This window comes from Bos mutus, unplaced genomic scaffold, assembly GCF_027580195.1.
Source record: "Bos mutus isolate GX-2022 unplaced genomic scaffold, NWIPB_WYAK_1.1 CTG238, whole genome shotgun sequence".
NCBI classification, from domain to species: Eukaryota; Metazoa; Chordata; class Mammalia; order Artiodactyla; family Bovidae; genus Bos; species Bos mutus.
The window spans coordinates 53,522-197,700 of NW_027219746.1; the positions used below are offsets into that span (position 1 = coordinate 53,522).

At 39.9% G+C, this 144,179-nt stretch overlaps 3 protein-coding genes and 2 long non-coding RNA genes across 13 annotated transcripts; 4 read left to right on the forward strand and 1 right to left on the reverse strand.

Annotated features, from left to right (window-relative positions):
* The first annotated feature begins 10,821 nt into the window (after positions 1 to 10,821).
* TCEAL7 (transcription elongation factor A like 7) lies at positions 10,822 to 11,124 on the forward strand. The gene has a single exon (XM_005910957.1). It carries the CDS (start codon positions 10,822 to 10,824, stop codon positions 11,122 to 11,124), a length of 303 nt encoding a protein of 100 aa, XP_005911019.1.
* Positions 11,125 to 36,911: 25,787 nt separating this feature from the next.
* Positions 36,912 to 49,158, reverse strand: LOC138986894 (uncharacterized). The gene is made up of 4 exons (XR_011463486.1): positions 49,001 to 49,158; positions 44,455 to 44,870; positions 37,873 to 37,984; positions 36,912 to 37,128 (listed from the first exon to the last, which is right to left on the reverse strand). It is a non-coding gene; the product is annotated as an uncharacterized lncRNA (long non-coding RNA).
* On the forward strand, positions 48,223 to 71,796 carry TCEAL9 (transcription elongation factor A like 9). Of its 7 annotated transcripts, none has more exons than XR_011463480.1 (5): positions 48,223 to 48,362; positions 48,843 to 48,930; positions 49,170 to 50,852; positions 51,250 to 51,332; positions 71,608 to 71,796. XR_011463480.1 is itself a non-coding variant. In XM_005910958.2 (3 exons), the coding sequence occupies exon 3, from the start codon at positions 49,239 to 49,241 to the stop codon at positions 49,533 to 49,535; it is 297 nt and encodes a 98-aa protein (XP_005911020.2). In that variant the 5' UTR covers positions 48,223 to 48,362; positions 48,843 to 48,930; positions 49,170 to 49,238; the 3' UTR covers positions 49,536 to 51,243. The 7 variants fall into 7 exon arrangements, 1 of the variants encoding a protein (XP_005911020.2); XR_011463481.1 differs by having other exon boundaries at positions 49,173 to 50,852; XR_011463482.1 differs by lacking the exon at positions 49,170 to 50,852.
* Positions 71,797 to 72,358: 562 nt separating this feature from the next.
* Positions 72,359 to 73,995, forward strand: BEX3 (brain expressed X-linked 3). 2 transcript variants are annotated; one of them, XM_005910959.2, is made up of 3 exons: positions 72,359 to 72,564; positions 72,948 to 73,025; positions 73,378 to 73,995. In XM_005910959.2, exon 3 carries the CDS (start codon positions 73,407 to 73,409, stop codon positions 73,743 to 73,745), a length of 339 nt encoding a protein of 112 aa, XP_005911021.1. In that variant the 5' UTR covers positions 72,359 to 72,564; positions 72,948 to 73,025; positions 73,378 to 73,406; the 3' UTR covers positions 73,746 to 73,995. The 2 variants fall into 2 exon arrangements, with proteins under 2 accessions (XP_005911021.1, XP_005911022.1); XM_005910960.3 differs by having other exon boundaries at positions 72,372 to 72,564; positions 73,425 to 73,995.
* A 9,631-nt stretch (positions 73,996 to 83,626) lies between these two features.
* LOC138986893 (uncharacterized) lies at positions 83,627 to 120,510 on the forward strand. 2 transcript variants are annotated; one of them, XR_011463479.1, is made up of 8 exons: positions 83,627 to 89,367; positions 91,379 to 91,441; positions 91,895 to 92,099; positions 95,481 to 95,641; positions 97,725 to 97,851; positions 98,563 to 98,624; positions 99,622 to 99,760; positions 119,247 to 120,510. It is a non-coding gene; the product is annotated as an uncharacterized lncRNA (long non-coding RNA). The 2 variants fall into 2 exon arrangements; XR_011463478.1 differs by having other exon boundaries at positions 83,627 to 91,441.
* The last annotated feature ends 23,669 nt before the right edge of the window (positions 120,511 to 144,179 follow it).

Below are 144,179 nucleotides of genomic sequence, written 5' to 3' on the forward strand. Positions count from 1 at the left end.
TTCCAACAAGTTTTAGAATTATTTGTTCTAGTTCTGTGAAAAATGCCATTGGGATTTTGATAGGGATTGCATCGAATCTGTAGATTGCCTTGAGGAGTATGGTAGTTTCAACAATATTAATTATTCTAATACATAAACATGGGATATCTTTCCATTTGTGTCATATTGAATTTATTTCATCAACATCTTGTCATTTTCTAAGTACATATCTTTAACCTGTTTGGTTAGATATAGTCCTAGGCATTTTATTCTTTTTGATGCAATTGCAAACAGAATCACTTTTTTTAAATTTCTTTCTGATAGTTCATTGTTAGTATATAGAAATACAACGGTTTTCTGTATATTGATTTTGCACCCTGCAAGTTTATTGATTTTATTTATAGTTCTAATAATTTTTCATGGCATCTTTAGTATTTTCTACATATAATATCAAGTCACCTGCAAAGAGTGACAGCTTTATTTCTTCCTTTCCAATGTTAATTCCTTTATTGTCTAATAGCTGTAGCTGGGGCTTCCAACACTATATCAAATAAAAGTGGTGAGAGTGGGCATCCTTGTCTTGTTCCTGATCTTAGAGGAAACGCTTTCAGCTTTTCACCATTGAAAATGATGTTGGCTGTAAAGTTAGTCATATGTAGTCCTTATTATGTTAAAGAATGTTCCCTATATCCCTACTTTGTTGAGATTTTTTTTATTATAAATGAATGTTGAATTTTGTCAAAAAATTTTTATGCATCTATTGATGTGTGTAGTTGTTCAGTCATGTCTGACTCTTTGCAACCCTATGGACTATAACCCACAAGGCTCCTCTGTCCATAGGATTTTTCAGGCAAGAATACTGCAGCGGGTTGCCATATATGATTTTTATTCTTCAATTTTTAATGTGGAGTATCATCTTGATTGATTTACAGACAGTGAACCATCCATGCATCCCTGGGATAAATCTCACTTGATCATGGTGCATGATCCTTTTAAGTATTATTGAATTCAGTTTGCTAATATTTTGTTGAGGATTTTTCCATTTATATTTGTCAGTGATATTGGCCTGTAATATACTTTTTTAGAAAAGGCAGAGGAACCAGAGATCAAATTGCCAACATCCGCTGGATCATGGAAAAAGCAAGAAAACATCTATTTCTGCTTTAGTGACTATGCCAAAGCCTTTGACTGTGTGGATCACAATAAACTGTGGAAAATTCTGAAAGAGATGGGAATACCAGACCACCTGACCTGCCTCTTGAGAAACCTGTATGCAGGTCAGGAAGCAACAGTTAGAACTGGACATGAAACGACAGACTGGTTCCAAATAGGAAAAGGAGTACGTCAAGGCTGTATATCGTCACCCTGCTTATTTAACTTATATGCAGAGTACATCATGAGAAACGCTGGACTGGAAGAAACACAAGCTGGAATCAAGATTGCTGGGAGAAATATCAATAACCTCAGATATGCAGATGACACCACCCTTATGGCAGAAAGTGAAGAGGAACTCAAAAGCCTCTTGATGAAAGTGAAAGTGGAGAGTGAAAAAGTTGGCTTAAAGCTCAACATTCAGAAAACGAAGATCATGGCATCCGGTCCCATCGCTTCATGGGAAATAGATGGGGAAACAGTGGAAACAGTGTTAGACTTTATTTTTCTGGGCTCCAAAATCACTGCAGATGGTGACTGCAGCCATGAAATTAAAAGACGCTTATTCCTTGGAAGGAAAGTTATGACCAACCTAGATAGCATATTGAAAAGCAGAGACATTACTTTGCCAACAAAGGTTCGTCTAGTCAAGGCTATGGATTTTCCTGTGGTCATGTATGGATGTGAGAGTTGGACTGTGAAGAAGGCTGAGCACCGAAGAGTTGATACTTTTGAACTGTGGTGCTGGAGAAGACTCTTGAGAGTCCCTTGGACTGCAAGGAGATCCAACCAGTCCATTCTGAAGGAGATCAGCCCTGGGATTTCTTTGGAAGGAATGATGCTAAAGCTGAAACTCCAGTACTTTGACCACCTCATGCGAAGAGTTGACTCATTGGAAAAGAGTCTGATGCTGGGAAGGATTGTGGGCAGGAGGAGAAGGGGATGCCAGAGGATGAGATGGCTGGATGGCATCACTGACTCGATGGACGTGAGTCTGGGTGAACTCCGGGAGTTGGTGATGGACAGGGAGGCCTGGCGTGCTGTGATTCATGGGGTCGCAAAGAGTCGGACACGACTGAGCGACTGAACTGAACTGAACTGAATACTTTTTTATGATCTCTGATTTTTGTATCATGGTGATGCTGGACTCATAGATTGAGTTCAGAAGTACTCTTCCCTCTAATTTTTTCTAATAGTTTGAGAAAGATAGGTTTTAACTTTCCTTTAAGTATTTGTTAGACTTGACCTATGAAGTCATCTGGCCCTGCACTTTAGTTTGTTGGGGGTTTTTTGTTTTGTTTTTTCACTGATTCAGTTTCATTACTGGTAATTGATCCCTTCATATTTTCTATTTCTTCCTGATTCAGCCTTTGGAGATTGGATAGTTCTAAGAATTTATCTATTTCTTCTAGGCTGTACATTTTATTGGCATGTAATTATTCACAGCAATCTCTTATGATCCTTTGTATTTCTATAGTGTTGGTTGTAACTTCTCTTTCATTTTTTATTTTATTTAGTCCTTCTTTCTTTTTTCTTGATACATCTGGCTATAGGCTTATTAATTTTGTCCTTTCAAAGTCCCAGCTCTTAGTTTTATTGATCTTTTCTTGGGATTTTTAGTCTCTATTTCATTTATTTCTACTCTGATCTGTTTCATTTCTTTCTTTCTAGTAACTTTGGGCTTTGTTTTTCTTTTTCTAGTTGCTTTACATGTAAGGTTAGAGTGTTTCCTTAAGGCTTTTTTTGGTTTGTTTTCTGAGGTAAGCTTGTACTGCTATAAATTATGCTCTTAGATTGACTTTTGCAGTGTCCCATTAGGTTTGAAATCATTATATTTCCATTTTCACTTGTCTCCTGGTATTTTTAAATTTACTTATTTGGTTGTTTAGTAGCATGTTGTTTAGCCTCAATGTATTTGTGGTTTTTGCATTTTTTTTCTTGTGCTTGATTTCTACCTTTATATTGTTGTGGTCAGAAAAGATGTTAGATATGTTTTCAATCTTTTTCAATTTATTGACTTGTTTTTGGTCTAGCCTGTGATCTCTCTTGGAGAATGTTTCATGTGCATTTGAAAAGAAAGTGTATTTCATTGCTTTTGGATGGAATGCTCTACATGTATCCGTCAAATTCACATGGTCTAATGTGACATTTAAGGACAGTGTTTCCTTATAGATTTTCTGTCTGAATGATCTGTGCCATGATATAATTAGGGTATTAAAATCCCCCAATATGACTGTGTTACTGTCAATTTTCCCCTTTGTGCTTGTTAATATTTGCTTTATGTATTTATATATAGACATTAGTATGCTAGATTTTGTCCTCAAACTATCCTCATTTTCTAAAAAAATATTTTTCTTTTTTCCATTCAGCTTAGGTGATTTTCACTACTCTGTCTTTCAGTTCTCTGATCCATTCTTGTGCATCATCTAACCTTCTGTTGATTCCTTCTACTCTATTTTTTTTATTTCAGTTATTGTAGTCTTCAATTCTGTTTGATTCTTTGTATTTTTAAACTCTTTTTTGAAGTTCTTACTGTGCTCATCCATTCTCCTGAATTCAGTGATCATCTTTATGATCATTACCTTGAACTCTTTATTGGGTAGATAAATTATCTCCACTTTGTTAATTTCTTCTCTTGGGGTTTTGTCTTGTTTCTTCATTTGAAACATATTCCTTTATCTCCTCATTTTGCCTAATTCTCCGTGTTCATTTCTATATATTAGGCGGTTGGTCATATTGCCTCATCTTGGAAAAGTAGCCTTATGTAGGAGATGTACTATTTGGCCCAATACCATACTCCCTTTTGGTCACCAGAGCTGTGTGCTCCAGAGATGCCCACTACGTGGGCTACATGGGCTCTTCTCTTGTGATGGAGAGGACTACTATGGGCACAGTGGTAGATGGGGTTCCCTAGCCCAGTTGGTTGCCAGGCTCTGCCTTCTATCATGATTGCCAATTTGCTTGGTCGTGGGGCTGGGTCTTGGGGCAGCAGGCTATGGAGCTGGAGGGCCTGAAACTGGTGCCAACTTGCTGGTGGGGAGGTAAGCTCCTATTGCTATAGGCTAGAGAGAGGACACCAAAATGGCACTTGCCAATACCAGTGTCTTTGTGGTAGAAGGAGCTCCCCAAAATGGCTACCGGCAGCATCTATGGCCCAGAGGGAGTCCCAGTTTCCTCCTGCCTCTCTGGGAGGCTCTCTAGGATCAGCAAGTGGGTGCAAACCAAGCACCTTTCAAAGTACTGCCTCTGCAGTATGACTTGGAGCATGTTAGACTTTGTGTGCACCCTTTAAGAACAGAGTTTCTGTTTCTTACAGCCATCTAGTTCTCCTGCACACAAGTTCCACCGGCTTTCAAAGATATCTAGGGACTTGCCTTCGTAGTGCAGCAACTCTGGACTAGGGAATCTGATATGGAGCTTGGACCCTTTACTCCCTGGGGAGACCCTTTGCAATTGTGATTTTCTTTTCATTTGTGAGTTATCTACCCAGGGGTGTGGGTCTTTACTATATATGTGTACATGTTTCCACCCCTCCTACCTGTCTCATTGTGGTTCCTGCTTTATATCTTTACTGCTGCTGCTAAGTCACTTCAGTCGTGTCCAACTCTGTGCAACCCCATAGACGGCAGCCTACCAGGCTCCTCCGTCCCTGGGATTCTCCAGGCAAGAACACTGGAGTGCATTGCCATTTCCTTCTCCAATGCATGAAAGTGAAAAGTGAAAGTGAAGTCACTCAGTCGTGTCTGACTCTTCACAACCCCATGGACTGCAGCCTACCACGCTCCTCTGTCCATGGGACTTTCCAGGCAAGAGTACTGGAGTGGGTCACCATTGCCTTCTCTGCTTTATATCTTTAGTTGTGGAAAATCTTTTCTGTTAGTCTTCAGGTTTTTGTCATATATAGTTGCTCTGTAAACAGTTGTAATTTGGTTGTGCCTATGGGAAGCGGGGAGTTCAGGGTCTCACTACTCCACTTCTAACCACTGGTCACACCTTAAACCATTTTTAACTGTAGAATTTAATGTATTTTAGTACACTTATAAGTGTATAGTTATCAACACTAGCTCCAGAATATTTTCTTCATCCCAAAAGGAAATCCCAGACCTCTTAAGCACTCTGATCTCCATTCTTCCCTTTATTAGCCCCTGGAAAACATTCATTTGCTTTATGTCTCTATTGATTTGGATATTATGGATATTTACCATAAATATTATCATACAATATGTGGCCTTTTATGTCTGGTTTGTAACTCACTTGTCTTTCTTTGTCCACCTTCGTGAAGTTTCACTTTATGCATGTGCAGCTTCATATATAGCAACGGACTCGAGGGAAGCTTTTTAAAGACTTTTGGAGAATGTTTTTGTGTACTAATCCCTCATCTCTGGCATTCTTCCTCACAAACTTCAGCCACCTCTACCTCCAATATCTTTATTGTCAACTCAGAAAGGCAAACACTCCTCCTCTTTATGCCACCATCCATAAGATGCCTTTAGTCAAAATCCAAAGCAGTCATAGGGCTTACCTTGATTGCTTCCCTTTTCTCAGGAACCACACCCTTGTGCTGCCAATTATATAGTCTGAAAACATTGTAGTTATTTGATATATTTGCTCATTATCTAGTTCTTCAAGGCAGAGGATATGCCTGATTCCAGTTTGTCTATCATTTCTGTCATTTGTTTTATTTTAGCATGCATGTGTGCATGTTAAGTTGCTTCAGTTGTGTCTGACTCTTTGCAACACAAAGAGTAGACTGTAGCTATTCCAGGGTCTGTAGCTGGCATAGACCTATGGACTGTAGCTTGCCAGGGTCCTCTGTCCATGGGATTCTCCAGGCAAGATTATTGGAGTGCAAGGCCATGCCCTCCTCCAGGGGATCTTCCCCACCCAGGGATCAAACCTGTGTCTCTTACGTCTCTTGCATTGGCAGGTGGGTTCTTTACCACTAGCACCACCTAGGACGCCCTTATGTTAACATATTTTGCACAATTCTAGGACAATTTACTTACAGAGTCCCCTCACCCTGTGTGAAGCCTTATTGGAAAAGGAACCAGCAAGTCAGCTTGGTGTCTACCTAACACACAGAAATATTCACCCATCCTTGCCATAACAAAGGTGAGAGTACATTATATCTCTGTCTTCACTCTGCTATCTCTTTTAGATCAACAGAATAAGTAGTAACAAGCTATGTTTTTTTTTTTTTTCCAGTAGTCATGTGTGGATGTGAGAGTTGGACCATAAAGAAGGCTGAGAACCAAAGAGTTGATGCTTTCAAACTGTGGTGCTGGAGAAAACTCTTGAGAGCCCCTTGGACTGCAAGGAGATCCAACCAGTCCATTCTAAAGCAAATGGATTCTGAACACTCATTGGAAGGACTGATGCTGAAGCTGAAGCTGAAGCTCTAATACTTTGGCCATGTGATGTGAAAAGCTGACTCACTGGAAAAGACCCTGATGCTGGGAAAGATTGAAAGCAAAGGGAAGGGTTGGCAGAGGATGAGATGGTTAGATGGTATCATCAACTCAACAGACATGAATTTGAGCAAGCTCCAGGAGATAGTGGAGGACATGGTAGCCTGGCATGCTGCAGTCCATGGGGTCACAGAGTCAGACACAACTTAATGACTAAACAACAACAACAACTAAGAACTGTACACCAGTTCTGTATGTACCCTCTTCTTGCAGATCTTTCTCTGCATGTAATTCTCTTAGAGCCTCCACCTCTACTCGGTTTAAAAGAGGATAGAACTATGCTCTTCCTTTCATCCATGAAAAAGGGATAGAATTGACTTTCATCATGTGCCACCCCTGGAGTTTGAATGTGCATGCATTCAACTGGACTTTGCTTCAGGCATGTCCGACTCTTTGTGATCCTATGGTCCATAGCCTGCCAGCTCCTCTGTCCATGGGATTCTCCAAGCAAGAATACTGGAGGGGGCTGCTGTGCCCTTCTCCAGAGGATCTTCCTGACCCAGGGATTGAACCCATGTCTCTTATGCATCTTGCATTGGCAGGCAAGTTCTCAACCACTAGCTCCACCTGGGAAGCCTGGAGTCTGAATACCTTAGTTAAAATTCTGTCTGCACTATTTACTGTGGGCTTCCCAGGTGGCACTACTGGTAAAGAACCCAAGGCAATGGCACCCCACTCCAGTACTATTGCCTGGAAAATCCCATGGACGGAGGAGCCTGGTAGGCTGCAGTCCATGGGGTCGCTGAGGGTCGGACACGACTGAGCGACTTCACTTTCACTTTTCACTTTCATGCATTGGAGAAGGAAATGGCAATCCACTCCAGTGTTCTTGCCTGGAGAATCCCAGGGATGGGGGAGCCTGGTGGGCTGCCGTCTATGGGGTCGCACAGAGTCGGACACGACTGAAGTGACAACAGCAGCAGCCAATGCAGGGGACATAAGAGACGTGGGTTTGACCCTTAAGTCACGAAGATCTCCTGGAGACAGAAATGGAAACCCACTCCAGTATTCTTGCCTGGAGAATCCCATGGACAGAGGAGCCTGGTGAGGCTACAGGCCATTGGGTTGCAAAGAGTCAGACACGACTGAAGTGACTTGGCACACATGCATTTTATAGAAGGTAGAGATGCTAATGATAGAGAATACCAGAAAAACAGGCTTATTAGAAGGATGAGCTATGGTGCCGTGTGTGCTAAGTCACTTCAGTTGTGTCTGACTCTATGCGACTCTATGGATCACAGCCTGCCAGGCTCCTCTGTCCATGGGATTCTCCAGGCAAGAATACTGGAGTGGGTTTTCATGCCCTCCTCCAGGGGATCTTCCTGACCCAGGGATCAAACCTGCATTAGCAGGTGGGTTCTTTACAACTAGCGCCACCTGGGAAGCCCTGAACTATGGTATTTACTTTCATTTCTGTACTCTATTCAGTTAATAAAGAGTGACTGCTTTCAAACTGGAAGAAAGAACCCTACAAATGCAATGATCTGCATTAAAAAGCTGTTTATAGAGGCTTCAGGACTTCTCCACCCCACCAACAGATCTTTTGCCTCTATCACAACTACAATGCCCCACTCTTTTTAATATCTCTTTTATTTCTCCTCTTAAATAGTTTTTGGAACTACTTACCTAAAAGTGGTTGGTGGCAACTTTGCATTTATGATGAGCCACTGTTTTCCTAAAAACAAATATTAAGAACACATTGCTGAGAATTCCCTGGTGTTCCAGTGGTTAGGACTCCATGCTCTCACTGCCTGGGAGGACCCAGGTTCAATCCCTGGTCAGGGAACTAAAATCCCACAAGCTGCACAGCATAGCCAAAAATAAATAAATAAGTAAATAAACATTAAAAAAAAGAACACATCTCTCTTTCTGTTGCATATATTTCAAGCTAACCAATCAACAACAGATTCACTGATTACTACCAAAAGTCTTAGCAACAAAAGCTTTTGTGTGATAATTGACTAAATGGGGCCAATTTCTGTTAGTGCTTCTAATTCCCCAATGTGACGGAGTAAGGTCTTTGTTGTTGTTGTTTAGTCATTAAGTCGTGTCTGACTGTTTTGTGTCCCATGGACTATAGCCCGTCAGGCTCTTCTGTCCATGGGATTTTCCAGGCAAGAATACTGGAGTGGGTTGCCATTTCTTTCTCCAGAGTAAGGTCTAAAGAAACATAAATAAGATAGAGATGTGTGGGAGAAATGAAAATCTATTGGATTCTAAATAAGAGTGCCGAGGAAAGGTGGGATCTTTTAAACACAGTATTAAGGGAGATAAAAGGGCATGGTACAAACTGGGAGAGAAAAGGCATGATACTGAGATCAAAGTAGTAAAATTCTATGACTGACTTTTGAGATCTGAAAATCTAAGGACAAGGTGTGTAGCATTATGGAATCAGGAGCTCGCCTAATGAAAAGGCCTCCACATACTCAGGAGTGCCTCAAAAGTGTAGCCTCTAGTTGTTCTGTACATTTTAAACTTCCAAAAATGTATCTGGTTGGAGAGTCTACATTTCTTATGACTCAGCAACAGAAACAGATGGCTGGGTCTTTTTATCCTCTTATCGTGAATCTTTTTTATAAATGCATGTATTGTTACTGTATTTCTGATTATTAAAGGAATATATGTTTATGGGGGGAAGAATAGGAAATTATCAGAACAAAAGTACAAACCACGATCCCAATCATTACTTCCTTCCTTAATTTACCCCATCCCCTCCAATTTGGTTGCAAGAATTGAAGTGCAAGGAAAATGATGGCTGTTAGTGACTGAGGAGAGGGCAGGTGAAAGGAAGACTGCTACCTTTCTGTTCTTGTAGTTTAGAAGAGAATGAATCGTCTTCTCTCTCCAACACAACCATTTAAAAAGTAACAATTGTTAATATGACTATGGTAATCAGAGAGAGGCAAATTCCAACTACAGGGAGAAGGGGCCCCTTTTGACCTCTGGAATTAGCAGTGACAAAAATGAATGACAGGGCCTGGTGGGGGTGGGGGGAGGTTGGTAAGCTGCTCCACTTCTCCAGCACAGCTGGTGGGAGAGGAAAGTGGGGACCAGAGTTGGAGGATGACATAATCCTCACGTGATCAGGAGCTGGTGTGAAGTCCCTGTATTTCTGGGATTCTTTCTCCTCTGGCTACCAGCTCCTTACTGCCCTGCAGGTGTTCCTGCTTGTGACCAAGAGAAAGAGGACATAAAATCTAAATCCCAGCAGGTTGGTGTGAGGGAACCACTGGAACTCTTGGGGTGGTAGTGGCTGAATCTACTACTGGAGAAGGTCTAGGACTGCTTTCCCCAACCCCCGTGAAGATAATTGTATTTCTGAAGGAGGGTGGGGCTGGAGTAGGTGGAAGTCTCTTGAGAGACACCCAGAAATTTAGTGGTAGTTTAGAAATAATCAGCTTCCCTCACACTGGTAAGATTTCCCTTTTTTCTTCTTTTCTTTCCCCAACTCCATTGAAGGAAATGAGGTGTGGGCTGGTGTGTGGAGAAAGGCTGGAATCCTGAGGTGGAGACAGATAAATTTAGAGAATTTGAAAATAGTTCATCTCATTGACTGCTGGTCAAGGGATCCAGTGAAGTGGGGAGTGAGGGGAAAGTGGTCCTCATAGGACTAGGCCCGAGGGTGAGGGATGTGAGGTGGGGGCGGCACAGAGATCCAGTAGGAAAGGATGGGACCAGGAAGGGAAACAGGAGGTAGGAAATTTGGGGTAACAACAGTGGTGAGGATCCTGGATTCAAGATAATATAGAACTCTCTCCTCCCCCCTCCTTCCTTTCTGCCAGCGGGTCTGAGGGTCTGTGTTCACAGATCTCTCGAGGCAAGAAAAAGAGAAGGAAACTATCCCAAACCGTCTCTGGTCAGTGTGAGGCAGGCACTCAGCAGTCTCTCAGGGAGGGTGTTGGAAAGGTCGAGAGCTGGGTTAAATTTGTGGCCTCGTAGCTCACCTCCCTGTCCGCTCCCCTTCTCCCGCCCATCAGAGAGGCCATTTAACCTTGTCTGCTGGAGAAATGGTGGGTTGCTGAAGGAGGAGAAAGGAGGTGGAGAAGGGGTGGGAGAGGAACGGGCGGCATCTCGAATTTCAGGAGGGCTGGACCAGTGTGGTAGGGGTAAGGAATCAGGCGAGTAACCAGCTTCAAAGAGAAACTGACAAGGTTGAATCAAAAGAAGTGAAGCAATCTTACTTACATTTTCTCCCTGGACCTAAGCAGGAAATCACTACATCATGCAAAAATCCTGCAAAGAAAATGAAGGAACACCCAAGTGCAACGTGCCAAAGAGACAGGAAGAGCGCTCCTATGGAGAGTTCCAACGCCAGCAAACAGAAGGGAATTTTAGGCAAAGGCTGCTTCAGTCTCTAGAGGAATTTAAAGAGGACATAGACTTTAGGCATTTTAAGGATGAAGGAATGACAAGAGAGGGAGACGGGATGGAAAGGTGTTTAGAAGAGATAAGGGGTCTGAGAAAGAAATTTAGGGCTCTGCTTTCTAACCGTAAGCATTTTCGGGACCATCCATATCCCATTTAATGCACTTCTCCCCAGAATTCGACTATTTTCTGTTATTAATATTGCAGCATTGGTTCCTTTTGTCTGCGTTTTCTTGTGAAATATTTGCTACTATTTTATTCCAATCCTTCAATGTTTTACATGTGACTCTTGTTACCATCATTTCATCTTTTGACCTGATCTCACTCATTTAATAGAGTTGTTTCATTTGCTTGCATGTGAAGATGCTCATTGTATATTGTAAAGTGAAAATAATATGTTGAAAAAATGATATATATAGATATACCTACGTATATCTTATATGTACATTTATATATGTCATAATACCAAAAACGTCTGAATTATTATATAACAAAAGGTTAACAGTGAATCACTGTGTTATCTGTATTTTATTTTATTTTTTTACCTATCTGCATCTTCTCATTTTCCAAAATGAATTATATATATGTGTGTGTGTATGTGTGGATTACTTGTGTCACAAAAAACTAAAATAAACAGACACGATAAAAGAAATTGTCAATCACCTTTGAAGGGCAATGAAACAACAAACTCCTAATAACAGACCTTGGAGTAGGAAATGGCAACCCACTCCAGGATTCTTGCCTGGAGAATCCCATGGACAGAGGAGCCTGGTGAACAAAGAGTCCGTACATGACTGAAGTGACTTAGCACATGTGCACACAGTATATATGTATGTATACTTAAGCATTATTTCTTAACTGGACTTAGCATTTTGCATTTTCAAGTAAAGGCTATTATATTTCATTATATTTCTATTGATTACTGCTGTGACTTATGCATAGTGGGTACTTAATAAATGTTTACTTAATTAGAATTATAGTGTTCCTGGCCTAGTTTTTTGGAGCCCAAAAAATAAAGTCTGACACTGTTTCCCCTGTTTCCCCATCTATTTGCCATTAAGTGATGGGACCAGATGCCATGATCTTAGTTTTCTGAATGTTGAGCTTTAAGCCAACTTTTTCACTCTCCTCTTTCACTTCCATCAAGAGGCTTTTGAGTTCCTCTTCACTTTCTGCCATAAGGGTGGTGTCATCTGCATATCTGAGGTTATTGATATTTCTCCCGGCAATCTTGATTCCAGCTTGTGTTTCTTCCAGTCCAGCATTTCTCATGATGTACTCTGCATAGAAGTTAAATAAGCAGGGTGACAATATACAGCCTTGACGTACTCCTTTTCCTATTTGGAACCAGTCTGTTGTTCCATGTCCAGTTCTAACTGTTGCTTCCTGACCTGCATACAGGTTTCTCAAGAGGCAGGTCAGGTGGTCTGGTATTCCCATCTCTTTCAGAATTTTCCACAGTTTATTGTGATCCACACAGTCAAAGGCTTTGGCATAGTCAATAAAGCAGAAATAGATTGCAGCCATGAATTTAAAAGACACTTATTGCTTGTAAGGAAAGTTATGACCAACCTCAATAGCATATTAAAAAGTAGAGATATTACTTTGCCAACAAAGGTCTGTCTAGTCAAGTTTATGGTTTTTCCAATGGTCATGTATGTATGTGAGAGTTGGACTGTGAAGAAAGCTGAGTGCCAAAGAATTGATGCTTTTGAACTGTGGTGTTGGAGAAGACTCTTGAGAGTCCCTTGGACTGCAAGGAGATCCAACCAGTCCATTCTGAAGGAGATCAGTCCTGGGTGTTCTTTGGAAGGACTGATGCTGAGGCTGAAACTCCAGTACTTTGGCCACCTCATGTGAAAAGTTGACTCATTGGAAAAGACCCTGATGCTGGGAGAGATTGGGAGCAGGAGGAGAAGGGGACGCCAGAGGATGAGATGTCTGGATGGCATCACTGACTCAATGGACATGAGTTTGAGTGAACTCCAGGAGTTGGTGATGGACAGGGAGGCCTGGCGTGCTGCAATTCATGGGGTCTCGAAGAGTCAGACATGACTGAGCAACTGAACTGAACTGGCCTAGTTCTACCTCTGATAGCTTAAAGTTGGGAATAATATATTTCTTTAGAAACTGTAACGTTTATTTTCGAAAGGAACGCAACAGGAAAGCGGTTATTCCCCAAATTCAACCTACAAAACTATTATAACATTGTATAATTGATGTCTCTCAAAAAATCAACTCCTGACATTATAATCATGTAGAGTACTTGTTACAAACACACATTTTTTACAAATATCTCCCCATACACACACACACACATCCTTGTACAAAATCAGAATCTCTGTACATATGGCCTTGGAATCTTCATTTTGGGAGTTCCCATGAAATTATGTTCTCCAAAACTGCTTCAAAAACTCTCACTATAGAACCTGTTTCAACTGAGCAGTGCAGAAGCAGTTTCCTTATAACCAAAGAGCCTAATCATTTATCCTTCATAATTAAGGGCTCTTGAAAGTCAAAATGGTTGTTACCATAGCTGGAAAATTGAGGGTACACACCAAGTAAATCTATGTGGAGAATAAGCATTGTTCACCCTTAGTAGAAGGCAAGAAGAAAAATGGAAAATGAATAAAATAAAAACAAGTTGCTATCTCTATTAAATAGACAAGTGTTTACTTACAATACTCAGCTTTATTGAATATGTAGGCATTTTCATACTCATTGAGAAAGTAAATTGCTATATCCATTTTTTTTTTGCTTCCATTCACAGTAAGTATCAAAAGCTCTATACTTCGCATGCTCCATGTCTCACAAATTCTACTGCTTAGACTTTGTCCTAAAGAAATAATCAAAAAAAGAAAGAAAGAATCAGAGCAGTGAGCAAATTTTTAGCTATAAGTATTTTTATTTAAAGATGTCATACATTTTCAGGGAGCTTTTTTAACCTAAGAATCAACTACATGAACTATCGAATTAAAAGGAAATGAACATAGATTCCTACTAGCCACATACACAAAAATACATCCCAGGTAGATTAAAGATGAAAATGTGAAAAATACAAATAAAATACTGAAATGAAAATTAAGAAAAATTTATATAGTCTTGTGTTGTGATTATCTTCTTAAGCATAAAAGAAAATCCAGAGGTTGTCAAGGAAAAAAATATAAATATCTAAAAACAAGAAATAGCCTGGAAGAAAAATATTTGCAATAGCATGACAGATAACAGGAAAATATCTCTAATGCCCCAATAGCTTTTGCAAATGGAAAGGAAAAAATAAACAAATCTGTAAAAATATGTACATACCATATTACATAAAATTCCATTGCTTTGTATTATAATAGAGATATATATCTGAGATATATGATATATACACAGAATGCTTAGATGGATGTTTATTGTGACATTGTAAAAGCCAATATATTAGAAATAGCTAACTCATCAAAAGGAAAAGGTCAAATAAACTGTGGTCTAGCTATATACTAAGAAAAGTACATGGTAGTTAAAAAAATGAGATTTTTTTTTTAATTTTAATTGGAGGCTAATTACTTTAAAATATTGTAGTGGTTTTTGCCATACATTGACATGAATCAGCCAAGAATGAGATTCTTATGGTGAATATTGCTGAGTAAAGACATTATATATCTTTATGTTGCTATTGTCACAAGTAATGAATTACCTAGTTCACCTTAATATAATTTCCTTTAACCACACATTCAATTCCAATTTCCTTCCCACAATTAAACATTTATCAGCTTTGTGGATATCTATCTAAAAATTTATATATTTCTGTTTTGTATTTTAGCTAAATATTATGTTACATTATGACTTTCAGGAGCTCTTAATTATGAATTATAAACTAGTAGGCTCTCTGATTATAAGAAGACTCCTGTACAGCTCACCTGAAACTGAGTCTATGGTTATGTATGAACATTAACTTTACAGTTATTGTTTTGTGCATTTGTCTTTTAAGTCATATAGAAGAAAAAGAGACGTTATAAACCAAATATGCAAAACTATTTGCTTTTGTATTTAGCTAGGTAGCTATCTCTACCATTGTTGTTTAAGTCTTCATATGACTTTGAGTTATGCATTTACCTTGTGTCCCTTCATTTCAGCTTGGAAGTCTTATAGGATGTTCCAAAGGTCAGTGAATACAAATGCAATGAATCTATTTTCTATAGTATAAATATAATTTACGCTATTCAAACTATTCCCCTATTGATTAGCATTCAAGCTATTTCTATATTTTGCCCACTAAAAGAATTGCTACCTGCCATGAGCATGCTTGTACATATATTCAAACTACTGGTGCTTTTATTTCTGTAGAATAGATTCTGGAAAGTAAAACTGCTTGATCAGAAAGTACATGTTCTGGGAATTCTCTGGTGGTCCAGTGGTTAGGACTCTGCACTTTTCCTGTGAGGAATTGGGGTTCAGTCCCTGGTGGGGGAACTAAGATCCAGCAAGGTGAGTAGCAAGGCCAAAAAGAAAAAAAAAAAATTCGTGTTCTTTTACTTTTTCCAGCTTTCCTTGCACATATGTTGGGGCCATCGAATGTAATATAAGACACATCTAAGGCTTATAAACAATGCAGGGTGATCTCTCCACACTCCTTTCAGTAACCTTGGAAACCATGTGTGCCATCTGGATCACATAAAACTGTGAGATGAATGCAGGCTAGATACCGAAACAATCAGTGGAGGAGAGCCAAGCTGGAGAGCCAATAACTCTCATGAACTGACAGGAAGGAATAATAAACCATTTTAAAGTCAGTGAGTCAGGAAGATCCCCTGGAGGAGGAAATGGCAACTCACTCCAGTATTCTTGCCTAATCCCATGGGCAGAGGAGGCTAGTGAGCAATAGTCCATGCTGTCACAGAGTCAACATGACTGAGCAGCCACATCTTAACATCTTGACAAAGTCAGTGAGATAGCCTCGTTAATCTTAATATACTGCTTTAACTACACCTTAACCCAATTTCAATCCCTTCTCCACAAACACTTATCAGTTTGACAGCTATCCATCTAGAAATTCATATATTTCAGTATACATTTTAGCTTAATGTTATAAAATTACATTTACTGCCCTACTGTTTTTACTTAAAAATATTCCTAGAGATGCTTCAAAAAAGAATCTCATCCTTTTTAATGACTATGTAGTTTTGTTAGAGCATAGTTTATTTTATCTTTCCCTCCTGATGACCTGGGTTATTTCCAATATTTTGACTCTTACAAACAATTTTCACAGTAAAAATCCATCTATGCATTTTTGAGCATGCGTGTACGTATATCTCTACAGTAATACAAAGCAGTGGAAGTGTTAGGTCATATAGCATGTACATAATTTTACTTGTTTGTTTATTTACCAGTGTACGCCAGAAACACATAATCATCTTGAAAGTCCTGTTGAATACTGATGTAAAAATTCTCAACAAAATGCTACCAAACTAAACTAGCAGCATATTGAAAGGATTTTACATCATGATGAAATAGGATTTGTCCACGAAATGAAAGAGTGATTCAATACATGAAAATCAAGTAATGTCATATAGATTACATTATATACATATATTAATATGTACATTATATGTTACATTAATATAAGAAAGGTAAACACACTGTCTCAATACAAAAGAAAGTATTTGACAAATTCCAACATTGTTTTATAATACAAACACTCAACAAACTAAGAATATAAGAGGGTTGTCTTACATGATAAAGGACATTTATAAGAAACTCAAAACTAAATTATACTCAACAGTGAAGGATTGAAATCTTTCCATGTAATATCAGAAACAAGACAAGGTTGCCTGCTTTCATCAATATTTTACTGAATGTTCTAGCCAGGGAAATTAAGCAAGAAAAAGACATTAATCAAATCCAAATTGGAAAAAAAGTATCTTTATTTGCAGATGATGTGACACTATATGGGCTTCTCTGGTGGCTCAGATGGTAAAGAATCCGCCTGCAATGCAGGAGATCTGGGTTCAATCCTTGGGTTGGGAAAATCCCCTGGAGGGGGGCATGGCAATCCACTCCAGAATTCTTGCCTGGAGAATCCCCATGGACAGAGGAACCTGGTGGGCTGTACAGTCCATGGGGTCACAAAGAGTTGGACACAACTGAGCAACTATGCACATCATATATAATAAATCCCAAAGAGTATGCAAGAAGGCTGCTGCTGCTGCTGCTAAGTCACTTCAGTCGTATCCGACTCTGTGTGACCCCATAGATGGCAGCCCACCAGGCTCCCCCGTCCCTGGGATTCTCCAGGCAAGAACACTGGAGTGGATTGCCATTTCCTTCTCCAATGCATGAAAGTGAAAAGTGAAAGGGAAGTTGCTCAGTCATGTCTGACTCTTGGCTACCCCATGGACTGCAGCCCACCAGGCTCCTCCGTCCATGGGATTTTCCAGGCAAGAGTACTGGAGTGGGGTGCCATCGCCTTCTCCATGCAAGAAGGCTACTAGAGCTAATAGATGAACTAACTTGGCAAACTGCAAGACACAAGATAGCCATCCAAATTCTGTTGTATTTTTGTATACTAGCAATGAGGAATCCAAAAATGAAATTAAGAAAACTATTCTATGCACAAAAGCATGATAAAGAGCAGAATACTTAGGAATAAAGTTATCCAAGGAAGTTCAATATTCATACACTGAAAATTACAAAACTATTGAAAGTAATGAAATAAGACCTAAATAAATGGAAAGATACCCCATGCTCATGAATTAGAAGATCTATATTCTTATAGTGGCAATAATTCCCAAAGCAGTCTACAAATTCAATGTGATTCCTTTCAAAAAAAGAACAATCCATTTTCCTGAAATGGATAAGCTAACAAAAATTCTTATGAAATTTTTGAAATCCCAAATAGGTTAAAAAAAATTTTGAAGGGAAAACAAAGTAAAAAAAGACTCACATTTTTTTATTTCAAAATCCTATAAATTTATAGTAATCAGAAGAGTGTACTACTGACATAAGGATAGATATATAGATAAATGGAATAGAATTTAGAATCCAGAAATTTTTTTAATGGCCAATTAATTTTTGACAAGAGTGACAAGTCCATTCAATTGGAGAAAGTATAAGCTGTTTCATAAGTGGTAATGAGACAACTGGATATCCACATGTAGAAGAGTGAAGTTAGATTTCAATTCACATTATATCCAAAAACAAAAAATGGATTAAAGATCTAAATGAAGAAGCTAAAACCATAAAACTTTCGAAACAAAACAGAAGCAATTCATTAGCCAAAAAAAAAAAAAGATGAATTGGACTTCATCAAAATTAAAAACATTTGTCCATCAAAGGATACTATCAGAGACTTCCCTGGAGGTCCAGTGGTTAAGACTCTGTGCTTCCACTACAGGGGCTCATGTTTGATCCCTGGCCAGGGAACTAAGATCCCACATGCCATGCCATGTGGCGTGGCCAAAACAAAACAAAACAAACAAATTAATAAATAATCTTTTTTAAAAAGGGACACTATCAAAAAAGCGAAAAGACAACCTACAGAATGGAAGAAATATTTCTGTATAATATATCTGATAAAGGTCTAGTATTAGAATATATGGGCTTCTCTGATGGCTCAGCTGGTAAAGAATCTGCCTGCAATGCAGGAGACCTGGGTTCAATACATGGTTTGGGAAGATCCCCTGGAGAAGGGAAAGGCTACCCATTCCAGTTTTCTGGTCTGGAGAATTCCATGGAATAGTTCACGGGGTCTTAAAGAGTCAGACATGAATGAGCAACTTTCACATTAGAATATATAAAGAATTCCTGCAATTCAACAACAAAAAAACAAACAACCCAATTTAAAATTTTTGCAAAGGACTTTAATATAGACTTTTCTCCAGAAAGGATACAATTGGTCATAAGGAACATTAAAATATGTTCAACATTATTAGTCATTAGAGAAATAGAAATCAAAACCACAATGAGATACCACTTACATCCACTGTGATGGCTCTAATCCATAAAACTGAAAATAACAAGAGTTGGTAAGAACATGAAAAATTGTAATCCTGGGCTTCCCTGGTGGAGACTTCACCTTCAATATATGAGACAGGAGTTTGATCCTTGATCCTGGAAGATCCCACACACCTCAGAGCAACTAAGCCTGTGTGCCACAACTACTGAGCCCATGCACTCTAGAGCCTGTGTTCCACAACAAGCGAAGCCACTGTAATGAGAAGCCTGTGCACTGCAACTAGAGAGTAGCCACCACTTGCTGCAACTGGAGAAAAGCCTGCATGCAGCAATGAAGACCCAGCACAGCTGAAAAAAAAATGTAATCTTTACAGATTGCAATGTGAATGTAAAATGGTACAGGGCCTGTAGAAAAGTGAGTTCTTCAATGGGTTCAACATAGAATTACTGTATGATCCAATAATTATACTCCTAGAAATGAACCCCTTTTCAGAATTTAAAATAGGTATTCAAACAGTTGTACAGAAATTTTTATAGCAACACTATTCACAATAGCCTAAAGATGGAAACAACCCAGATGTCCATCAAATGATGAGCTGACAAACAAAATGGGATACACCCATGCAATGGACTACCATTCAGTCCTAAAAATGAATGAAGTACTGATACATTCTACAATGTGGATGAACCTTGAAAACATTATGCCAAGTGAAAGAAGCCAAACATGAAAGGTCACATATTGCATGATGCCATTTGTATGAAATCTCAAAATATGTAAATACATAAAGACAAAAAGCAAATTAGTGATTCCTAGGGCTGGGGACAGGGCAGAAAGGGGAGTGACTGTTTAATGGGTACAAGATATCCTTTGGGACTAATGCAAATGTTTTGGAACTAGATAGAAGTGACAGTTGTGCAGCTTTGTGAGCATACTAAATGCCACTGAATTGCACACTTAAAATAATTTTATTTTATGTGAATTTCACCTCAATACAAAATTATATGCATTTTCGTGTTTAGAAATATTTCCTTTTGCTCCTAAGAGTTTGTACCAATTTACAGTGGCATCGGCAATGCATGAGACTATTCCCTTCACATCACTAGGACTGTATTAAAAACCTTTTTGATCTCTAGTCTTTTCAGACTACCCCAGTTCATGAAGACTGTCACTTTCTCTAAACTATTTTTGACCTTCACCTTTTAGTCCATAATCATTCTCTAAATATGCTCGTGTAGGGCTTTACCTACTTAACAGAAAATCATTGCCAACAGGTCAGTTGTGTCCTCTTAAACCTGTCTCAGTGATAGAAACAAAGTGCTTTGCATTAGTGTTTTCTACATTTAGATCCTCAGATTTATACCTATGTTACAGATATTGTTCTAATTTTACAGATAAAAAACTGAGGTTCAAAGTTTTAGGTAATACTTTTAAACCCTGGAGTGTATCAAGGCTGGGATTCTAGCTTCCCAATCTACCTATCATTCCATGTGTCCTTCTTATGGGCTGATGAGACTTGTTTATCAGCTTCTACACATTTATATTTTAATGGCCATACTATGTAATGCATATATGTATTCATTTAATGACACCCCCTGCTGAGGATGAGGGTAGCAGTGAACTTATGTTCTTTAGGCTGAGAAGTCTGGGACTGAGGACCATATAGATTGGCTGGTGTCAAAGTCAAAATGGTATAAAGCAATGTGCAATTTTAAATTACCAGCTTTTTTTTGCTGAATTTGAAAGGCTATCTTTATTATATTCTAAAAGTCAAGTTGTTTCTCTGTCTGTATCAACCTTCCAATGGTATTCCTTAGCTTTTTCTCTATTCTTGGGCAGTCACTTAAAAAAAATATTCTTAATCTATCTGGCAGTGGAGTTTGCTTTTACCGTTTGTTTTAATCAATTTGTGTATTTGTATATGCATGTGTATTTATAATTAAGAGAAATTTTATTTTTATTTTTAACCATTTATCATTTCTTTATTATTATTATTATTTTTTACTTTACCATACTGTATTGGTTTTGCCATACATCAACATGAATCCGCCACAGGTGTACATGTGTTCCCCTTCCTGAACCCCCCTCCCATCTCCCTCCCCGTACCACCCCTCTATGGTACATATACACAATGGAGTATTACTCAGCCATTAAAAAGAATACATTTGAATCAGTTCTAATGAGGTGGATGAAACTGGAGCCTATTATACAGAGTAAAGTAAGCCAAGAAGAACAACACCAATACAGTGTACTAATGCATGTATATATGGAATTTAGAAAGACGGTAACGATAACCCTGTATGCGGGAGAGCAAAAGAGACACAGATGTATAATTCAGAGAAATTTTAAAGCAACATTTTCAAATTCCAAAAAGATTCCTTGTGATTTGAATTGAAACTGAAATGAATTTAAATACATGAATTTATGCATAATTTTCATCTTTTACAGTAGTTGTCCCACATAAGCTCTTGGGCCCCCAAGTGTACCCAAAGATTGCACTTATTGTCTATCCTCTCAGTATTCCATGGTAACAAGGCTGTGTGAGCTGCTAAAAGCTTACATATAAATAAGTAACTCAAAGTTCCTTTTTACCTTGGTGAAGGTGGTGGTTTCTGCCCCACTACATCATCCTCTTAAAAAAATATTCTTCCAGAAGTACCTATTTCATATGATTATGGGAGAAAGTAGAAATAAGATATTAAATAACAGTGGTTTTTATAAGATTTCATATTTGAAAAAATAAATCAATTAAACAGGAACAATATATAATGTACAAATGTCTGCAAGTAACATTTCATAGTATTCCAGGAAAAATATAATTGAGTATCTTAAACCTGAACCATGGCAGTATAACAGGTAATAGGTTTGGGGAAAAGTAGGCAGAGGTGAAAGATAATTAGAAGGATGAATTCTCAGGAATTGGTTATTGATGTGATTGAGGGAATAAAAGTAAAGGATAATACCCAGGTTTCTGATTTGGCATGTAAAAGGATATTGGCATTATTTATTTAGATGGGAAATGGTGGTAGCTTAAATGTGTGTAACGGTAGGGGAGTTGGATAAAAAAAAAAAACTGGTTCTAGAGGCATATTAAAAAGTTATATCCCAATCAACATCCAAGCAAGTTATTCCGTGGAGATCACAAAATAGTCAAAGGTTTATAAGGCGAGGTAAAAGACCCAGAATAGCCACCACAATACTGAAGAACAATGAAATTGAAAGACTGGCTTCAATGACTACAACAGAAATGCAAGGCTTACGATAAATCTAAAGTAATCATGATAGTGTGGTATTTTCAAATGAGAGAAGACTAGATGAATGGAACAGAATAGAGAGCTCAGAAATAGACCCACATATAGTCAATTGACATTTGAGAAAGGAGCAAAGACAATCCAATGAAGCAAAGAGAATCTCTTCAAAAAGTGGTGCTGTAACAACTGGACATCTATATGCAAAAAAATGAATGTAGACACAGATCTTACACCCTACATAAAAATTAACTCAAAATGCATCACAGACGTAAATGTAAAATGTAAAATTATCAAACTACTAGATGGTAGCATAGAAAATCTAGATGACGTTGGATGTTGGGCATGGCAATGACTTTTTAGATATTACACCAAAACCATGATACATGAAATACTTGACAAGATGGACTTCATTAAAATGAAAAACAGCTCTGCAAAAAACAATATCAAGAGAATTAGAAGACAAGCCACAGACTGGGAGAAAACATTTGCAGAAAACACAACTGAGAAAGGACCATTATCCAAACTATACAAAGAATTCTTAAAATTCAATAATAAGAAAACCAAAAACATGATTTAAAAATGGGCCAAAACCCTTAACAGACACCTCGCCAAGGAAGAGCCACAAATAAGTATATGAAAAGATGCTCCACATCCTAAGTCATCATCTAAATACAAATTAAAACAAGATACACTGTACACTTATTAGAAAGATCAAAATCTACAACATTGACAACACCAGCTGCTGTAAAGGATGTGAAACAATAAGAACTCTCATTCATTGCTGATGGGGCTGAAAAATGGTTTAACCATTTTGGAATACTGGCAGTTTCTTAAAAAGTAAACATCCACTTATCATATGATCCAGCAATCATGCTCCTTGGTATGTACACAAATGAGCTGAAAACTTACGTCCATATAAAAATCTGCACACAGATGTTTGTAGAAGTTTTCTTCATAATTGTCAAAACCTGGAAGCAACCAAGATGATTTTTACTAGGTGAATGGATAAATAAATGGTGGTACATACAGACAGTGGAATCTTATTCAGAACTAAAAATGAATGAGCTAAAAACCATGAAGACATGGAGGAGTCTTAAATGCATATTACTAAGTGAAGCAAAGCTAGTCTGAAAATGCTACAAACTGTATGATTCCAACTACATGACATTTGGGGAAGATGCATGGGTCATGGTGGAGAGATCTGACAAAACGTGGTCCACTAGAGAAGGGAATGACAAATCACTTCAGAATTCTTGCCTCGAGAACTCCATGAACAGTATGAAAAGGATGAAAATGCAAAATGATATGACGCTGATAGATGAGCCCCCAGGTCGGTAGGAGTCCAATATGCCACTGGGGAAAACGTAGAAATAGCTACAGAAAGAATGAAGAGGTGGGCCAAAGTGGAAAGCACACCCAGTTGTGGATGTGTCTGGTGGTGAAAGGCCGATGCTGTAAGGAACAATATTACATAGGAACATGGAATGTTAGGTCCATGAACCAAGGTAAATTGGACATGGTCAAGCAGGAGATGTCAAGAGTGAACATTGACATTTTAGGAATCAGTAAACTAAAATGGACAGGAATTGGCGAATATAATTCAGATGACCATTATATCTACTACTGTAGCCAAGAAGCCCTCAGAAGAAATGGAGTAGCCTTGAAAGTCAACAAGAGTCCAAAATGCAGCACTTGGGTGTAATCTCAAAAATGACAAAATGATCTCTATTCATTTCCAAGGCAAACCATTCAATATCACAGTAATCCAAGTCTAGCCCCAACCACTAATGCCGGAGAAGCTGGAGTTGAATGGTTCTCTGAAGACTTACAAGACTTTCTAGAACTAACACCAAAAAAGATGTCCTTTACATCACAGGGGACTGGAATGCAATGGTAGGAAGTCAAGAGATACCTGGAGAAACAGGCAAGTTTGGTCTTGGACTACAAAATGAAGCCAGGCAAAGGCTAACAGAGTTTTGCCAAGAGAACACACTGGTCATAACAAACACCCTCTTTCAACAATACAAGAGATAACATGGACATCACCAGATGGTCAATACCAAAATCAGATTGATTATATTCTTTGCAGACAAAGATGAAGAAGCTCTATACAGTCAGCAAAAACAAGACCTGGAGCTGTGGCTCAGATCATGAGCTTCTTATTGCAAAATTCAGGATTAAATTGAAGACAGTAGGGAAAACCACTAGACCATTTAGGTATGACCTAAATCAAATCCCTTATAGTTATACAGTGGAAGTGACGAATAGATTCAAGGGATTAGATCTGATAGACAGAGTGCCTGAAGAACTATGGGCGGAGGTTTGTGACATTGTAGAGGAGGCAGTGATCAAGACCATCCCCAAGAAAAAGAAATGCAAAAAGGCAAAATGGTTGTCTGAAGAGACCTTACAAATAGCTGTGAAAAGAAGAGAAACAAAAGGCAAAGGAGAAAAGGAAAGATATACCCATTTGAATGCAGAGTCCCAAAGAATTGCAAGGAGAGATAAGAAAGCCTTCTTCAGTGATCAGTGTGAAGAAATAGAGGAAAACAATAGAATGGGAAAGACTAGAGATCTCTTCAAGAAAATTAGAGATACCAAGGGAACATTTCATGCAAAGATGGGCACAATAAAAGACAGAAATAGTATGGACCTAGCACAGGCAGAAGATATTAAGAAGAGGTGGCAAGAATACACAGAACAACTATACAGAAAAGATCTTAATGACCCAGATAACCACAATGGTGTGATCACTCACCTAGAGCCAGACATCCTGGAATGCAAAGTCAAGTGGGCCTTAGGAAGCATCACTATGAACAAAGCTAGTGGAGATGATGCTGTGAAAGTGTTTCACTCAATATGCCAGCAAATTTGGAAAACTCACCAGTGACCACAGGACTGGAAAAGGTCAGTTTTCATTCCAATCCCTAAGAAAGGCAATGCCAAAGAATGCTCAAACTCACACAATTGTACTCATCTCACATGCTAGCAAAGTAATGTTCAAAATTCTCCAAGTCAGTATGCTAACTGTGAACTTCCAGATGTTCAAGCTGGATTTAGAAAAGGCAGAGGAATCAGAGATCAAATTGCCAACATCCGTTGGATCACAGAAAAAGCGAGAGTTCCAGAAAAACATCTACTTCTGCTTTATTGACAATGCCAAAGTCTTTGTGTGGATCACAACAAACTGTGGAAAACTCTTAAAGAGATGGGAATACCAGACCATCTGACCTGCCTCCTGAGAACTCTGTATAGAGGTAAGAAGCAACAGTTAGAACTGGGCATGGAACAATGGACTGGTTCCAAATTGGGAAAGGAGTATGTCAAGGCTGTATATTGACACCCTGCTTAGTTAACTTATATGCAGAGTACATCATGCGAAACGCTGGACTGGATGAAGCACAAGCTGGAATCAAGATTGCCAGGAGAAATATCAATAACCTCAGATACGTAGATGACACCACACCTATGCAGATATGCATATGACACCACACTTATGGCAGAAATCGAAGAAGAACTAAAGAGCCTCGTGATGGAAGTGAAAGAGGAGAGTGAAAAAGCTGGCTTAAAATGCAACATTCAGAAAACTAAGATCATGGCATCTGGTCCCATCATTGCATGGTAAATAGATGGGGAAACAATGAAAACAGTGATAGACTTTATTTTGAGGAGCTCCAAAATCACTGCAGATGGTGACTGCAGCCATGAAATTAAAAGATGCTTGCTCCTTGGAAGAAAAGTTATGACCAACCTAGACAGCATATTAAAAAGCAGATAAATTACTTTGTCAACAAAGGTCCATCTAGTCAAAGCTATGATTTTTCCAGTAGTCATGTATTGTGGGGAGCGAGCTCCGCCCGTGGCAAAGGTCATGAGGAAGGAGGCTTGACATACGCAAAGGCGGGATCAAGCCTCAGGAGTCTCCCTGGAAATTCTCGAGCAATCTACCCCCAAAACCAGAGTCTGCCTACTTTCTGCTTTGTGCTTTCACCTACACCTCTGACTTTACGGGGGGCTGTCCCCCACTACCTCTCTGAAAAAACAGTTAGCTTACAGCTCCAGTTAATAATTCCTGGGTGTGACAGTGTTTAACCTACAAACTCCTTTGGAAATCCTCTAGCCTGCCTGAATAGGTTTTTCCGGCCACATGTGATTGTTCAGAGCCTCCCAACTGTGAGAGGCAGGAGATGTTCTAAACTGTCTAAACACAGATTCTTTTGAGTAGTTAAAAGATTGATTAGAAATTGTATTGGTGAAGGGATTTTCACTTGTTGGGCCAATGTTTGCTGCTAAGTTTCCATATCCCTCACCTGCTGTGTCCCTGGCAGTGTATTGATTAATATAATTGGTGTAAGTAGTAGCTTTAATGTTTGTAACCTGGGAACCTTGAGTTAATTCTTTTTCTTGTTATAGCCCACCACACCTTTGCTCTGTAGGAATGCAACTTTATCTAATGCTTTTTGGAGTGTGTCTCCTTACCAACCACCTTTAGAGAAAAATAAGTTTTCTGAAGAAAAGGTCTTAAAATGTTAACAGGCCTCCGGGCAGAAGATGATGCAAATCACCGAAGCTTTTGCATATGATAAGTTTGCAGGAAGAAAGCCTGGTTTGCTGCAAGACTCTACCCCTCCCCCCATTATCCTCTGTGCATAACTTAAGGTATAAAAACTACTTTGAAAAATAAAGTGCGGGCCTTGTTCACCGAAACTTGGTCTCACCATGTCGTTCTTTCTCTTACCTTCTGGCTGAATTATTCAGCCTCTTTTCTCCACTGAATTTCCTCACTGAGCTATCCTTATTTCAGCCTCTTTTCTCCACTGAATTTCTTCACTGAGCTATCCTCATTCTATTACTCTTTATATCCTTAATTAACATTTAATTAAGCAATTGTCTCCTGATCTTCGCCTACGCCGTCTCTCCTTCGAATACCCTGGATCAGCCGGGGCTGGTTCCCGGCAATGTATGGATGTGAGAGTTGGACCACAAAAAAAGCTGAGCGCCACAAGAAGTGATGCTTTTGAACTGTGGTGTTGGAGAAGACTCTTGAGAGTCCCTTGGACAACAAGGAGATCCAACCAGTCCATCCTAAAGGAAATCAACGCTGAATATTCATTGGAAGGACTGATGCTGAAGCTGAAACTCCAATACTTTGGCCACCTGATGTGAAGAATTGACTCATTTGAAAAGACCCTGGTGGTGGGAAAGATTGAAGGTGGGAGGAGAAGGGGACAACAGAGGATGAAATGGTTGGATGGCATCACTGATGCAATGGACATGAGTTTGAGTAGGCTTTGGTAGTTGGTTATGGACAGGGAGGCCTGGAGTGCTCCAGTCCATTTGCTCAAAATGAGTCGGACACGACTGAGCGACTGAACTGAACTGATGTGTGTGGAGAAGGATGTACTAATTCTTCAAGGTGTATCTGTGATTGAGATGAGACTCTGTAGTTCACATAGTTTAAGAAGGGAGTTTATCATATAACAAAGCAAGTCACAAAGCTAGGAAGAGACAGAGTGTGGATTTGGTTCCAATGCCTGGAATCTTAGCAACTGAGCTATCCTGGGGCTATTATGGGTACAATTTTTATATTTTCACTAATGTTTTTCTGATTATACTATTAGTTAATAAGAAACTTACATTATACTTTCTTACTGCAGTCATGTATTTTTCTATTTGTCCTGTTATTCTGATTTTTATTTTTTGCTTTATGTCTTTAGGTGCATATAAATAAAGAATTAGTATACCTATTAAATGTCCCTTTTTATCTGTATGAATGTCCATTGCTTTGAATTCTACCTTGTTTAATATTTAAACAGCAGTATCAGTGTTCTTATAGATACAATTTGCATAATATACCTTTCAGTATTCTCTTAGGTTCACCCATTCTTTGTTCTTATATTCAATGTGAATCTTATAGAACCATCTCATAAATCTTTTTACTGGAACACTAAGGGGCAGAATGGAGATTTAAACTCAACTAGAAGTGACAACTTTTAACACTTAGACTTTTAGAGCCTGAGCTATATTACTTCCCTGAATACTGCAAGTCCTCTCTCCTCAGTCTCCATGCTCTCCTTGGCAGATCCCATTTACTACAATTCCACATGTCTAGCTGGAACTACCCTTTGGCCCTACAGACTTTTGTCCAATCTCAAGTGGAACTCTCCTCCTGAATGTCCCAAATTTACCTCAGTCTCAACAGGTTCAAATTTGTTTCACCATTAATTGAGATTAACTCTGTTTGTCCATGAGGTTGCAAAGAGTCGGACAGGACTGAGCCACTAAGTTCACACTGTTTCTCTGTCTCAGGTTTCCTGCTCAGTGATTTTCTAGTTGCAATGTTAGTTCTGGTCACAAGGTGACCCTGTACTCTACTTTTTAAGTTTCTTCAATAGACATTCAAATTTTGTTAAAAGAGAAAAATAAATCTGCCATTATTAAAAAAAAAAAAGGTAGGGGATATTCTTTACCTCACAATACCTATTCACTTTTGAAAATGTGTATGAATCACAAACACAGACAAAATCTACTTGGCACATTTCTTTCCCACAAAATATGCATTCATGCAACTAGTGCCTCTCTTCACCCATTGCTGACAACTGTCTTAATTTTCTACTTAATAGCTTTTCTCTGTGTCCTAGTTTATACTTATGCACAGTTTCTGTTTTCCCTAATTTCATCTTTCTCACAAGCTGGACTTACTATGATTACTTCTCAAGTCCTCAATATTAGGGACTCCATTTTTTTCCATTTTGCTTTGTTTCTTTTTTGATTCCCAGCATCAACAGCCTGATTATCTCCCCCATCCCCAGTTTTATCCAATGAGAGGGAAACATGGCTCCCTTTAGAAGAAACAATAGGATTGGAATTTGCCAGTATGAAAATATCTAAAAAATATATAATTTTGAAATTATATTTAAGAAAATAGGTGGCTGTTACAATTATTGCTTTAATGAATGTATTATTTGTTTTATTGAGAAACTGAGAGCACTGATTCTGGACCCAACAGTTTGGGCTATATCCTGGATTTACAACTTACTAGGTATACAATTTTAGGTAATTTGCTTAATGTCTATATGCTTCTGGAGAAGGCAATGGCACCCCACTCCAGTACTCTTGCCTGGAAAATCCCATGGACGGAGGAGCCTAGTAGGCTGCCGTCCATGGTGTCGCTAAGAGTCAGACACGACTGAGCGACTTCACTTTCATTTTTCACTTTCATGCATTGGAGAAGGAAATGGCAACCCACTCCAGTGTTCTTGCCTGGAGAATCCCAGGGATGGGGGAGCCTGGTGGGCTGCCGTCTATGGGGTCGCACAGAGTCGGACACGACTGAAGTGACTTAGCAGCTATATGCTTCAATTTCCTCCTATGTAAAATGGGTACATTGATAGTACAGCCCTCACAGATTCCTTATGAGAAATGGATTGATTAGTACCTGTAAATAGGTGATAACACTGTCTTGAATATGGTGTACATTAAAAGTATGTTATGAATATTTTTATTATTACTATCATTTTCTGTGTTTAACATGATGACATATATATATATATATATATATTCAGAATTGCTTTAATGGCAATAATATTATAACTGTACAAAAAATTAACATCTAAAACTTGGATGTTGAAGTAAATAACAATAGAAAAATTACCTCTTATCACACATCCATTCTCAAATGTCTTTTGTGGTGAATTTCTTCATGACCTTTTCTATTGTGTATGTACATTCCTATATATATTTATGCACCTTACTTTCTTGATTATTAGATTACAGCATTAACAACATACACTATTGATTCATTAACACTTTTTTAAGAAAAAATAACATTATCATATAAAATCTACACGTTTTTTATGATATATTCAAATGTGAGAAATGTTGAAAGATTCTAAGAACATTGATCCTAACAGAATAAAACAATTTAGATCATGTGATATATGCATTGCTACAATCCTTGATATTTTGATGTACTTCCTTGTAGTCTTTTTCTAGGCCTAATTTTTGTGTCCCCTTGAAATTCATATGTTGAAATATATCCCTGCTGTGATGTTAAATGGAGGTTGATGGAGCCTTTATAAATGGGATCAGTGCTACTATAAGAAAAGACACTCCAGAAATCTCCCTTGCTTTTTCCAAAATATGAGAACACACAAAGGATATTGCAGTCTATGAATGAGGAAGTTGGCCCTTTCCAGAAACCAAACGTGCCAGTGTTTTGATCCTAGACTTCCTGCCCCAGAACAGGGAAAAATAAATTTCTGTTATTTAATCCATCCATTCTGTGGTATTGTTACTGTAGCCCAAATGAACTAAGACAGTGCTTAATATAATTGTTTCCACTATACTACCAGTGGTTCTTCCTTGTTAGTACATGATCAAAATCATGTTAATAATATATGTTCTGGGGCCCAGTTGAAAAATGTGTTTGATTTATGTAATCCAGGGGAGGGCGCCAAAATTTACATTATTAGTAAGACAGAGTGTTACCAAGTCCAAGCTCTTACTGCTTGCCACGGACCAGGTCAATAAATTAAAAGACAAGGCATTGGAGCAAAGAACAGCAACCTTATTTAAAAAGCCAGCAGACCGATAAGATGGTGGACTAGTGTCCCAAAGAACCCTCTTACTAGAGTCAGAATTCAGACTTCCTTTATACAAAGAGGAGAGAGGTTGTGGTTGGTTGTTGCAAACTTATTGGTGGTCACCAGACCCCAGAGGGGATGTAATACTTTGTTCTTGCAGCTATCCAGGTAGGTCTGATCACAATATTCCTGTAAACCTCCAACAAGACAAATGTTATTCTCTGTTCTACAACTTTGAACTCTATATGAATAGAAAGTGTTAGACCTTTAAAGGTCAAGCCTGGAAGGCAGAGACTTGAGAAAGAACTGTAATGTATATTTCAGGCTACAGGCAACATTCCTTTACAAAGGTTCAGAGCAAGCATAACTAAGCACAGGTAATAGAGAACAAAAGCTTCTGCACATCAAAGGAAACTATTAGCAAGGTGAAAAGACAGCCTTCAGAATGGGAGAAAATAATAGCAAATGAAGCAACCGACAAACAACTAATCTCAAAAATATACAAGCAACTCCTACAGCTCAACTCCAGAAAAATAAATGACCCAATCAAAAAATGGGCCAAAGATCTAAATAGACATTTCTCCAAAGAAGACATACAGATGGCTAACAAACACATGAAAAGATGCTCAGCATCACTCATTATCAGAGAAATGCAAATCAAAACCACTATGAGGTACCATTTCACACCGGTCAGAATGGCTGAGATCCAAAAGTCTACAAATAATAAATGCTGGAGAGGGTGTGGAGAAAAGGGAACCCTCTTACACTGTTGGTGGGAATGCAAACTAGTACAGCCACTATGGAGAACAGTGTGGAGATTCCTTAAAAAACTGGAAATAGAACTGCCTTATGATCCAGCAATCCCACTGCTGGGCATACACACTGAGGAAACCAGAAGGGAAAGAGACACGTGTACCCCAATGTTCATCGCAGCACTGTTTATAATAGCCAGGACATGGAAGCAACCTAGATGTCCATCAGCAGATGAATGGATAAGAAAGCTATGGTACATATACACAATGGAGTATTACTCAGCCATTAAAAAGAATACATTTGAATCAGTTCTAATGAGGTGGATGAAACTGGAGCCTATTATACAGAGTGAAGTAAGCCAGAAGGAAAAACACCAATACAGTATACTAATGCATATATATGGAATTTAGAAAGATGGTAACGATAACCCTGTATACGAGACAGCAAAAGAGACACTGATGTATAGAACAGTCTTATGGACTCTGTGGGAGAGGGAGAGGGTGGGAAGATTTGGGAGAATGGCATTGAAACATGTGAAATGTCATGTATGAAACGAGATGCCAGTCCAGGTTCAATGCACGATGCTGGATGCTTGGGGCTGGTGCACTGGGACGACCCAGAGGGATGGTGTGGGGAGGGAGGAGGGAGGAGGGTTCAGGATGGGGTTTTAAAAAAGAAAAAAAAAAAAAAAGAGGTAAAGGAATAGACCCAATATTGAGTCAGGTTTGTTCTTCTCTGTTAAAATAGGAGATTTTAAAACAAGTAGTCTGTATGAGAAATTATTTGTGTTTTGATTTAGCATGCCACCTGGTCTCTACTGGGCTTCCTGGTGACTCAGTGGGTAAAGAATCTGCCTGCAATGCAGACAGATGTGGGTTCGCTCCCTGGGTTGCGAAGATCCTCTGGAGGAGGGCATGGCAACCCACTCCAGTGTTGTTATCTGAAGAATCCTATGGACAGAGGAGCCTAATGGGCTATAGCCCGACAGGGTTACAAAGAGTCAGACACTGAGCATGCATCATGTCAGTCTCTACTAGGAAATACATGTCTTTGCCTCTAGAGAAATGAAATAACTTACCTGCTGTTCTTTAGTCAAGAGTAGAACTGGGTAAAGGACTTGAGGATCCCCACAGAGTCAAAATGGCTTTATTAAACATTTATTCAACATTTACAATATGGCAAACATTGTAATAGACATTTGGAATATAAGGGTGATAAAGAAACTGTATGTGCTAAGAGAATGGCACAGTTCTGCAGAGGAGTTATTGCTAACACTTTTAGGATTTTTTTTAATCTTACAAAATATTTTAAACTCTTTTCATGTAATGATAATATCAGATTTGGGGAATGTTACATAGTTTTGATCAAAAAAGTGAATATCTCTGTAATTTATATATATGTTGCCCTAGTGAATGGGTCTGCCCATTTCTGTGAGAGACTGTAGAGCACTCTGAGAGAGAAGTCACCTCTGGAAATAACATGGCAGGCAGAAAAAGTCAATGTTGTCACCATCTGGAGATTATTCTTACAAATTTTCACTAGTAGAAAAGAAATACAGTCCTTATTATAATTAAGATAATAAGTGGCTGACTCCAAGTGTTCAATTCATTATTTTATTTCATTCATCATTTATGTTATTAATGAAATCTCATATTCATGTTTTAACCCAGAGCTCTCCACCCAAATAGAATCATGTCTGAGTCCCTAGAGAGCAGAGGACCTATAAATAAAATAGGAAAGCCCTGTTTTTACTAAAACCTTTACTAAAATCTGCTAAAAAAAAAAAAAAAAAAAGATTTTATCTGCTGAGGCACATTTGTGTAGTATCCACCTTCATAAGTGTAACAATAATCTCCTAGAAATCAGGAAGGCTTTGTCATCTTGAGGACTCCAACACGTCAACCACTGTCAGCAGAAGGAAAAAAAAAAAAAGGAGAAATGACAGTAGGGTCTAAGAGACATGGCAGTATCCAGAGGAGGGTGGAACCTACTTCTTAGTTGCCTTAAATTGTTCTTGGGCATAGGTAAGATATCCCTCAGGCTTCCTAAATATCACTGGAATTTGGGGTTTGGAAAGAGCAAGGGAGTTGGGTAGGGTCCAAGCCAACAAAGATTACACACACAGTACCTCATCTGATCCACTCAGAGGCCTTGGACACAAAGAGTATTCCCTTTCCCACAGATGACACCCTTTAAGGGAATGTCAGGGTAATAAAGGTGGCTTCCCTGGTAGCTCAGAGGTTAAAGTGTCTGCCTGCAATGTGGGAGACCCGGGTTCGATCCCTGGGTTGGGAAGATCCCCTGGAGAAGGAAATGGCAACCCACTCCAGTATTCTGGCCTGGAGAATCCCATGGACAGAGGAGCCTGGTGGGCTACAGTCCATGGGGTTGCAAAGAGTCGGGCATGACTGAGCAACTTCACTTTCACTTTCTTTCAGGGAATAAATACCAGGGGTTTTATTGCTAAAACAGAAATTCTAAACAAAAAATACACCCTTGAAATGTATTTTTTTGTTCTTTTAACAAGTTTAAAAAGCTGATTGACACATTAATTACTTTTATTACACTTAAGGGCACAAGTCATAAATACAAATTTGGGGAAAATACAGTTATCACAGAGAAAGAAATTAAATAATTCATAATTATGCCATCTAAAGATAAACACTCACATTTTAGTATATATATTTTGACTCATTGTTAATATATGTAATACATAAATACATAAGCATTAAAATGAAAGAATGATAAATTTACTCACTGCTTTCTAACTTTTTTTTTTTTTACTTTTGAAACACACAATGAACATGTTTCTATTCAAATGAATGAAAACACCTCTGCTGACTAAGAAAAGCTTGTTGATTTGGTCTGAATTCAAATAGATGCTGATAGTATTCAAAGTTTTGAAGCAACTGAATGAGTAAAATTACACCAAGAAAAGGCAAATAAACAGAAAACAAGATTGAAAAGTATTAACCTCAGAGAAAACCTCAGTATTCAAGGGGTAAGGAAAAGTTCATCGTGATGATGAGGGTGATCCTGCACCCATGCTAAGTAGCTTCAGTCTCATCCGACTCTTTATGACCCTATGGACCATAGCCCTCCAGGCTCCTCTGTCCACGGGATTCTCCAGGCAAGAATACTGGAGTGGGTTACCATTTCCTTCTCCAGGGGATCTTCCCAACTTAGGGATCGAACCTGTGTCTCCTATCTCCCACATTGGCAGGCGGGTTCTTTACCACTAGCGCCACCTGAGAAGCCATCCAGGGTGGTCCTACTAAAGCTAGATGGACTATACTTAAACTTCAGGGCCCTGAGTTGAACTCTCTCATCTCTTCCGTAAACATTTCCGTATCATCTGCATCCCTATCACGTTATTTACAAACCTAAAATCCTAGGAAAGCAGAGCCCAAGCCCCTCTAATATTGCCTTCAGGCGTCTGGCTTTCTTTCCCTCCTAGAGCTTCCTCTCCATTCAGCACAGGGGCAGGATCCCTTCCTTTTGTGTCTTCCCCCCTCCCCCAGGGAACATTTTCCATGTTGAGATCCTCCCCCCCCCCCCCCACCACCTTTGGACTCCATTACTTGTAGGAGACAAAATGGGAAAGAAAGGACTGAATGCTTGAGGCAAAGATCAGCACCGAGGACAGAGATCCTACTATACGCCTTTCAAGATTCAGATTTCTGTGGTTTCTGAAATTCTGTTTTTCACACATGAGAGGACTACTGCGCCCTCCAGGAGGCCTCCAGACGGAGCTCCGTCTTCCCGCTTGCTTCTCTTCCCTCCACCCTTTTAAACTCACCAATTTTTCCTTTACATAGACCCTTCCCCAAGCTTCTGAAGGCACAAAAGGGGAGGCTCCGTAGGGGTGCCTCAGATTGAGCTCTGTTCCCGCCCCCCCCACCCCGCCCACTGTCCCTCGCATAGACTGTGCCTATCTTTGCTGTCTCTGCCGTGTCGCATTCTCGCCTCCAGGCGCGCGAGGTGCTTGGTCCTGATCCGAGGACCCTCACACCTGATGGTTGGGGTCAGAGAAGCGGGAGGTGCCGTAGCAAAAACTCGGTGCGGATCTGCCCCTGCCGGGCCCTTCCTGGCCTCTCCCAGCACTGTATTTCCCAACTTTGTCCCTCCTTATCCACAGCCATCCTCAACTTTTGGTACACCTCCTCTTAAATACTCCCAATGGTGGAAGAGGGGTGACTATTTAAAATAAAACTCATTCTCCGTGTGTCTTTGTTTCCTCCTCCTGTGATTCGTTTCTGCACTCCTACGACCAAGATGTTTTGCACCAAAATGGGCGTGGGACATGGGAAGCAGGGGTTGAGTGGAAAGCTTTTCAGCATATTCCCATACTTATGTACTCATAAGAAGAAAAGCTATGACCAACTTAACATACAAAAAGCAGAGACATTACTTTGCCAACAAAGGTCCCTCTAGTCAAAGCTATGGTTTTTCCAATAGTCATGTATGGATATGAGAGTTGAACTACAAAGAAAGCTGAGCACGGAAGAATTGATGCTTTTGAACTGTGGTGTTGGAGAAGATTCTTGAGAGTCCCTTGGACTGCAAGGAGATCCAACCAGTCCATCCTAAAGGAAATCAACCCTGAATATTTATTGGAAGGACTGATGCTGAAGCTGAAACTCCAATACTTTGGCCACCTGATTGGAAGAACTGACTCCTCAGAAAAAATCCTGATGCTGGGAAAGATTGATGGCTGGAGGAGAAGGGGATGACAGAGGATGAGTTGGTTGGATGGCATCACCGACTCAATGGACATGAGTTTGGGGAAGCTCTGGGAGTTGGTGATGGACAGGGAGGCCTGGCATGCTGCAGTCCATGGGGTTGCAAAGAGTCAGACATGACTGAGTGAAGTGAACTGAAACTACTTGCCCCCAGCTCACCCAAAATAGACTTTGGGTAAGGAAGCTGTGACCAGAAAGCAGACTCTGATCCATTTGAGGATTCTGCCCTCAGTCCCCAGCCGTCCTGGTGCCAGGGTTATCCCAGGCAGCTTCAGTCGGAACACAAGCTTACAGTGTTGCTGAACCATTGCTTCCCCATGCCCTCGCGCCTCCCCACTCCACCCCCCACCCCTCCCACCCTGCCTCGTATTCCTTGACCAGAAGCTTTTCCTCCTCTGCCAAGAGGAATGGACCCAGGGCCCAGGTAGACTCCCATCTAGTGACACTGTTGCAGGAAAGGGCACCCCTTCCAGGGCCGTAAAGTGGGCTCTGGTCTAACACTTGGAAATGATTTGAGCACCTCTTCTGGGGCCTGAAAATGGGCTCTGGTCTAACACTCAGAAGTGAATTGTCCGAGGAGACACACGTGCTGACAAAGCAAGAGATTTTATTGGAAAGGGTGCTGGGGTGGAGAGCAGTAGGGTAAGGGAACCCAGGAGAACTGCTCTGCCACATGGCTGGTAGTCTCAGGTTTTATGGTGATGGGATTAGTTTCCAGGTTGTCTTTAACCAATCATTCTGACTCAGAGTCCTTCCTGGTAGTGCAAGCCTTGTTCAGCAAAGATGGATGCCAGAGAGGATTCTGGGAGGTGGTTGGACATGTGGTGTCTCCTTTTGATCTTTCCCAAACTCTTTCAGTTGGTGGTGGCTTATTAGTTCCATGTTCCTTACCAGGACCTCCTGACATAAAACAACACATGCAAATGGTTACCATGGTGCCTGGCCAGGGTGGGCAGTTTCAGTCAGTGTGCTTGCCCTAAAACACCAAAAGAGTTCAGGTTCCTAATCCTCCTTCCCACTCAAACTGGGCAGCAGGAACCCTCAACCCTTGATCCTCCTGTCACCCTGGATCTGGAATGTCTGTTTTTCCACCTCAGCATTTCAAGAAGCCAGATGTACTATTTGGCTTTCTCCAATAATGGGTGAGGGGGCACTTCCCAGGTGGCGCTAGTGGTAAAGAACCCACCTACCAATGTAAGCAGACATGGGTGGGTTAAGAGAAGAGGGTTTGATCCCTCCGTAGGGAAGATCCCCTGCATGAAGGCATGGCAACCCACTCCCGTATTCTTGACTGGAGAATCCCAGAGGAGCTTGGCGAACTACAGTCTATAGGGATGCAAAGAATCAGACATGACTGAAGTGACTTAGTATACAATCATAAGGAAGAGACCACTTAAAATTCTTGTCAGGTTAGCGCTTTCCCTTGTTCTAACCTCTCCTCAACCTGCTCCTTCTCAGAACCTCCTCTCGTGGTATTCTTTTCCCCTGAAGCCCTTACCTGCACCTAAATGGCCAGAAAGTTAGGTATCAGGAAAGAGTGCTGGAAGTGGAAAGTGAAACATTATCTTTCTTCTGTGTATGTTCACATTAAATTTTTTAAATTTTAAATGCTTTGTTTTTGCATTTCAGAAATACAGTACTTACATTTGTAGGGGAGGAAGAATATGGGTATTTATCCTCAGATTTCTCTTTTCGTTGTAGTGCTTTACTATTTGGCTAAATTAACATGTATCAAATAGAAAATATTTTCCATCAGCTACAAAAGAAAGAGCAATTTTTAAAAACATGCTAATTGTTCACAATCTTTAAGACACACTCTTTGGAGAGTAAAGTAACACAATAAAAATAAGATTTTCTACTAAATAGGAAATTCTTCATAACTTGGTCATGTTTATCATTTAAAGAATGCTTCTGGTGATACTTCCCAAATAGTTTTTAAAAATTGGGTGAATTCGTTTGAAATTTTTAAACCTAAATTTTTCTAAAAGAAATCCACATTTTAGATGTTCAGCAAATTAATCCATGTAGAGCCTAGTAAATGTCCTATTTCTGTCTTGTTTTAGAAAAATGAGCTATCTCTTCCACTTTGAGGCATTTTAATCTTTATAAATGTGAATTAGTTCAGTTGTGTCCTGTCAGAGGGATGCAGCCTGCTAGGCCTCTCACCTCTGGCCTCTTTACCTCCAGGAAACCCAGGAGAAGTCTAGCCTTGCAGAAGGGTTGCTGCCTGCCAGCCCATCCCCACCTAGATGGCTCTTCAGCCAGACTTCCAAAGAACTCTCACCCACTAACCATATTAATTAACTTAGACAAGGTGTTCTCAACAAGAGAAGTCTGTGGACCACCTGAAATTTTATGCAAATTTGTACAAGTTTGGGCTAGTGGGGTACATGCACTTTTGTGGGAAGACGGTTTGTACCTTAGGTACCTGAGAAAGCCTATACATTAGCAGGGCAACATGATGGGGAAACTGAAGCTGTGAAGTAGAGACAAGACAAAGGAGGAGAAGGAGATATGAGGGGAAGGGAGAAGAGACTGAGTCCAAAGCTGAGCCAAGTTAATAGTAAAACACTACAGTGCTCAGGTCCTGGCTCCCAGAGTTGCATTCAAAACTGGCTGTCAATTCTCAGATCCCCTTAGGATCCTAGTCTTCTCTCACTTCAGTTCAGTCACTCAGTCGTGTCCAACTCTTTGCGACCCCATGGAACTGCAGCACACCGGGCTTCCCTGTCCATCACCAACTCCCAGAGCTTCTTCAAACTCATGTTCATCAAGTCGGTAGTGCCACCCAACTATCTTATCCTCTGCCGTTCCCTTCTCCTCCTGCTTTCAATCTTTCCCAGCATCAGGGTCTTTGCCAATGAGTCAGTTCTTCGCATCAGGTGGCCAAAGTATTGGAGTTTCAGCTTCAGCATCAGTCCTTCCAATGAATATTCAGGGTTGATTTCTTTTAGGATTGACTGGTTTGATCTTGCAAGTCCAAGGGGCTCCCAAGAGTCTTCTCCAACACCAGAGTTCAAAACCATCAATTTTTCAGCACTCAGCTTTCTTTACAGTCCAACTCTCACATCTATACGTGATTACTGGAAAAACCATAGCCTTGACTAGATGGACCTTTGTTGGCAGAGTAATGTCTCTGCTTTTTGTATGCTGTCTAGGTTGGTCATAGCTTTTCTTCAAAGGAGCAAGCGTCTTTTAATTTCATGGCTGCAGTCACCATCTGCAGTCCTTCTGGAGCCCAAGAAAATAAAGTCTGTCAGTGTTTCCATTGTTTCCCCATCTATTTCACATGAAGTGATGGGACCAGCTGCCATGATCTTTATTTTTTGAATGTTGAGTTTTAAGACAATTTTTTCACTCTCCTCTTTCACTTTCATCAAGAGGCTCTTTAGTTCCTCTTTACTTTCAGCCATAAGGGTGGTGTTATCTGCATATTTAAGGTTATTGATATTTCTCCTGGAAATCTTGATTCCAGCTTGTGCTTCATCCAGCACCATTTTGCATGATGTACCCTGCATATAAGTTAAATAATCAGAATGACAATATACAACCTTGATGTACTCCTTTCCCAATTTGGAACCAGTCTGTTGTTCCATGTCCAGTTCTAACTGTTGCTTCCTGACCTCTGTACAGATTTCTCAGGAGGCAGATCAGGTGGTCTGGTATTCCCATCTCTTTAAGAATGTTCTACAGTTTGTTGTGATCCACATAGTCAAATGTTTTGGCATAGTCAATAAAGTAGAAGTATATGTTTTTCTGGAACTCTCTTGCTTTTTTGATAATCCAGTGGATGTTGGCAATTTGATCTCTGGTTCCTCTGCCTTTTCTAAATCCAGCTTGAACTTCTGGAAGTTCATAGTTCATGTATTGCTGAAGCCTGGCTTGGAGGATTTTGAGCATTATTTTGCTAGCATGTGAGATGAGTGCATTGTGTGGTAGTTTGAGCATGCTTTGGCATTGCCTTTCTTAGGGATTGAAATGAAAACTGACCTCTTCCAGTCCTGTGGCCACTGCTGAGTTTTCCAAATTTGCTGGCATATTGAGTGCAGCACTTTCACAGCATCATCTTGTAGGACTGCAAGCAGCTGTACAAGACTGAAGCAACTGAGCACAAGTGAGCACATAAATGACGTATAACACTATATTAGTTTCAGGTGTAAAATATGGTGATTCAATATTTGTATATATGGCAAAGTGATCACCATGATAAATCTAGTTCACATTCATACACTATTTTATAGTTTCAAGAACACTTGTGAATAGATGATATAGCTGGAAAAGCAGAATCCCCATCATTGAGGCCTTTCAGAGAAAGGGCTTATGGAAAGGGTAGACTGCCAGGTCAATAGGAGCTCAGAGAAGGCAAAGGCCAGTTAGTCCAAAATAGTCAGAGAAAGCCTCATGGAAGTAAAAGACCTTGACCTAGGCCTCACAGGGTGGGCAGGACGTAGATGGAGGGTGGGAAGGGAAGAGACCAGTCTGACTGTATCCTGACCCCATGTCCTTACCATTACCCTGGCCTGTTTTAAGCTTCCTTGCTGGGTCAGGTTCATTGTTCCTTTTTCTGGGTATTTATATCTATTGACAGTGGCTATTGTCTGAAAGCAGGTACAGTGAAAGTACTTTTTGACAAGCTCTGCACTACCCCCAAGGACTTTCTCACTTATTTCCAGGTTATAGACTCTGAATTGGTCAATCTTTCTGGATAGTTCTTGAAAGTGAAAGTGTTAATCACTCGGTCGTGTCCAACTCTTTGTGATCCCATGAACAGTAGTCTACCAGGCTCCTCTGTCCATGAAATTCTCCAGGCAACAATACTGGAATGGGTAGTCATTTGCTTCTCCAGGGGATCTTCCCAGGTCTCAAGCACGTCCCAGGTGTCAAGCACTGCAGACAGATTCTTTAAGGTTTGAGCCTTCAGGGAAGCCCTTTAGTTCTTCAGTTCAGTTCAGTCGCTCAGTCGTGTCCAACTCTATGCAACCCCATAAGTCACAGCACGCCAGACCTCCCTGTCCATCACCAACTCCCGGAGTTCACCCAAACTCATGTGCATCGAGTCAGTGATGCCATCCAGCCATCTCATCCTCTGTCATCCCTTTCTCCTCCTGCCCCCAATCCCTCTCAGCATCAGGGTCTTTTCCAATGAGTCAACTCTTCGCATGAGGTGGCCAATGTACTGGAGTTTCAGCCTCAGCATCAGTCCTTCCAATGAACACCCAGGACTGATCTCCTTCAGAATGAACTGGTTGGATCTCCTTGCAGTGCAAGGGACTCTCAAGAGTCTTCTCCAACACTACAGTTTAAAAGCATCAATTCTTCGGTGCTCAGCTTTCTTCACAGTCCAACTCTCACATCCATACATGACCACTGGAAAAACCATAGCCTTGACTAGATGGACCTTTGTTCGCAAAGTAATGTCTCTGCTTTTCAATATGCTATCTAGGTTTGTCATAACTTTCCTTCCAAGGAGTAAGCGTCTTTTAATTTCATGGCTGCAATCACCATCTGCAGTAATTTTGGAGCCCAAGAAAATAAAGTCTGACACTGTTTCCACTGTTTCCCCATCTATTTCCCATGAAGTGATGGGACCAGATGGCATGATCTTCATTTTCTGAATGTTGAGCTTTAAGCCAACTTTTTCACTCTCCTCTTTCACTTTCATCAAGAGGGTTTTGAGTTCCTCTTCACTTTCTGCCATAAGGGTGGTGTCATCTGCATATCTGAGGTTATTGACATTTCTCCCAGCAATCTTGATTCCAGCTTGTGCTTTTTCCAGCCCAGCGTTTCTCATGATGTACTCTGCATGTAAGTTAAATAAGCAGGGTGACAATAAACAGCCTTGACGTACTCCTTTTGCTATTTGGAACCAGTCTGTTGTTCCATGTCCAGTTCTAACTGTTGCTTCCTGACCTGCATATAGGTTTCTCAAGAGGCAGGTCAGATGGTGTAGTATTCCCATCTCTTTCAGAATTTTCCACAGTCTATTGTGATCCACACAGTCAAAGGCTTTGGCATAGTCAATAAAGCAGAAATAGATGTTTTTCTGGAACTCTCTTGCTTTTTCGATGATCCAGCAGATGTTGGCAATTTGATCTCTGGTTCCTCTGCCTTTTCTAAAACCAGTTTGAACATCTGGAAGTTCACAGTTCATGTATTGCTGAAGCCTGGCTTGGAGAATTTTGAGCATTATTTTACTAGCATGTGAGATGAGTGCAATTGCACAGTAGTTTGAGCATTCTTTGGCATTGCCTTTCTTTGAGATTGGAATGAAAACTGACCTTTTCCAGTCCTGTGGCCACTGCTGAGTTTTCCAAATTTGCTGGCATATTGAGTGCAGCACTTTCACAGTATCATCCTTCAGGATTTGAAATAGCTCAACTGGAATTCCATCACCTCCACTAGCTTTGTTCGTAGTGATGCTTCCTAAGGCCCACTTGACTTCACATTCCAGGATGTCTGGCTCTAGGTGAGTGACCACACCATCGTGATTATCTGGGTCATGAAGATCTTTTTTGTACAGTTCTGCTGTGTATTCTTGCCACCTCTTCTTAATATCTTCTGCTTCTGTTAGGTCCATAAAATTTCTGTCATTTACTGAGCCCATCTTTGCATGAAATATTCCCTTGGTATCTCTAATTTTCTTGAAGAGATATCTAGACTTTCCCGTTCTATTGTTTTCCTCTATTTCTTTGCATTGATCGCTGAAGAAGGCTTTCTTATCTCTCCTTGCTATTCTTTGGAACTCTACATTCAGATGCTTATATCTTTTCTTTTCTCCTTTGCTTTTTGCTTCTCTTCTTTTCACAGCTATTTGTAAGGCCTCCCCAGGCAGCCTTTTGCTTTTTTGCATTTCTTTTCCATGGGGATGGTCTTGATTCCTGTCTCCTGTACAATGCTATGAACCTCTGTCCATAGTTCATCAGGCACTCTGTCTATCACATCTAGTCCCTTAAATCTATTTGTCACTTCCACTGTATAATCATAAGGATTTGATTTAGGTCATACCTGAATGGTCTAGTGGTCTTCCCTACTTTCTTCAATTTAAGTCTGAATTTGGCAATAAGGAGTTCATGATCTGAGCCACAGTCAGCTCCTGGTCTTGTTTTTGCTGACTGTATAGAACTTCTCCATCTTTGGCTGCAAAGAATATAATCAGTTTGATTTCAGTGTTGAGCATCTGGTGATGTCCATGTGTAGAGTCTTCTCTTGTGTTGTTGGAAGAGGGTGTTTGCTATGACCAGTGCATTCTCTTGGCAAAACTCTATTAGCCTTTGCCCTGCTTCATTCCGTATTCCAAGGCCAAATTTGCCTGTTACTCCAGGTGTTTCTTGACTTCCTACTGTTGCATTCCAGTCCCCTATAATGAAAAGGACATCTTTTTTGGGTGTTAGTTCTAAAAGATCTTGTAGGTCTTCATAGAATCATTCAACTTCAGCTTCTGCAGAGTTACTGGTCGGTGCACAGACTTGGATTACTGTGATATTGAATGGTTTGCCTTGGAAATGAACAGAGATCATTCTGTCATTTTTGAGATTGCATCCAAGTACTGCATTTCGGACTCTTTTGTTGACCATGATGGCTACTCCATTTCTTTTAAGGGATTCCTCCCCACAGTAGTAGATATAATGGTCATCTGAGTTAAATTCACCCATTCCAATCCATTTTAGTTTTCTGATTCTTAGAATGTTGACGTTCACTCTTGCCATCTCCTGTTTGACCACTTCCAATTTGCCCTGATTCATAGACCTGACATTCTGGGTTCCTATGCAATATTGCTCTTTACAGCATCGGACCTTGGTTCTATCATCAGTCACATCCACAACTGGGTATTGTTTTTGCTTTGGCTCCATCCCTTCATTCTTTCTGGAGTTATTTCTCCACTGATCTCCAGTAGCATATTGGGCACCTACCAACCCAGGGAGTTCCTCTTTCAGTATCCTATCATTTTGCCTTTTCATACTGTTCATGGGGTTCTCAAGGCAAGAATACTGAAGTGGTTTGCCATTCCCTTCTCCAGTGGACCACATTCTGTCAGACCTCTCCACCATGACCTGCCCGTCTTGGGTGGCCCCAGACAGCATGGCTTAGTTTCATTGAGTTAGACAAGGCTGTGGTCCATGGACCACATGTGGTCCATGTGGCTAGTTTTCTGTGATTATGGTTTCATTGTGTCTGCCCTCTGATGCCCTCTTGCAACACCTACCATCTTACTTGGGTTTCTCTTACCTTGAATGTAGGGTATCTCTTCATGGCTGCTCCACCAAAGCACAGCCACTGCTCCTTACCTTGGACGAGGGGTATCTCCTCACAGCAGCCCCTCCTGACCTTGAACGTGGAGTAGCTTCTCTTGGCCCTCCTGCACCCGCGTTTAGTTCTTAGGCAATTGCTAAGCACTTAAATATGCATTCCCTTTGAGCCTGTAAATCCATTCTTAGGTATTCACCCTGAGGTGAACCCACAGGGGATAGGGCTCACTCTCAAGAGGATAGACCTGAAGAAAAGGCATAAGCAAGTCTTGCATTTCCTCTCCAGGTCCTTTGGACAGAATACTCTAGGGTCCTAGATATCTAGAACATGGTCTAGAAGGATAGAAGTGAAGGTTCCAGGTTGGCATATCTTCTTGCTCATCGGCTCTTTGGTACCTGGGGAAGACAGCATCCAGAGGAGCAAACTGATTACTTCCTGGCAAATATCACCACTGAGAGAGTCAGTTCCTAGGCAGGTTGATAAGGAGTCTAGGGGTCCCCAAGGAGAGAGGAGTCTGGAATTCTCAAGGAGGAAGAAAGGACAAACTTTTTTTCTTTCTCCACATTCCTTATGATTATATAACAATAATGTATCCTGCCTAAGGACAGTCTTTGGATTCAACCTTCTGTTATCTTAAAATGTAAATTATGTGAGTAGACCTGGTCTTTACAAGGATGTATCTTGCCTGAGGACAGTGTTATCTTAAAATGTAAATTATGGGAGTAGGTCTGATGAGGTCTTTACAACCTCCAGATATTCTTTGGATTATATAACTTCATTGTTAACACTAGCAAGCGGGTACTCTTTCTGCCCCCTTCTGATGCCTATGTGAGAAGCTTTCTCTATCTCCTTTATACTTTAATAAAACTTTATTACACAAAAGCTCTGAGCGATCAAGCCTCGTCTCTGGCCCCGGATTGAATTCTTCTCCGGGGGCCCAGAATCCCGGTGTATTCGCGTGATTCAACAACAACTTTTCACCACCAAGACTCTGGAGTCAAACATGATTTTTTTTCATTTTGAATCCTTTTCCCCAAATGAAATCCTAATATAATTATTTTTTTTGATAGTGAAAATATATTTTATTTTTTAATACAATAGCTGCCAGCAATATACTGGTTCCAGAGAGAAAAGAAAATACAAGCATTCTACAATAAGCTTTCATTTTCCTTTTCAAGTAATTAAAAAAAATGCTTCAATTCTGTTCAAGTTTATGATTTGGGGGAGTTGACATTTTTTTCCATAATAAAAGTATAATTTTGAAAGCCCCAACCTTGGTAATTTGTAAAGGATGGGATAAAAATGATGATACAGTATAATAATGAATGTTTCTCTCTCTCTGAATCAAATACTGATTATAACCAGTGTAAGAAATTGGTTAATCAATAAATTTGATGAAATGTGTATCAAAATGTTCATGAAAAAATACATTTCTATTTCTTCTCATTTTTACCATGTAGATATTTTCTAAATGGATTATTTTAAATGCACAGAAATAAAAGCTATCTACACGCAGCTCTAAAGAGATTCAAAACAACAGAAGTAAATGTGCCTAAATTCTAAAGTCAAACAAATGAGTGTAAGAATAAATGTCAGAAACCTCTTCATTGTATACAGATTGCTCAAGGGTTTAAAGATAGTTGTATAAGCCAAAGTTACCAAGAAATAAAATCTTGTATGAATTTTATCACAAAAGTCAACAATCTTGGTAAAAGGAAATAACAGAACTATACAGAAAATCCACATCTATATTTTTTTTTAAAGGGAGAAGTTATATCAACTGAAATAGTAGACAGCCTTCCAAATGTTGAACACAAAAATTTCTCAGAATCCCTTGGAAACTATAAGATCTTCCATTCAGACTCTTATCTTGTTTAAGTGAAACAAAAGGGGTTTAAATGAAGGGGAGAATGATTCAGTAGTTGTAGAAATAATATCAGACTATTTCTATTACATCAACCCATACACTACATATTTTTAAAAATATAAATATAATAATAGTTTGCACTTCTAAGGCACTTATCATATGCCAGGCACTATTCTCAGGACTGTAAACATACTAACTTAACTAAAGTAATTCTGTCTTTGTTTTTTCCAGCTATAAAAGACATGAATTTGTTTAAAAACAAAAAAATAACACAGACCCCAAACTTCATCTCTTGTGCTAAAGCCAATGATACCAAACTTAGACTTAATATCCCACCTAATTGCAGTTTTAGCCTCTTCCCAGAAATGTAATCTTAAATCAACCAGCCTGGAATTTTCTGGTCAAACAACAGTAAGGTAATGTCACATAGGCCCTCTCCATTCCCCAAAGAAAGAAGTAATCTGCTTCATAAAACCCTCGCTGCTCCCTTCCTCTGCTCATGCCAGACTCTATGCAAATCCATGGACTGTAGCCCACCAGGGTCCTCTGTCCATGGGATTTTCCAGGCAAGAATACTAGAGTGGGTTGCCATTTCCAACTGAGGGATTGAACCCACCTCTCTTGCATCTCCTGCATTGGCAGGCAGATTTTTTTTTTTAATTGAAGGATAATTGCTTTTCAGAATTTTGTTATTTTCTGTCAAACCTCAACACGAATCAGCCTAGGGTATGCATATGTCCCCTCCCTCTTGAAGCTCCCTCCCATCTCCCTCCCAATCCCATCTCTTTAGATTGATACAGAGCCCATTTGAGTTTCCTGAACCATACAACAAATTCACATTGGCTATCTATATGGTAATGTAAGTTTCCATGTTACTCCTTCCATACATCTCACCCTCTCCTTCCCTCTCCCCATGTCCATAAGTCTCTTCTCTATGTCTGTTTCTCCATTGCTGCCCTATAAAATAAATTCTTCAGTACCACTTTTCTAGATTCCATATATATAACAGGCAGATTCTTGACCACTGGGCCACCTGGGAAGCCCGTCCCTTCCTCTCCCCTCCCCCCAAAATTATCCTTGTCTAAAAATAATCTTTTTATTTATTTATTTATTTATTTATTTAAAACTATATCTTTACTTTTTAACACCAAAACATTTTGGCACTATTTTAAATGTAGTTTTTCACTTTACTTAATACTTTTCTATAGTTTTTAAAAAGTAACTGAAAAAACAAAATTCGGCTGAATAAATGTGAGGAACTAATTCGCTTTATACAACAATTCATGAATAGGGCAGCAACCCACCTAGCAGCTAGCAGAGCGCTGTCAGGGGTTGTATAAAATGGAAGGTTTCTATAGGCTGGCGAGTCGGGCAAGGGAGCCATTAGCATAATAAAAGAAAGGATTGAAGCTATACCCCAATAGAAAAGTATTAACAGTAAAGTTTAAAACTACATTAAAAACAATACTTCTGTCCCAGGCCTCCCCAACTCAGCTCTTCTTTTTTAAAAAAAAAAAAACAAAAAACAACCCGCTGCCAAACCAAGCCTGTTCCACAACAGCCAAGGAGCAGATTGCAGATGAAATGGAAGCTGAGGCAGGGGCAATGGATGTAGGTTAGTGTTCTTAATCCTGGGAGCAGAAGGCAAGAAAAAATTCTTGAAGAAAGTAGAAAAGTTTAGGAGCTCCAGAAAAAAAAATGCAGCCCCTCCCTAGTAATCAGAGAAAGGCAAATAACATTTCCCCCCTCTGGGATAGGCGAAAAAGATGGACAGGGCAAAATGTGCAAGAGGGGAGGGAGCAGAGGACTAGCCCACATCTGCCGCGCTTTTGTTGGGAGTGGAAATTGAGGACCAGAGATCACTGATGACGTAGACCTCATGTGACCAGGAGTCGACGTGTGCAGAAGTCCTGCTAGTCTGGTCCTTGTTCCCTTCTGGGTACCAGCTTCCTTCAGCAGCGGTAGCCGGTGGGGCCAACGGTGGGGAAGGAGAAGGAGTCTACTGGCTGAAATTTTTCAGGTTGGTGGCAAAATAGATGCTGCCTGGGAATTTCTAGGGTGGGGATGACCTAGAAGCAGAGATTTAAGGGAGCCCTGAAAAAGTCCATCTCTCCACCTCCCACCTTCAGGTCTGCAGAAAATGATGACCCTTGGGAAAGGGACTAGGGGTCCCGGAAGAAAGACAAGGAGACCTGTGATAGTTTAAAAATAATCATCCTTTGCCACCTAAGACCACTTTCCCAACCCCTCCCCTCCCCCCACCCCCAACCCCCAGTTTTAATGATAGTTTGGAAATTTGCTTTTCCGACTCCCTGTCTGATGGAAAATTCGAGCTAACTTGCACTATGGAGAGGGAGAGAAATGAGGGAAACAGAAGGCAGGAAAGTTTCCATAACCGAGAACCTTAACAGGAAAAGTGCGTGGAGTTGATCAGTCCGCCGAGTGCTCACCCCACCCCCACTCTTATCCCCTCCCCCTCCCGTTTCCCGTTGGTCTGCAGGTCTGCTACTCTGAAAAGGCCAGGAAGAAAAGTGATCGGATCCGTACAGGAAGATGAAGGAAATATTATAAAGACCCCTGGGGTGGAGGTGAGCAAAGGAGGGACTGAGGTCATGGGCCCCTATGTTCTTCCCCCGCACCCCTCTTCTCCCAGCTTACTCTGTTCTAGGAGGGTCTTGCGTTCTGCCTTGTGTGAGAGAAATGGTTGAGAAGAACCTTGGAAAAGGCTGGAGGGAGGGACGAGGGAGGTGAGGAGGTGGAAAATGGAGGTGAGAACGACAGGCTCAGGGGAAACCCTGATGGCTGACGTATCCTTCTTGCTTCCTAGAAGTAGTTGTTTTCAAAGAAAAATAAGTAGAAGAAAAGAAAGGAAGAGGGAAAGAAAGGGAGACACAAGATGAAACCCTGTCAAAAAACTGAAGAAAAACCAGAAAATGAGAATGAACCAAAACTTGAAGAAGTACCAAAGCCTGAGGAAAAGCAAGAGGAGGAGGAAAAAACAGAAGGAACTTTTAGAGAAAGACTGATTCAGTCTCTCCAGGAATTTAAAGAAGATATACACAACAGGCATTTAAGCAAGGAAGATATGTTTAGAAATGTGAATGAAATTGATGAGATAAGGAGAGTCAGAAACAAACTTATAGTGATGCGTTGGAAGGTTAATCGAAACCATCCTTACCCCTATTTAATGTAGTTTACCTTGATTTCTGTTTTTTTCTGATGTTGACATTACTTTCTTTTTTGTTGTCCTGTATATCTCTGTCCATCTTTCTGCTTTTAACTTGTTGCTATTAGTGGTTTTAGATGCATCTCATTGTTTATTTCAAACCAATCTACAAGTCTTTGCCTTTCAAAAGGAGAGCTTTACTCATTTGTACAAAAAGAGATTCCTAACAGTATATAAAATGTAAAAAAAGTTACTAATATGTGAATATCGTATTTTTGAAAGGGAAGGGTACATTTGTATATTGCATATATACACAGAAGAATATGTGAAGGATGAAAGACAAAAAATATAATCTGTGGTAGGATTATGAGTGATTTTTTTTTATTCAGTTTATTTGTATTTTTCCTTATTCCTAGAATGTACACACTTTATTGTTAAAAATAATAGAAGTTTTATAACAAAAAAAGGAGTAACCAACAGTAGTTGTTATATTTCTAAAGGCATTGAGACACAATATTTATTAGCAGAATTTTAGAAGTAAGTGTGAACTCCAGATTACCACCAGACCTCTTAGCTAGAAAAATAAATTTTATATCTTTTCTCATTTGCAGTATAGAGATAATAATGATCTTTCTGGGATCTCATGAGGACCAAATAAGGTACTGACCATGAGCTATATTTGATAGGCTTTTATTTCCATGTGCCCATGTAGGATGCGAAATCCTTAAGAGATTTGTTTTAGGTATTTTGGAGGGAGAAGGTTAGTTCTCACCTGTGCTTAAGGAAAAATCCAGACAGCTGTCAGGTGGGTACCGCCTTTGTTTTTCTCTCCTCCTGTGCCTGCCCAACCTTCTATGCCCCTCCCCTTGATACTACCACGTGTATTGGATATTTCTGCCCCTTCCTTCAGATTCTGTACCTCTCAGCCCCCTAACACGGCTGATGTGCTAGAAATCTCAAACAGTGAAGCCCAACATATTTCTTTGGAACCTGCTTGATTCTCCAGTCTGAGCTCTACAGAAGTGGGGGAAATGCCCATCTCTTCAGTTTAGATAGACGTTTATGCAGGGCTACTTGGGCTGTGATATCTTACTGATACCTTGGCAACTTTGGGGTTTTAATCAGAGAACCCCTCTTCCGTATAGGACTCAGACACAATGGGTCTGTTTAGGGTTGGGACCAGAAAATAAGTCTGAATAACAGACATTATGCTTTAGTCAGGGTTGCTTCTGAGTCTAAAGATTGGTTTATCTTCCTGAGCCTCGTTTCCTTAGGGTGAGTGATCTCTCCCAAAAGACTGGTGGCCGGCCTCCTCACCAACTCAAAAGACACCCTTAGACTTGTGTAAGTTTTAAAGGGAGATTCAAGTCAGATTTTGGGATATTCCCATTCTTTATTGGAAATGTATAAAAGTGCTGTGTAAGACTTACTGTGTATTTATATCTGCATCCAGATTTTCATAACTATATGTGTATCTGTGGATCACAGTTACACCAACAGTGTGTTATTTTTCCTGTGTGATGCTCTTTTTGGGGAGCAGTTAATCACTTCAGACCATTCTTTGAGGTTATGGCAGCTTGATGGATGCAGGTGAAGGTCCAGGAACTCAATTGCCAGCATTATAAGACTGGTTGAATCCAGCCCCATGGCACTGAGGAGTGGCACTGTGGCAGGACATGGAAGGACTCCCCCAAGGCACACCCCTCTCCAAGATGATCTGACATTGGTTTTTCTGCTCCAGCTTGCAGCAGGCACCGACTCTCCTAGGCTGAGGGCCAGGCTGTCCTGGACATGCATACCTGGAGGACAACTGTCCCATTGCAGGTCAGAGCACTAGACTTCCTTTATTCCTTTTTTTCCCTCACAAAAGGGCTTGATGGGAACTTTTTAAAGGAAAAATGTAAGATTTCAAAAGTCACTAACTAAAAACATTGGTTGTGATAGTCTTTGTCCCAGCAATGACTACTCTGGAGGTAATCAGATAACTTGGGATTAAGGTAGAAGGGCCTACTGGAGATGATTTCAGATAATACACAAATATTTTAAGTTGTAATATCCATGTATTTGGGGCTTCCCAAGTGGCATTAGTGATAAAGAACCTGCTTGCCAATGCAGGAGACATAAGAGATGTGGGTTCAATTCCTGGGTTGGGAAGATCCTGGAGGAGAGAATGTCAACCCAGCCCAGTATTCTTGCCTGGAGAATACCATGGTCAGAGGAGCCTGGTGGGCTGGAGTCCATGGGGTCACAAAGAGTTGGACACTACTGAAGCAACTTAGCATGCACACACATATTCATGTATTTATTTGAATGTATATTAATAAATCTTTAAGGCAAACAATGATAGTTTAGATTAAGGGAAAGCTATAAAGTTTCCTTTTCAAAAAAGTACCCAAATTTCCTTTTCAAAAAATATTCAAATTAAATAAGTGAGTCAGTTTGAAGACAAACATGAAGTAGAATACTATGTTAATAGCCAAGATGGTACATAGATATGGCAAAAGTTACCCTAGTGGGAAATGCTGTTGTCACTCTTTTGCAACCCCATGGACTGTAGCCAGTCAGGCTCCTCTGTCCATGGAATTCTCCAGGCAAGAATACTGGAGTAGATAGCCATTCCCTTCTCCAGGAGATCTTCCCAACCCAGGGATTGAACCCAGGTCTCCTGCATTGGCAGGTGGATTCTTTACCACTGAGCCACCTGGGAAGACCGGAAATATTGCCCCAGTATAATTGATTTAGAGAATAATATCTGGAAACACCTGTCAAGAGGGGTGCAATAAGAGATTTTACCCTATCTACAAATTAACAAGTTAATATTAACCTGCTACTGTTTAACCTGCTTTTGCTATGGCAAATGGTACTAGAATCCCAGTCCTAAGGACATTATTACCCATGGTAAAAGCAGTAGCCTTGGCTTCATTTTGGTTTGTATCAGTTCCCCATGATCAAGTCCCATAAGCTGACACAGCCCGTCATGGATGACGGAACATGCAATACACCGTGTTCTAGGAAAGATGCCCATAGTTTGGAGAACTCACTGCTTTCATAGTAAGCAAAAGCAAGCCTGCTGTGTCCCCAGAAAGGAAAAGACATTACCTCATGCCTCAAAGTTGCTTGCTGCAAATAAACTCTGAGAAATGGCCTGCTTGCATAAAGAGTGGTCAGGGCCTTAAGAATGTACAAGGATGCTCAGGACTCAAGGCAGATTGACTCTCCCAGTAACACTTTTCTCTGTACAACAAATCTTAATGTGAATGGTAAGCCTTTCCTAACACCACAAATTTTGATTTATTTTTCCAAGTTAAAGCAGATAATGCATTATAATACTGTATACTATAAATATGAAATTTGTAATTCTAATTTTTACTTTAATACATAGGACTTTGAATGAATACTAATTAACTGAATGAAAAGAACATCACCTAAGAAACTACAAGTAAACAATCTATGAGGAACTTTGAAGTTACAGTAAGACATAGCTACTGTGACACACAAAATTAAAGAAATAGAGGAGCAAAAACCATGGGTTTATCAAAATGCTAATAACAGGAAAAATATTCTGCAAAATTTTTCACTGAGAAATTGACAGGAGTGTGTGTGTGTGTGTTTGTAAGTCAGCCCCAGATCCTTTACATATACAATCGTTACTGCCTCTATAAAAGGAAAAGCCAAAAGCTAGGAGGAAAGCTGGTCTGTTCCCTCTATAGGAAAGTTTTGAGGGAGGGGGAACCTTTTGCACATAATGGTATCCTAAATCAATCATTTGATATTTTGACACCAGTGTTTTGCAAGAGCTTCAGAAAAATACAGCTGCATCATTTGCTAGATAATTTACTTCAGTATGGGACATCTTTTCATGTACCATTGGTCATTCAAACATCTTACTTTGAGAAATGTCCATTCAAATATTTTGCTTAAACACCCCCTTAATATTTTCAGTACACTATAGGTAAAGAATCCATTTACAAGGATGAGGTAGCTCCATATGTACTGCATGTTCACCATGCATTATTACAAGAAAAATGAAGGACAGGAGGTTAAGTATAATATATACAGGTGGCGCTAGTGGTAAAGAACCTGCTTGCCAGTGCAGGAGACGTAAGAGACCCAGGTTCGATCCCTGGGTCAGGAAGATCCCCTGGAGAAGGAAATGGCAGCCCATTCCAGTATTCTTGCCTGGAGAATCCCTTGGACAGAGGAGCTTGATAGGCTACAGCCGATGGTATCGCAAAGAGTTGGACACGACTGAAGCAACTTAGCACATACCCACAAATACCAACATAAAGCCCTTCAGCTCACTAAAGGGAGTGACTGTGTCTTTCAAAGTGATATCTTGATATCTCATCAGACCTCTTGCTATCTGATTGTTTACGGAATAATTACTTTTTAAAAATTTCTCCTAATAGGTCATTCTATCATCCTTGCATTGTAACATGTATCCTTGCATGTCAAAATAGTTTCTTGTACTTACACAAAGTCCTTCCCTTTTATGAATTCTGAGTCCTTTTCCAGATATTATGCTATTAACCTACTATTTAACAGAAAAGGAAGCAAGGCTTAAAGAGATTATGTGTTTCAGCCAAGGTCACCCAGCTATTAAATGGAACACCTGCCTAAGGTCAAAGCCCTCACTCCTAATCTCTACTCTGCAACAGTTGGTATTTAATAAATACTAACAACAACAGCAGCAACACTGCTAAATGGATTCCCATTATTTCCTTAAAGCTCCTACTCATTATCCCAGAATAGACGTTACTTCTTTTAAAACAGTTTTATTGAGATATAATTCACACACCATAAAATTCACCCACCTTAAGTGTACAAGTCAATAGTTTTTAGTGTACATTTTCACATCAAAGAGAAATACCATACCTTAGCTATGATCCTGCCCCCATGCCTCTATCCCTTCAGCCCTAAATAAACATTAATCTACTTTCTGTCTCTATAGATTTCCTTTTCCTGGACATTTCATAAAAATGGACTCATAAAATGTGGTCTTTTGTTATTGGCTTTTTTCACTTAGCATATGTTTTCAAGGTTAATCCATTGTGTACCATGTATTAATTTCCTTTTATGGCTGAACAATATTCTGTTGTATGGATATGAACATTTTGTTTATCCATTAGTCCATTGATGGATATTTGGGCTGTTTTCATCTTTTGCTTGTTATGGATAATGTTGCTATGTAGATTTATGTACAAGTTTTGTGAGGACATAATGTCCACCTCATGCGAAGGGTTGACTCATTGGAAAAGACTCTGATACTGGGAGGGATTGGGGGCAGGAGGAGAAGGGGATGATAGAGGATGAGATGGCTGGATGGCATCACCGACTCAATGGACGTGAGTTTGAGTGGACTCCGGGAGTTGGTGATGGACAGGGAGGCCTGGCGTGCTGCGACTCATGGGGTCGCAAAGAGTTGGACACGACTGAGTGACTGAACTGAACTGAATGTTCTTATTTCTCTAGGGTAGATATCTAGCAATTGAATTGCTGTGTCATACAGTAACTCTATGCTTAATTGTTTCAGGGACAGCCATATTATTTTCTAAACTGGCTGACCATTTTACCTGCAGTGTGTATACTGCTGTATACTTACCAGCAGTGTGTAAGGGTTACAATTTTCCCATATCCTTGGCAACACTTTATTTTCTGACTTTTTGACTGTAGCCATTTTAGCAGAGGTGAGTGATATCTTATTGTGGTTTGGATTTACATTTCTCTGATGGTTAATGATATTGAGCATCTCTCCATGAGTTTACTGGCCACTAGTATATATTACTAGGAGAAATGTCTATTCAAATCCTTTGCCCATTTTTAATTGGGATATTTGCCTTTTTATTATTGAGTTGTAGGAGTTTTTATATACTCTGAATACAAATCCCTTGAATACATGATTTGTACATATCTTTTCCCATTCTGTGGGTTATCTTTTTACTTTCCTGATAGTATACTTTTTAGAAAATTATTTATTTTATTTATTTAGTTTTGGCTGATCTGGGTCTTTGTTGCTTTGCATGGACTTTATCTAGTTGTGGTGAGTGGGGGCCATTCTCGGTTGCAGTGCACAGGCTTCTCATTGCAGTGGCTTCTCTTGTTGTGGAGCACAGGCTCTACGTGCACGGGCTTCAGTAGTTGCAGGAAGCAGGCTCAGAAGGTGTGGCTTGTGGGCTCTAGAGCATAGGCTCGGAAGTCCTGGTGCCAGGCCTAGTTGCTCTGTGGCATGTAGAATCTTCCCAGAGGAGGGTTTGAACCTGTGTCCCCTTATTGGCAGACAGATTCTTATCCACTGTGCCACCAGTATCCTGATGGTATACTTTGATGCCCTCCAAATTTTAGTTTTGATGAAATTTAATACACATTTTTTATTTTTCTGCTCATTCGTTTGGTATCAAGTTCGTGAAGATTTGTCCCTACATTTTTCCCCCTAAGAGTTGTATCATTTTAAATCTTACATTTAGGTCTCTGATCTATTTCTAGTTAATTTTTTGTATATGGTATGAGATATGGGTCTCATTTCATCAGTTTGCAAGTGGCTGTCTAGTTGATCCAGGACTATTTGTGAAAGGACTGCTTTTTCCCATTGAATGGTCTTGGCATCCTTGTCAAAAATCAGCTGAAACATAATTTTATTTCTTTGGGACTGGAATGAAAACTGACCTTTTCCAGGCCTGTGGCCACTGCTGAGTTTTCCAAATTTGCTGGCATATTGCGTGCAGCACTTTCACAGCATCATCTTTCAGGATTTGGAATAGCTCAACTGGAATTCCATCACCTCCACTAGCTTTGTTCATAGTGATGCTTTCTAAAGCCCACTTGACTTCACATTCCAGGATGTCTGGCTCTAGGTGAGTGATCACACCATCATGATTATCTTGGTCGTGCCATGGTGATTATCTTGGTCATGAAGATCTTTTTTGTACAGTTCTTCTGTGTATTCCTGCCACCTCTTCTTAATATCTTCTGCTTCTGTTAGGTCCATACCATTTCTGTCCTTTATTGAGCCCATCTTTGCATGAAATGTTCCCTTGGTATTTCCAATTTTCTTGAAAAGATCTCTAGTCTTTGTTTTCCTCTATTTGTTTTCCTCCATTCTGTTGTTTTCCTCTATTTCTTTGCATTGATCGCTGAGGAAGGCTTTCTTATCTCTCCTTGCTATTCTTTGGAACTCTGCATTCAGATGCTTATATCTTTCCTTTTCTCCTTTGCTTTTTGCTTCTCTTCTTTTCACAGCTATTTGTAAGGCCTCCCCAGACAGCCATTTTGCTTTTTTGCATTTCTTTTCCATGGGGATGGTCTTGATCCCTGCCTCCTGTACAATGTCACGAACCTCCATCCATAGTTCATCAGGCACTCTGTCTATCAGATCTAGTCCCTTAAATCTATTTCTCATTTCCACTGTATAATCATAAGGGATTTGATTTAGGTCATACCTGAATGGTCTAGTGGTTTTCCCTACTTTCTTCAATTTAAGTCTGAATTTGGCAATAAGGAGTTCATGATCTGAGCCACAGACAGCTCCTGGTCTTGTTTTTGGTGACTGTATAGAGCTTCTCCATCTTTGGCTGCAAAGAATATAATCAGTCTGATTTTGGTGTTGACCATCTGGTGATGTCCATGTGTAGAGTCTTCTCTTGTGTTGTTGGAAGAGGGTGTTTGTTTTAACCAGTGTATTTTCTTGGCAAAACTCTATTAGTCTTTGCCCTGCTTCATTCCGTATTCCAAGGCCAAATTTGCCTGTTACTCCAGGTGTTTCTTGACTTCTTACTTTTGCATTCCAGTCTGCTATAATGAAATCCAGATGTTCAAGCTGGTTTTAGAAAAGGAAGAGGAACCAGAGATCAAATTGGTGGATCATTGAAAAAGCAAGAGAGTTCCAGAAAAACATCTATTTCTGTTTTATTGACTATGCCAAAGCCTTTGACTGTGTGGATTACAATAAACTGTGGAAAATTCTGAAAGAGATGGGAATACCAGACCACATGACCTGACTCTTGAGAAACCTATATGCAGGTCAGGAAGCAACAGTTAGAACTGGACATGGAACAACAGACTGGTTCCAAATAGGAAAAGGAATACGTCAAGGCTGTATATTGTCACCCTGCTTATTTAACTTATAGGCAGAGTACATCATGAGAAACGCTGGACTGGAAGAAACACAAGCTGGAATCAAGATTGCTGGGAGAAATATCAATAACCTCAGATATGCAGATGACACCACCCTTATGGCAGAAAGTGAAGAGGAAAAGCCTCTTGATGAAAGTGAAAGTGGAGAGTGAAAAAGTTGGCTTAAAGCTCAACATTCAGAAAATGAAGATCATGCCATCTGGTCCCATCACTTCATGGGAAATAGATGGGGAAACAGTGGAAACAGTGTCAGACTTTATTTTCTTGGGCTCCAAAATTACTGCAGATGGTGATTGCAGCCATGAAATTAAAAGACGCTTACTCCTTGGAAGGAAAGTTATGACAAACCTAGATAGCATATTGAAAAGCAGAGACATTACTTTGCGAACAAAGGTCCATCTAGTCAAGGCTATGGTTTTTCCAGTGGTCATGTATGAATGTGAGAGTTGGACTGTGAAGAAAGCTGAGTGCTGAAGAATTGATGCTTTTGAACTGTGGTGTTGGAGAAGACTCTTGAGAGTCCCTTGGACTGCAAGGAGATCCAACCAGTCCATTCTGAAGGAGATCAGCCCTGGGATTTCTTTGGAAGAAATGATGCTAAAGCTGAAACTCCAGTACTTTGGCCACCTCATGCGAAGAGTTGACTCATTGGAAAAGACCCTGATGCTGGGAGGGATTGGAGGCAGGAGGAGAAGGGGACGACAGAGGATGAGATGACTGGATGGCATCACTGACTCGGTGGACGTGAGTCTGAGTGAACTCCGGGAGTTGGTGAGGGACAGGGAGGCTGGCGTGCTGTGATTCATGGGGTCGCAAAGAGTTGGACACAACTGAGCGACTGAACTGAACTGACCTGAACTGAATTTTATTTCTGGACTCTCAATTCAGTCCTATTGACCTATATGTCTATCATGTGACAGGATCACACTGTTTTGATTACCCTGGTTTTGAAGCAGTTCTGAAACCAGGAAACATGAGTCCTCCTATTTTATTTATTTCCAAGGTTTTTTTTGGCTATTTAGGGTGCCTTGCAATGCATATGAATTTTAGAATAAGCTTGTCAATTTCTACAAAGAAATCAGCTGGGATTATGAAAGGGATTGCATTGACTCTATAGATCAATTTGGGAAGCATTACCATTTTAACACTATTAAAATTTTCAATGGGATTTTTTTTCCCATTTAATTGCATCTTCTTTAATTTCTTAATGGCATCATTTAATTTTCTTCTTTAATTTCGATAATAGTTTGCAGTTTTCAGAGTATCGATTTTATGCTTCCCTTGTTAAATGTATTTCTAAATATCTCGGTCTTTTTGATACTATTATAGGTAGAATTGTTTTCTTAATTTTCTTGTTCTGATTGTTCATTGTAAGTGTATAGAAATATGGCTGTATTGAAATATCTTTATATATTCATCTTATATCTTGCAACCTTGCTGAGGTTGTTTGTTTTGTTAGTTTATCAGTGGATTCCATAACACTTTCTATACATAAGATTATGTCATCTGTAAATATAGTTCTAATTCTTATTTTTCAATCTGGATGCCTTTTATTTCTTTTTCTTGCCTAACTGTCTTGGCTAGAACCTCCAGTTGTAATGTTGGATAGAAATGGTGAGAGCACATATCTTTGTTTTTGCTCCTAATACTAGGGAAAAGATATTCATTGTTTTAACATTAAGTATAATGTCAGCAGGGGGCTTCCCTGGTAGCTCAGCTGGTAAAGAATCCACCTGCAATGCAGGAGACCCCAGTTCGATACCTGGGTCAGAAAGATCCCTTGGAGAAGGGATACACTTCCCACTTCAGTATTCTTGGACTTCCCTGGTGACTCAGACGGTAAAGAATCTGCCTGCAGTGTGGGAGACCTGAGTTCAGTCCCTGGGTTAGGAAGATACCCCAGAGGAAGGCATGGCAACCTACTCCAGTATTCTTGCCTGGAGAATCCCCATGGACAGAGGAGCCTGGCAGGCTACAGTCCATGCAATTGCAAAGAGTCAGACACGACTGAGAGGCTAAGCACAGCACAGCACATAATGTCCATGGAGGGTTTTTGTAATAACTTTCATTATGCTTAGGGAATACCTGGTTTGGGGATGTTAAATCAAGCTTGCATTTTGGGATAAATCTTTTTTGGTCATAATGTATAACTGTTTTTATATGTTTCTAGATTTGTTTTCCTAGTATCTTGTTGGGGGATTTTTGCATCCATATTCATAGGCAATACTGGTTTGTAGTTTTTTCTTGCAATATCTTTGCCTGGATTTTGTATCAGGGTAATACTGGTCTCACAAAATAAGAGAAGAAGTGTTTCCTTTTCTTTTTTTTTGAACAATTTGTGAAGGATTCTTCCTTAAATATTTGATAGAATTCAGTCGTGAATGGAGAAGGAAATGGCACCCCACTCCAGTACTCTTGCCTGGAAAATCCCATGGACGGAGGAGCCTGGTAGGCTCCAGTCCATGGGGTCTCGAAGAGTCGGGCACGACTGAGCAACCTCACTTTCACTTTTTACTTTCATGCATTGGAGAAGGAAATGGCAACCCACTCCAGTATTCTTGCCTGGAGAATCCCGGGGACAGAGGAGCCTAGTGGGCTGCTGTCTATGGGGTCTCACAGAGTCAGACACGACTGAAGCGACTTAGCAGCAGCAGCAGCAGCAGCAGTGAAGCCATGTGGCCTAGAATTTTATTCGTGGGTAGTTTAAAAAATGTATTACTAATTCAGTCTCTTCATTTGTTATAGGTCTATTCAGATGGTTTATTTATTCTTGAGATAGTTTTGGTAGTTTGTGTTTTTCTAGGAATTTGTCCATTTCTTCTATTATCTAATATAAGGGCATGTAATATTTCATATTGTTCATTCATAATCTTTTTTCATATCTATAAGGTCAGTAATACCAGCCCCTCTTTCATTTCCAATTCTAGTAACTTGACACACATTTCTCTCTTTCCCTCTCACCCTCTCTCTCACCAGTCTAGCTGAAGATTTGTCAACATTGTTGATCTTTTCAAAGAATCTGCTTTGGTTTCACTAATTTTCTCTATTCTCTTTCTATTTTCCATTACATTAATTTCTGCTCTAATTATTATTATTTCCTTCCTTCTGCTTGCTTTATGCTTAGTTTGCTCTTCTTTCCCAGTATCTTAAAGTGGAAAGTTAGGATGTTGATTTGAGATCTTTCTTCTTTTTTAAATACAGGCTTAAAGCTATATATTTTCCTTTATGCAAGTTTAGCTCTATCCCATCATTTTGAGTACATTGTGTTTCTAAATACCAAAGTTCCACCCCATAAGTTCTGGTATGTTGTATACTATGTTTCATTTTTCTTTAATTTCAAAGTATTTTCTGATATCCATTTTGATTTGTTCTTTGATGCATTGGCTATTTAGGAGTGTTTTGTTTAATTTCCAGATATTTGTGAATTTCCTAATGTTTTTTTTTCTGTTGTTGATATGAAATTTTATTGCAGTGTGGTCAGAGAACATATCTTGTATAACTAACTTCTAATCCTTTAAATTTACTGAGGGTTGTTTTATGGCCTATTACATGGTCTACCATGAAGACTGTTCACTGTGCACTTGAGAAAAATATGTATTCTGCTGTTGTTGGGTGGCATATTGTATATGTCTATTAGGTATAGTTGGTGCATGGTGTTCTCACATCTTCTATTTCCTGGTTGATCTTCTGTCCAGTTGATCTATTTATTATGAAAAGTGGGCTATTAAAGTCTTCAGCTATTACTATTGAATTATCTATTTCTCCCTTTTTTATTGTCAGTTTTTGCTTCATATATTTTGTTGCTGTTATTAGGGGCATATATATTTATAATTGTCATGTATTACTTATGTGTTAACTCTTTTATCATTAAATTCCCTCTTGCTTCCAGTTTTTGGTTTGGCATGGAAAAAACTTAGAAGTAGTAACAATAAGTAAAAAGTTGTATAAACTGAAAATCAAGAACTCTTCTTAGATCCATTAAATGACTGAAGTCACAAATCAAATCCCTGCTACAGACAGGTGACAGACAGGCAGATACAGAGAATCACAATTTGCTAGAGTAAAACCTATAAACAGTTTATATTGATAGCATATCAGTACTGATATGCTGCTGCTGCTGCTAAGTCGCTTCAGTCGTGTCCAACTCTGTGCGACCCCATAGATGGCAGCCCACTAGACTCCTCTGTCCCTGGGATTCTCCAGGCAAGAATACTGGAGTGGGTTGCCATTTCCTTCTGATATAGGAAAACCTAAACTATAGTTTACGAATTTCTAGAAGCTCAATGTGGACAAGTCTGAGATTTAAAACTCCAGAGAGGCCCAGTTTAAGGGGTGCTCTCACACTTTCATGAGTTACTTTTTAGAGACCTATGAGGTTCTCACAGTGAATATTAGAGAAAACCTCTTTGTTCTTCTGGAAGGGGGAGGGAAAAGTAGGCACTTTTAAGTGTATCCAGAGCATTCTATTCTTCTTAATAGTCAAGAGAAACTATTTTTTACAAGAGCCTAATCAGAGTTTTATCAGAGCCTAACTGACCTGGAGGAAGGACAATATCCAATCCCAACGCCTCTCTCATCATCCTGTCCCAACTAAATGAGAGTGAGGTGAGGGACTTAAAAGCACTTGTAAAGGCCATAGTCCTGTCCATATGCAGTTGTTAGGCTCCTATTATGACTTAAGTGACTTAGCATAGCATAGCATAGCATTGCCAGTTGATTAATCTACTATTTTTAAACAGTGTTCTTGGGCATCAATTGTTCTGCAACCTAATTCAATCAAATCGGGGCTCCCTTGCAGGAAAAGTTCCAAAGGTCAGTGTTTAATATTTGCTCCAAACAAGGAAGGAGAACTCCCCACAGCCATCTTCTTACCTGGCTTTTAAAAAAAAAAAAAATTATTTATTTATTTGTCTGTGTCAGGTCTTAGTTGTGGCACTTGGGATCTTCATTGTGTCATGCGAGATCTTTCATTGAGATGCATGGACTCTAGTTGTGGCACACTGGCTTAGTTACTCCAAGGCATGTGGAATCTTAGTTCCCCAACCAGAAATCAAACCCACGTTCCCCGTATTGCAAGGCGGATTCTTAATCCCTGGACCACCAGCGAAGTCCCCTTACCTGACTTTTTAAAACAATCTAGCCAGTTTACAGCTAACTGGTATCTTCACCAAACCCCTGAATCACTTCCCAATTGCCTCCACAACAACCATTCTGTTTTTAGAGCAACTTTGGCTTGAATGCCTCCATACTTTGTTGCAAATAAAGTAAGTTCCATTGGGAAAATTTTAGTACCTATATGATTCATGACTTTCTTCTCTCCCCAGGAAAAATCTCTGAGCCAGGGCTCTGGATCTGGGGGTGGAGACAATGGCACTCTTATCTTTGAATGACACTTGTGCTTTAGCACCTGATGTCTTAAGTAGGCAGAAAGGAAACAACAGCCTGATGTTCTCTCACCTTGCTTCTCATAGTGTGGAACCACACCTTACAGCCAAACCAAGAGTGATAAGGACCCCAGCAGTCTCAGTGGTACCACACCCACAGGACAATTTCCATTCTATTAGTGAGGAATGGTTGGAAGGAAAGAGCCCCCACCTCTCAATTGCACTCACCTGGAGCCTAACCTCGCAATCTCAGTAGTTGGGGCAGGATAAGAAATACTGTTATATTCCTCTTCCGAGAAGGAAATCGCCATGGCTGTGAGCTGCAGGAAGAGGATATCCCGTGTTCTTGGCTGATAGTTAGGAGAGCAATTTTGCTTCCTTGACATGGGAGTGAGGAAAAACGGAGAGGTCTAGGTTCAAATACCACAGACTCATATTTCTTGTGAAGTTTTTATAGATTTTCTTGAATAGTTTTCCACTTAATGGTTTCCTTAAAACCTTTCTAGAGCCTTTAAATTGTTTTGCCTTTTTTTTTTTTTTTAATGAATTTCACTAGTTTCAAAGGAAAGCAGATCCACAGAGATCCTCATATTGTCATAGCAGAAATTGACCTCCTGGACATTTCTTCTTCCTGGAAGACTTCACTGGCAACTGGGTTAAGTCCTCTTACTCAGTGCTGTAATCTCCCCTTCACTACTTATCACACTCTCCTTGTTTCCTCCCACTAAACTATCTGCTACATAACAATATGAAGCCTGTATCTGTCTTATTGCTTTTTATATCTCCAGGGCCTGGAACACAGTAGATGCTTAATAAATTATGATTGAATGAAAAGTATATTTCTGATATTTTAATTAAGTGGAAAGAACTATGTCCTGGAAATCAGAAATGTAAAAACAGTACTGAGATTGAGATGTGGAATGGGCAGGCAGTGCCTGGCACAGAAAAGGGCTCAAACAATACATGGATAAAAGAAAGAATGAGAAATAGATTTGGGACTTTTAAAAATTATTTATTTATTTAATTTATTATGTTTTGGCTGCATTGGGTCTTTGTTGCTGCACGTGGGCTTTCTCTAGCTGCAGCGAGCAGGGGCTACTTTCCATTGTGGTGCATGAGTTTTTCATTACAGTGGCTTCTCTTACTGCAGAGCGAGGCTCTATGTGCATGAACCTCAGTAGTTGCAGCATGCAGGTTCAGTAGTTGTGGTACATGGGCTTAACCGCTTCATGGTGTGTGAAATCTTCCTGGATCAGGGATCAAACCTGTGTCCCCAGCACTGGCTGGCAGACTCTCAACTACTGGACCACCAGGGAAGTCTGGGACTTATTAATAAATGAAACTGAGTAGAGGGCAAGAGCATGGAGTTAGGAACTAAACTGTATGTGTTTGAATTCCTGCTCTACCACTTCTTATCTGTTGCATAGGCTTGCTGTCCTACAATACTCTTATTTGTAAAATAGGGGATTATATTAGCACCTACCTCATAGAATTTGGTGGAGAAGGCGATGGCACCCCACTCCAGTACTCTTGCCTGGAAAATCCCATGGATGGAGGAGCCTGGTAGGCTGCAGTCCATGGGGTCGCTAAGAGTCGGACACGACTGAGCAACTTCACTTTCACTTTTCACTTTCATGCATTGGAGAAGGAAATGGCAACCCACTCCAATGTTCTTGCCTGGAGAATCCCAGGGATGGGGGAGCCTGGTGGACTGCCGTCTATGGGGTTGCACAGAGTTGGACACGACTGAAGTGACTTAGCAGTAGCAGCATAGAATTTGGGGGAGGATAAAATGCAATAATGAATATACATATATAACACTGTTTGATATATACCAGCATTTATGTAAGTGCTGTTTTATTTCATTTTCATCACTATGTATTTTTAAGGAAACTAGGATAATTCTGTATATACTATTTCATAGCCTGAATTTAAAAGAAAAATAATTAACAATTTTTCCCTTCTACTTACAAAAAGAATACCTTGTCCTCTGAGATAATTTAGAAGATAGAGGTAATCACCACTTAATGCCCAGCATTAGAAAAACATTTTTAATCTCAAATATGAGGACAAGTACAATAAATGGGAGGGGATGAGGGAGGAGTGGGAGTGGAGGAGGGGGTCATCAAGTCACCAGGCATAAGTCTCTAAGTGTAAAATATGGCTCAAGATACTGTCATGCTACAAATGCCTAAGTCTTAGATTTATGGTGGGAAAAGTAGCCCCTGACTCAGGAACTGGGGCAGGGGTGTAACACGAAGAAGAGGAACAGAGGAAGGGAGGAGTGTATGAGTGTGTGTGTGAGAAAGACAGAGTATGTGTTAGCTTACTGTTTAGTTATAGATAAACTTGGGGTTTCCCTCGTGGTTCAATGGTAAAGAAACCACCTGCCAAGCAGGAGATGTGGGTTTGATCCCTGGATCAGGGAGATGCCCTAGAGAAGGAAACAGCAACCCACTCTGGTATTCTTGCCTGGGAAATCCCATGGATCTCTAATAGATAGTGAGGTCCTGAATATTTGTTGATTTCACACTCAGATGTCTTAGCCTTATGGCTTTGTAATTATTTAATACAAGATCTCTTGAATGAAATATTGAATCCATTATCTTTCAAATGTTCCAAACTCTTAAAGTAACATCTTTAAAATTTTATCAGGTCTGTTCTCAGTTCTTCAAAGTTCTTGGCATCAAAATTATAATGGCCATAGCTTATTGGGAAGCTAAAGTAGGCATAATTTCCTAGATTTTTAATACATTAATTTCAATTTGTTAATACATGCTTACATTTAGGAAAAAAGAGAGAAGCACAATAGGACTGTAGTACTGAAGCATCGGGATGACCCATAGAGAACCATTCTAGGCAGGAAGAGAGATATCCACACCCACAGAGCCCACCATGTGCCAGACTATCTGCTTTCAATCCTTGCACTCACCCATGAGAGTATAACGAGAGGAAAACAGGACAATAACTACAATCCAACTGGGTACCTTTCCAGCTAAATACATGTGAGCTATATATCATGGCAACATAACAATAACCCTGTATGCGAGACAGCAAAAGAGACACAGATGTATAGATCAGTCTTTTGGACTCTGTGGGAGAGGGCGAGAGTGGGATGATTTGGGAGAATGGCATTGAAACATATATAATATCATATATGAAACGAATCACCAGTCCAGGTTCGATGCATGATACAGAATGCTCAGGGCTGGTGCACTGGGATGACCCAGAGGGATGGGATGGGGAGGGAGGTGGGAGAGGGGTTCAGGATGGGGAACATGTGTATACCCGTGGCAGATTCATGTTGATGTATGGCAAAACCAATACAATATTGTAATTAGCCTCCAATTAAAACAAATAAATTTATATTAAAAATTAAAACACTGATAATCACTTTTGATTCAGAATCCTCCTCATCCTTCTAGGAAATCTATCTATCAGTTATCGATTAAAAGGTCTATGCTGCTGCTAAGCCACTTCAATCTTGTCGACTCTGTGCGACCCCATAGACGGCAGCCCACCAGGCCCTGCCATCCCTGGGATTCTCCAGGCAAGAACACTGGAGTGGGTTGCCATTTCCTCCTCCATTGCACGAAAGTGAAAAGTGAAAGTGAAGCCGCTCAGTCATGTCCGACTCTTCTCGACCCCATGGACTGCAGCCTACCAGGCTCCTGCGTCCATGGGATTTTCCATAGACTGACTATAAGTCTATAAGCTCACATGGTTATGTAGCCTGGGAAGTCCCATGATGTGCTGTCTACAAGCTGGAGAGCCAAGAAAGCCAGTGGTGTACTTTAAAAGCCTGAGAGTTGGAGAGCTAACATGTAGGTGCCAGTCTGAATTAGAAGTCCTGAGAACCAGGAACACCAAAGACAGGGAAAGATCAAAGTCTCAGCTCAAGCAATCAGGCAGAGAGTGAATTCGGCCTTCTGCTTTTCTGTTTTATTTAGGCCCTCAGTGGTATTAGATGATGTCTACCTGCATTGGGGAAGTCTGCTTTACTCAGTTTTCCAATTCAAATGCTAAACTTTTCCAGAAACACCCTCACAGACACACTCAGAAATATTATTCAGTCAGATATATGGGCATCCAATGGCCTGTTGGAGACATAAAATTAACAATCACACCCTTTTCCCTGTGTTTACTCAAATGACTTGAGAGTTTGAAGAAGAGGGATATAAAGACAACTCTTATGTGAATACCTAAGGTAAGATTGCTATCCCACATGATTAATCACCACTGAAGCTCAAGCTTGATTTCTAGAGAACCTGCTGCTAAGGACTCACATCCAAGCATTTCCCTTTCAAGTGTTTCCTTGGAAGACTGGGCCATATCTTGTATGTGACTCTTACCTCATAATCCTCACATGAAATTCCTATAATTCACAGGTCTCTTTGTGCTAGTCTGTATCAATTTCTGGTAAATCTGTATCTCAATAACTCCCCTCTTCCCAACTCTGGAACCTGTAAGCATGGTAGGATTTATTTTCACACTTATCCAGAATTGGGAACTTTGGTAGGGGATTAATCTTAGCCCTTTCTCTACCTGGCCACACCACAACATAATCTTTCAAAAATGTTCTTTCCAGGCTCCCATAGCATCTGCTGCTAAGTTGCTTCAGTCGTGTCCAACTCTGTGCGACCCCATAGACGGCAGCCCACCACTCTCCACCATCCCTGGGATTCTCCAGGCAAGAACACTGGAGTGGGTTGCCATTTCCTTCTCCAATGCATGAAAGTGAAAAGTGAAAGTGAAGTTGATTAGTCGTATCTGACTCTTTGCAACCCCATGGATTGCAGCCTACCAGGCTCCTCCGTCCATGGGATTTTCCAGGCAATAGTACTGGAGTGGGGTGCCATTTCCTTCTCCGCCCATAGCATCTAGTTCAAAATCCCAATGGTAATGCAGATATCCAGCAGAGGAATAAGTGAACCTTAACACATGATGCAAAGAATTGACTCATTGGAAAAGACCCTGATGCTGGGAAGGATTGAAGGCAGGAGAAGGGGACAACAGAAGATGAAATGGTTGGATGGCATCACTGACTCCAAGGACATGAGTTTGAGCAACCTCTGGGAATTGGTGATGGGACATGGAAGCCTGGTGTGCCACAGTCCATGGAGTTGCAAAGAGTTGGACACGACTGAGGGACTGAACTGAACTGAATATCTTGTATATATCCCTAAACGTTATGTACTGTTCTTTTGGGATCCCATCTCCTCGGCTTTGGTGAAGGAAACCAATCAAGTGGCTGGTTCCACTATAATTATAGGAGATAAGGAAAGGAAATAGGTTCTCTTCATAAATACTGCACTTCCCCAAACATAAACACAGGCTCCTCCTTTCCAGTACTATACTACTCTTCTTATTATTTTAGGGTAAAAGTCATCACACCAGTTCACTCTCTCTGTCCTTCAGGGCACATGAGTCCCAAATTAAGACTCTTATATCCTTCCAACTCAGCCTTAGAAATTAAAAAAATTTTGTTCTCAACAGGTTGTTTACCTACCTTCAACTCCTCAGAAAACACCAAGGACAAGAAAAGATCTCAATCAACACCTCACAACACTTTAGTGAAGACAACATCATTGCAAGGACAAATTTCACCTATCTTTATTATTTTTAACTAATTTATTTTTTAATTGAAGGATAATTGTTTTACAGAATTTTGTGTTTTTTTTTCTGTCAAACATCAACATGAATCAGCCATAGTTCACCTATCTTTAAAATATCACTTCATTACAACCAACCTCCCATGTAGCATAGCCTCTAACCTTGAAAAATACACAAATGCATGCTTTCATCCAAGAAAATTTGGTGGTTTCAAGCAAAAGACTAATCCAAGATGGATCTAAAAGATAGTAGCAAAGAACTGAGCCACTGAGAGAACCAACAATCTACTTTTCAAATTTTGTATTCAATGGTTACATGTGTGCTCACTCGCTCAGTCATGTCTGACTCTTTGCGACCCCATAAACTGCAGCCCACCAGGATCCTCTGTCCATGGGATTCTCCAGGCAAGGATACTGGATTGGGTTGCCATGCTCTCCTCCAGGGATCTTTGCAACCCGGGGATTGAACCAGCATCTCTTACATCTCCTGCATTGGCAGGCGGGTTCTTTACCACAAGCACCATCTGGGGAGGCCATTCAATGGTTATGTCATAGCAATTTGTCTACTTTCAGGGGATTCTTTCTAGGTAATTCCTAATTTTCATAAAAGTTTTTCTATATTGCTCTAAATATAGTCCCCTGAATGAAAAGCAACCTATTAGCCTCAGTATGCATGCTGCATGCTAAGTCGTTTTAGTTGTGTCTGACTCCTTGTGACCCTATGGACTGTAACCCGCCAGGCTCCTCTGTCCATGAGATTCTCTAGGCAAGAATACTGGAGTGGGTTGCCATTTCCTTCTCCAGGGGATCTTCCAAACCCAGGGATTGTCTCTTATGTTTCCTGGGTTGGCTGGCGGATTCTTTACCACTAGCGCCACCTGGGAAGCCCCATTAACCTCAATAGTGGATATATCAGTCAACAAATATTCACCAATCACCTACTTGGTACAAAGAATTCTATAAATCACTGACTTTGCAAAGTAGAAGACAGAAGATGTGTTTGGGACCCTCACAGATTTTAAAGACAAGCATATCTAGCTAAGGACAGAACTATGCTTTGCCCACTCTTTAAACCTTGTTAGAAACCATCTAATAATAGTAAAAAAAAAAAAAGTAATGAATCAACTTTCATTGATGAATCTTTAGGCTCTGTGGTACATACTTGAAATATGTGATTTACTTCTAATAATCCCTGTTTCACAGATGAAGCACAGAGACCTTGATAAGTAACTGACCCAAAGTCATACATCAGTACAAGTAGCAGAAACATGATTTAAACCCAGACATGTCTGATACCACAATTCATGCCTCTAATTGGCATGATTCCAACAGGTATCATTAATAGAGCTACCTATATGAAGAGTTGTTAATTGTGAGACAGAATTCAGGAATCACTAGCATTCCTTTCAGAGAAGGCAATGGCACCCCACTCCAGTACTCTTTCCTGGAAAATCCCATGGATGAAGGAGCCTGGTGGGCTGCAGTCCATGGGGTCGCTAAGAGTCGGGCATGACTGAGCGACTTCACTTTGACTTTTCACTTTCGTGCATTGGAGAAGGAAATGGCAACCCACTCCAGTGTTCTTGCCTGGAGAATCCCAGGGATGGGGGAGCCTGGTGGGCTGCCATCTATAGGGTCACACAGAGTTGGACATGACTGAAGTGACTTAGCAGCAGCAGCAGCATTCCTTTAAAAGACAAGTATTTTTTAATTTGAGCTTTTGAAGCAATATATCAATATTTCTTTATATCTCTAAAATTAGTAAATATATATGTATATATATATATGACACATATATATGTCATATATAAATAGATAGATACATGGGCTTCCCCAGTGGCTCCTCAGTAAAGAATCCGCCTGTAATGCAGGAGATATGGGTTCGATCACTGGGTCAGGAAGATCTCCTGGAGGAAGGAGGGCAAGGCAACCCACTCCAGTATTCTTGCCTGTAAAATCCCATGGACTGAGGAACCTGGCAGGCTTCATGAGGGGTCCATGAGATTGTCATGGTTTTGACATGTCTATAAGGTCAAAAAGAGTCAGACATGACTGAACATGCATGCATATATACATAATTTTATATATTTCAAACTACATATGCAGTAGGCATATACTCTTCCTTTATTCAGTGTCCCAGCTAGTTTAGCAGGATGGGAGATTACATAGGAGTTTGGAGCCAAAGGGCTTCCCAGATGGCATAGTGGTAAAGAATCCACTTGCCAATGTAGATGACACAAGAGAGGCAGGTTCAATCCCTGGGTTGAGAAGATTCCCTAGAAGAGGAAATGGCAACACACTCCAGTATTCTTGCTCAGATAATCCCATGGACAGAGGAGCCTGGTAGGCTACACTTGATGAGGTCTCAAAGAGTCAGACACAACTGAAGCCCCTGAGCACCTGAGCAAAACTAGAGGCAGTTAGCATTTGCCTGGCCCCTCTGGCCTCAGTACATATAACTCTTGGTTCCTTGAACACAACCAACACTTACTAAGTATTTTTAAATAATAATGTCATTTTCCTGGAGAAGGAAATGGCAACCCACTCCAGTGTTCTTGTCTTGAGAATCCCAGGGATGGGGGAGCCTGGTAGGCTGCCGTCTATGGGGTCACACAGAGTCGGACACGACTGAAGTGACTTAGCAGCAGCAGCAGCAGCAATTCCATTTTCCTAAAGGCATCTCTATTTTGTAACCATGATTTTTAAAAATAGTTTTCAGTTATTTCAAGTTGAAAAAATGAACAGTTACACTCAAGATGAGTTTCAGGTTTAATTGCTTCACATACCCCATGCCTATTTCTAATATTTTTTGGAAAAATTCACATTACAAAAAACATGTCTTTGGAACTAACTTTTACCAGTTGTATACTTAATTTCTGAGATCACTCTAAGGAAGTATGTGTAGGAGTGCTTTGCCAAGTTTGGAAAGGAAAGCAGAAAATAAACAGGCTCCTTTTTTTTTTTTTTTTTAAGGCTCCTTTCCTCCGAAGACTGTGGTAGCAAAAACATCACATAAATTTACATAAAATGGTCAAGGTCTGACAACTGGACTTCTACCTCAAGATTTACTTTACAGATCATTTTGAAAACACCAACTGTATTCGGGAAGATACTTGTATTTTTTCAAAATAAGATTTCAAAATAAAATGTTTCCAAAATGTTGTTGATGTTGTGTGGTGGAGTCCAAAGAAAATATTTTCTGGGTAGTACAGGTGAACAAACAAATCAAACAATGAGGCTTTTCCTTTCCACAGGATGAAGCATTTCTTTCAAAAATGAAGTCTTGTAATTTTTAATTTTTTGATGGCATGCTTTTTAAAAAAAGAAATAAAGAGAAATTATTAGGAAGGATATATACAACCCATTCTACCTTCTCGCCTGTCTGACAAGTTTCTTGCTCCCTCCCCACCCTAACCTTCAACCTAAATGTCCTAGAAGAGTATGAATTCAGGACACTTGGTGGGCAATGGCGGGGCGGAGTGGGGGTGGGGAAAGACTTCGGTCAGCGAGAAGAGGAAAGAAAGCAGAAAAAGCCAAGGCCAAGGCCTAGGGGCGGAGAGGGGGTAGAGGGTGTTGTAGACCCTCCCTTATAACCAGAGAAAGGCAAACTCTAACCGCAGGGAGGTGATGCCACTCGTGGGCAGTCAGATTGGAGAAGAGCGAGATGATTGATTGACAGGGAGGTGCGCGCTGTGGCCCAGCGCACAAACAGGCGGTTGTCCGTGCTTGTGCACGAGGCGGAAGTGGGGCGCTCCTGCTGCACTGGCCGCCGGAGTTGGGGGCGAGCTCGGCGGTGACGTGGGGTGCTCACGTGATCGCGAGCTGCAGAGCGACGCAGCCTTCGGTGCAGTCGTCACTCCTGTCTGGGTACCAGCTCCCCACTCCCCTGCGCACGGCGGGTTGGCATCAGGCCCGCAGCAAGCGGAGCAGGTAAGGGCCCCGGGGCCACGCGCTGACGCCAGGGAGGCAGCTGCCAGCCAACCCCAGAGGCCGGCACAGGGATTTAGCGCGACGAGTCCCAGCAAGCCCTCTCCACATCCCGGCTTTCCTGGGAACAGAAATAGTGGCCCCCTGGAGTGGGGGTGCAGGGGGGCAAGTTTCCAGGGAAGGCAGGAAAGCAACTCAGAGCGATGGGAAATCATCCCTGAGTCACCTGGGAGCGGGGCGGGGATGGGGGCATCTGAGGGTGGGGGCGGGGACCCGGGGCGGCTAGGCGCGGAAAGGGGGGTTGGTGGGAGTAGGGGACGCGGGGTCGGGAAGGCGCCAAGCGCCCGGCTGCAGCAGCCTCCTGTCCCCACCCTGGCCCTTTGCAGGTCTGCCGAACCAAGTGTGGCGGCGGCGCACTCGTGGCGAGGATCAGAAGGAGCAAGAGACAGCAAGGATAGGCCCAGGTCAGTGCCGGGAACAGTGCAGGGGAGGAAGGGGACTGGTGCACAGCCCAGCCTGAGATCCCTTGCTAACTTCCCCAGACCCCATGCCCCGTCCTCCATTTTGGTGCCTGCTGCGCTCTGGGAAAGAATCCTGGGAAAAGAAAAATGGTGGGCTTTGGGTTTGAGGGAGGGAGGGAAAAGGAGAGCGCTGGGAAAGAGGTCAAATTGAAGGCTCCCCAGAAGGAGCACGAAGCGCCTGAGGTGGGAAAAAAAAAATTTTTTTTTTAATCTTTACTATCAGAACTCTGAATCCTGCTGGTCAGTGCACCAAGCATTCAGTGTCTCTCCTTGCCTTTGTCTTACTTGTTCAAAGAAAAATAACCGGGGGAAAAAAATCTCATCATGGCTAATATCTACCAGGAAAACGAAGAAATGGAGCAACCCGTGCAGAACGGAGAGGAAGACCGCCCTTTGGGAGGGGGCGAAGGCCACCAGCCAGAAAGAAATCATAGACGGGGACAGGCTCGCCGACTTGCCCCTAATTTCCGATGGGTTATACCCAATAGACAGGTCAATGATGGGATGGGTGGAGAGGGAGACGATATGGAAATATTCATGGAGGAGATGAGGGAAATCAGGAGAAAACTTAGGGAGCTGCAGTTGAGGAATTGTCTGCGTATCCTTATGGGGGAGCTCTCTAATCACCATGACCATCATGATGAATTTTGCCTTATGCCTTGACTCCTGCCATTTCCATGAGATTAATACTGTGATTTCCACTGTTGTTCTGTTTTTCCTTGCATTTTCCTGATAATGCCTTTACTGATCCGTTTGCTGTGAACCTTATGTAATTTCAGTGTGTCAGGTGGGTTCTGTGTTACCAGCTTCTAATTACAGATTGCCTTGGCATCCAATCTAAGTTTCTGTCAACAGTAAAGTTTCACCCATTTGCATGGAAAAATGTAAAGTTAATAAAGTAATTAAAAAGCAATTTATACATTTATTATTGTCTGATTAAAGAAAAAATACATGAACCCTTCAAAAATCTGAAATCACATATCCCAGGATGGTAATTGGAGCACATTTCTCTGTGGTTGGATAATACATGACTTTTTTTTTCATTTATTATCTGGGATTTTAGAAGCAATGAGAACAGTTTTTCAATGAGTCTGTGATTGAACATAATTACTGGTTCAGCAGACTTAAAGAAAATTGAACTTTAAGTATCTTCCAGCCTTAACTGGAAGTAAACCCTCCCTTCATTACAGATACATTCCTGTAAAGAGTCAGTCTTCTCTTCTGTGAAATGGGATAAATAATTTCTGCCTTAGAGGGCTGCCGAATGGAATACATGAGGTGTGGAACTGTTGGCCTGCCTCCTATGCAACTCCCCAGCATTTAACAGGACCCTGGCTCTCATCAGATCCTTGGGCAGTACTAAGGGGAATTTTCACCCAGGCTCACAGCAGGAAAAATAGGTGGGTTCCACTCTGTCATTCCAGTCATATTTGCAGTACCCCTACCTCCCTGATTACTGCCATGTCAGTTGGGCATTCTTTCCCTTCTGCTGACTCCTATTTCAGTTCATGTTGACGATGTGCTGGAGTCCACAAGGTAACAAAAACCTACTGATCTGTCTGTAGTGCCTGGTGAGATAAATCCCCCCTTTGACTTCTATAAAAGTTGTGGGAGAAAGCCTTCATCCTCACTTTGGAGTTATATTTACCAGTGAGTACAATTCCCATGGTTCTTGTTCTTAACATTGGTTCTGAACAAGACCCTTTTGGTTTTACTCTGTCCATGGGATTCTCCAGGTAAGAATACTGGAGTGGGTTGCCATGCCCTTCTTCAGGGAATCTTCCTGACCCAGGGATCGAACCCATGACTCTTAAGTCTTTTCCATTGGCAGGCAGGTTCTTTACCACTAGTACCACATGGAAAGCTTCAACAGATATTTAATTATTTTAACCGATTCATTAATAGAGTTCAGAAACCAGCTTAATACTGTTCCTAAGTGGCTGTCCTTAATTAAGTGGCCTAGTGAAAAGTGAAAGTGGCTCAGTCATGTCCAACTCTTTGCAACCCCGTAGACTATACAGTCCATGGAATTCTCCAGGCCAGAATACTGGAGTGGGTAGCCTTTCCCTTCTCCAGGGGATCTTCCCAGCCCAGGAATCGAACCAGGGTCTCTTGCATTGCAGGTGGATTCTTTACCAACTGAGCTATCAGGGAAGCTCAATCACCTGAAGGAAATGTTAAAAAAAAGCTTTCACTTGGGTGCCCCAAGGAACCCTGTGTCATTCCTTGAATCACCTGATCATTAACTACTGTTTTGACAGTTGCTCAGGTGATTCTGCTTCCCTGGGGGCTCAACAGTAAAAGAACCCGCCTGCTAATGGAGGAGGCACGGGATTGATCCCTGGCTTGGGCATATCCCCTGGAGAAGGAAATGGCAACCCACTCCAGTATTCTTGCCTGGAGAATTCTATGGACAGAGGAGCCTGGTGGGCTACAGTCCATGGGTCACACAGAGTCAGACGCGATTGAGCACACATGCAGGTGATTCTGATGCATCTGAGTTTTGCCAGCATAGGCATGGAGAAACACTGACAGTGATGACACCATTTTACAAACATTGTGATCTGATTGGCTTATTTAATTTCACAAAGAATGTACCTTTCCAAATTTTAATATTTCCGAAATTGGGATTGCATTAAACAATGTATGTCTGTATTTAAACCAGTACCTTTTTTTACATTCTTTTGTTCCCTGTGCTGTACAGAAGGACCTTGTTGCTAAACCAGTACTGTTTTTTTACCTTTCCGAATATCCTGTTAAGTTAATGCATTATTACAGTTTATTATTAATAATAATTATATGACTATTAAATAAATTAGGCATTATCTTTTCTGTGCAAGCCTGTGCCCTTTTATAACAATGCTTTTGTCTTAATTACTCTGGAGCTCAATTTCCAGCAGTGTCTGATGTAGATATTTAATAACATAATAATGCATTTAATTATTATTAAAGCTTTTAGCAATTATAACTTATCTAAAATAATATATAGCAATAATTAACATTGGTTCTTTGTGAGTTGTTTATTTCTTTACACTTGTTTTAAAAGTTTCTATGAGAAACATTTGAAGATGAAATACTTTTTATAATTATTTGTGTTATACAAGGTGATTAGACATATTTGGATTATGCAGAAATATAAAGAAAAATATAAACAAAACCATAATCTAATTATCCAAAGAAAGTACAATTTACAAAAATTATAAAATTTTTTATTATCATCCTATACTAGTCATGATTAAACCAGGTTTAGTCATAATTAAACTACTCATGATTAAACTTAGTCATGATTAGACCTCTTAAGAGAAATATTGCCTCTTTCACAGCCCCTGCCAAGGAGACATGTTTAACTTGTTATGTTTATTTTTTGTCTTCTTACCACTCTTCAAAGCTAATTGGATCATATTTGACCTACTTTTCAGTTGTTGTTCAGTCACTCAGTCATGTCTGACTCTTTGCGAAACCATGGACTGCAGCACTCCAGCACGCTAGGGTTCCCTGTCCTTCACTAATCTCCCAGAGTTTGCTCAAACTCATGTCCATAAATTGATGATGCCATCCAACCGTCTCATGCTTATCACTCCCTTTTCCTCCTGCCTTCAATCTTTCCCAGCATCAGTGTCTTTTCCAATAAGTTCGCTCTTTGCATTAGGTGGGCAAAGTATTGGAGCTTCAGCATCAGTCCTTCCAATGAATATTCAGGCTTGATTTCCTTTAGGATTGAGTGGTTTGACTCCTTGCTGTCCAAGGGACTCAAGGGTCTTCTTCAGAACCACAATTTGAAAGCATCAATTCTTTGGTGCTCAGCCTTCTTTATGGTCCAACTCCGACATCCGTACATGACTACTGGAAAAAGCATACCTTTGATTATATGGACCTTTGCCAGCAGAGTGGTATCTCCACTTTTTAATACACTGTCTAGGTTTATCATGCTTTTATTCCAAAGAGTAAGCGTCTTTTCATTTCATGGCTGCAGTCACCATCTGCAGTGATTTTGGAACCCAAGAAAATAAAAACTTTCAATTAGCTCCTGTTTTTCAAAACTGAAAATAACAGTCATGTTTCAGCAAGCCAACTCTCAGTGGGCAAATTTGGGAACATTACATGAATACATTTAGTTAATAGAACTAATTTATTTCTATATGAAATTTAAAAGTTGTCTAGTGAGTAGAAAAAGGACTGATTACAGGAATGAAATGGACAAAATCCTATGTCTATTCCCTGTCTCCTTCCCTAATATCATGTATTTCATATAATAAATGTGCTGATTTTGTTTAGAATGATCTCATTTAAAAATTTTCATGCATATAACATGAAATGTAATTGCTGTCTTGTGTAACCAGTTAAAATGCTTTCTAAGTAATATAAACATACATAACCAAATGAATAAGGCATCTCTATAAATTTGAAAATCTTAACATTTATTTGTATTTTTAATTTTTGCTCAAACATTGTTTTAAAAGTTATGATTAGCCTGTTCAGAAATTTACTCTTTCCTGTGTAGCCAATGGAAAATATTTTCCATTTAGTTCCCACAAATGGAATGAGCATTATTATGTTTCTGATTGTAAAATATGCCTCCTAAAGTGGTTTTGTTGTTGTTGTTTTGAAACAGAAGAGAAAATTTATTAAGAAGACAAATTTTAAATCTTGATTTCAGCACCATGTTTCCTTTACTGAAATCACATGCGTAGATTAAAGTTTTTATCTAGTTTTCCTAAATTAGCAAGATTACTTAATCTCTGATTAAAGTTTGATTTTTAAAAGAGGAAGCAGGAATTCCTGGGTTGTCTAGTGGTTAGGTTCTCCACTTCCACCGCAGAGGGCACAGGTTTGATCTCTGGTCCAGAACTAAGATCTCACATGCTGCATGGCTAAAAAAATAAAAAACAAGAGGAAGCAAACTAAATGTATCAGTCAACTTAAAGACAATGAAAAATTTGATGAAAACTTGTTGAAAAAGCACCAATAAACAAGAATAATGAATTTCAAAATATTTTTGAATCATTTAGCTGGCAATATGTTGTTTACTCACTAAGTTTTGTCCAGCTCTTTTGGGACCCCATGGATTATAGCCCCGCCAGGCATCTCTGTCCATGAGATTTCCCGGGCAAGAAATCTGGAGTGGGTTGCCATTTCCTTCTCAAGGGATCTTCCTGAGCCAGGGATTGAACCTGTGTATCCTGTGCAAAAGGCATCTCCTGCATTGCAGGCAGATTCTTTACCCCTGAGCCACGTGGGAAGCAGCTAGCAATATAAACAGTGGTTTTTATCATGACAATGCCTCAGTTATTTCTCTCTATTTATTAGTAAAATGGAGACAATAATTTCCAGGGCTGCTGTGAGAACCAAGATAGGTAAAGAGCATGTGAACTGGCACAGGCAGGATTCACGTCCCTCAGATTCCCCTCCGTTGCTGGAAGTAGCATCCAAACTGAGTGTCACAAGCCCACTCCATTCCTCTGCTGTGGGGAGCCACCTCCACCCTCCATCATTACAGATTTCTCTGGACAGCTCAGTGTCCCAGTTTGTCCCTTATAGAGTTGTGCATAAAGATCCTCTACCTGACTTAGAATTGTACTAGCTTAGGTGAGTACTATCTTAATGATGCTTGGACCATGGTGTGTTGTATATTTTTAGCAAAAAGTTTTTTTTCTCAGTATGTGTCTATGGTTTATTGTGTATGCAACAAGCCCTCTCTTCTCCATAACGTTCAGATATTAAGGGCTCAGTCTTGCTTTTTATTCACTCTGACAATCTCTATCATGTCATTAGAGGGCTTAGACAATTTTCATTTAAATGATTATCAATATAGTTGTCTCACAACTCAGTAATGCTTGTTCATTTTTAAATTGAAATACAATTTGTGCCTCAGCTTGTAAAGAATCTGCCTGCAATGTGGGGGAGCTGGGTTTGATCCCTGGGTTGGGAAGATCCCCTGGAGAAGGGAATGGCTACCCACTCCAGTATTCTGGCCTGGAGAATTCCATGGACTGTATAGTCGATGGGGTTGCAAAGAATCGAAAACGACTGAGTGACTTTCATTTCACAACTGATTTACAGTATTATGTTAGCTTCAGGTGCACAGCATAGTGATTCAGTATTTTTACAGATTATATTCCATTCAAAGTTATTATAAGGTAATGGCTATAATTCCTTGTGCTGTAAAAATAAGGGTATGGAATTGAGATCTATTCATTTTTAAAATCTTTTCCTCTCTACATTTCATTTTGAATTGTTTCTATTCCTATGTCTTCAGACTCACTAATCTTTTCTTCTGTAACATCTAATCTGCCATTAACCCCATCTAACATATTTTTTAAATTTCAGACATTGTAGTTTTTATTTCTAGATGTTCAATTTGGGTCTTTTTTTTTTTTTTTAACATTTTTTGTGTTCTATGTCTCTACTAAACATCTTCAGTCTTTCCTCCAGCTTCTTGAACATAGGCAGTGCAGTTATATCTATTTTAATGTCCTTGTCTAATTGTACCATCTTTATCTTTTCTTGGTCAGTTTTGATCGATTGATTTCTTTTCTCCTCATAATGGGTTAGATTTTCCTGATTCTTTGCTGACCTGGCAATTGTTGACTGGATACCAGGTATTGTGAATTTTACCTTTTGAGTGCTACATAGTTTTGTATCTCTGTAAATATGATGGTTTTTATTCTGGAACACAGCTAAGTTACTTGTAAACAGTTTGATCTTTTTAGGTTTTTATTTTAACCTTTGTAAGATGAGAACAAAGTACTGTTTAGCTTAAGCTTAATTGCACCCCATTAATGAGGAAAAACTCGTCCAAACACTCTTTCTGATGTCCTGTGAATTATGAGATCTTCAAATCTGACTGGTAGGAGCAGGCACTATGTCCAAACTTCTATGCACTTAAGAAATTATTCTCTTTAATCCTTTTGGATGGTTCTTTTCCTGATCTGGGATCATTTGCTCACAGGTGTGTAATCAGTACTCGGATAAGTAGTCAAGGGCTGCTGCTGCTGCTAAGTTGCTTCAGTCATGTCCGACTCTATGCAACCCCATAGACGGCAGCCCACCGGGCTCCCCCGTCCCTGGGATTCTCCAGGCAAGAACACTGGAGTGGGTTGCCATCTCCTTCTCCAGTGCATGAAAGTGAAAAGTGAAAGTAAAGTCGCTCAGTCGTGTCCAACTCTTAGCCACCCCATGGACTGCAGCCTACCAGGCTCCTCGGTTCATGGGATTTCCCAGGCAAGAATACTGGAGTGGGGTGCCATTGCCTTCTCCTTAGTCAAGGGAGACCCTCTGTAAATCTCGAAAACTTTTTCTCTGTGGGCTCTTTCCTTTTTGGTACTCTGTCTTGCAATCTCTAGCTGCTTTGGACTCCCCAGATTCCCTTCTTATCCTAATCTATAGGATACCACCAGGCTCTCCACGGATTCTCACTTTCTACACTGTGGCCTGAAAACTTTCTTCAGGAAGTAGGCTGGGGCAATCATAAGAATAATCTTACTTTTTCCCAGTCTTTTAGGGACCACTGACCTCTGTTGCTTAATGTCCTGTGTCTGGAACAGGACAGTTCTTAGAATGTCTTGAACAGTTTGTTCATAGAATGAAAGGTGATTTGTTTGTTTCAGAATGGAACACTCTAGGTTACTTTATCCTGATCAGGAGCAGAAATTCTGATATATCTTGAATAAATGTTTAAAGTAGCCATTATGACTGTGTGGATCCTTAAGTCCTTAGCCTAATTCTACCCATAACTAAAGAATAACAGGCAAGTCACTTCATTTCTCTAGAGTCAAAGACTTGAATTTCCCAAGGAGCCTAGCAGGGGTAGTATGACACAGCAAATTAAAACATGAACAAAAATTTTATGTTATATTATAAAAGAAAAATGCCTTTTACCTATTAAAAACAGTAAGAAATACTTTACTCAAGATTATTGCAATAAGGATCAAAACTATTGCAATAGGGGAGAGAAATTAAACTCAACTGTAAATACGACAGGGACAGGTAGGGATTTATGGCCAATGGGAAAGGTGCAGGAGAGGATGAAAAATTATGAAGAGGAACTTGGTTATGTATCAAGCTTGAATAGATATCAAGGTTGGGAGAATTCTTGATAAATTGCCTAACCAGAATGTCTTGCTAAAACTGGACTTAGCAGGCCAAAGCCAGAACTGAGGACAAGACCTCATTGAAAAGAAAGCCAGAGAAGCCTGAGTAAAATTTTGGTCCATGAGGGAGTCCTTGTCAGTATGTATCAGTGATTTTTTGCAGCATTTCCCAAAGACTACTTGCTTCAGAATCTTCTATCTCCCTTGTTAATAATACAGACTTTGGTACTCCTCTCCAGATTTCATGAGTCAAATCCACTTCCAACTGGGCCCCAAAATATACATTATTATCATGTTCCCCTGAGAGATTTTAATGCACACTAACACCTGAGAACCACCAGCAGTATGGCGGAAATACAATTATATTGAATACAAACGTGCCTAGAGAAAGGCTACAAGGAAATACATCAAAATGCCAGAGATCCTAACTGCATATATCAAATGACCTAAATTGTCTTATTCTGTGTTAGGATCAATTTGTTTTTAATTTCAACATTTCTCATATTGGGCTACATCATAAAATACATGTTATGTGATCAGTTTATTTTTCTCAAAAAAGTATTTCTGAATAAATGGTGTATGTTGCAGATACTCTAATAATTAAAAAAAACTAAGGTATGAAATATATATGGGAATGTGCATATAAAAGCAGAAAAAGTCATAAAGGAATTCACCACGAATGACATATGGAAATAGATATGTGATAAAATGTAATTTTTCTGTTATTTACTTCAGTGTCAGGTTTTTAGATTTTAATTTTTTGTATAGTTATATTATTGCCATAAAGGAATTCTGAATATGTCATCATGTTAATTTGGACTACACAGAAAATTATGATACTAATCCAATATTCGTAACATAGCACTACTTTTAGTGTGTACTATATTTGAAACAGTGTCTTCAGCTATTCACAGGTACTAATCAATCCATTCCTCAGAAGAAATCTGTGAGGGCTGTACTATCAATGTACCCATTGTACATAGGAGGAAGTTGAGATACATAGTGATTAAGCAAATTACCTAAAATTGTACAACTAGTAAGTTGTAACAGAGAGGGCAATGGCACCCGACTCCAGTACTCTTGCCTGGCAAATCCCATGGATGGAGGAGCCTGGTGGGCTGCAGTCCATGGGGTCGCTACGAGTCAGACACGACTGAGCGACTTCACTTTCACTTTTCACTTTCATGCATTGGGAGAAGGAAATGGCAACCCACTCCAGTGTTCTTGCCTGGAGAATCCCAGGGACGGGGGAGCCTGGTGGGCTGCCGTCTATGGGGTCGCACAGAGTTGGACACGACTGAAGCGACTTAGCAGCAGCAGCAGCAGCAGCAGTAAGTTGTAAACCCAAGATACAGCTCAAAATGTTGGGTCCAGGACCAGTGCTCTCAGCATTTCATAAAACAATAAATCCATTAAAGCAGTGATTGAAACAGCCACCTATTTTCTTCAATATAATTTTAAAATAATGTTTTTTAAGATATTTTAGTAGTAGCAAATTCCAATCCTATTGTTTCTTCTAAAGAGAGACATGTTTTTCCTCACACCAAATAAAACTGGGTATGAGATGAAGTGAAGTGAAGGTGAAAGTGGCTCAGTCGTGTCTGACTCCTTGCAACCCCATGGGCTATACAGTCCATGGAATTCTCCAGGCAAGAATACTGGAGTGGGTAGCCTTTCCCTTCTTCAGGGGATTTTTCCCAACCCAGGGATCAAACCCAGGTCTTCGACATTGCAGGTGGATTCTTTATTAGCTGAGCCACAAGGGAAATCCAAGAATATTGGATTGGGTAGCTTATCCCTTCTCTAGAGGATCTTCCTGACCTAGGAATGGAACCTGGGTCTCCTGCATTGCAGGTGGATTCTTTACCAACTGAGCTATCAGGGAAGCCCAAGGGTGGATATAGTGGAGATAATCAGGCTATTGATGTTGGGAACCAAAAAGGAAAAAAAGCAAAAGGAAAAAAATGAAGTCCTTAATGTTGAGGACTTGAGAGGTAATCGTGGTAAGTCCAACTTGTGAGGAAGATGACATTAGGGGGAAGAGAAACTATGCAGAAGTACAAACTAGGACCTAGAGTAAAGCTATTGAGTAGAAAAATTGAGACACCTGTCAGCAATTGAAGAATGGCATTAGTTGTATGAATGCATATTTCACGGGAAAGAAATGTGCCAAGTAGATTTTGTCAGTGTTTGTGATTCATATACATTTTCAAAAGTGAATAAGTATGAGGTAAAGAATATCCCCTAACTTGTTTTTAAAAATAATGACAGGTTTCTTTTTCTCTTTTAGCAAACTTGACTGTCTATTGAAGAAACTTAAAAAGGGTCACCTTTGTGACCAGAGCCAGCATTGCACTTTGAACACCACTGAGCAGGAAACCTGAGACAGAGAAATAGGGTTAATCTTAATGGTGGAACATATTTTGACCTGCTGAGATTGAGGTAAGTTTGAGACATTCAGGAGAGTTCCATTAAAGTTCAGACAAAAATCTACAGGGCCAAAGAGTAGTTTGGGCTAGACATATGGAATTGTAGTGACAAATGCAGAAATGAATAGGATCTGCCAAAGAGAACATAGAGACTGAAAAGAGAGAGGACTTGTAATGTTCAGGGAAGTGATATAGCTCAGGCTCTAAGAGTCCAAGTGTTAGAACTTCTCACTTCTACTTGGGTCTAAATCTCTACTCAGCCCCTCAGTATTCCAGTAAAATACAACTATGAGATAGTTATGTAAGATTCACATTGAATATAAGAACAAAGAATGGGTGAACCTAAGAGAATGCTAAAAGGTATATTTTGCAAATTGTATCTATAAGAATGCTGATACTGATTTTTAAATATCAAACAAGATTGAATTCAAAGCAATTGACAATTATATAGATTAAAAAGAGACATTTAATAAAGAGAAAGATCAATCCACTAGATGGTATTCTAATTATTTATATGTGCCTAAAGACATAAAGGAAAAAAATCAGAATAACAGAACAAGTATAAAATGCATAATTATAGTGAGAAGGAATAATACAAAGCATTTTTTTGGTAAATAATAGTATTATCAAAAAATATCAGTAAAGACCTCAAAGATTTTACAAAATTCTTAACATATATGACCTTATCATATATATAGAACACAGTGAATAACAACTATTGAATAACTGGGGAACTGAAGTTTGAAACAGTTCCAGAGCTTGCACAGGTGGGGAATAATTCCGTCAAATTGCAGTCTTTCCGAATACTGGCTTTCCCAAGTGGTGCTAGTGGTAAAGAATTTGTCTGCCAATGCAGGAGATGCCAGAGACACAGGTTCAATCCCCAGGCTGGGAAGATCCTCTGGGGGAGGAAATGGCAACCCACTCCAGTATTGTTGTCTGGAAAATTCCATGGACAGATGAGCCTGAAGGGCTACAATCCATGGGGCCACAAAGAGTCGGACACAACTGAGAACACACAGACAAAAGTGAGCATTCACACACCAGGAGCATTCAGTAGAGTCCTCAGAAGGAAAATATTTGAGTAGTAGTAATAAATTAACACTAGAGTAAAACCTGCTGTAAACATGCCTGATAAAGTTTAAAGAAAATCCTCAAGAGTTAAGATGATCTGCCTCCAAGAACAAAATCCTGCATTCTTTAAAGGAAGAAAACATAATCCCAATATTTAACCACGTAAAATTCACAATGTTCATCATTTAATAAAAAGTTACTAGTAATACAAAAGTAGTAGGAAATTATGACCAATAATTAAGAGAGAGAAATACTCAGTATAAACAAAACAGAAATTATAGCAGCATCCAAGGTGAGGTTAACATCCACAGATTTAAAACAGCTATTATAAATATGCCCAAGGATTAAAGGAAAGTATTATTATAATGAGGAGTTAAATGGCAGATATAAATGTTCCCAAGTGAAGCTTTGAATGAAAATAGTATTTGTTGAGATTAATGGTAGACCTGACACTCACTGAAAGCTCATTGAGTTGACAGCCCTAGGAACAGAAACTATCAGGAGCTTCTTCATTGATCTGTGGGACAGTACCAAGATGTCTAATGTATCTATAATTAGGGAACAGTAAAAAATTTTTGAAAAAAATAATGGCAGAATGGTTTCCAAATTTAAGGAAAACTGAAAACTCAAAGATTCAAGAATCTTAATGAAGCCAAGCCGTAAAAACAAATAAGGCCACGCCAAAGCATATAATGACAAAATATCTGAAAACTAGTAATAAAAAGAAAATCTTAAAAACAGCTGGAGATATAATATCATATATGAAACGAGTCGCCAGTCCAGGTTTCGATGCACGATACTGGATGCTTGGGGCTGGTGCACTGCGATGCCCCAGAGGGATGGTACGGGGAGGGAGGAGGGTTCAGGATGGGGAACACGTGTATACCTGTGGCAGATATATGGCAAAACCAATACAATATTGTAAAGTTAAAAAATAAAAAAAAAGAAACACAAATGTAAAAATCACCATGCATGGTTTACTTATCAGAAATGGTGTAAGCCAGAATATGACTGAGTCATGTTTGAAGTACTAAAAAAATAAAAACTGTCAAACTAGAATTTGCTGTTCTCTGTAAATATCCTTGAAAATAATGATAAAATACTTTCAGTCAGTTCAGTCGCTCAGTCGTGTCAGACTCTTTGTGACCCCATGGACTGCAGCACGCCAGGCTTCTTTGTCCATCACCAACTCCTGAAGCTTGCTCAAACTCATGTCCATCGAGTCGGTGATGCCATCTGACCATCTCTTCTTCTGTCATCCCCTTCTCTTCCTGCCTTCAATCTTGCCCTGCAGCAGTGTCTTTTCAAATGAGTCAGTTCTTCCCATCAGGTAGCCAAAGTGTTAGGGCTTCAGCTTCAGCATCAGTCCTTCCAAAGAGTATTCAGGACTGATTTCCTTTAGTATTGACCAATTTGATCTCCTTGCAGTCCAAGGGACTCTCAAGATTCTTCTCCAACGCCACAGTTCAAAAGCATCAATTCTTCAACACTCAGCCTTCTTTATGGTTCAACTCTCACATCCAGACATGACTACTGGAAAAACCATAGATTTGACTAGATAGATAGACCTTTGTTGGCAAAATAATGTCTCTGCTTTTTAATATGCTATCTATGTTGGTCATAACTTTTCTTCCAAGGAGCAAGCGTCTTTTAATTACATGGCTGCAGTCACCATCTGCAGTCCTTTTGGAGCCCCCCAAAATAAAGTCTGTCACTGTTTCCAATGTTTCTCCATCTATTTGCCATGAAGTGATGGGACCGGATGCCATGGTCTTAGCTTTTTGAATGTTGAGTTTTAAGCCAACTTTTTCACTCTCCTTTTTCACTTTCATCAAGAGACTCTTTAGTTCCTCTTAGCTTTCTGCCATAAGGATAGTGTCATCTGCTTATCTGAGGTTATAAATATTTCTTTAAATATTTCTTTGAATACTAACAAAGCCTGAAAGAGTTTGTTGCCAGTTGACTAGCAATATAAGAAGTATTTTTTAAAATGTACTTCAGACTGAGGGGAATAATGCCAGATGGAACACTGAATCTGGGCAAAGGACAAAGAACACCAAATATGGTAAATAGGTAAGTAAATATACTTTTTCTCAGTTTTAAATATTTTTTTAAAAACTAAAATAAGATAGCGTATTAAAAAGCAGAGACATTACTTTGTCCACAAAGGTCTGTCTAGTCAAGGCTATGGTTTTTCCAGTGGTCATGTATGGATGTGAGGGTTGGACTATAAAGAAAGCTGAGCACTGAAGAATTGATGCTTTTGAACTGTGGTGTTGGAGAAGACTCTTGAGAGTCCCTTGGACTGCAAGGAGATCCAATCAGTCCATCCTAAAGGAGATCAGTCCTGGGTGTTCATGGGAAGGACTGATGTTGAAGCTGAAATTCCAATACTTTGGCCACCTAATGCGAAGAGCTGACTCATTTGAAAAGACCCTGATGCTGAGAAAGATTGAGGGCAGGAGAAGGGGACGACAGAGGATGAGATGGTTGGATAACATCACGAACTCAATGGACATGGGTTTGGGTAGACTCCGGGAGTTGGTGATGAACAGGGAGGCCTGGCGTGCTGCAGTTCATGGGGTTGCAAAGAGTCAGACACTACTGAGCTGCTGAACTTACTGAAAATAAGATAAATACATTATGTAATTCATATGATATGTACAGTAAAATACATTACAAAAATACCACAATAAGGGAAAATAAAATAAAATATGATTATTGTAAGATTCTTACATTTATATGTGAAGTGCTAAAATCAGTGTTTAAAAGTAGATAGAAGTTAAAAATACAGTGTGCAAATTCCACCGAAACTAGTAAAAATAAAATAATGTGTACTAATAAGCCAACAGAAGAGATAACATAAATTACTAAAAATGGTCAAGTAATTCAAATGAAGGCAGGAAAAGATCAATTCAAAAAGAGATACAAATAGAAAACAGCAAAACATCAAATTTGAACCAAATTGTTTTGAAAATTACATTAAATATAACTATTATGAACATTCCAATTACAATGTTAGTTTGTCTGATTGGATGAAAAAGCAGGACCCAAACATACGCTCTATAAAAAATAGACTTTATTTTAAAAAATTATTTACTTATTTGGCTGCATCAGGTCTTAGTTGCTGCTCTCAAATTTAGTTGCTGCACAGCATATTGGATCTTAGTTCCCTTCCCAGAGATTAAACCCACATCCTCCACATTGCAGGGTGGATTCTTAACCACTGGACCACCTGGGAAGTCCCAGAAATAGATTTTAAATATAAAAATACATATAGGGTAAATTCAATGGGTACAAATGTGTATTAAGAAAAATGCTAAGGCTTGTCATTATATTAACATTAGACAAAGTATACTTCAGAACAAGGAATATTACTTCAGAAAAACAAAGGTGTTTTTATAATGCTAGATTAATTCATCAAGTGAAAATGAAAATAACTCAGTCGTGTCCAACTCTTTGAGATCCCATGGACTATACAGTCCGTGGAATTCTCCAGGCCAGAATACTGGAGTGGGTAGCCTTTCCCTTCTCCAGGGGATCTTCCCAACGCAGGGATCAAACCCAGGTCTCCCACATTGCAGGCAGATCTTTACCAGCTGAGCCACAAGGTCACAGAAATCCTAAATATGCTGCACCCAATAATATGCTTCAAAATGCTTAAAGCAAATCCTACCACTGAAAAGATACATAGACAAATCTGAAATTATAGTTGTAGATGTCAATGCTTCTTGCTCAGTAATTAATAGAGCAAGTAGACAAAAAAATTAAGGGTATAAAAACCTGAACAGTAACACACAAAAATCTTCACACAAATATTTATAGCAGTTTATAATTGCCAAAATGTGGCAGCAACCAAGATGTCCTTCAATAGATAAATGGATAAACAAACTAGGGTTCATCCATAAATGGAATATTATTCAACAATAAAAATACATAAACTATCAAGTGACAAAAAGATATAGAGGAAACTTAAATGTGTATTTCTGAGTGACAGAAGCCAAACTGATAAGGCTCCATACTGTATGATTCCAAGTATATAACATTCTGGAAAAGGCAAAAGTAAAAGGCAACAGTAAAAAGATTGAAATATTTCAATGATTTTATGTACATACTAATTGAAATTTGTAGAACAATCCAAATAACAACAGCAAAATAAGTATTTTTGAGTAAACATGGAATATACAAAAGCATTCAAACAAAAACTGGAATGCGTTTGTGCTGCAGACAAAGTCCTTCAGGCTCCACTTCCTTTTTGGTAAAACAGGTATAAAAGGTATAAAAACTTGTATAAAACCTACCTCGTAGACTTGTGCTGAGGATTAGATGAAGCAAGAGAGACATAAGAGACACAAGTTCGATCTCTGGGTCGGAAAGATCCCCTGGAGAAGGAAATGGCAACCCACTCCAGTATTCCTGCCCAGAGAATCCCATGGATAGAGGAGCCTGGCAGGCTCCTCCATGGGGTTGCAAAGAGTCGGACATGACTGAAGTGACTTAGCACACATGTACAGTAAAGCTCACTTACAAAACCTGTACAAGATGAGAAATTTCAGGCAATAATGACAAAAAAAATGCAGAGGCATAGACAAGGAAATTTGCTGATTTTTATGTTTTTTGTTATTTTTTCATATGGCGTGGAAATCCGTGGTCCTTTGAGAAAAGCGAGAGCCAGCTATTCAATACCAAAAGGTGATGGTAATGGGCTATACGACCTTCTCTTTATGGCTATTCTTTGTTCTTTTCTTCTGAGAGTTGAAGATACCAATGAAGTTTGAGAATTTTTCATCGTAGAGAGGCTGCACCTCCTGCAGTTAAGTTGCCCAAAGTTGTTTCCAGATTTGAAAGGCCATGCGGGACACTAATGTAATGAGGAGTAGAAGAGAGAGGATCAGCTGCAACATGAAACAGTGATAGAGAATCATGTCTGACCAATTGCGCATTGTAATGGACAGGTTTTCACTCAGAGAAGACCCTCTCTTCACTTTTCCAACAGTGAGTTCATAATTTTTAGGTGTCAGAGAGGAGCCATCCCACAGTTATAAATTCTCTGGGTTGTTGTTGCCTTTTTCATCCAGTCTAAGTTCACAGATAGGTGATTTGGGCAAGAGGCTTAAAGGGAGTATGACCAGAGGAGTTCAATGGCTGTTGACCTGGCAACTGGGGGCTTCATTATTACCTGTCTCTTTTTCCCCCTCTGAAACTTTATTACCCTAGCACTCAGAGCTGCTTATCAGTCTTGGTTTCCACTTCAGCCTTGGGTGGAAGAACTACTGCCAGTTTCCCTAGAAACTTTATTCACTGACTAAGTTATTTGGTGTTTCCCATTTCGTACTGAAAAAATGACTTGTGATTCTTTTCTGCCAGTATTATCAGATGGGAAAAGAAATGTTGAAGCATTCATCAGAAGTGTCCAGCCACTGCTTTGTCACATGTAGTCATCTCCTTCTGGTCTCCACCATAAATCCTTACTCTTGTTTTGGGTGTATTATGCTAGACATGGGATTATTTGTCCCCCAGGGCCTTCAAGGGAAGAACTCATCCAGGGGTCCTCTTTCCACCCTGCTTTCCAATTAGTTTCAGAGAGGAGGTCATTTCTCAGAAACCCTTTGTCTGGCCCTCATCAGAGGCAGCTCCCTTCACTTTGCCAGAAGACCTAAATTAACTCCGTTAAGAGAATCTACCACATGAAAAACCTTACTCTGTGACTAAGTCTCTGTATGTCTAAAACTGTTGGAACTGAACAGAAGCTATGAGTTCTAACTCTTGCCTAGAAACAGCCTTCTCCCAAAGGAGGATCCTGCCACCACCCTGCTCTCCTGGAGTGATGGCTCCACCGGTATCAGAAAGATGCTCGTCAGGAGACATCAAGTGTCCTGGGAATGTGAGGACAGTGCAGTCACTATCTGACTTGGGGCCTTGGTCTCATTCCCTTCCAGCCTCAATGGGCCTGTGAAGATAGCACAGAAGCTTCTGTGAAGACAGAAGCTGAGTCATATGTTCAAAGGGAAAAGGAAGAGGGACTCACACTTCTTAAGGACGGATCTGCTGAGAGTCAGGAATCTGGTGGAGCTTTATCCTCCTAGAAGTGGAGGGGGCAGGAGAACTACAGATGTGACTGGTATTTGAAGGGTAGCATGATCTGGAGAGAAGGAAAAGAAGGAAAAAAGAACAGGAGAGAAGGAAAATATTTACATATTTCTGTTTTGACTGTGACTCAATGTCATTTTGGGCTTCCCAAGTGGTGCAGTGGTAAAAAATCTGCCTACCAATGCAGAAGACGCAAGAGACGTGGGTTCGATCCCTGGGTCTGGAAGATCCCTTAGAGGAGGGAATAGCTATCCACTCCATTATTCTTGTCTGGAGAATCCTACGGACAGAGGAGACTGTCAAGCTACAGTCAATAGGGTCACAAAGAGCCAGACATGACTGAACTTAGCACACATGCATGCAATGCTGTTTTATGTGGTGGAATAAGTGCCCTGATGCGGCTGGGGAAGAAAAGAAGGTGTCTATACCATTTCCATTCAACTGAGTCATGTACCCCATGAATGGAGACTGGAGTAAGGGAGTGAAGTCACCATCTACCCTATTCCCCATGTTTTCCTTTCCCCTTAGCTTACCCTCTTGTTTTACATAGGAAAATATTATTTTCTTTGAGGTCCTGAAAAGTGAGATCAAAGTCTAATACTATGTCTGCCAGACAGGACACAAGACACTGGAAAAAGAGATACAGGAGACTTCCCTGGAGTAACTGTTCATGTCTGTAAGTCACCTCACCCCTCTTAGTCTCACTTGGAAAATATATATTTGTGTTATGTATGGGCTTCCCTTGTGGCTCAGCTGGTAAAGACTGCCTGCAGTGTGGGAGACCTGGGTTTGATCCTTGGGTTGGGAAGATCCCCTGGAGAAAGGAAAGACTACCCACTCCAGTATTCTGGCCTGGACAATTCACAGTCCATGGGGTCACAAAGAGTCGGACATGACTGATCGACTTTCACTTTCATTGCTATGGGGTAGAGTGATGGCACTGCAAACATAAACAAGTAGAACTGAGAGCTTGATGGATGAGCCAAGAACCAGGGCATATGCTTCGGTATCTGTGTTTCCTGTTGTACCATTCTGGTTGTCAGGCATCTCCCATCTTTCTGTCCTTCTCTCAGCGCGCCCCAGATTCACTAACCCTAACTTCTGTCTACATTCCTGTCATGTCACAAAGGGCTGGGCTGGAGCAAAGGATTTCAAGAATGGGAGCAAAGAGGGATCTCCTGGAAAACCTGCTGCTTTCCGCTCTCCTCCCCTGGAGAAGTTGAAAAGGAAGAAAACCATCATCCTGTTTGTTCTTGTGTCATGTGCTATTATGTTCCCTTACTTCTCCCTGCAGATAACTTTAGGGAAATACTTCTCTGCTGAACCTTTGAAAGGTAAGGTGATACATAGGATCAAAGGCTATTTGTGTATTTTGTATGAGACCACACAGTACCAGCCAAGAGCTCTCCCTGGGCCCCAGTGACAGACCTCACCTCATAACTCTAGGATGACATTGAATAAATACTGGCCAAAGAAGAGGTGGTCTCTCCTGTCAAAGAGGATCACATCAGCTTCTTCTCCCAGCCAGCTAGGTCTGGGCCAGAGACTAAAGTCATTTCCATCCAGCAAAACACTTTGAGTTTCTAGATGGAAGATATTTTTCAATGTAAGTCCAAGGAATTATTTTAAGACTCATGCTGTAGGCTCTACATCTACATTCAGTCTCTATATATGATTTCAATTCAGTTAAAAATTCACTGAGTTCCAGACTCTGGGTGAGATTATAGAGACATTTGTTGTTTCATGATAGGGTACTTTCATAGTTAGTATCAGTGGGCTTTATTTAATACCATATAGACCTGGGAAGGGCCATCCCTCTGTCTCCTACTATGTGAGCTAGACAACTTTTTTAACCTCCCTGTGCCTTAACTTCTGATTCATAAATGGTGATAAAACCTTAAAAGGATGTTTTGAAGATCAAATATGTTAGTATCATCAAAGTACTTAATACGGTGTCTGGCATAGAAATGTAGGCTACACTGGACCTTCACTCTTTTGTTCTTCCATCTTAATGTTGAGTTCTTGCTCTGGCTTTACCTGGTGGTAGCATAACCCACTTCAACATGTTCTACCATTTCAAATACATTCCTTTCACAAAGAGGAAAAAAGCTAATAATTGTTGGGTTGAAAATGTAGATTTTGATAAAGCTTATGAGAATGATCCTGCTTTAGTTTGTAGAACTGGTATAAGGATAGAAAGACTTTATGACTCAATTTTATAAGCCATTTGCATTTTTAACAAATATTTTGGGGGTATCTGTTACATCCCAGGCTCGGTAAGCCTACAGATCATGTCTTCATCTCAGAACTTCCTTCTAGGCTCCAGATCCATGTATCCAACTACCTGTCAGAAATTTTATACCTAGAGCAATAGTTCTCAAATGGTGTTGATTTCATTCCCTGGCTCCAGGAGACATGTGGAAATATCTGAAAACACTTTCAGTAGTCACAACTTGGAGTACTACTGAAATTTTGTGGGTAGAGGCTAAACATCCCACAATGCATAGAACAGCCTTCACAACAAAGAGCTCTCTGAACCAAAGTGTCAACAGTATTGAGACAAAGCTCTCTAGAGCAAGGTAAACGTTATTACCCACCCTGTGTGCACAGATACAGGGTAGAACCCAACTTTGGAATCTAACAACCCTGGATTAGAATAACTATGCTGCCTATTCCCTGGCATGCCCTTGAAAAATGTATGTAACCTCTCTGAGCCTTTGTAGAGTGTGCCATGGCAAAAAACCACTGCAATATTATAAAGTAATTAGCCTCCAATTAAAATAAATAAATTTTTTTAAAAAGAGGAATGAGTTATAACAGGGAATACTGATACCTACAGTCCATGGGGTCGCAAAGAGTCAGACATGATTGAGCGACTTCACTTTCACTTTCAACTTACTGAACAGTTGTAAGAAGTTGTAAAAACAGTATGTGGAGTTCCTAACACAGTGTCTGGCCAGTAATAGGCCATTGATTTGTTAGTTTTCTTCCCACCCCACTTCCTAACTTCTGCTTCCAAGATTACTTTAACCTAAACGATGTAGCCCTACACAGCATAACTATGTCTTGAAGGGCTTCTGGAACTATAACAGCAAGAAGGAAAATAAGCTCACACAGACCCAACTTGTGTATAAGAGTTGGTTCCACTTTTGTGTTGTATGTATAATGGAAGTGGGCTATGGGGAAAAATTGTCACCCCATTTCCAGGAAATCAGTGTGCCGTTACTGAGCTCTTATGGGGCCATCTTGGAAAGTTAACACAGGAATGCCCACTAACTGGGTATGTGGGTTCATCTTGTGGCTCAATAAACATAAACACCCAGAGAAGCACAAAGCCCAGGCATTTTGGAGCAAGGCCATAGGAATAATTGGGAGCCAGCCAGACACAGAAAGGGGAGAACTGTGGGCCAGTCACCTTACAACTGGGCAGAACAGAATGTGAGCTCCATAAGGGCAACTCACCACCAAGAGTTTTGAAGGAAGCTGACCTGAGCTGTGCAATTAGTTCTCCTTCTAATCTCACTAATTAGGTTAGTTGTTCCTGTAATAGAGAAGAAATGAGTGTATAGAAAGGCTAGAAGTGCTTTGGTCATGGATGACCCATCATATGGAAGAAATTAATGAGAATGGAGGGTCAGAATTCCCCAGGACAAACCAATGTATGGCCCAATAGACTAAGTTTCTGCCTTGTGCATTGTGCTAAGTCACTTGTGTCATGTCTGACTCTTTGCAACCCTGTAGATTGTAGCCCGCCAGGCTATTCAGTTTTGGGGATTCTCCAGGGATTGAATCATTGTCTCTTACATCTCCTGCATTTGCAGACATGTTCTTTACCACTAGGGTCACCTGGGAAGCCCAAGTTTCTGCCTACTAAATAACTAATATTCTAGGCCTGCTTTCTTGAAATAATTCCTAAATTGCCTAATGACATTTATTTTGTGTGTTCCTTGATCATTCAGTCACATGATTACAGTCAGTCTCTTAGTTTTCTGCCACAGATGGCTACCTGCTTAGCTGTGGTTTTACACATTCACCCTGCAAGGGCTAGTTCACCTCCAAGAACCCTCCGTGGATTTCATTATATTGATGATATTTTCACCCTGTCTCATTTTAAATAACGCAAAATTCCTGATGACAGGCATTTGCTTTGTGAGAATAGCTTGGGCAGAGTTCCACCACCACCCAGCTCCCAGTCTATATTGCCTTTATTTCTCTGGTGACAACATAAAGAGCAAAAGTGCTCTGCTTTCGGGCTTCCCTTGTGGCTCAGCTTGTAAAGAATCTGCCCACAATGTGGGAGACCTGGGTTTGATCCCTGGGTTGGGAAGATCCCCTGGAGAAGGGAAAGGCTACCCACTCCAGTATTCTGGCCTGGAGAATTCAATGGACTGTATAGTCCATGGGGTTGTGTCCATGGGTCACGACTGAGCGACTTTCACTTTCACAAGCCAATGGCCCTGTAGTTATTGTGGGATCATGAACGTCTGTATGAATTCAGGCAATTTTTATTGCTTTTCCTCTTTGTTGTTAACAGATAGATGAGAAAAGGAGAAGAAAAAGGCCATGGTGTGAAGCTCATTGTAACATCTGGTTGTTATTATCACTACCCAATTGTTTCAATGTCATTGTCACTAACCCAGTGCCTAGTATGGTGCAGGGCATGCAGTTACACCGGTAAACCGTGGTGATTGCTGGATGTGTCTCTCCCTGTGCAGCCCTCATGCCAGTGGCCTTTCTCATCAGATGTCTGAAGGAGACAGATTCTGAGGATCAGTGTCCTGTTGACTGATGGAGCTTCTACTCCAGGTTCAAGGGCAGCGGTCCTCAGGAGACCCCAGCACTTAACATCTTCAGTTGGATATGACACATGACTCAAGTGAGTTCATAGATCTGATAAAAGCATATTGTGGGATATCTCTGTAAGGTTCACAAACTAGCCTAAAAGTAAAGAAGCTACTTTGATCTCATCATGGAAGAAAAAGGTTAGCAGGTGGCATTTAATTTCTTCATCAGCTAATGCTTTATAGTAGCCCTTGAGGTCTATTAAAGATGTCTTCTTTTGTCTGAAAGCAATTATTTACCCAACCTGAGGCAGGAACTTGATCTTTAGCATGCATTTGGAATAAATATACCTAAATTGTTCTCACTGGGTAAATATTATTCAGTGATCAGCATGTTTCTCTCAGGTGGTTGTTGAAATATGCATTTGGTTAGAAACTCTTCCTAGTGATTTGAGATTGTAATATAGTTTATTCCCTGGAAGCTGCATTCTTTATCTATTCTATAATGAAAAGTCTTAAGATGCCAGAAAATTTCCAAATGTTAGTTAAAAATATCTTTTACTGGCAGGCTACAATTCATGGGATCACAAGAGTTGGACACAACTTAGTGGTATCCTCAGCTTTCAACTCAGCTTTAAAAATTTATATATTTAAATAATTACTTTAGAGTGTCTTATTGATCTGCTAAAATAACCATGTAATCTTAAAGGTAGATATGTTTACCTTCCCAGTACATAATAATTTCAGCTCTTTATTACCTTGCCTCCCTCCTCCTCCCCCTTGCAGTGTACCCAGGCAACCACTGATTTTCTTTCACTATAGATTACTTTTCATATCCTGGAATTTTATTCAAATGGAATCATAAAGGATTTTCTTTTTTTTTTTTGGTCAGTTGGTTTTGGTTGACTGGCTTCTTTCATTCAGCCTTTTGGTTTTAGATGTATCCATTTTGTTGCATGTATCAATAGTTCATTATTTTTTATTGATGAGTAGTGTCCTAGTATGAGCTTCGTCTATGACTCAGTGGTAAAGAATCTATCTGCCTGTAATGCGGGAGCCGTGGGTTCGATCCCTGGGTCAGGAAGATCCTCTGGAGAAGGGAATGGCAACCCACTCCAGTATTCTTACCTGGAGAATCCCATGTACAGAGGAGCCTGGCAGGTTGCAAAGAGTCAGACATGACTCGAAGTGACAGCATGCACACACGCACACATCGCAGTATACAGATATACTCTGATTTGTTTGAAATTTGCTGTTGTGTTCTAAATTAAATCTTCAGTTAATTTTGCATGGATTTGTTTACTTTCTCTCAGGTAAATACTTAAAGAGTGCAGTGTCTGAATAATATGGTAGATTTAAGATTAACATTGTTAAGAAACTGCCAAACTGGTTATACCATTTTTCATTCCCTCAAACACTTTGTGAGAGTTCCACTCTCCTCAACCTCGCCAGTGCTTGGGATGGTCAGTCTTTCTAATTTTAGCCATTCTCGTGTGAATATAGTGGTATCCAATTGTAGTTTTAATTTATAATTCTCTAATGATATTGAGCAATTTTTCATGTGCTTATTTGCTGTTTCTGTATCTTCTTTGGTGAAATTTTTATTCCAAAATTTTCCCTATTTATTTATTGTAGTATCTTTTTTGCTTCTTAAATGACTTTTGCTAGATTTTCTGTATTCTGGATACAGATGCTTTGTCAGATATATAATTTGCACATATTTTCTCCCAGCCAATGCCTTGACTTTTCATTTTCTGAGTAGTATCTTAGGAAGGGCAGTTTTTAACTTGAAGTCCAGTTTTATGTATTAGTTTGCTTATGGATTATAGTTTCAGTGTTTGTGAAATCTTCACCTAACACAAGGTCACAAGGATTTTCTCCTATGTTTCCTCTAGAAGGTTGAAAACTTTAGGTTATATTTGGGTCTCTGATGCATTTTGAGTGGACATTTGCATATTATGTGATATGTGAATCACTCTTTATATTTGTATATATGATATCCACTTGTCCCAGCACCTTTTGTTGATAAGACTATCATTTCTCCACTGAACTGCCTTTGCTTGTTTTCAAAAATCAGTTCTCCGTATATGTTTGCATCTATTTCTGGATACTTTATTATTTTCCTTCAATCTGTTTGTTTACATTGATTCTAATACCACACTTCCTTGATTACTGTAGGTTTATAGTGAGCACCCCACTCCAGTACTCTTGCCTGGAAAATCCCATGGATGGAGGAGCCTGGTAGGCTGCAGTCCATGGGGTTGCTAAGAGTCGGACACGACTGAAACGACTTAGCAGCAGCATAGTGAGTCTTCAGAAATCTTGGAGTCTTCATCCTTCAACCTTATTCTTCTTTACTCAAGGTTGTTTTTCATAGTCCATGACCTTTGTGTTTCCATATTAACTTCAGAATTGGCCCATAAATTTCTTTTTAAAAATATTTTCTAGGATTTTTATTGGTATTACACTGAATATATAGACCAATTTGGGAGAAGTACCATCTTAACAATACTACATCTTTTGACCCACAAAGACAGTTGTCTGTCCATTTATTTAAGTTTTCTTTAATTTTTCTGAGCAATGTTTTATAGTGTTCAGTGAACAGGTCTTGCTCATTTTTGGACAAGTTGTTCATACGTATTTCAGACTTTTTGATGCTATTCTAAAGAACACTGTTTTGTAAATAAAATTTCCAGTTATTGTATTTTCACTGTACTGTCAGCAGCCAAATGTTTAATAATAGCCACGCAGGGACTTTTTGGTTGAAAGAACAGGCTACTCTAGGATGTAAAAACTATTTGATGTGTAACATGCTTTTGACTGTGTTTCTTTATCAGCTTTTAGATGTTATTGGCAATGTGCTGAAACTAGGGAGGAAGATGTCAGAGATAGTTCTACAGGACATCTCCAGAAAAATCAGCGACTGAAATAAAATAATTATGGCAGCTTTCAATTTCATGCATGTGGTTAGAATTGAACCAATTTAATTGTGGGTTTTTTCTTTTTTGTGCCCCAGCAAGTCTTCCTCAGTGAATTCCTGGGTTCTCCAGTGGTGAAACAGACAGAAGGAGAAAGCACGTATGTATATGAACATGTATGTTTATGTGTATATGTATATTGGAGAAGCTACCAGGAATCTTTATTGGAAGGAAAACTTGAGGTTAATGCTGTGGTCATGTCAGTCCTTTTAACTTCCTGTCACATAATTGGAACCAAATTGGTTGCTGTTTGTTTGCTGGCTTCACTTGCCAAGCATGGTTACCATGGTGACTTAGTGACTGCTGTGGGATTTGATGCAGATTGAACATCATTTTATAATTTTAACCTGTCTTATTTATTACTATTATAGTTGTCAAGTGTTGCTTTTCTGATTAGCTCATTCCTTTCAGATTTGTTCACTGAAATTTGACTGGAGGTAGAGCTTTCTCTTTTCTCTATTTTTTTTATTTATGTAAGTATGACTCATAGATTATCCTATTTTGCTCAGAGGTCTACCATTTGGTGCTGTAATTATTTATTTTGATGCTCAATTTGTCCCAGAATTGGCCAGCAGAGGCCCCTTTAAGTTGGCTTCTGTTTCCATTTGATGCCTCCTTAGAATTCTTTGAACATGTACTTTGCTCTCTGAGCCCGAGTATCTCCAAATCTGTAGAAAGAAAATTATGATTCTCCACCTCAGAGCATCCTTTTGTAGAACTGAAAAGTCTGATAATTACAACCTTCAGCATGTGGCATCTATTAGGCCCTCACCAAATTGTATTTCTCCACTCAAACATTACCTCCTTCATTCTGTTTAGTGTGATGCCTTTGACATTTCCATAATAGCATGACGACTGGAGAGAATACTTGGACATGTAACATAAACAGGGATAAGGGTACATGTCCATGATGTGAAAGCCTCAGTGTCACTGCTGTGTGTGGAGGAAAAGCATCATTGCACAGCTTCCAGGGAAATGAGAGGAGTCAGCAGGCAAACACATCCTGAGCCCCTTCCCCTGCATTTCATGTGCTTTCCCCTCTTCTCACTTCCCTCTCTATTCCATGTGCTGTCTTATCTCCTTATTCTTCCTTAAAGTAGGACATCACAGAAGGATGTGGACACTGAGCCCCAGAAACAAGATCCAGTAGAAAGAACCAGTTGTGATGTTGAGTCTGCTAGACAGGTTCTTGGAGCAAGAGTGAAGAGATTGGGTCCCATCATTGGTACACTTTAGGTAAGTCACCACTCTTCCCTCCATTCTCTTCTATACAACAGGATAACAGTACCCAATGCTTCCGACCACCCAGGAGTTTAGGTATGAACCCATGTGGGAAAGCAATATGTGATTGTAGGTGGGAGGGAAGGACCAGTGTACTACATTAACAGATACACCCCAGATATATTAGAATTTTGCATGGTAGGCGTTAAATTACCTTTTTTAAGCCGTACAGCATGTGGGATCTTAGTTCCTCAACTGGATATTGAACCCACATCCCCTGCATTGGAAGCACCGAGGCTTTACTGCTGGACTGCCATGGAAGTCCCATGTTGGGCATTAAATTAATGCTACACAGATGTTAGCTGTTTGGGTCAGGAATTATCCAAATGGGATCCTCAAAGCACTTCATTAAACTCACTTGGGGGTACTTATTAAAATTCCAGATTCCTGTACCCCACCCTAGGTCTGCTGAATTAAACCCAGGGAGGTAGAATGGGAGGTGCCTACATTTTGAAGAATATTTCCAGTGTTTCTGGTATTCATCCAATTTTAAACAGCTCTGCTGCAGATTTGCAACAAACACTTCTTAAAATTCTGCATCATTTAATGTCTTTTGTCTTTGCCGACTTGTCCTGTACCTCAGTCTTAAATATCTGCCCCTGCTCCTGTATGTCAAATAGGTAACAGTTCCTTCATGCAAGTAATATTTATGCAGAGATTTATATGTGAAGCAATGAAATAGGCACTGGGGACACAGCAAAAAGAACAAGACAGGCAAGGTCCCTAGAGTTTTATTCTAGTTTGGGGAAACTGGCAGTAATCAGGTAAACCAGTAAGTGGGATAATTCCATATGGGGATGAGTGCTTTGAGGAAAATAAACACATAAATAGAGTAAAAAATGAGTGGCATGGGGATTATAATGGAGGGGTTGTCAGTGAATCTCTTTCTCAGGAAGTGACATTTGAGCTGAGTCCTGAATGACAAGAGGAAACCAGGCCTGGGCAGGCCTTTGGGTCACTCATCCTGTCGAGTATGTGGCACTGCTGGTTCCAGGAGCAGAAGACAAGGTCCAGTGAGTGGAGCCTGGCACACAAGTGCAGATGGTAGGAGATGAGGTCAAGGGCAGACAGCAGCCACATGGTGTGGGACATGTAAGGAGTTTGGAGTTCATCCTGAGGGTGAAGGGCTAGAGGGAGGGAGTGACAAGCTGTGATTCATGCACTCACAAGGTGACTCTGGCTGCTGTGTGGGGAATGGACTGGACAGATATAGGAGAGATGGAGGGAATAACCACTAGGAGAATCTTGCAGGGTCCATGGCAGAGACGAAGGTGGATTGGCCCTGAGCTGCAGTGGTATGCAGAGGACAGGTGGCGTGGACAGGGTGTGCCGGAGGCAGGGTAGGAAGGACCTGCAGTGGCTGTGTGTTGGAGTGGTGGGGTATATGAGGATAACGCAGGATCCTGAATGAGGCCTCGGATTTATGTTCAGTCATGTACAGAAATTGTGATGGTGTTTCCTCAGATCAGTTATTCCAAGTACTTGAAAACATTCTTATGATAATTAGGTATCCAACATTGGTGACAATGAAAATTAATGAGATACAAAATCTCTTTTGATGAATAGAATTCAGTTGTAAGACTATTAAACTTTATTAAATACACATGTAAATGATAAAACTATAATAAGATCTGTATTGTGAGTATTTTTTAAAGCAGCTTGCATTTTTTGAGCTGTTATTGTGTGCCTAGCATTGTTTTAAGGCTTTTTATATATTAATTCAGTTCTCAAAGCAGCAACCTTTGATGTAGCTATGATTGTTTTACCCATCTTATAGAATGAGGAAAACAACTGAAGTGCTGAGTGGTTCTTTCAGTCTACTAAGATCACAGAAAGTCAGGTATCCCAATATCTCTGCAGTAGAATTTTTGTTGTTGTTGTTCTTGTTGCTTGGTTGCTAAGTCATGTCTGACTCTTTTGCAACCCCACAGACTGTAGCCCGCCAGGCTCCTCTGTCCGTGGGATTTTGCAGGCAAGAATACCAGAGTGGGTTGCCATTTCCTTCTCCAGGGGATCTTCCTGATTCTGGGATTGAACCTGCATCTCCTGCACTGGCAGGCAGATTCTTTACTGCTGAGCCATCTGGGAAGCCCAGTAGAATTTTTTAAATATTAGTATTAGGGACCATTTATGCTTGTAAAGACCAAAACACAAAGCAATATTGTTTAGAAACATTTTGTCTTCTACAGTAAGTACTGCACAATCCCAGTTTTTATACATGAGACAATTGAGTGATTATAAGGTGAAGTAAAAGTATTGAAACTCACACAGTTTGTAAGTGGCAGAATAGCAGTTTGGACCTAGCCTGTCTCCAAAGCCCATACTTCTAGCTAATACTCTTAGGGAGAAGAAAAATATTTGTTGAACCATGTCAGCCCACAATGGATGATGTTAGGTTAGAGCCATCCATATCTCTTTGGGTAGAAACTATGCTTCATTAGGCATTTTGCTATGTACCAGATGGTATTTATTTAACAAAAAGGTAATGATTATACGAAAAAAAGCATGACAAAGATAAACAAAGCCAGACCTTAGTTAAAGTGGTAAGGACATATTTTAATCAGTAATATATTATTATGACAGGGAAAAGAGTCCAGTGTGAGCTGACTCCAACTTCAATTTGTACAGAGGTGACTACGCTTTTCAAAGGGAATATGAGGGGAAAAGGGAGAGGGGTGAGTAGGGGCCAGTATAGCCCTGGAACTAAAAATTTACAAAAAAGCAGGAAGGGAGGTGTTCATGTGAAACCCATATGGGTTTCTAAGGCATACTTATTCAAGTTAGATTTCTACCCTCCCACAAAGGCTGGGAGACAAGGTCCTCTCCTCAGGCATTGGCTGGAACAAACAGTAAATTGTTCTGAAAGACTTGAGTGTTCTTAGGCAATCACTTTAAGGGAATTTAAGGTCATCTTAGGAATGCAGCCGTTAGCTAGAAACTATGTCAGTTTTTTGTTTGCAACTATTGTCCAGGTTCAGGCCTGGTTCAGAGGAGAGCTCAGAGGAATCTGACTAGAGTTTGGTCAAGGAGAGAATGTTTTACAGGAACCATCATTATTTATTTATATTTTTATTGAAATATAGTTGATTTACAGTGTTGTGTTAGTTTCTGAGGTACAGCAAAGTGATTTTATATATATATATACACACACACACACACACATATATATATATATACACACACACACACACACATATATGTATATTCTTTTTCATATTCTTTTCCATTATGGTTTATTATAAGATATTGACTATGGTTCCCTGTGCTATATAGTAGGATCTTATTGTTTATCTGTTTTATATACAGTAGTTTGTATCTGCTAATCACAAACTCTTATCTTTCTCCCCCCCATCCCCTTTGGTAATGATAAGTTTGTTTTCCATGTTTGTAATCTGTTTCTGTTTTGTAAATAAGTTCATTTGTATCATATTTTAGATTCCACATATAAGTGATGTCATATGGCATTTGTCTTTCTGTTTGACTTACTTCACTTAGTTTGATAATCTCTAGGTTCATCAATGTTGCTGCAAATGGCATTATTTCATTCTTTTTTAAGGCTGAGTAGTATTCCATTGTAATATGTACCACATCCTCTTTATCTATACATTTGTCTATGGACATTTAGGTTGCTTCCATGACTTGGCTATTGTAAATAGTGCTACAATGAACATTGGGGTCGGAGAAGGCAATGGCACCCCACTCCAGTACTCTTGCCTGGAAAATCCCATGGACGGAGGAGCCTGGTGGGCTGCAGTCCATGGGGTCGCTAAGAGTCGGACATGACTGAGCGACTTCACTTTCACTTTTCACTTTCATGCATTGGAGAAGGAAATGGCAACCACTCCAGTGTTCTTGCCTGGAGAATCCCAGGGAAGGGGGAGCCTGTTGGGCTGCCGTCTATGGGGTCACACAGAGTTGGACACGACTGAAGCGACTTAGCTGCAGCAGCAGCAGAACATTGGGATGCATGTATCTTTTTGACTTATGGTTTTCTCTGGATATATGCCCAGGAGTGGGATAGCAAGATCATATAGTAGCTTTTTTTTTTTTTTAGTTTCTTAAGGAACCTCCAAATTGGCTGTACCAATTTACATTTCCACCAACAGTATAGGAGGATTCCTTTTTCTCCATACCCTTTGCAGCATTTATTGTTTGTAGACTTTTTGATGATGGCCATTCTGACCAGAATGAGATGATACCTCACTGTAGTTTTGATTTACATTTCTCTAATAATTAACAATGTTGAACATCTTTTCATGTGCTTTTTGAACCTCTCTATGTCTTTAAAGAAATGCCTATTTATGTCTTCTGTCAAGGGAAATAATTATAACAGCAAGTGAAAAGGGAATAATCACTGTAGTTCCTATGCATTAGATAGCTTGAATGTTAAAATAATTACTTGGACATCAAAGATAAATTATTTCACCTTTTATGAACTCAAGGTGCTTTTTAGATGGGAATCACATTGCTCTGTGCTCTGGGTTTTACTGGTTAGGAGGCAGGGATGGTCTGATAGGTGAGGCCAGAGGAAAAATTCCTGGTAATCTATAGCATATACTCTTGAGTATGGCTCCTTTTAATCAACATAATGTACATGTGTGTGATTTACATTATTGTTGTCTACAGTTCTAGATCATTCATTCTCATTATGTATAGTATTATATCATGTGGATATTTTACAATATATGTATCTAGGGGATTTACATATTTTTAATTATTATGAATAATAGTACTATGAATGTTCATTTGCACATCTTTTTTATGAACATTTATTAATATTTTCACTTCTGAACGTATATCAAAGAGTGGCATTTTTAAGTCATAGAATATGAATATTTTGAGTTCAGTAGAACTCAAGCAGTTTTTCAAAGTTGTTCAGATCTATACCCCTAGTTAAGTGTGAGAGAATTCTATTTTGTGCAAATCCTTGTTGACACATGGTATTTTTCATCTTTTTCAGTTTTGTTGTCCTGGAGGGCACTTAGTGGTAACTTGTTGTGGTTTTAATTTTAATTTCGGTTTTAATTTCTCTTTAACTCTCTCTCTGAAGTATTAAGTCTTTTAATCTAAAGAAGGTCTATCTCCATTTTTTCAACCTTCTAATTTATGTGCTGAATAAACTGGATCTTTTGTCCTATAGAGTGTGGATTTTGGATTTTGCTAATTATATATTTATGCTATTGCTTATTTTGTTCCTCTGACCTCTGTAGTCTTTAAGTTGATAATTAGGCTTAGAGGCTTGTTAAGACTAGGCTTTTTGGCAAAAGTTCCTTGTGCTATTGTTTATTCCTATAGTATTCCACCATGAGATTCATTGTGTCTGGTCATCTCTCCTCTTGTAACATTAAAATTGATCACTGAATTGGAGTACTGTCAGCCTGATTGGAGAAGGAAATGGCAATCCACTCCAGTATTCTTGTCTGGAGAATCCCATAGACAGAGGAGCCTGGCAGGCTACAGTCCATGGGGTTGCAAGAGTCAGACACGACTTAGTGCACTGTCTCTCGCTCAGCCTGATTGATCCATTATAAAATTTCCCATGTGCTTTTCACCTCATGTTTTATGCAGTCTCTGAAGATCATTGCCTAATTCTGCATTTCAGTAAAGGTTGAAAAATTGTTGTTCAGTCACTAAGTCCTGTCCGAATCTTTGCAACCCCATAAACTGCAGCACACCAGGCTTTTCTGTCCTCCACTATCTCCTGGAGTTTGGTCAAACTCATGTCCATTGAGTCAATGACCCTATCTAACCTATTGTTCTAATTCTAATTTCCTCTGCATTCATTACCTAGACTTCTATCAAATAAATGTAACCTCAGCAACTTTTAGGTAATGCTGAGCTATGGTACGCACAAAAAGGGATAAATGAATGCTTAAGTCTTTTGCAGCATTTCTACTATTTAAAAGAGTAGTTTGTTTCCCTAGGATTCTCCAAAACTGAGCACTGAGTTAGTTTAGTTTTGTTTTTTGTTAGCATGCCATCATGAACTCATATATGCTTATATTTGACATGTTTTAATACACTGAAGCCATTAATCTTTCTGCTCCTGAGAACATTCAATGTTTGGCCAGTGGGAGTTCCTTTGTCTTGGCTTCTGAGTCTTTTTGACATGCTTTCTGATATGATAGTTTGGTCCAAATTGATATCTGGTACGTTCCTTACCCTAGACCTGGTTTCAGACATTTCAGAAAAGTCTGGCTCCTTTGAGTGGGAAATGATATTAGAGGATTAAGTCATGGTGGTAGAGGTACACATTGAGACTAGGTTGGCACTGTTTCTTGATCTTTTCAATGCATGGAACCAGTGAAAAAGTATTATATTTTTAAAATTTATTGTTTTCAATAGAGTTTATTTCTTAGAGTAGTTTCAAGTACATAGCAAAAACTGAGAAGTACAGAGAATTCTCATATACCCAGTGCCCCTACACATTTGTAACCTCATTATCAACATCACTCACCAGAGTGGTACATTTGTTATATTGATGAACCTATATTTAACACATCATTATCACACAAAGCCCATAGTTTACATCAGGGTTCATTCTTGTATATTTTATGGATCTGGAGAAATGTGTAATGACATGTCTCCACTATTGTAGTATCATGCAGAGTAGGAGGCCCTAAAATTACTCTGAAAAGTGAAAGTGTTAGTCACTCAGTAGTTTCCAACTCTTTGCAAACCCATGGACTGTAGCCTGCCAGACTCCTCTGTCCATGGAATTCTCCAGGCAAGAATACTGGAGTGGGTAGTCATTCCTTTCTCCAGGGGATCTTTCCAACCTAGGGATAGAACCTGGAACTCCTGTATTGCAGTCAGATTCTTTACCACCTGAGCCACCAGGTAAGTGCCCCTCCACCAAATGCTCCACCAGTTATTCCCTCTCCCCATTCTAGCCCCTGGCAACCAGTGATCTTTTTATTGTCTCCATAGATTTACTGTTTCTAAAATGTCATATAGTTAGAATCACACAGTATGTGACCTTTTCATATTGGCTTCTTGTACTTAGTGGTATGGATTTAAGTTTCCTCCATGTCTTTATGGCTTGATAGCTCATTACTTTTTAGTTATAAATAATATTCCATTGTCTGGATGTGCCACAGTTTATTTATCCATTCACCTAGTAAAGGTCATCTTAGTTGCTTCCAGGTTTTGGCCATTATGAATAAAGCTGCAGTATGTGCAGGTTTTTGTGTGAAAGTAAGTTTTCAACTCCCATGAGTACATACCAAGGAGCAAGATTGCTGGATCATATGGTAAGAGGAGGTTTAGTTTTTTAAGAAACCACCAAACTGTCTTCTAAAGTGGTTATACCATCTTTTCAGTCCCACCAGCAATGAATGAGTCCCTGTTCCTTCACATCCTTGTGAGTATTTGGTATTGTCAGAGTTCTGGTGTTTGGTCATTCTAATAGATGTGCAGTGGTATCTCATTGTTTTAATTTTCACTTCCTTGATGACATATGATGGAGAGTATCTTTTCATTTGGAGTCCACCCTGACTGGAGTGAAGAATGGAGGCTCAGAGGTAACTGAGGGGGCACTCCAGGGATCTGAGGCCATCCGGGTGTAGGACTGATTGGGGAAGGACCATAGTTGCTTCCATGGGACACTACACAGCTCCTTTATACACTGATATGGTATACAACGTGGGTAAGGAGTAAAGTGCCCCATGTCTGTCACTGGTCTACAGGGCAGAGAAGGACCAGGTCCACTGAGAGCAGGGAAGTTGAGCTGATACTCAGTTCCCTAAACCTCCTTTAAAGTAGGAAGCAGACATAAAGGGGAAGGATTCATTACTAAGGGATTCCCCCACACTTTCTGGAGACCATACACCCTCTTTAGTTTCTCTGACCCCAGGTCCCATGGACTTCATCTGCCAGTGAGGTCCTACCTGCCTCCTGGGGGTCACATTCCTAACCAGAACACTCTGTCCACCCGTTAGCTCTCCCCACACTCTGGTTTGTTCCATCTCTGCATCGTCCCTGAGATCACTCAGGCTTTTCTCGTCCTTTGTTGTCTCAACGCCTTTCATCAGCTCAGTGAGGTGTATTACAACACAGCACTGCCATGACAAGCTAACCCCAAATTTAGCATTCACCTACACTCTTTTATGTATTGCTTTTGTGCACTTTCCACTTCTGCAGAGCTAAAATCTGATGCAGCCACAACCTGGTCAAAAAAGGCAGTGATACAGAGAGAGAATTTTCCTGTGTCCAGACTAACACCTAAACCTTTTGGTGACTTTGTGGATGTCTCATATCGTGAATGTGATCTAATTTTGTATTACAAGTGTTGGGCATGTGCATATTTTCCTTTCCTTTGATTATTTTTAGTTGCCCAAGGAAGGCACTTCAAAGGTGTTTTCATTTACCTGTGTGGACTGTTTCTGGGGACTTTCTCTGAATGATCCTGGAACTAAAATTTCCCCTGAAACCTGCCCTTTGAACATTTTCCCCTCTGGATGCTGTGGGTCTGGGCAATTTCATGGAGACTCTCAATCTTTCCTTTCTCCATGGTGTTAGCTGCTTGGCTAACTGGGTGGTTAAACCCACGAGCTTGCCTTCATTTCAAGAGTTTATTTGGAAAGGACAGAGAGATGCATGTTGTGAAACTACTTTCAGCTCAAGACCTTAGTTAAAATTCTGGAAAGTGGAGACACTTCCTAACTGTTGAATGGAACATTTGTTTAGAGACAGATTCCCTTCTGTTACCCATGTGATTTCCCTGAAGCTGCTCAACTGGGATGGTCATATGGTGGATTCATAAATGACTCCTGGGTCCACCCTATTACCTAAGTCCCTTAGGTTAGAGGTGTCCCTATTCTGATGCTGAGTCACTTTTCTATGGAAAGGGCTGGGGATGTATATTTATTCATTAGGGTGATTTTCATTTCCAAATCTAAGACACAGTCATTGTATAAAAATTGAAAAATGCATTTAGGAAAACATCATTAAAAACCCGTAAAAGCCTATTACTTATGGAGAAGGGTTCTTAACAGCTCAGTATCTATAATATTTATTTTTGAGCTGTTTTACTATATAAATATAACTGTTTATATATAAGAATAGCAATGAAGCAATAGCCTATTTATAGCTTCATAAAGTCAAGGCTATGGTTTTTCCAGTGATCATGTATGGATGTGAGAGTTGGACTGTGAAGAAAGCTGAGCACCGAAGAATTGATGCTTTTGAACTGTGGTGTTGGAGAAGACTCTTGAGAGTCCCTTGGACTGCAAGGAGATCCAACCAGTCCATTCTAAAGGAGATCAGTCCTGGGTGTTCTTTGGAAGGACTGATGCTAAAGCTGAAACTCCAATACTTTGGCCACCTCATGCAAAGAGTTGACTCATTGGAAAAGAGTCTGATGCTGGGAGGGATTGGGGGCAGGAGAAGGGGACGACAGAGGGTGAGATGGCTGGATGGCATCACTGACTCAATGGACGTGAGTCTGAGTGAACTCCGGGAGTTGATGATGGACAGGGAGGCCTGGCGTGCTGCGATTCATGGGGTCGCAAAGAGTCGGACATGACTGAATGACTGAACTGAACTGAAAACTTCTTTCTATGGAGAAATATCAATATAGGCCAACTTAATAATAAAAATGAGAGTAGAAACACTAATGGCCAACTTTAAGTACCTCATGCTCCAGAGTCTGTCAGTTAGTTCATCCAGTTGGGCATTTCCTCATGTACTCTGCATATAAGTTAAACAAGAAAGGTGACAATATACAGCCTTGATGTACTCCTTTCCCAACTTGGAACCAGTATGTTGTTCCACGTATGGTTCTAACTGTTTCTTCTTGACCTGCATACAGATTTCTCAAGATGCAGTTAAGGTGCTATGGTCTTCCCAACTCTTAAAGAATTTTCCAGTTTGTTGTGATCCACACAGTCAAAGGCTTTAGTGTAGTAAATGAAGCAGAAGTAGATGTTTTTCTGGAATCCTCTTGCTTTTTCTATGATCCAATGGATGTTGGCAATTTGATCTCTGATTCCTCTGCCTTTTCTAGATTCAGCTTGAACATCTGGAAGTTCTCAGTTCATGTAGTGTTAAAGCCTAGCATGGAGAATTTTCAGCTTTACTTTGGTAGCTTGTGAGATGAGTGCAATTGTGCAGTAGTTTGAACATTCCATGGCATTGCCTTTCTTAGGGATTGGAATGAAAACTGATATTTTCCAGTCCTATAGCCACTGCTGTTTTCAAAACTTGCTGGCATATTTAGTGCAGCACTTTCAAAGCATCATATTTTAGGATTTGAAATAACTCAGCTGGAATTCCATCACGTCCACAAGCTTTGTTCATAGTGATGCTTCCGAAGGCCCACTTGACTTCGCATTCCAGGATGTCTGGCTCTAGGTGAGTGATCACACCATCATGGTTATCTGGGTCATGAAGATCTTTTTTGTAGAGTTCTTCTGTGTATCCTTGCCACCTCTTCTTAATATCTTCTGCTTCTTTTAGGTCCAGGCTGTTTCTGTCCTTTATTGTGCCCATCTTTGCAAGAAATGTTCCTTTAGTATCTCTAATTTTTATTGAAGAGATCTCTAATCTTTCCCATTCTATTGTTTTCCTCTATTTCTTCACACTCATCACTTAGGAAGGCTTTCTTATCTTTCCTTGCTATTCTTTGGAAATCTGCATTCAGAGTTCTTGCCTTTTCTCCTTTGCCTTTTGCTTCCAGAGTCTGGGAAACTGTCAAAGATTAGCTGTTAAGTGACAAGAGCAGTCTGCTCAAACATGCTAAAGTCAGGTGGTCATTAAAAGTAATATTATGGACAGGGAGAACAAGATGGCAGAGGAATAGGTGGATGTGGAGTACATCTCTCTCCATCAGGAATACACCTTCAGACACAGAAGTGTATGCGGAACACCAGCTGAGAGCAGACAGGAGTACCTAACCAGTGGAAAAGAATATATAGACCCACGCAAAACTCAGTAGGATGAAGGAACTAGGGGAAAAAACAAGAGTATTAGTAGGGCTGGACCTGCCCTTGGCAGGTGGGGGAACTGAAGCACAGTGGGGCAATTGTCTGAGTCAGAGGAGAAAGATTTAAGGCTGAGAGTGAAATGGCTGATCTGTAGCAGCCTAAATGGAATGAGAATCAGACAGTCCAAGCTCCAACCATACATACCCTGGGCAGGAATGCCGGTCTCCTGGAAGGGGCAATGGCTGGGAGCTGGAGTCAAGGGATTGTGGAGCAATCCCAGGGTGAGGGCTGCTGTTGACTGTGGAGAGATGGATTGAGGGGATGTGAGGGAGGAGATCATGGTGGGAAATGGCGGTGGAGGAAAGCCAGGCAGCCATGGAAGCAAGGCGATACTGCTGAGTCAGCATAGCGGGTGGAGCCATCACCATAGCCTCTCTCTCCCCACAAGCCAGCATTGGCAGAACAGTAGAGAGGCTGGCCCATCAAATGCCTGACACACTGAAGTACAGAGTAGGACCCCACCCAGGGTGCCCCTTTAAGTGCCTGATGTGACAATCTACAGAGTAGGACCCCAGTCAGAGGGACCCCTCTACGTGCCTGATGCGCCAAACAACAGAGAAGGACCCCAGGCAAGGGACCCTTCTAAATGCCTGAACGGGCGGAGCTACAGAGAAAGACTGACCAAAGAGGCCTTCTGATCACCAGCTACAACAGGCTCAGAAAAAGTCTCTGATAGGGCCATAACTCCTGCAGCAGAGGCAGTCCGTGTCCCTGTACACTTGGTGCCACCAGGGTTCCCGCAAGCCAAGCAGGTGCACCACCTCTCAACTCTCACTGGGGCAGAGCTGCCACAGGCAAAAAAGATGTCTTGTGTTTATGCATGCAGGGTTGCTTCAGTCGCGTTTGACTCTTTGCGACCCTGTAGACTGTGGCCTGCTGGGCTTCTCTGTCAGAGAGGGGGCTCTCCAGGCAAGAATACTGGAGCATATTGGCCAACAATGGTTGCCATACCCTTCTAGAGCACTATATTTCCTACTACCCTAGCCGCCAACCCCCCTGAGTATCTGGTGCTGCCAAAACCCCTGTGACCCAAGCAGCTGCACCACCTCCACACCTGGCCCTCGCAAGGGCAAACCCAAGTCCTCCAGGGAAGCCTCAGGAGCTAAGCCCCAGTGGACAACCCACATGTAGAGGTGGAAATAAAACCACAATTGAAACCAAGGGGCAGTGTGGTTAAGGAAAAAGATCCAAAACCTTCCCACCAGCTGTACAAGCTGCATATTCAATCCATATGATCAATTAAGCAGACTCTGTGTCTGTGGAATATACAAAAGGCCACTGAGAGTGCCCACAAAAGAAAACACACTAGCTCTGATTGCTGTGGACATTGGAGGCAAGAACACACAGGAGTAGGACTAGACTAGAATCTGAGCAGCCCCCACAGAAGGTCCAGAGATCAGCACAGTGTTGGAGGGCATCCTAGGGAGGTAAGGTGGACTGTGATTCCCAGTACAGGAAAGGACTCTGACAGCAGTGACTAAAGAAAAATATTTATCATTCTTATTTTTTGACTTGTTCTATAGATTCTTTTGGATTTTTTTTTCTTTTTTCTTTTCCCGTTTTCCCCCCTCTGTTGTAGTTGTCAGTTTTATTGGCACTAAGAAACCCTATTACGCTTTTGAGCTTTTTTTTTTTTTTCCCCCAGTCACATTTTTTTTTTTATTGTTGTCATAAATCTCTGCCTCTACTTTGGGCTTTTGCAGTTCTGTGAAGTTTTCCTCTTTTTTTTTTATTTTTTCTTAGTTTTAATTTTTAATTTTTTAAACCTATTATTATTTTTTCTACATTTATTCCTTTGTTTGCTTTTCCTACTGTTCTTTTCCCCTTGCCATTAATCTTTAATGTAAATAAATCTACCTCTATTTAACTTTGCATATCTATTCTTTCTTTCTTTTCTTTCTCTCCTCTCCTCTCAACATTTTTGTTAGTTTTATTTTCATTGCTTTATTCCCCAATTGGCACCTTGCTTTAGTTTTGTTTTCCAGTTTGTGCTTTAATAAGTTTTGTTCTGGTAGATATAATTTTCGGTTTTCTTTGTTCACTGGGTCAATCTATTATACTTTATTTTTGTTGAACTGTTTTGATTTTGCTTATGGATGTATATGTATATGTGTATATTCAGTCACATTTTCTACAGTTGTTATAAACCTCTGCCTCTATGTTGGGCTTTTGCAGTTCTGTAGAGATTTCTTCCCCCCCACCTTTTCTTTCTTCTTCTGGTATTTATCTTTTCTCTTTTTTATAATTTAAATTTTTAATTTTTTTAAACCTGTTATATTTTTTCTACATTTATTCCTTTGTTTGCCTTTCCTACTGTTCTTTTCCCCTTGCAGTTAATCTTTAATGTATATAAATCTTCTTCATTTACTTCTACTCTGTATATCTATTCTTTCTTTCTTTCCTTTCCTCTCAACATATTTGTTAGTTTTGTTCTCATTGCTTTATTCCCCACTTGGCACCTTGCTTTAGTTTTGTTTTCCAGTTTGTGCTTAAGTTAGTTTTGTTCTTAACTGGTAAATATAATTTTTATTTCCTATATTCTCTGAATCAATCTGCTGTACTTTATTTTTGTTGGACTGTTTTCACTTTGGTCATGGGTGTATATGTATATGTGTATATTCCATTATTTTAATTATTATTTGCCTGATTTTGTAACTGCCATTTTTCTAGGGTTCATCTTTGGCTACTCACTTTTGGATATTTGTTTTAATTTCACTTAATGCCATAACAAACCACTTGTGGAATCTTTGTTCCTGACCAGAGATCAAACCCTGAGCCTTTGGAGTGGGAGCACTGACTCCAAGACCCTAGACTACGAGAGAACTAACCATAGGGAGTATCAAATAGTGAGAACTCACACAAAGGAAACCCCTTGAATACAAGACCCAGCATCACCCAACCGCCAGTAGCACCCTGTGCAGGACGCCTCATCTAAACAACAAACGAAACAAAAATACAAACCCAATCATCAGCAGACAGGATTACCACTCAGCCTTGCCTATCAGAGGAAAAACAAACAAAAACTTAGCACAAATCCCACCCTATACAAAGCTCACACAAACCACTGGACCAACCTTAGGAGGGCAGAAACTAAAAGGAAGAAAGAATTCAACCTTCTTCAAGGAAAGGATTCAACTTTCCTTGAAGCCTGGGAAAAGGAGACCTCAAACAGAATAACTTTAAAAAAAGGCAGAGAAATACTGTACAAATGAAGGAACAAATCAGAAACACAGAAGTCCAAAAAAATGAAGAAGAAATAGGCAAACTGCCTGAAAAAGAATTTAGAATAATGATAGTAAAGATGATCAAAAATCTTGAAAACAAAATGGAGAAAATGAAAGAATCAATTAACAAAGACCTAAAAGAATTAACGAATAAACATACAGAGACAAACAACACAATTACTGAAATTAAAAATACTCTGGAAGGAATCAATAGCAGAATATCTGAAGCAGAAGAACAAATCAGTGAGCTGGAAAATAAAATGGTGTAAATTACTTCTGAAGAGCAGAGTAAAGTAAAAAGAATGAAAACTGAGGACAGTCTCAGAGACCTCTGGGACCATATCAAATGCACCAACATTTGAATTATAGGGGTCCCAGAAGAAGAAGAGAAAAAGAAAGGCTATGAGAAAATTTTTGAAGAGATTATAGTTGAAATTTTCCCCAGCATGGAAAAGGAAATAGTCAATCAAGTCCAAGAGGCACAAAGAATCCCATACAGGATAAACCCAAGGAGAAACACGCCAAGACACATACTAACAAAGACTAAACACAAAGAAAGAGTATTAAAAGCAACCAGAGAGAAGCAACAAGTAACATACAAGGGAAACCCCATATGCTTAACAGCTGACCTTTCAGCAGAAACTCTTCAGGCCAAAAGGGAATAGCAGGATATATTTAAAGTATTGAAAGGGAAAAATCTACAACCAAAATTACTGTACCCAGCAAGGATCTCATTCGAAATTGGTGGAGAAATAAAAAGCTTTTCAGACAAGCAAAAGTTAAGAGAATTCAGTACCACCAAACCAGCTTTACAACAAATGTTAAACAGACTTATATAGTCAAGAAATACAACAGAAGAAAAAAAGATCTACAAAATCAACCCGAAACAATTAGAAAATGGCAATAGGAACATATATATCAATAATTACTTTAAATGTAAATGGATTAATTGCTCCAACCAAAAGACACAGACTGGCTGAATGGATACAAAAACAAGACCCATATATATTCTGTCTACAAGAAACTCACTTCAGACCTCAAGAAATGTATAGACTGAAAGTGAGAGGATGGAAAAATACATTCCATGCAAATGGGAAGCAAAAGAAAATGTGAAAATGACTATATTATCAAATGCAATCTACAGGCTTAATGTGATCCCTATAAAATTACCAATGGTATTTTTCACAGAACTAGAACAAAAAATTTCCCTAAGATCAGGAACAAGACAAGGGTGTCCACTTTTGCCACTATTATTCAAATTAGTTCTGGAAGTCCTAGCTAAAGCAATCAGAGAAGAAAAAGAAATAAAAGGAATCCAGATCAGAAAAGAAGTAAAGCTCTCACTGTTTGCAGATGACATAGAAAACCCTAAAGATAGTATCAGAAAATTATTAGAGCTAATCAGTGAATTTAGCAAAGTTGCAGGATACAAAATTAATACACAGAAATCACTTGCATTTCTATATACTAACAATGAAAAATCAGAATGAGAAATTAAGGAATCAATCCCATTCACCATTGCAGCAAAAAGAAGTAAATATCTAGGAATAAACTTACTTAAGGAGACAAGAGAACTGTATACAGAAAATCATAAGATACGAATGAAAGAAATCAAAGAGGCCATAAACAGACAGAGAGATATTCCATGTTCCTGGGTAGGAAGAATCAATACTGTGAAAATGACTATATTACCAAATGCAATCTACAAGCTTAATGTGATCCCTATAAAATTACCAATGGCATTTTTCACAGAACTAGAACAAAAAATTTCACAGTACATATGGAAACACAAAAGATCCTGAACAGCCAAAGCAGTCTTGAGAAAGAAGAATAGAGCTGGAGGAATCAACCTTCCTGACTTCAGATTATACTACAAAGCTACAGTTATCAAGACAGTATGGTACTGGCACTAAAACAGAAATACAGACCAATGGAACAAGATAGAAAACCCATAAATAAACCCATGCACCTATGGGTACCTTATTTTTGACAAAGGAGGCAAGAATATACAACGGGGCAAAGACAGCCTCTTCAGTAAATGGTGCTAGGAAAACTGGACAGCTATATGTGTAAGAATGAAATTAGAACACTTCTTAACACCATACACAAAGATAAACTCAAAATGGATGAAAGAACTAAATGTAAGACAAGAAACTATAAAACTCTTAAAGGAAAACATAGAACACTCGATGACATAAATCAAAGCAAGATCCTCTATGACCCACCTCCTAGAATAATGGAAATAAAAACAAAAGTAAACGAGTGGGACCTGATTAAACTTAAAAGCTGTTGCACAGCAAAGGAAACTATAAGCAAGGTGAAAAGACAACCCTCAGAATGGGAGAAAATAATAGCAAATGAAATAACTGACAAAGGATTAATTTCCAAAATATACAAGCAGCTCATACAACTCAATACCAGAAAAACAAACAACCCAATCAAAAAGTGGGGAGAAGACCTAAACAGACGTTTCTCCAAAGAAGACATACAGATGGCTAACAAACACATGAAAATGTGCTCAACATCGCTCATTATTAAAGAAATGCAAATCAAACTACAATGAAATATCACCTCACATGGGTCAGAATGATCCTCATCAAAAAGTCTACAAACAATAAATGCTGGAGAGGGTGTGCAGAAAAAGGAACACTCTTGTACTGTTGGTGGGAATGTAAGTTGATATAGCAACTATGGAAGATGTTATGGAGATTCCTTTAAAAACTAGGAATAAAACCATCATATGACCCAGCAATCCCACTCCTAGGCATATACCCTGAGGAAACCAAAATTGAAAGAGACACATGTATCCCATTGTTCATTGCAGCACTATTTACAATAGCTAGAACATGGAAGCAACCTAGATGCCCATCAACAGATGAATGGATAAAGAAGTTGTGGTACATATACCCAATGGAATATTACTCAGCCATAAAAGGGAACACATTTGAGTCAGTTCTCATTAGTTGGATGAACCTAGAACCTATTATAGAGTGAAGTGAGTCAAAAAGAGAAAGATAAATACCATATTCTAACACATATATATGGAATCTAGAAAAATGGTACTGAAGAATTTATTTACAGGGCAACAATGGAGAAACAGACATAGAGAATAATCTTAGGGACATGGGGAGAGGGGAGGAGAAGGTGATGTATGGAAAGAATAACAAGGAAACTTACACTACCATATGTAAAATTGATAGCCAATGGGAATTTGCTGTATGGTTCAGGAAACTGAAACAGGGGCTCTGGAGGGGTGGGATGGGGAGGATGATGGTAGGGAGGTTCAAAAGGGAGGGAATGTATGTATACCTATGGCTGATTCATGTTGAGGTTTGACAGAAAACAGCAAAATTCTGTAAAGCAATTATCTATCCTTCAATAAAAATTAATTTTTTTAAGTAATAATATGTAAATACCTCTACAAAATATCTGGACCTATGGACAAATCGGTGGCTTGTGACCTTGGTGAGAGCAAGTTCTCTGAAATCATGGGGGTATAACTGACAGTGCAATGAGATAAGGGGTTGGTGAGAATGAGGAATGTTTACCGGGAATGCTGAAAACTTTCTGATGTAAATAGAGCATGTAGAAAACTCTCTGGGGAAGTTATATTTTGAAGGCAAAGAGGGATAGAGAGGGAAGGAGTGAGAGCCTCCTGTGTCTGCATAGGTATTACAAGCCCTGAGAGGGTTTTTTGGGTTTTTTTAATCTTCAATTCCAGAACTTCTCAGATGGCCCAGTAACTAAGACTCAATGCTCGGGCCCAGGTTTGATCCCTGGTATGAGAAATAGGTCCCATGTGCCATAGCTAAGACTTTGCATACCACAACTAAGAGTTCACATGCCCCAACTATGACCCAGCAGAGCCAAATAGATAAATAAATATTTAAAAAATCCTCAATGCCATGAAGTTTGAACAAGTTTAAAAATTAATATGAAGGAGCCATCTCCTGTTAGGTTTAACCCGTGAATTTTCCTATATGTTCAATTCCATCTTTATCTTCTTTTTCTTTCACAAAAGAATTAATGAAACACTTTCACTGCACAGGATGGCTTCTAATAGATATTTTAAATTATTAGTAAGAATTTACAATTAAGTATTGGAAAATTCTAGTAATTCTTGGACTTGTGCCTCTCAGGAAGGCAGCACATGGCTGAAAGGCTGCTGTGACTTAATCTGAGGACCCATCCACTTATGACTATTTTCCCATTTGGGACTATTGTCCCAAATTTTCCTATAGGCATATTAACATACAGAGCAATCCAGGAGCAGCAATTAGGCAAACACCACAACTCGGTACCCTGGAGGCATCACCAAGTGAGTCAAAGTGAGGTCGCTCTTCCCAGTGTGGGAAACTGGATTAGTACCAGCACACAGGTATGATGTGGAGCATGTTTTAGGAGCTTTGAGTCTCCCAAGACTAGAGATCCTTCCATCTTTAAAACGTTGAAGTCAAGGTATATCAGAGAAATATTTGCTTCCCGCATAAATTTATTTATCTTCTCATTAGGGGAAACAACATCAACAACAAAAAACATCTGTCTGCAATGCTGCCTTAGCTGTCTCAGCCAGAACTTATTATTGAGTCTTGGCTTTTAAGGCGCTCTTAAAGTCCCACTATATGTCATATACTTTGGGCATGTTTTCTCAGTTTATCCTTGGGATAGCTGTGTGAAAAAAGTATCCTGAATCCCATTTGATAGACAATGAAGCTTAGGCTCATAGCACCAAGACTATATCACCAGATAAATGGCAGGACTGGAATGAAGTTACACACCTCACCTTAAGCAGGTATACAATCGCGCTATACTATACAATTGCATTCATTCACACACTAGCAAGGTAGTGTGCTCAAAATCCTTCAAGTTAGGCTTCAGCAGTACATGGACATAAAATGTCCAGATTTACAACCTGGATTTAGTAAAGACAGAGGAACCAGAGATCAAATTGCCAACAGTCATTGGATCATAGAGAAAGCAAGGGAATTGAAAAAAAAATCTATTTAGGCTTCACTGACTAAGTTAAAGTCTTTGACTGTGAGCATCCCAAGAAACTGCGGAAAATTTTTGAAGTGACAGGAATACAGACCAGGATAACTGTCTCCTGAGAAACCTGAATGCATGACAAGAAGCAACAGTTAGAACAGGATAGGGAACAATGGACTGGTTCAAAATTGGTAAAGGAGTATGTCAAGGCTGTATTGTCACCCTGCTTATTTACCTTAAATGCAGAATACATCATGCAAAATGCCAGGCTGGATGAATCACAAGCTGGAATCAAGATTGCTGGGAGAAATATCAATAACCTCAGATATGCAGATGATACCACTCTAATGGCAGAAAGCAAAGAGGAACTAAAGAGCCCTTACATGAGGTTGAAAAAGAAGAGTGAAAAAAAGCTGGTTTAAAACTCAACATTCAAAAAAAAACGAAGATCATGACATTCCGTCCCATCACTTCATGGCAAATAGTTGGGGAAAAAGTGAAAAAAGTAACAGATTTTATTTTCTTCAGCTCCCAAATCACTGCATATGGTGACTGCAGCCACAAAATTAAAAGATGCTTGCTCCTTGGAAGAAAAGCTATGACAAACCTAGACGGTGCATTAAAAAAGCAGAGACATCATTTTGCTGACAAAGTTCTATATAGTCAAAACAATGATGTTTTCAGTAGTCATGCACAGATGTGGGAGTTGGACCATAAAGAAGGCTGAGTGACAAAAAAAAAATTGATGCTCTTTAAGACATACAGATGGCTAACAAATACATGAAAAGATGCTCAACATCACTCATTATCAGAGAAATGCAAATCAAGACCACTATGAGGTACCATTTCACACCAGTCAGAATGGCTGCGATCCAAAAGTCTACAAATAATAAATGTTGGAGAGGGTGTGGAAGAAGGGAACCCTCTTACACTGTTGGTGGGAATGCGAACTAGTACAGCCACTATGGAGAACAGTGTGGAGATTCCTTAAAAAACTGGAAATAGAACTGCCTTATGATCCAGCAATCCCACTGCTGGGCATACACACTGAGGAAACCAGAAGGGAAAGAGACACGTGTACCCCAATGTTCATTGCAGCACTGTTTATAATAGCCAGGACATGGAAGCAACCTAGATGCCCATCAGCAGATGAATGGATAAGAAAGCTGTGGTACATATACACAATGGAGTATTACTCAGCCATTAAAAAGAATACATTTGAATCAGTTCTAATGAGGTGGATGAAACTGGAGCCTATTATACAGAGTGAAGTAAGCCAGAAGGAAAAACACCAATACAGTATACTAACGCATATATATGGAATTTAGAAAGATGATAACAATAACCCTGTGTACGAGACAGCAAAAGTGACGCTGATGTATGGGACAGTCTTATGGACTCTGTGGGAGAGGGAGAGGGTGGGAAGATTTGGGAGAATGGCATTGAAACATGTAAAATATCATGTATGAAACGAGATGCCAGTCCAGGTTCAATGCACGATACTGGATGCTTGGGGCTAGTGCACTGGGACGACCCAGAGGGATGGTATGGGGAGGGAGGAGGGAGGAGGGTTCAGGATGGGGAGCACATGTATACCTGTGATGGATTCATTTTGATATTTGGCAAAACTAATACAATTATGTAAAGTTTAAAAATAAAATAAAATTTTAAAAAAATTGATGCTCTTTAGCTGTGGTGCTACAGAAGACTTTTGAGAGTTCCTTGGACAGCAAGGAGGTCAAAAAATCCATCCTAAAGGAAATCAACCCTGAATATTCGTTGGAAGGACTGATGCTGAAGCTGAGCTCCAAGACTGTGGCCATTTGATTTTAAGACCTGACTCATTGGAAATATCACTTATGCTGGGAAAGATTGAGGACAAAAGTAGAAGGCCATAGCAGAGACTGAGATGTTTAGATACTATCACTGACTCAATGGACATGAGTATGAATAAACTCAGGGAGATAGTGAGGGACAGAGAAACCTGGCCTGCTGCAGCTCATGGGGTAGCAAAGAGTCAGAGGCCACTTAACAACTGAATGTCAATATAGCTTATAAATGCCACTTTAACAAATCTAGCTTTCTCTTCAGGTCTGACTAGAGGTTGATTCCGATCTCAGATTTAGATATGCCAGAAAATGGAAGATACCGAGAAACTGCTCCCAGTAAGTGAAAAATTCTGGAAAACCCTGGCTAAAACCATTAACCCACATCCCTAACTTCCTCCTCACCCTCCTTTGCCAAGCCCCCTGTTCTGAGTCACAGAACTGCAATCATGTCTCTGACCACGAGGTGGCTCCCATCTCCATTTTTCTTTTACAAAGAAAATGAGCACACTGTGCTAAGCAGAAGATGATCTTGGAATGTTTTATTTACTAAGGGACTAATTATGTTTGTAAAGTTTATATATATATTAGTAAAGCAGTACCACCTGCAGTTTTCCCAAAAAGAACATCGAAGTCACTGAGGTATCTCCTTCCTTTGTAAGTGTAGGTTGAAGTGTCCACACTTCAAGATGGGGGTCACTCCCAGACAGCAGGGTGTTCACCCTCCATCACCACCCACCCTGTAGAGTCTTTTCAGATCTTCTCCCACTCCCTGTATGTCATACCCTGCCCATGACATTGGACAGAGCCGCCAAAACCCTGCTCTGGATCCCCTTCTCTCTTGCACCTCCCACCAGTCTTACCAAACCCTTCAACAAGTGGCCACAGCCAACAAGCTATTGTGACCTGGTGTTTTGTCTTCATATGCAAGTGCTAAGTATTTCCTTTTACACTCTTCTCTTACCTCTAACAAGTTTTTAGACAAAATTAGAGTCATCGTGTAGATAGGTATATAGGCTGGCTTTTGAAGAAGTGAAAGTGAAGTCATGAAGTCGTGTCCGACTCTTTGAGACCCCATGGACTGTAGCCTACCAGGCTCCTCCGTCCATTTGAAGAAGAGGATGTGATTTTCTAGCTCTTTGAATGAAAGTCTTCATAGAGAAATGTGACTGTGGCGGTAGGATGGTGCCACCTTGTGACAGTACACTGAACTGCAGCTTGAACATCCCTGAGCTAGAAGGTGGGAGGGAAGGGCTGTGGCCTAAACCCAGAGAACTTTCAGGAAGTCTGTGTGGAAAAGGGATGCAGACTTGATGCAGGGATACTGAAGTATATAGACAGAAAGTGCAGCCTCTTTCTATGTTGAGTGGAAAACTCTATGTGATTTCAACAACAGGACCATTTTTATGTTTTAACAAAAAGTTTTTTTTTTTTTTTCAGTTTTAAAGCTTTCTGGATAAAGAGGTATACCCCTCTATAAGCAAAAATAGATTCTTGTAAGTTATAAATATAATCCACTCTAATGGTAGAAAGCAAAGAGAAACTAAAGAGTCTCTTGAGGATGAAGGAGAAGAGTGAAACAGCCGGCTTAAGACTAACTGTTAAAAAAAAAAAAAAAACCTAAGATCATGGCATCTGGCCCCATTACTGCATGGCAAATAGAAGGGAAAAGGCTGGAAGCAGTAACAGATTTCCTCTTCTTGGGCTCTAAAATCACTGCAGATGGCTGCAGCCATGAAATCAGGAGATTTTGCTTTATGACAGGAAAGCGATGACAAAACTAGACAGTGTGTTGAAAAGCAGAGACATTACTCTGCCAACAAAGGTCTGTTAGTCAAGGCTATGATCTTCCCAGTGGTCACGTACGGTTGTGAGAGCTGGACCGTTAAGAAGGCTGAATGCCAAAGAATTGATGCCTTCGAACTGTGGTGCGGGAGAAGACTCCTGAAAGTCCCTTGAACAGCAAGGAGATCAAACCAGTCAGTCTCAAGGGAAATCAACCCTGAATACTCATTGGAAGGGCTGATGCTGAAGCTGAAACTGCAATATTTTGGTCATCTGAGCAAACGGCTGACTCATTGGAAAAGTCCCTGATGCTGGGAAAGATTTAAGGCAGAAGGAGAAGGGAGCATAAGAGGATGAGATGGCTGGATGGGATCACCAATGCAGTGAACATGAACTTGGGCAAACTCCAGGAGATGGTGAGGGACAGGGAGGCCTGGCATGCTGCAATCCATGGAGTCACAAAGAGTTGGACATGACTGGGCAACTGAACAGCAACAGCAATAAATATTGTAACCTGCTTTATCACTTATTGTGAACATATTTCCATGAGAATTAATATCTACAATAATATTTTAGCTTCTTGAAAGCTAAATGTCACTTTTTCTTTTATATCAACAAACTGTTGCATCACATTGTTACTGACCAGGGTTCTAGGCCTTCCTCAATCAATAAAATAGACTAGACACCAGACATGAAATACAGGCATGGCTTTATTGGGGTCCCTACGGCTGCAGGGGGAAATGAGAACAAACAACAGGTTCCCTTGCTTGCTGCTCCCCGCTCCCAGAGGTATGGCCAGCTCATTCTTTACTTGGGAGGAGAGTAGGGGTGTGTTCAGGGGTCAAGCCAGAGGGGTTGCTTTGATGATTTGGCCACCCCTTAGGTGGTGTTCTGCTTCATGGATCACAGCCTTGTCATGGTGAGGGGGCTTTAGTAACTCAATGAAGCTATGAGCCATGCTGTGCAATGACATCCAAGATGGACAGGTCATACTGAAATTATGGTATGCTGTCCACAAGCATGTAGACCCCAGACCAGTTAAACCTCAAGACTGATGATGTTGGTGCTTATTTACTTCACCACCAACCCATCAGAAGAGTGTCCAGGACCTGATCAATCCCTCTTTTACTATAAAACTTGTCATGATCTACCTAATTTGAGGACACTTGGTTTTGAGGATATTAACATGCTGTGTCCCCGTTTGCCTAGCAGAGGAATAAAGCTTTCCCTTTCTACTTCACCCAAAATTCTGTCTCCAAAATTTGTTTTGGCACCGGTGAACAGAGAAGCTGAGCTTTTTGTATCAGTTATTTGGTCTATTTGGATCTTTTGTCCAGAATTTGTCACAACTGCGCATGCACCCAGTTATTTTTAGTCCTACCCATTTTCTCTGTATTTCCTTGTTCAAAGCAAGGTATGCCAGGTGCAAGTTAAAGTACTGAAACACAGGTCCCAGATCCCAGCCTGTGGCAATTTGGATGCTCCAAAATTCACTTTTCCAATAGTGATGTGCATATAATTCCTTTACCATATTTTCTATTACAAATAATAGTGTACTTAACATTCTTGTTCATTTACCTGAAGATATCTTAGTAGGCATTTTCATACGTTCCTGAAGTGTTTTTTCAAACTAAGAAAGCTATTTTTTATGAATACAACACTGAAAAAAATTGCTATTTTGTATTTCTAACAGTGCTATATGAAAATTCCTATTTTGACACATTTTAAAAATAATGTGAATCATTGCTAATCTGAAAGGCAGAAAATACTCTCTTTTTTATTTTCATTATAACATTTTTGCTACATGACTAGAATTCCATCCTATGGATGTGATAGAACTGATTCTCACAACTTCACATTATTTGGAATTCAATGTTTTTTATATGCCCTATTGTCAATGTTTTGTGCATGACATTGAACAGCTCAGAAAGGAACAGATAAGGATTCATGTGACTATTTGCACTGGTAGCTGTATGTGTCCTCTTTGAGCACAACTGTCTTGTGAGAGTCTTAGAATCTACCCAGCCTGGTAGATGTAGGAATATGTATAATGTGAGTGTCAGTGTATCTGTGCTTGCATATGTGTGCCCACACTCACTGACAACCACACTGTCTTCTGTTTCTTTCAACCTCTTCATGACCTTGCTACTCCTTTGTCCTCCCTTCCTAAACCCAGGCTGAGAGATGATAGGAAGGAAATTATCAGAATGGCAATCCTTATAACCAACTCCTATCACTATCCTTAACTATATCCTGAATGAAATTTGCTTCTCTGTTCAGTTCAGTTCAGTCACTCAGTTGTGTCCGACTTGTTGCAATCCCATGGACTGCAGCACGTCAGGCTTCCCTGTCCACTCCTGGAGCTTACTCAAACTCATGTCCATCAAAACGATGATGCCATCCAACCATCTCATCCTTTGTTGTCCCCTTCTCCCAGCATCAATCTTTTCCAGGATCAGAGTCTTTTCAAATGAGTTAGTTCTCCCCACCAGGTGTCCAAAGTATTGGAGTTTCAGCTTCAGCATCAGTCCTTCCAATGAATGTTCAGGACTGATCTCCTTTAGGATTAACTGGCTTGATATCCTTGTAGTCCAAGGGGCTCTCAAGAGTCTTCTCCAACACCACAGTTCTAAAGCATCAGTTCTTCAGTGCTCAGCTTTCTTTATGGTCCAACTCTCATATCCATACATGACTACTGGGGAAAAAAATAGCCTTGACTAGATGGAGCTTTGTTGGCAAAGTAATGTCTCTGCTTTTTAATATGCTGTTTGGGTTGGTGATAGCTTTTCTTCCAAGGAGCAAGTGTCTTTTAATTTTATGGCTGCAGTCACCATCTGCAGTAATTTTGGAGCCCCCCAAAATAAAGTCTGACACTGTTTTCATTGTTTTCCCATCTACTTGCCATGAAGTGATGAGACCAGATGCCATGATCTTAGTTTTCTAAATGTTGAGTTTTAAGCCAACTTTTTCACTCTCCTCTTTCATTTTCCTCAAGAAGCTTTTTAGTTCTTCTTCGCTTTCGACCATAACTGTGGTGTCATCTGCACATCTGAGTTTATTGGTATTTCTCCTGGCAAGTTTGATTCCAGCTTGTGCTTCATTTAGCCTGGCATTTCGCATGATGTACTCTGCATATAAGTTAAATAAGCCGAGTGGCAATATACAGCCTTGATGTACTCCTTTAGTGATTTGGAACCAGTCTGTTGTTCCATGTCTAGTTCTAACTGTTGCTTCTTGACCTGCACACAGATTTCTCAGGAGGCAGGTAAGGTGGTCTGGTATTCTCACCTCTTAAAGAATTTTCCACAGTTTGTTGTGATCCACACGGTAAAAGACTTTGGCATTGTCAATAAAGCAGAAGTAGATGTTTTTCTGGAACTCTCTTGCTTTTACTATGATGTTGGCAATTTGATCTCTGGTTCCTCTGCCTTTTCTAAATCCAGCTTGAACCTCTGGAAGTTCCAGTTTGTCTACTGTTGAAGCCTGGCTTGTGGAATTTTGAGCATTACTTTGCTAGCATATGAGATGAGTGCAATTGTGCAGTAGTTTGAACATTCTTTGGCATTGCCTTTCTTTAGGATTGGAATGAAAACTGACCTTTTCCAGTCCCGTGGCCACTGCTGAGTTTTGCAAATTTGCTGGCATATTGAGTGCAGCACTTTCACAGCATCATCTTTTAGGATTTGAAATAGCTCAGGTGGAATCCCATCACCTCCACTAGCTTTGTTCGTAGCGATGCTTCCCTAGGCCCACTCGACCTCGCACTCCAGGATGTCTGGCTCCAGGTGAGTGATCACACCATCGTGCCTATCTGGGTCATGAAGATCTTTTTTGTAGACTTCTTCTGTGTATTCTTGCCACCTCTTCTTAATATCTTCTGCTTCTGTTAGGTCCATACCATTTCTGTCCTTTATTGTGCACATCTTTGCATGAAATGTTCCCTTGGTGTCTCTAATTTTCTTGAAGAGATCTCTAGTCTTTCCCATTCTATTGTTTTCCTCTATTTCTTTGCATTGATCACTGAGGAGGGCTTTCTATCTCTCCTTGCTATTCTTTGGAACTCTGCATTCAAATGGTTATACCTTTCCTCTTCTCCTTTGCCTTTCACTTCTCTTCTTTTCACAGCTATTTGTAAGGCCTCCTCAGACAACCATTTTGCCTTTCTTTTTCTTGGGGATGGTCTTGATCACTGCCTCCTGTACAATGTCACAAACCTCCGTCCATAGTTCTTCAGGCACTCTGTCTATCAGATCTAATCCCTTGAGTCTATTTGTCACTTCCACTGTAAAATCATAGGGATTTGAATTTAGGTCATACCTGAATGGTCTAGTGGTTTTCTCTACTTTCTTCAATTTAAATCTGAATTTGGCAATAAGGAGTTCATGATCTGAGCCACAGTCAGCTCCTGGTCTTGTTTTTGCTGACTGTATAGTGCTTCTCCATCTTTGACTGGAAAGAATATAGTCAATCTGATTTCGGTATTGACCATCTGGTGATGTCCATATGTAGAGTCTTCTTTTGTGTTGTTGGAAGAGGGTGTTTGCTATGACCAGTGTGTTCTCTTGGCAAAACTCTTTAAACCTTTGCCCTGTTGCCCTTTTGTACTTCAAAGCCAACCTTGCCTATTACTCCAGGTATCTCTTGACTTCCTACTTTTGCATTCCAGTCCCTTGTGATGAAAAAGACATATTTTGGGGTGTTAGCTCTAGAAGGTCTTGTAGGTCATCATAGAACCGTTCAACTTCAGCTTCTTTGGCATTAGTGGTTGGAGCATAGGCTTGGGTTACTGTGATATTTAATGGTTTGCCCTGGAAATGAACAGAGATCGTTCTGTTGTTTTTAAGACTGCACCAAAGTACTGTCTTTTGAACTCTTTTGTTGACTATCAGGGCTACTCCTTTTCTTCTAATGGATTCTTGCCCACAATAGTGGATATAATGATCATTTAAGTTAAATTCACCCATTCCATTCCATTTTAGTTCACTGATTCCTAAAATGTCAATGTTCACTCTTGCCATTTTCTGTTTGACCACTCCCAATTTGCCTTGATTCATGGACAGATTCCTATGTAACCCTGCTCTTTACAACATCAGGCTTTGCTTCCATCACCAGTCATATCCACAACTGGGTGTTGCTTTTGCTTTGGCTCTGTCTCTTCATTCTTTCTGGAGTTATTTCTCCCCTGATCTTCAGTAGCATATTGGGCACCTACCAACCTGGGGAGTTCATCTTTCAGTGTCCTATTTTTTTTTTTTGCCTTTTCATACTGTTCATGGAGTTCTCAAGGCAAGAATGCTGAAGTGGTTTTCCATTCCCTTCTCCAGTGGATGACATTTTGTCAGAACTCTCTACCATGACCATCTGTCTTGGGTGGCCCTACATGGCGTGGCTCATAGTTTCATTGAGTAAGACAAGGCTATGGTCCATGTAATCAGTTTGGTTAGTTTTCTGTGATTGTGGTTTTCATTCTGTCTGCCCTCTGATGGATAAGGATAAGAGGCTTATGGAAGGAAGCTTCTTCATGGGAGAAACTGACTGAGGGGGAAACTGGGTCTTATTCTGATGGTCAGGGCCATGCTCAGTAAATCTTTAATCCAATTTTCTGTTGATGGGCGGGGCTGTGTTCCCTCCCTGTTGTTTGACCTGAGGCAAAACTATGGTGGAAATAATGAAGATAATGGTGACATCCTTTTAAAATTCCCATGCATGCACTGTTGCACTCAGTGCCCCTGACCCTTCAGCAGGCCAACGCTGACCCACACCTCCACTGGAGACTCCTGGACACTCACAGCCAAGTTTGGGTCAGTCTCTTGTGGGGTCACTGCTCCTTTCTCCTGGGTCCTGGTGTGCACAAGGTTTTGTTTGTGCCATCCAAGACTGTTTCCCCAGTCCTGTGTAAGTTCTGGTGGCTCTATGGTGGGGTTAATGGTGACCTCCTCCAAGAAGGCTTAGGTCATACCCAGGTCTGCTGCACCCAGAGCCCCTGCCCCTGTGGCAGGCCACAGCTGACTTGTACCTCTGCAGGAGACACTCATATACAGTTCTGGTTCAGTCTCTGTGGGGTCTCTTTGTCCTGGTGTGCACAAGGTTTGTTTGAGCCCTCTGAGTGTCTCTGGTGGGTATGGGGTTTGAGTCTAAATGTGATTTCACCCCTCCTACCATCTTGCTGGGGCTTCTCCTTTGCTCTTGGATGTGGAGTATCATTTTTTTTTGGTGGGATCCAACATTATCCTGTTGACGGTTATTCAGCAGCGAGTTATAGTTTTGGAGATCTCGCAGGAGAAGATGAGCACACATCCTTCTACTCCACCATCTTAATAATTTAATAAAATCTTAATAAATTTGCTTCTTACTCTGGTACAAAAGAAGATGTTTTACAATATACAATGTCATATTTTAAACAGCTTTACTCGGCTAAAAATTTCAAGCAATGAAGTTCACCCATTTTAAAAGTACTGTGTGATGATTTTTAGTAAATGCATGTAACCATCACCATAACTGAATTTTAGGTTTCTCCGTAGTTCCCCAAATTCCCATAATCCTTGAAAAGAGTGAATACATGTACCCATACTTTGTCGCAGGTGAACACTGATTTGTTTTCTGCCTCTATGGATTGCCTATTTTGAACATTTCCTATACCTTGAACCCTATGCTGTTTGGTCTTTTAATGTATGAGTTTGTCCACTTTGCATAAGGGCTTCAAGGATCATATATGCTGTCCATGGATCAGTGTTTCATTGATTTCATGGCTAAATCATAATTTGTTGTATGGCTATGCCAAATTTTACTTGTAGATCAATCAGTTGATAGACATTTGATTTGTTTCCACTTTTTGGCTATTATGAAAAATGGTCTTATGAAGATTTTCTACAAGCTTTTATGTTGACATGTATTTATTTCTCTTGAATAGGAACTACAAGTGTAATTGCAGAACCATATGGCACCTCAGCATGTGAGATATTGTAATTTCAGATGATTTCATTCCATAATTGGAAATACCTTGAGGGAAAGAAAAAAAGACAGGTAAGACAGAATCTAGTAAGGTGACCCTAAAAAAGATTTTTATCCTGCTGTAGACCTATTTGTAAAATCCTTTACAATGATGCAAAAGTGTGAGATATGTTGGGGACAATTTAAACTTCATTTGAAAGACTATTGTCTGTAGCTCACAATTCCCCATTGTCTGACTTGATCTCCATGGAAGATGTTTTACAATTCTAAATTTTAGGTAATCAGTTTCAATGTAATCCTTGTCTGTAGACAAGCAAATTAATTGTATCTTGGCTAGGAAAACATCTGCTTCCATTTGAACAAGGCTTTCATAACTCACGATGTATAATGTGACAGAAATATGGCTGTTGATTTTGGCAAGATAAATTTCAATGGAAGAGTGGAGGGATTTCCTCATTAGATTAGAGATGAAGACTGAGTTGAAGGGGAGATTAGGGGATGTGAATTGAGTATCAACAGTTCATTGTAGATCTTTGGCTTCATAGTGCAGAATATATATGAAAAAAGATCAGGAACTAGAGATGTGGACAGAGGCTCACAGCATTAAATGATGTTGTAAAAATCACCATTTATAGGACACTTGCGCAGATTGAGATCTTAATGAGAAAGATTCATCTCTTCTTAGATTAACATCTCAATGTACCACACCAGGCTTCCCACATCTTACTTCTTTGTTTCTATTCTGGAGAAGCCTAAGACTTACCCAAAGAGTGATGTAGAGCTTCTTCCTAATGCCTGTCAAATATATAAATGGAAGAATAGATAGATTCTTCCAGTGTGTCAAAGATGTGCTAAGAATTTAAGAATTTTTATCCATGAGTGTGGAAATCCTCAGGCAGATGACTGAACCTGTGTGGTGGGTGGTTGAGAGGATATAGTTCCTCAGGACTCTGCAACTGAGGCTGCAAGATGGCAGCCCTTAATTTCAGTGCTCAGAAGTAGATTTAGTCAGACTGCCACACCTTATGTCTTGGAGGGATCCATCCCTGACCTGAGCAGGTGAGTGCAAACAGGCTTGCCTTCCATCTGGGGAAAGGGACTACTGTGTGCTCAGAAGCATGTTATGGTCTAGCTGTGTGCCATTTAGAAAGACTCGAGAATGAGCAGATTCAACTCCTTTCTAATCCTGAACTCAACATACATCACAGAGAGATATTCTCAACCTCTTTCTAGGGATACACACTGTCATTGGGAGCCCCCAGAGTCCATATGTGCACACACACAACCTGGAGGTTACATACAGCCATCAGCCCTAGGAAACCTGACACCTGACGTGGCCATCACTCATTGTTTTTTAGGCTGCATGTATCGCTGGAGACTTTTGCATTAATCACCAATGAAAATGGTGATTAGCAGGTATTTGGCACACTAGGGATTCTTTTAGCTAACATTACTGCCCAATTAAATATGATAATAATAACAGAATTTCTATCTTCATGCTTTTCAAATGTAATATCTCAATTATATTGAGAATTCCCAGTGTGGGTGTGCATATGGGAAATCCTACAAAGTCTTATATTGCTGGTGGAGACTTCAATTAGTACAATCTTCTCACAGGTTGATTTGTCAATATGTATTAATCAATCCAGGCACATTTGATTTTCATGCATTTGGAGTCTGTTCCTTCAATTACTCATCCTTAATATAACACATATCCCTCTGTTTTATTAAGCACATTCCCTTTTGTCTACAGAATAGGAAATCGAAGTAAATGATGTTCACTAACTTGCAGGCAGGATTCTCAGTCTGGCATCGGAAGTGAAGATAGATTTCAGAAGTGTCACAGATCAGCAGAAAAGTTAGACTTACTTGAATATGGTGTGATATCTACCTGAGCATCATGCAGTCTGCTCTTGGAAATATAGGGTGTCAATCTCTGCTTTCCCTCTTAATAAAAGGATGACCCCTACCCAAATTGATTAACCTCTGTACATTATTACTTTCCAAAATATTGTGAAGATCTATTATTCTACCTTCTAAGAATGTTGTAGAAAATGCATAAGATAGAAAAATGTATGCGTTCACAACAGACAAGTCCCTGTGGTTTTCTGAGTCAGAGGTCCTCCCTAATATATAAATTTTTAGTTCCAGACACCTTAAGACTATTCACAAACGGCAATTCAAGTGCAAAGTGATGTAAGTACTTATGTATACTGAATTTATTCAACACAGACTATGATAATATTCAAAGTGTATATTGCAAAGTATGTAGAAATGACAGGTCCTTGTATTCCACCTAATGTCTCAAAAGTGCTTTCCTAGACAATATCTCATTAATTTCTACATCTGAGGAGTTTTATCCAAAAATTTGACCTTGTGTCTGACTCTTTGCGACCTGTGAACTATAGCCTGCCAGATTCCTCTGTCCATGGAGTTTTCCAGGCAAGAATACTGGCATGGGTTGCCATTTCCTTCTCCATGGGCTCTTCCCCACCCAGGGATCTAACCACAGTCTCCTGCATCACTTGCATTGCAGGTGGATGCTTTACTGCTCAGCCTATAGTGAAGCTCCCCCAAAATTGGCCAGCATGGTGTAAATGACTTACCCAAGAACCTATGATAAGCCTGGTACCTCGTGATTTATTGCAGTGTTCTTCTGCAAAGCCATTCTTGCTGGATTACAGTACATGTTATTCTTCTATTAATATTTTCTGAGCACAGCCCACCCATCAGAATAAGACCTAGATCTCCCCACAGCCAGTCCCCCCATCAGGAAGCTTCCACAAGCCTCTTATCCTCATCCATCACAGGACAGACAGAATGAAAGCCACAATCACAGAAAACTAACCAAACTGATCACATGGATCAAAGCCTTGTATAACAATGAAACTATGAGCCATGCCGTGCAGGGCCACCCAAGATGGACGGGTGGAGAGTTCTGACAAAACATAGTCCACTGGAGAAGGGAATTGCAAATCACTTCAGTGTTCTTGCCATGAGAACACCATGAACAGTATGAAAAGGCAAAAAAGATATGACACTAAAAGACGAACTCTCCAGGTTGGTAGGTGCCCAATGTGCTACTGGAGATCAGTGGACAAATAATTCCAGAAAGAATGAAGAGACAGAGCCAAAGCAAAAGCAATATCCAATTGTGGGTGTGACTGGCGATGGAAGTAAAGTCCGATACTGTAAAGAACAATATTGCATTGCACCTGGAATGTCAGGTTCATGAAACAAGGTAAATTGGAAGTGGTCAAACAGGAGATGACAGGAGTGAACATCGACATTTTAGGAATCAATAAGTTGAAATGGACTGGAATGGGTGAATTTAATTCAGATGACTATTATATCCACTATTGTGGGCAAGAATCCATTAGAAGAAAAGGAGTAGCCCTGATAGTCAACAAAAGAGTTCAAAAGACAGTACTTTGGTGCAGTCTTAAAAACAACAGAACGATCTCTGTTCATTTCCAGGGCAAACCATTAAATATCACAGTAACCCAAGCCTATGCTCCAACCACTAATGCCAAAGAAGCTGAAGTTGAACGGTTCTATGATGACCTACAAGACCTTCTAGAGCTAACACCCCAAAATATGTCTTTTTCATCACAAGGGACTGGAATGCAAAAGTAGGAAGTCAAGAGATACCTGGAGTAATAGGCAAGGTTGGCTTTGAAGTACAAAAGGGCAACAGGGCAAAGGTTTAAAGAGTTTTGCCAAGAGAACACACTGGTCATAGCAAACACCCTCTTCCAACAACACAAAAGAAGACTCTACATATGGACATCACCAGATGGTCAATACCGAAATCAGATTGACTATATTCTTTCCAGTCAAAGATGGAGAAGCACTATACAGTCAGCAAAAACAAGACCAGGAGCTGACTGTGGCTCAGATCATGAACTCCTTATTGCCAAATTCAGATTTAAATTGAAGAAAGTAGAGAAAACCACTAGACCATTCAGGTATGACCTAAATTCAAATCCCTATGATTTTACAGTGGAAGTGACAAATAGACTCAAGGGATTAGATCTGATAGACAGAGTGCCTGAAGAACTATGGACGGAGGTTTGTGACATTGTACAGGAGGCAGTGATCAAGACCATCCCCAAGAAAAAGAAAGGCAAAATGGTTGTCTGAGGAGGCCTTACAAATAGCTGTGAAAAGAAGAGAAGTGAAAGGCAAAGGAGAAGAGGAAAGGTATAACCATTTGAATGCAGAGTTCCAAAGAATAGCAAGGAGAGATAGAAAGCCCTCCTCAGTGATCAATGCAAAGAAATAGAGGAAAACAATAGAATGGGAAAGACTAGAGATCTCTTCAAGAAAATTAGAGACACCAAGGGAACATTTCATGCAAAGATGTGCACAATAAAGGACAGAAATGGTATGGACCTAACAGAAGCAGAAGATATTAAGAAGAGGTGGCAAGAATACACAGAAGAAGTCTACAAAAAAGATCTTCATGACCCAGATAGGCACGATGGTGTGATCACTCACCTGGAGCCAGACATCCTGGAGTGCGAGGTCGAGTGGGCCTAGGGAAGCATCGCTACGAACAAAGCTAGTGGAGGTGATGGGATTCCACCTGAGCTATTTCAAATCCTAAAAGATGATGCTGTGAAAGTGCTGCACTCAATATGCCAGCAAATTTGCAAAACTCAGCAGTGGCCACGGGACTGGAAAAGGTCAGTTTTCATTCCAATCCTAAAGAAAGGCAATGCCAAAGAATGTTCAAACTACTGCACAATTGCACTCATCTCACATGCTAGCAAAGTAATGCTCAAAATTCCACAAGCCAGGCTTCAACAGTAGACAAACTGGAACTTCCAGAGGTTCAAGCTGGATTTAGAAAAGGCAGAGGAACCAGAGATCAAATTGCCAACATCATAGTAAAAGCAAGAGAGTTCCAGAAAAACATCTACTTCTGCTTTATTGACAATGCCAAAGTCTTTTACCGTGTGGATCACAACAAACTGTGGAAAATTCTTTAAGAGGTGAGAATACCAGACCACCTTACCTGCCTCCTGAGAAATCTTTGTGCAGGTCAAGAAGCAACAGATAGAACAGGACATGGAACAACAGACTGGTTCCAAATTGGGAAAGGATGCATGTTGTCACCAGGCTAATATTTAACTTATATGCAGAGTACCTCATGGGAAATGCTGGACTAGACAAAGCACAAGCTGAAAACAAAATTGCCAGGAAAAATATCAATAACCTCAGATATGCATATGATACCACCCTTACAGCAGAAAGCAAAGAGGAACTAAAGATCCTCTTGATGAAAGTGAAAGAGGAGAGTGAAAAACCTGACTTTAATTCAACATTTAGAAAACGAAGATCATGGTATCCGGTCCCATGACTTCATGGCAAATAGATGGAGAAACAATGAAACAGGGATAGACTTTATTTTTGGGGGCACCAAGACCACTGCAGATGGTGACTGCAGCCATGAAATTTAAAGGCACCTGCTCCTTGGAAAAAAAGCTATAACAAACACACAGCATATTAAAAAGCAGAGACATTACATTATTGACAAAGGTACATCTAGTCAAGGCTATGGTTTTTCCAGTGGCCATGTATGGATGTGAGAGTTGGACCATAAAGAAAGCTGAGCACTGAAGAATTGATGCTTTTGAACTGTGGTGTTGCAGAAGACTCTTGAGAGTCCCTTGGACTGCAAGGAGATCCAACCAGTCCATCCTAAAGGAAATCAGTCCTCAATATTCATTGGAAGGACTGATGCCGAAGCTGAAACTCCGATACTTTGGCTACCTGATGCGAAGAACTGACTCGTTGGAAAAGACCCTGATGCTGGGAAAGATTGAAGGCTGGAGGAGAAGGGAATGACAGAGGATAAGGTGGTTGGATGGCATCACCGACTCAATGGACATGAGTTTAAGCACAGTCTGGGAGTTTGTGATGGACAGAGAAGCCTGACGTGCTGCAGTCCACGGGGTCGCAAAGAGTCAGACACGACTGAGTGATTGAACTGAATATTATTGAAGTCTAGGTGACTTACAATGTTGTGTTAATTTCTGCTGTACAGCAAAGTGATTCAGTTATACATCTATATTCTTTTTATCTTATTTTCCACTATGGTTTACCACCGAATACTGAATTTAGTTACTTGTGCTATACAGTAGATCCTGTTGCTTATCCATTCTACATATAATAGTCTGCATCTGCTACTCCCAAACTCCCAATTCATCCCTCCCCACACCACACCTTGGTAACCACAAGTCTGCTGTCTGTCTGTCAGATTGTTCCTGTTTCACAGATAAGTTCATCTGAGTACACACATTATTCTTATGAAATTGACATAAACCATTAAAAGTGGTATGGGAAAGTATATGAAATAATGTAAAATGGACCAATGGTTTTCCTTTACACACCCAATGCAAATGGTACAGTCAATTTTCCACTGTTTGAAATTATCTGAGAAATGACTCTAGCACAGAGAAATGACACTAAAGTGATACATAGTGAAAATATATACATTTCTCTTCCATGTAATATTTTCACATTTTGTCATAAAAAAGGTCATGCTTGATATAATTTCTTTAATGTTTTTGATGTTCAAATTGTTCTCCAGACTCCAGTTATGATTCTTTTTGATATAATTTCTGTTATGAGAGTTCAGTCCACACTCACCTTGTAAAATCCTTACCTAGACCAGAAATCAGGCATTTCTCCAGTAAGCCTGGTGCCTTTCAGTGGGAAATGTGTTTAGAAAATTCAGTGCAGGGACTACAGTTGCTGATTGCTACTAGATTGGTCAATGTTTCTTGCCCCTTTCAGCGAATAGAGCTAATAAACCTAGATCTCATAGTCAGAAAATCTACATCATTGTCATGCATCCTGGGTTGCTCTTCTGTCCCCTTATAGGTACACATTTTTATCATCAATTGTATTTACTGCCCAGTTTAGAGAATATAAGAACAGATAACATACATTTGTTTCTCCTTTCAGATGTAAAAGTTGTCATACTTTATACCAGTGCTATCCAATAGAAATTTCTGTGGAGCTAGGAAAATATTCTGTATCTGTGCTGTTCAACACGGCAGTCATTAACTAACATTTTATTCAGGAATTGAACATTTAGCTACTAAAACGTGGCAACTGTGATTGATTCTTAATGCCATGTAATTTTAATTTAACTTACTGTAAGTAGTTACTTGAGGCTAGTGGCTATCCTATGGGACAGCAGCAGCTCTACACACTTTTCTACACCTGTTGTTTAGTATCACTGAACATTATATCCTGGCAATGACTCCATAGCAATAGAGAAAGAGAGTCTTATTGTTTTGTTTTTTTTTTTACTCTTATTGGTTTTTATAGCTGCATAGTCCTTTTGGATGTAGATGGACCACAGTTTATTCAACCAGCCTTTCCCCAACATTGGGGGCTATATTGAATATATATGTCAAATGTATTATGTTTTATGTAATACTCATTGTGTATTGTTTCTTATCAGGAATCTGCTGATGGACATCTATTATTCTTTTGGATGTAGATGGACCGCAGTTTATTCAACCAGCCCCCTGTTGGTGTATATATCTTGTTTCTTATATTAAAATCTTATGAATTGTTCTGGCAGGAATGACTTTTTCTTTTTTCTTTTTACATTGTTACTTTAGGGTAATTTCTTAGAAAAGGTTGCTGATTCCAATGGTAAGTCTCCTGGTAATTTTATAAAATCATAACAAATACCCTGGTTAGGAGTTGTACCATGTCACATTACAACCAGCAAAAATGTATATGTCTCCATATTTCTTCACAGACTATGTAAATGATGAGAAGAGGCATCTTGTTTTTTTTCTCTTTGCATCTCTTAGTCAAGAGTTAGGTTAAATAGTTTTTAACATGTTTAAGGAACATATTTTCTGGAAATATTTCTTTGTATGTAGTACACTATCTCCTTCAGAATGTTCTAATTTGCCTTTTATTTTCATAAGCTTTCTGTACAAGGACATAAACTTCGTTGGTTAGATAAGTTGTATATTTTCCCCAATGTGTAATTTTTCATTTTACTTTGCTTATGTGATTTTTTGCCATGCAATTTTTAATGGAATCAAGTGTTACCATGGTTTTCTCTTCCTGTTTCTGGATTTGAAGTCATCTTTGGAAAACTTTTCTCAACTATTAGCTTCTAGAGGAATTTACTGTGGGTGTACATTTGTGGACAGGAGAAAGAGAGAAAAGGATCATATTAGAGTGTCAGGTGTAAGAGGAACCCAGAAAACAAGTGACCATCATGGAGAAATCTGGGAAAACCATTTCTTTGAGTCAATAGAGTTGGGCATTTGGACCAGAGTTTCTGTCCTGTGTTTGTCTTGATAGCTCAGTCTCTATTCTTTTCCATCTCTTGTGGATACATGCCAGGCTCCCCCTGACTGGCAGAGAACATCTTTATAAAGCAGGAATTCCATGGCATCTCAAATGGACATGTCAGATGACTAAATGGATAGAACCACCCTCTTATCTCCTCAGGGGTAATAAATTCCAAACCAATTCCAAAGTGTACCATTTTGACAGAACAAAAGAAAGGGATACCTGCAGCTGGATCTGGTGAGAAGAAGCAAAACTGAAACCAACATTGACCATCTCATCCTTGACTCTCTGAGCAATGCCCTGTCAGAAAAGGTAATAAACAGCCTATTAGTCCTATGCAAAAGGACAGGGGTTTGAGTTAGAAGGTGCCACATTGTCCCATGTTACAAGCTCTCCCACTCACCTACATCATTTCTTGTTTCCATGATAGTTTCCAGGACTCAGGGTCAAGCTTGGACTAATCTTGCTTAGAATGAGGTCTGAAGTCAAAGGGATGAGGGTTGTATCCCCATCCCCAGGGATGGCCACTAACGTCCATCATGTTTCCTATAGGCATTTCCAGTTATGCAGGTCTGCGGATGAAGACAGAGAGGCTGAGATGCAGATAAGGAATTGGACTGACAGTCCCTCCAGATAGTACACACACAGTATACATAATACCTCAGTGAGAAGCAGGATAGAAACTACACACATATCCTGTTAGTCTTTTTACACACGTCTGAATTTTCAAAGAAACTTAAAGCCCGTTGTACCTACTTTTGTCTTTTGGGAAACTTTTTACTTTAAAAAAAAATAATGTCTTTTCGTTGAGGGAGAGAAAGAAAAATATGTAGACAATTGAGAGTGCTGCCACCTGGTGAACAGAGTCAGAACTGCAGGTGTGAATGTCTGAACTGGGGGTTTGGCAAAGGATGGGGGACGGAAAGAGCCGTGGTATTGGTGTGGAATTGAACGGATTCCCTCCCACAGGCCAAGATTTCTAGACTTCACACTGGCAGCAATCCTTCTGTGTTTATGCCCATGCTGGGATCTTCAAGCCTGGGGACTGGAAATCCAGCCTCCTAGTGAATTGAGTAGAAAGCTGCACGAATTAGTGTATGGATAATTGATATAAACAATTTGAGACAAAAAACACATATAAATACACACACATATAGAAAACTGTCAAATACATTGTTTTCAACGCCTTCTGAAACAATGAATATATGAATGTTGTATCTTTATCAGGGTGCAATTTTTTGTATTTTCAACATTTTATTCAGTAAATTACATATTGAAAACACCCTAGAAATGCAACGTTATAAAATAAAAACATCCTCTATCTTTGACAATGCATATTCACCGAATAATCATTACAGAGATCTGTTTAATACCTAAGTCAATGAATGTACATTTCAGCTGTTGATAAACACCATTAATTTTGTAACTCAATTAATACTTCTCTTTGTTTAACACATATGGAAAAAATAGAGACATGGGTTTCTCTTAACTTCTTGGTGCCTACTTTCCAGATTTTTCTCTGCATGTAATGCACTAACATATTTAATCACACTCATACACCCATGCTGATATATATTCTTTGCAAAAAAAAGCATCATATTTTTGGTACATCATGACAATCCTGTTTAATATGATTTAGTTCTTACTTATTTACATAGTTTTTTTTTTTCTTTTCAAGTGTTTTTGTGTGCTCTTGATATCATTGACCTACTCTATAGTTTAAGAAATCTATATGTGAATATATCTTCCTTGGAAGAAAAGTTATGACCAACCTAGATAGCATATTCCAGACATTTTTCTCTGTTTTTCCATGGATTTAACTGTCAAGAAAGCTGAGTGCTAACTTTTGAACTGTGGTGTTATTTAATTTTTGGACTGCAAGGAGATGCAACCAGTCCATTCTGAAGGAGACAGCCCTGGGATTTCTTTTGAAGGAATGATGCTAAAGCTGAAACTCCATATATAGTTTCTTTGGAAAAATGATGCTGCATCATAGGAGAGGGGGTACATCATGACAATCCTGTTCACTTAATATGATTTAGTTCTTACTTATTTACATAGTTTTTTTCTTTTCACTGAGCAACTGTTTTTTGAATGCTCCTGATATCATTGACCTACTCTATAGCCCATAAGAAATCTGTCAGACTCTTAGAGATATAATATCTCTGTCCAGGTGTTTACACAGGTGTTTACACAGCTTTTAATGTTGTTATGCAGAGGGTATCCAATACTTTGTAATGAGTTTTAGTGTTTTGCATGTTCTTCACATTGTTTTGAAAAGAACAACTGAATAATGATGCTTCCTGGGATGTCGAATGTCAGTTAAAGTATAAAATGGGAAATGCTGAATCATTTTTGTAACTCCCGTTTATGAATCCTGAAGTAGTAGTTAATAATGCTGTTTCCTAGGTCATGTTACTTAACTTTTACATTCTGTTCCCTGAAATGAACGGAGCAAGGTAGCAGGATAGAAGATTAATCTATAGGAATCTATTGCATTCCATTACACTAATAAAGAAATATCAGAAAGAGATTGCAAACAAAAAAAAAAAAAAAAAAAAAAAACAGCAATCCCATTTAAAATGCCATCAAAAATACCTAAGAATAAACTTAACTAAAACATAAAAACTCTAAAACCTTGATAAAATAATTGGAAGAAAATTCAAAGAATTTAAAAGATATCCCATGATCTTAGATCAGAACACTTAATATTATAAACATGTCTATACCTCCCAAAGATATCAACATATTTAATGCAATCCTTATCAAAACAACCTATTACATTTTCACAGAACTAGAACAAATATTTCAAAAATTTATATGGAACTACAAAAAGACCCAGAATTACCAAAGCAATCCTGAGTTAAGGAACAAAGCTTGAGGCATAACCCTCCCAGACTTCAGGCTATACTAGGAAACTACAGTCATCAAAGCAACTTGATACTGGAACAAAAGCAGACATATGTATCAATGGCAGAGTAGAGAGTCCAGACATAATCCCACGAGTGTGTGCCTGCGTGCAAAGTCACTTCAGTCGTGTCTGACTCTTTGCAACCCCATGGACTGTAGCCCACCAGGCTCCTCTGCCCATGGATTCTCCAGGCAAGAATACTGGAGTGGGTTGCCATGCCCTCTGCCAGGGCATCTTCCTGACCCGGGGATGGAACCCACGTCTCCTGCATTGCAGGAGGATTCTTCACCTCTAGTGCCACCCGGGAAGCCCAAACCCATGCACCTATGGTCAATTAATCTTCAACAAAGGAGGCAAGAATGTACAATGGAGAAAAGACAGTCTCTCCAACAAGTGGTGCTGGGAAAACTGGACAGCTACATGTAAATCAGTGAAATTAGAACACCCCCTCGCACCATATACAAAATAAACTCAAAATGGTTTAAAGACCTAAATATAAACTCTTAGAATTCTGAGACCAGAAGCAACAAACACTCTGACAAAACAATCATAGCAATATCTTCTTAGATCAGTCTCCCAAGGCAAAATAAATTAAAACAAAGATAAACAAATGGAACCTAACTAAACTTAAAAGGGTTTGCACAGCAAAGGAAGCCATCAGCAAAATGAAATGACAACTTATGGGATGAGAGAAAAATATTTGAAATGTCGTGGCTGTCAAGGATTTAATATCCAAAATGCACAACTCTAAAACAAAAGGTAAACAACAAAATGAAAAAATGGGGAGAAGATCTAAATATTTTTCCAAAGAGATGCAGATCTCCAAGAGGAACTGGAAAAGAGGCTCAACATAAGTAAATATTAGGGAAATGCAAATCAGAAGCACAATGAGGTTATGCCTCACATGGGTGAGACTGGCTATCATCAGAAAGTCTACAAATAATAAGTTCTGGAGAGGGTGTGGAGAAAAGGGACCTTGATACACTGCGGGTGGGAATTAAATTGGTGCAGCCACTATGGAGATTGGTATGGAAGTACTTGAGGAAGCTACAAATATAGCTACCATAGGATCCAGCATTTCCACTTCTGGGAACATAGCCAGAAGGAAAGAAAACTGTCATTCATAGCAGCACCATTTACAGTAATCAAGACACTCAAACAACACAAGTACCCATCAACAGATGACTAGCTTAAGAAGATGTGATATGATACACACACACACCACACACACACACACAGTCACCCAAACAGTGGACCATCACTCAGCCATAAAAGGATGAAATATTACCATTTGCAGCAACATAGACAGACCTAGTGAATATTATAGTTAGTTAAGTCAGTCAGAAAGAGAAAGTAACTATGATATGATATCATTTATATGTTGAATCTTAAAAATCATACAAATGAATCTATATTCAATACAGAAACAGACTCACAGACAGACAAACTGAGCTTATGATTACCAAAGGGGATAGGGAGTGGAGAGGGACAGGAATTAATAGGAATTTGGGGTTAACAGATACAAACTTTTATCACAAAAAGGGTAACCAATAAGGAATTACAGTAAGGTACAGACATTATACTGATTAATTTATAATAATATATGGATAATATTCTGAAATACATATATATATATATATATCCAAATTGCTTTACTGTACACCTGAAAATAATGCCCTACATCAGCTGTATCTCAATTTAAAAATTCACACACAAAAACTCTCTTTCTCACTGTTTGTGAGTGCATATTGGCCTTGAAAAGAGATTAGGGCTGAAAGAGATAAAATGTAAAACAGGTTTCATATAGTAGCTGTAAACATGTTCAGTTCAGTTCAGTTCAGTCGCTCAGTTGTGTCCGACTCTTTGTGACCCCACGAATCGCAGCACACCAGGCCTCCCTGTCCATCACCAACTCCCGGAGTTCACTCAGACTCACATGCATCGAGTCAGTGATGCCATCCAGCCATCTCATCCTCTGGCGTCCCCTTCTCTTCTTGCCCCCAATCCCTCCCAGCATCAGAGTCTTTTCCAATGAGTCAACTCTTCACATGAGGTGGCCAAAGTACTGGAGTTTCAGCTTTAGCACCATTCCTTCCAAAGAAATCCCAGGGCTGATCTCCTTCAGAATGGACTAGCTGGATCTCCTTGCAGTCCAAGGGCCTCTCAAGAGTCTTCTCCAACACCACAGTTCAAAAGCATCAACTCTTTGGTGCTCAGCCTTCTTCACAGTCCAACTCTCACATCCATACATGACCACAGGAAAAACCATAGCCTTGACCAGATGAACCTTTGTTGGCAAAGTAATGTCTCTGCTTCTGAATATGCTCTCTAGGTTGGTCATAACTTTCCTTCCAAGCAGTAAGTGTCTTTTAATTTCATGGCTGCAGTCACCATCTGCAGTGATTTTGGAGCCCAGAAAAATAAATCTGACACTGTTTCCTCATCTATTTCCCATGAAGTGATGGGACCAGATACCATGATCTTCGTTTTCTGAATGTTGAGCTTTAAGCCAACTTTTTCACTCTCCTCTTTCACTTTCATCAAGAGGCTTTTTAGTTCCTCTTCATTTTCTGCCATGAGGGTGGTGTCATCTGCATATCTGAGGTTATTAATATTTGTCCCGGCAATCTTGATTCCAGCTTGTGTTTCTTCCAGTCCAGCGTTTCTCATGATGTACTCTGCATATAAGTTAAATTAACAGGGTGACGATATACAGCCTTGACGAACTCCTTTTCCTATTTGGAACCAGTCTGTTGTTCCATGTCCAGTTCTAACTGTTGCTTCCTGACCTGCATACAAATTTCTCAAGAGGCAGATCAGGTGATCTGGTATTCCCATCTCTTGAAGAACTTTCCACATTTTATTGTGATCCACACAGTCAAAGGCTTTGGCATAGTCAATAAAGCAGAAATAGATGTTTATCTGGAACTCTCTTGCTTTTTCCATGATCCAGTGGATGTTGGAAATTTGATCTCTGGTTCCTCTGCCTTTTCTAAAACCAGCTTGAACATCAGAAAATTCACGGTTCACATATTGCTGAAGCCTGGCTTGGAGAATTTTGAGCATTACTTTACTAGCGTGTGAGATGAGTGCAATTGTGTGGTAGTTTGGGCATTCTTTGGCATTGTGTTTCTTTGGGATTGGAATGAAAATTGACCTTTTCCAGTCCTGTGGTCACTGCTGAGTATTCCAAATTTGCTGGCATATAGAGTGCAGCACTTTCACAGCATCATCTTTCAGGATTTGGAATAGCTCAACTGGAATTCTATCACCTCCACTAGCTTTGTTCGTAGTGATGCTTTCTAAGGCCCACTTGACTTCACGTTCCAGGATGTCTGGCTCTAGGTCAGTGATCACACCATCGTGATT

Excerpts from the sequence above, each read along its gene's own strand:
- TCEAL7 (XM_005910957.1), top strand. The coding sequence starts at position 10,822 with ATGCAAAAATCCTGCAAAGAAAATGAAGGAACACCCAAGTGCAACGTG.
- TCEAL9 (XM_005910958.2), top strand. The coding sequence starts at position 49,239 with ATGAAACCCTGTCAAAAAACTGAAGAAAAACCAGAAAATGAGAATGAA.
- BEX3 (XM_005910959.2), top strand. The coding sequence starts at position 73,407 with ATGGCTAATATCTACCAGGAAAACGAAGAAATGGAGCAACCCGTGCAG.